The sequence below is a fragment of the Chenopodium quinoa genome, unplaced genomic scaffold, assembly GCF_001683475.1.
Source record: "Chenopodium quinoa cultivar QQ74 unplaced genomic scaffold, ASM168347v1, whole genome shotgun sequence".
Taxonomy (NCBI): Eukaryota; Viridiplantae; Streptophyta; class Magnoliopsida; order Caryophyllales; family Amaranthaceae; genus Chenopodium; species Chenopodium quinoa.
In genome coordinates this window covers 5,670,004-5,811,289 of record NW_018745413.1, presented here as the reverse complement: position 1 = coordinate 5,811,289, position 141,286 = coordinate 5,670,004, and the positions used below count along the sequence as shown (strand labels likewise).

Sequence of the window (141,286 nt, the reverse complement as noted above, 5' to 3'; positions counted from 1 at the left end):
GAAACAAGTAGGGAGTCGCCAATGAGTTTTAGGAAAAAATCAAAAACCTCGTTCATGCCTTTCTTCCATGTGGAGTTCATGGAATAATTAGCACGAATCATAAGTTTACCCATGCCCAAATTGGTCTATAAACCAGAAATGAGTTCGGGAGCGAGGGTACTAAAATAACGTTACTTTTAGAGGGGAATCGTTATCCTAGCCCTAGTGCGGCCTCTACTAGCTCTTCCTTTTTTACAATTTCATCACCAAACAATATATGCAATGCAATTCCTAAAGCTATGTTAGTTGATTTTATTTACAAACATTAATTCACGTAGGAATTACATCGTAATGTCGTTATTCTTATTTATTCAAATTCGTGAAAAGGACAAGAAAATAAACAATATTCGCCTTGGCTTAAGTGATCAACTAACAATTATTTAGTTCAATTCTAATCTTTATTTTACGCAAGATACTATGTGGAATTGATTGATTAATTATTTTAAAGGTGATCAAACAACAATAATTAATTAATTAAGGTTCTTTTAAACAAGAAAATAAATGTGATTTAACTAAGTGCTCGGGAATTTACCACTTCTCTTTGCTAGATCTCTGTTTAGAACACTTATGGACTCCTTCTTGTTGGGGAACCTCCACCGTAGTAACAAAATATCAAAAGGGTGAGTGTTCCTTTAGGACAAGAGGGGCTAGGTTGCACAAGTTCACAAGTATTTCGCCAGAGTTTTAGGTTATTTTATGTCTGTTTAAGCCTCGGTTTAAGCTCTTATTTATAGGGAATGATTAGGTTTAGGGTTTCGAGCATTCTGCCGCAGAAGGTGTCGCGCGCAACAGGATGAGTTGTGCACGACATCCCAGCGCAAGTGATTAGGTTGTGCTGCTACGGGCAACACAATTAATTGTCTTGCGCGCGACTTTATGGTAAGATTCGATTTTATATTTTCCGTATAATTCTGAATCTTCCGCAGCGCAACTTTAGAGGTTGCGCTAGGTGTCGCCCGCAACTGAATTAGTTGCGCGCGGCAGCCCAGCGCGAGTGTTTGAGATGCGCGTGGCTTTTTCTGCGGCAGCACTAAGATTTAACCTAGGCGCTCCTAAATCCGTCATTATTAGGTTTTAAGCACGGGCTTAAGCCTAATTATTATCGGGTTTAGTTAATGGGACCTTTTTTTTGTCTTTTATTTTTAATTTGGGCTAGCCTTTTGTGTTTTGTGGATTAACTAGTTATCCATAAGTATTCTTCACTTTGATCCATCACAAAGATGGTTTTATTTATCGTCATTGCACTTCGTGTCGGGACAGGAGGCCAAAAGTATAGATGTCTATAGTAATCATACAAAGCATATCGTGCTTAGCTCCTTGACCTAAGCAACGTTCATTATGCAATAATCACTTCATCTATATACGTGCTTAGCTTCCAAACGTAGTTACATTCAAGATCACTTCTTTACACCATATATGATGCTTAGCTCTATGACCTAAGTTCATTTATCTATCGTGTCACATGATGTAATTGTCCTTAGCCTCCTGGCCTAAGGACATTCGTCATGCATACATTATTTTCAAGACAAGCAATTCAATCCATACGATTCATTTCGTCTTGCTCAACAAGGATGTTCAAAACTTCTTCCCTTTTTCATGACTTTTCTTTTGAGGAAGTTTAAAAACTGTTTCAAAAAAAAAATTCCTCGAGGGAAAGTCAAAAACAAAACTTCGTTTTTCACGTCTTTCTTTTTCGGAAGAAAGTCGATACCCTCCACTCGTCTCATTACAAAAATGACGGAAAATTTTTGCTTTTGCATTTTCGGTTGCTTGTGTCTGCACATACACTCAAATCATACATATACACACACAACCACAAGTTATATACATGTCATGTCATGTCATGTCATGTCAAGTAAAACTTGGTCAATTCAGTTGGTCAAGTCAATCATAGACTGTACGAGTCCCTTGGCAAATTTTATTTTACAGGTCTCAATTACAACCCACGTCCGGGGACAGGAGGACCATCTACAACCCACGTTCAGGGACAAACGAACCATTTACAGCCCACGTTTGGGGACAAGCGAATCATTTATAGCCCACGATTGGGGACAAGCGAACCAACTACAGCCCACGTTCGGGGACAATCGAACAACCATCATTTCATGGCGCAAGATTCTCGATACACAGAGACTTGCAATCTCATCATCAAAAAAATCTTTCCTCAAGCATGGAAAATGTCATCCGGTGGATTTCTTCAAGAATAGAAACCTTCCAAAATCATCTGTCGACTTTCCTTAAGCCTGGAATGTATTATCCGATTGATTTCTTCAAGCATAGAAAGCTGCCAAATTCATATGTCGACTTTCCTCAAGCATGGAAAGTATTATTCGGCGGATTTCTTCAAGCATAGAAAGCTGTCAAATTCATATGTTGACTTTCCTCAAGCATGGAAAGTATTATCCGGTTGATTTCTTCAAGCATAGAAAGCCGCCAAATTCATACGTCAACTTTCCTCAAGCATGGAAATTATCATCCGGTAGATTTCTTCAAGCATAGAAAGCTACTAAACTCATCAGTCGACTTTCCTCAAGCATGGAAAGTATTTCAACAAAACATCATCCGGTGGATTCCTTCAAGCATAGGAAGCTACCAAACTTGTTTGTCACCGATACACTGGTGTCAGATACGCATTCTATACCTTTACTCTTTTACATGTGGAACTAACATTTTTCTACAAGTATCAACGTATATAGAGTGATTTAGGATCGCAGAACGTCTTAAATCATTCTTCGTCCCTATTGACTACTCTGACTATTGTTTTCAAAATTGACGTTTCTACAAACTAAATCAAAGTGGGGGCTTCTGTAAACACCTAAAAATGTCTCCCTAAAACCAAACCAAATGATGAACAACCTTTCACCGCCATTATTAGTCGGGTTGAGTATTAAACTTGGAGTGCTTAAATCCATATTTCTCTTTCATAAAAAAAACCCTATTCCTAGCCCATTTCCCCAAACCATAACTTATTTTCCTCTTTTCGTGCCTTTAAACCCAAAATAATTCATTTCGTATCCATTAAAATCATTCAATTCGTGTCCTTTTTATAAAGAAGTTTAGTCTAGTTTTTTCTGGTCCGTAATCTAGGTCAAATGATTTATTAATTTGATGGGTCTTTAAAAGAGCTTTCAAACGATATATTATAAGCCCAAATCCGAGTTATAACAAATAAGTTATGGCCAAAATACTAAACTGAGTCCAAACCGAACCTAAGCCCAACTGACCTACGACCCAATGATCATGTGGAAGGTCCAAAAGCTTTAATCCCATTCCTAAACCAATTAGGATTAATTGGAAGTTTCTATAAGTTTCTAAAAGATCTTAATTATCCTTTTTGAAAAGATAAGATTAAAAAGTTTGAAATTGAATAAAACTTTTCTTTTTGAAAGTCTTAATTCTATTCGAATTTAAAGACGTTCAAAGATAGACAGATATTATTTTCGTGACTCATATTTTTTATCAAAATATTATATGGTTGGATAGGCCTTGAAATTATATTTCCAATTATATATTATAATATTAATTCCGAGCTATAACGGAAAAGATATGAATGAAATATCAAACTCTATCCAAAACTGACATCGGCCCACTATTTCGGCCATATCTTTTATTCTACAAAGAATTTTAATCTGATTCTTATTGGATTAGAAAGTAAACTTAAATAGCTTTCCAATTATATATTATTTATCTTATTCCAATTTATGGATAAAAAGATATGATAGAAACAAAAATTGCAAAAACTGCTGTCTATCAGGTTTTATTCTGATTAAATTAAGATCTTATCTTAATCCTTCGACCCTTCTTTTTTCATTATAAATAGAGGTCATATCAACCCGGCCTTTTTAAAGGATCAACAATCTTGATCACAAAATAATTCTCTTCTCCGTCATTAGCCCAAACACTAGCCTCCCTATTCTTCCATAATACTTCCCCTAAGAACTCCAAGGAGTCCATACAATACCCGAAGTTCTATACTTAAACCAAGGCATGAAAGGTAGAATTAATTGAGGATTTGGACCAAATAAACTCTACTTTTTATTTAATTTAATTGTTCCAATTTGATTTATATTTTTATTAAAGTTACTAACAGTTTATTCATGATGTAGCAATTCAAGGAAACACGGAAAGTGAGAAATTAATCACTTAATTACTCTTATTTTTATTCTTGTTGCTAGAATCATGATTAGGTTTATTTATATCTGATTTGACTAACGCTATTATTATTAAATTGCTTCCAATATTAATGTTTGTTTTATTATATTTATTGATCCCTATATTGCATTTAAAGGGAATATGTAATTTAAAATCAAGACTAATAAGATAATTTGGCCAACCAGTTTAGGTTCCTTTTTAATCTTATTGTTTAATTAAGTGATCACAATATTTTAGAATTATATGTGTGCAAATTGAATCTTTTTTTGCATACCTTTGAGATAACAAGAATCACTTTTCGCTACAAGAATCGAGTAGAGGCCAATACGGGCGAATGTGACTCCATGACTCACTTCGTACCATGATCCCCGATCCTCCTTTCGCGATTCCGAACTATATGGAGCTAGTAATATCATGGATTAATAATGGGGTTTAACCTTCACGGGTCAATCGTTGTTTCCTTTCGTTGTCCCTCAAACGTGGTTGCCTTTTATGATCCATGAACGGTTTGCAAGTTCCTTAAAAACTTGTTGGCGGCTCCCTAATTTTCTTTGTCCCTAATCGTAATGTCAATTCCTACTTCCTATGAGTGTCAAGCATATTCACAACATTCTTAATATAGGTGCAATCCGAACGACACCTACAATAATTAACATAAACACAAGACTAAGTAAGTAATTATTACCTTTATAGCGTGCTTCACTCTCTAAAACGAGCTCTTAATTGAAACCTTCAAGTCCCGCCCACACGGCGACCTCCTTCAAGGTCCATCCGCAACACGAAATCGAACCGGTCTAATGCCTTGGAGTTAGCAAGGCCCGACCTAAAAACCCGAGTAATTAGTGTTTAAAGTTTTCACACTATGATGCCTTTTTCAACACTTACTCAAGTTAAGAATTCCCAACTTTTAGGTTGGTATTTATAGGCAAAGGCTCCAAAAATTCCCATCATCTTTCCATGTGGGAGATTTTGATTTTATTCATTTTATTTTAAATCTAAAATAAAATAAATAAGCAAGCTACTAATAAATTAATAAGTGTAAAGCTCACATGAGGGGTTAGGTGAGGACCATTTGGAGGAGGGGAGACCAAACTTGCTCCCCAAGCACTCCCCAAACTGCCACCTACACCACCTTATTCCCCTCTTGGCTTGCGCCACATGGAAGCCCCACTTGGGCACCAAGGTACCCCAAGTAGGCTGCCATGGCTGCTGCCACCCACAGCCAGCAGACCCATGCCCCTAGCACTCGATTTACCGATACTAGGGATATTTTGGTCATTACGTTGATTTATTAGTTTTTCTCGTCTCGTCTTTTATTATTTTCGACTCGACTTTCGACTCTCGGTTTTGACGCTCTAAGCTCGAATTTCCGACGTCTTAATATTAATTACTTAGGCGACTTATTAATTCATTCCAAATTAATTCATCGCTTCGGTTTGCTAGTTGCTTGGGTATGACCCGAAGGGTTCAGTCAAGATTAAGCTATAATATTAATTATTCATTAATATTATTGATCGGAAGCGGCCTCCACCTAGGCATTCCGATCACTTGACCTCACTGAATAATTAGCTTTCTAATAATTTCGAACCCTCTATCGGAATAATATGTTGGGGTTTGGTGAGTCCGACTCACCGCAGAAACAACCCCGACCCAAGGAACCACTCGTAATTAATAAAACCATAAAGCATAAATAAATAAGCACAAGAAAAGGAGGAACGAATCATACCCTTGAAGCGAGCTTCGCCCTCTCAAAACGGGCTCTTACTTGAAAGCCTTGAGCACCGCAAATGTTATGCCTCCAACGGTATCCACCCACAAAGGACGAACACGACTTTTTAGGTCCGCTACCTTGGAGTTAGCAAGGTCCGACCAAAACCCAAGTGTTAATGGAGTTTAAGAGTTTTTCCAAAATATGGAATGCTCTTTCTAACTCCCACTCAATCCCTTTACTCCAAATCCCAAGGTTGGTATTTATAGAGGAAAGTATGAGTGGGAATTTCTATCCCATCAATGTGGGATCATGAAATTCCATAAATTAATTTAAAGCTAAATTAAATTAAAATTGCAAACTAATAATAAATCTACAAGTGGCATTACCATGTGAAATGGGTTGGTGAGGACCACATGGAGAGTAGGGGACCATAATTGCTCCCCACTCAATACTCTCCTTGTGCCACATGTCCTTACCCACTTGCTCCCATATTCCTCAAGCTTCCCCATAGTGACCAACCCTATGGCCCAGCCACGAGCCCATCCACGAGCCCAGCCCGAGCCCAGCCTCGCACCAAGATGCGGGTTGCTGCTGAGCGTGGTTGCTAGTGCGTGCGCTGCTAGCACGCCTAGCTTGCGGCAGCTAGCTGCTGCACGCACCACGTGCTCGCGGCTGCTAGGTGCTGTTGTGCGTGGCTGCTAGCACAGTGCGCTAGCACGCACCTAGCCAGCCATGCTAGGCTCGGCTTGGTGTGCTTGCTAGCCACCTATGCTTGGACATTTTTGCCCCTAGCATTCAAATGCTCGGGGCACTCCGATGCTAGGGGTATTTTGGGAATATGGTCGATTTATTATTATTTTGCGCGTCTTGTCTTTTTATTATTTTTAACTCGACTTCCGACGATCGGTTTCGACGCTCCAAGCTCGAATTACCGACGTCTAAATATTTAACACTCGGGCAACAAATTAATTTCTTCCAAATTAATTCATCGAGTCGGTTCGTATATTTTGCTTGGGTGTGACCCGAAGGGTTCAGTCAAGATTAAGCTGTAATATTAATTATATTAATATTACTGAACGGAAGCGGCCTCCACCCAGGCATTCCGATCACTTGACCTTACTGAATATATTAGCTTTCTAATAATTCTGAACCCGCTATCAGAATAATACACTTGTTCGAAGGACACCATGCCTTTCATAATACACTTGTTCGCAGGACACCATTCCTTTCAATCTCCCACTTGTTCTTCCGGACAAGTGCACATTTAGTGTATAGCCTTTTTCCTATGTCGCTTAATGTCTCTTCATGAACTATAAGGTAAGATATATTCGTCATCCTTATTATGTCTTGAAGTGTTTCTCGATCCCGAGTCCGACTATTAATAAAAAGATGATTTCTAAATCCATTCGAACACGGCCATGCATTTTACAGTCTCGCTCTTTGAGAGACCTTGTAAACAACAAAGACATCTTCCTTAATTTTAATAGGGGGACATTCCCAGTCTTGTAATGTGGCTTCTCTTACGGAGAGGACCTAGCCGCCCGAGTGTTGCCGTTATAATCCCCTATTACGACAGACATTTGAAATCATCTAAGCAGACTAGTACTCAAACAAGAAAGCTCACAATACTCATGGTCGAGGAAATAGGTTCCGATAGCCATAATGAGAAGTATACTTATGACGATTTTTAATCTCTTAAAGTATTCTCATATGTCAATCCAGTATGGTTCTAAACCAATACCAGTGCAAATTATTAATGACAATCTTGTCCTTGTAGCACAAGAAATGGTGCTATAAATCAAACTACACACTAATCTCAAATGGTCATTAATCATCCATCGTTTAAATGATCTCGATTAGAAATAATTTTCGATTATAATATTCAATGTTCACTTAATAGGTGTTTCCTTACCAAGACTGCTCTTGATACCCTATTTTTAATATTCTAAGAATCAAATGGACTCATTATTTAATCCTAAACCATAATTAAATAGCAAACAGAGTGATAAAATTTCATGAAATTTTAAATTATTCCAAAACCTGAATGGTTCATCTTATGATAAATGCTTTTTCCGAATGTTTTAAAAGTATCACTCTTTATAAAACATCAATAGAAATCACACCCATATCTAATATGCTTGATTTCTTTCATGAAATTGTGAATGTTGTCGTTCACTTATTGCATAGGTTTAGTTATAATTACTTTGCTAATCCTAGCATCTTCATTACTAATCACTTTCATAATAAGATGATAAAATTTGAGAGTGCCATGGATTATATGTGATTTAGGATTTATTGTCCAAGTGATGGCTCCCACTCATTTTCATGATTGAGATCTTCAACTTAACAACCTACAATCATTAACGTTCAACAACGAATTTTCCATAGAACATCTTCTTTATTATCGCCTTTAAGGCAACAATATTCTCAACATTATTCAAGCCACGACTCATTGCTAGCTCGTGCTTATAAACGACTTCTTTGTTAAGGATCTAATCCTTGTTAAGGTTTGTGCTTGAAAAATTAATTCTCAAATTGTATTTGTTTCCAAAAGTCAAGAACTAATCCTGTTACTTATCCAAGTACTTTGGATGTTCTTGGCCATAATCTAACGATCTATTACATAGATTCAGGTTGATTGGTACTACATACATACTTCACATGATCTAAGAAAGTAAGTCGTGTGACAAATCCATATTGTAGCGTACATGATGAATTTAATTGTAGAATGATTCTCAATCTTTTTCACCTACGTTACATTTTAGCTCATCCAGTTTAATTGAGTCTTGCTAAACTGTTTGCTATGTGATATGGTTGAAAGTCTCTACTATAGTCTTTCTTGTTTGACTTAGTATTTAGCCTAGCTCACACTTAGTTCAAACATTTACTTAGTTTTATACATACAGGTCGAAAGTTTTTCAAAGTCCTTCAATTCATGCTTAACACGGTAAATTCCTTTACACGTTCAAACCCATTTTGTTAAGTCTATACAATAGATCTTAATACCCAATATGTACTAAGTATCGTCTTTTGGTTGGTCCATTGTCGAAAATACTTTCAAACACTACTAAAAATTAAGATTTTGCGACCGCCTCTTACGGTCGCAGAAAATAGCAAAAACGGTCGCAATTTATAATTGCGACCGTCAACAGTCGTAAAGGGGTGGTCGTTATTTACTTGGTCGCAAAAAAAAATTATTACGACTGTTTGATGGTCGCAGATTTATTGCGACCGTTTTTATTAATTTCAACGACCGCAAGGAAAACTGTCGTAAATATAAACAATTGCGACCGGTAAAAGCAGCGGTCGCAATTTTGGAAATTAGCGACCGCTTTTAGCCGTCGCTAAAATTTAAATAAAAAACAAAAAAAAGAAAATTCACCCCCATCCCTGCTCTTCACAACCACGCCCCCCACCACCCAAGCCAACTCCACCTACTGCCTCTTCCCAGACAACCACCTTTACCCACCAACCAAACACCTCGAAAACACCACCCAATCACCTCAACAATCCTAACCAGCCACCACGAATATGAAACCCAAAAAAAAAAAAACCAGCAAATATCAAATATGGTCGAATTCAACCAGCAAAAATCAACCCCAAACACAAATAAAATCAAACCCAAAAAAAAAACCAAATTGAAATTAAACAAAATCAAACATAAACCCAAAAAGAGCGAAATATTCAAACATAAAAATCAAACAAAATTAACCAAATTGAAATGAAAGAAAATGAAACCCAAAAATAACAAAAACCAAACAACCCAGAAAAAATTAACCCAAACACGAATAAAATCAAACCCAAAAAAAAAGCAAAAAATCCAAACAAAAATTCAATGGAAAATAAAAAAAACAGCAAAATTCGAATGAATAAAACATGGAAATTCAAATTAATAAAAGTAATAAACCACAAAATCGAAAATAAAACAATTATCAAACCAAAATCAACAAAAAAATCAAACCCGAAATGAAATTGACAATAATCAACCCAAAATTCGAAACGAAAATCAAACATACTTTGTAATATTAACAAAAATCAAACAAAAAAATCACCCAAAAATTCAACCTAATAATTATACCCAAAAAAATAAACCCACAATAATTAAACCAACAAATTCGAACAAAAAATCCAACAAAAATGAAATAAAACCCTCATAAATCAAAAACAAACATAAATTAAACCCACCTTTGTCAATATTTTTTCCTCTAATGGTTCATATGGTCGAATTCGACCACAAAAACTCCAGATCTGGAATTTATATGGTCGAATTTAACCATTAACACCATAATTTGTTTGTTGCTCGTTGAATAAGGATTCTTTATTACCTAGACGGAGGGAGGAGCAGAAGAAGAAGAGGAAAGAAATCGGGGAGAAGAGGAAAGAGAAGGGGAAATGTCAGGGAAATAAGAAGAGAAAAGAGAGAGAGGGGAAGAGGAGAGAGGCGTGAAAATTAGGGGCGGCTATTAGGGTTAGTAAATTAGGGTTGAGGTGAGATGGGTGAGTATTTATACCCGAATTTTTTTTATAAAAAAAAAAAGCTTTTTATGACCGTCTTTGACGGTCGCAGATTATGACATTTACGACCGTCTCTTTGACGGTCGCAGATTATGACATTTACGACTGTCTCTTGGACGGTCGCAGATTATGACATTTACGACTGTCTCTTGGACGATCGCAGATTATGACATTTACGACCGTCTCATGGACGGTCGCAAACGATTTATTTTAATTTAGACATATTTTTAATTGTTAAAACATTCTAGCGATCGTCTAAAAGGCTGAAAACGGTTGCAAATTTGCGAATTTGCGACCGTTGTCAAAGCAGTCGTAATATTGCGACCGCATAAAAAACGGTCGCAAATTTCATATTTTGCGACCGTTTTTCAGACGGTCGTAGAAAAACGGTCGCAATTTAGCCGAATTTTAGTAGTGAAATCAAAGCATTTAGCATTTGATAGTTAATTTACAATAGAATTCGTAAACTTCTTATTGGACCTTACAATGCAAGATTGACTCTTGCTCCCACTAAACTTCTTATTCATAAGAATTTCTATATTTTTTCATACATTAATCCTTTTATTAACTTTATTAGAAAAAACGTTCCAATTCCTTTATGCAATGCCTCCTTCAATCCCATAATGGATTTCTTGAGCTTGCATTCAAATCTAGCATTATTTAGATTTTCAAAACCCTTAGACTATTTTCATATTCACTTCCAAACCCCTTTTTTAGGAAGGCGATTTTGGTATCTATTTTGCCATATTTCATATGTGCAATTTTGCTAGAATAACCACGAAAAGACTTGAGCATTCCGATTGGTGAGTAGGTTTTTATTAAAATCAACTCCGTGAATTTAATTATATCATTTTCAACCAATCTAGCTATGTACGCATATACATTTCCATATTTGTTAGTTTTCTCCTTGAAAACTTATTTGCAATCGATGGGTCTTTTACCCTTCATGCAAATTAATCAAGTTTTAAACATGATTTTCAAACATGGAGTCTATTTCGGATTTTATGGCCTCTAACCATTATTTGGAATTTGGATTTGTTGTAGCTATCTTTCAAGGCATTATTCCCTTACAATCTAATAATAAATATTATGCTTGTAAGTCTTAGGTTTATTTCTAACTTAACAGAAAATTTATAGGATTATATCCAAGCCTCTGGTGAATTCTATACCTATATGAGATTATTGCATCAAACACTAAGTTTCAAGGCGCTTCCAAACCCTTTGATTATCTTGATATTACTCCAACTTTTCAAAAGTTTTTTGAGTAATGAATTCTCTTTTAAGGCACTTGTAAAGTCTTTTTTAGTATTCTTGATAAAGTATTCTTACGAATCCCTTTTAAGGTCTTTCGAGATTCTCAGTTCTAGTTTGTTGCTAATCTCGATGGTCATCGAGTTCATTTTCCTCCCACTTGTCGTTTTGGAAATGTATTCCTTTCTAGAAAGATACCACTTAGAGCAACAAACATTATGTTCTCATTTAGGTTGTGGAGGTAGTGCCTGAAGTCTCACTTGAAAGCTTACAAAGAGACATGTATATTGTCTTTGGGTAAAAGTTTGTTGTGAAAAAAAAAGTTATCTCCCACTTGAGCTACCTTAGCCTTTAATGAGCCATTAAGCTCTCACTCAACCACCTAGCTCTTGCTAAGCCAGTGAGCTCCCACTGAGTCACTTAGCTCCCACTGAGCCAATGAACTCCCACTATGGTTAAGAGTTTTAGACATATACTTGAAAGGACTTTTAAAAGTTAATTCTATCCATAACTGAATATGGTGTCCTTTCTTAGCTCCGACATTTTTTTAGTGTAACATTAGTCCTTTGGGCAAATCTTTAAGAACTTTATAGGAAGGGATGTGATCCATCATTGTTCGAGTCATTTTTAAATGGCATCGAGGTCTCCGTGAAGGTACACTATGTTCTTTGTGGAGTTATTTATGAAAATTTCAATTTCATAACTTTGTGATGGTCACACTTGGCTCAAGAAAACATCGCTCGATCTAATATAGACGATTTGATGTCTTGCCAAGTCGATTATGTACTTCATTAAACTCTTGAACTATTCAAGGTCAAGTTTGTTCACATTTGATGAATATATCCATATCCTTTCAAATTCCTCGTGAAACATTGAAGTAATTGAATCCTCTTTAGCTTTCGGAGTCAATTGTCTATACCAAGAACAATAGCTCTTTACTTTGTCGGTTTTTAACAAGTAAGACTTGCTTGTCTTAGAACGATTCTGAATCGATCAACTGACAAGAGCCTATATAGCCTTGAGTACGTTCTTGTCAATGTTACATTGCTAAAGATGTTCGGAACACAAATCATGCTTATGATTTGAACTTTTGTGAGTTTTCATATTGGGGAAATGTTTGATTGTAATAAAGAATTCTTGACTCATGGTTTAGACAACCACGCCATTCAAATAAATTTGTAACTATTGCTCTTTACTTATTATGTGAGTCTTTCCTTGTATTAACGAATTGTTTTCTGATTATGGAACATAATAACCATTTATTTGTTCCGACCTTAGCTCAAAAGGTCTTTAAACAAAGCATATGACCTTATAATTGCTGTAGCACCACTTGTTTCATTCTAAGATTGTAAGTCGATAACTTAGCTTATCTTCAATAGTTTGAGGTCACTTTCAAAGTGGAACACTGAAGCAGTATCTGATACTTGTGAAGATATTAACTTTCTAAGTTAATTAAAATGACATGAACTCTTTAGCCGAAATGGAATCTTATTCCTTTTCTTTGTTCCTCGTTTCCTATAATTCTTATCATACTTTATCTCATAGTCTTTCAGAATCATTTCTTTAAGAGTCTTTAACTTTTATACTTTATTAGGCATAATTAAGCATCTAATGCGCCGTATAACAAAGTTTCAACTTTTTCTTTAATTCGTACTTGAATTAAAACATCAATGAGTTGTACTCACCAGCGTATAAAGCGAAAAGATATGTTAGTTGTCATGCATTGACAATTTTGAGTTTCCAACTCAATACTTCATGTTTATCAAAACTACCTAGTATTTTGAATACATGATGTCCTACTGTTCTTTCGGACTTATAAAAGTGATTTATGAGAATTGTATTTTTAGAATTGTCTTTCCTTTCTTTGAGAACCATTCTCAAAGATTTTCTTTACCAATCATGGAAAACAATATAGTTTGATTTGGAATTCTACAAATATAAGTGCAAAGTATAACCATTTATCAAGTAAATAACATAATAAGTTTGAAAATTAAAAGGATATTCATGCCAATTTTCAATCTTATAAAACGTCTTATCCACGAATTAAATTTGTCCCCATTTGGCGAGAATAAATCTATTCCAAGATCCAAAGAAACTAAGAGTGGTTAAGCATGCTTAGGCTTGTCTTAACACTCAATCTCCTAAGGTAAGAAATGCTTTTCTAATGGCTCCAAGCCACTCTTGGTTGAATAAATCGTCACATCTAATGCTCTCTCAACAATTTATTCACTTTTCCACGACATGTTAGGACTCCATCACTCATATCGTTGAGTACAACCAAAACCAACTTGTATGCGATGTCTTGCTTTGGAAAACCCATCCACATACCTTACATATCCTAGGGAATAATAGTGATGCCTCGCTTTGGCGTAGCCCATAACTACTCTTAATAGGTCGATAAGTGTTGTTTTGGAATGACAAGTTTTAGTCAATATTTTAGGGACCTAGGGTTTCTATGTTGGTTGATTTAATTGAACTTAATTAATCATCACAACATTCGAAATCCTAAACATGCATCTAACATATAATTCATATATAAATGATCATAAATATATATTGAAAACATAAATAAAGATGCATTTGGAAACTACCATGACCCCTTGAATCTTCAAGTCTTCAAGGGACGGCTTTTGCAACTTCATGGCTTCGTCTTCCAAGAACCTGTGTCTTCAAGACATGAGCATAATTATGAAAACACTAGTATCTACGATTAGGACAAATCTAAATATTAAGTTACAAAAATACTCAACGGTTCGCAGACCATATTTAGATTTACAAAAATACATTACGGATCGCAGTTCGTATTTTCTATCCTAATCGGGCCCTAATAGTTGCCATTTTATAAAACCTGTGAGAGAATATACATTTCATTCATCCGTTCACTATTTGTGAATGGCCCATGCATTTTACAACGATAAAACAAGTAACAATGCTTAAAACAAGCGTAAACTAGTAGCTAATTAAGGTTATTAATCCAATTAACATGCCTAATTAAAACTAGTCAAAGTTTTTTAATTAATCATGTAATTTAACGTATTTAATTATTGAAGCTCCCACTAAATTCCACATCCATCTTAATTAATCCAATTAATTAAGCCGGTAAACCCAATTATTTTCCAAAATTGAATTTTTGCATATGTCGCTCAAAAACCGAGGCCTAGCCTCTAAAAATTTATTAAAATAATTAAAACCAAATTAAATTAATAAAATAATTAAAATGGAAAAATAAGCAAACACAAAGCCAACCGCACTCAAGTGGCTCACGCACTACATGCGTGTCATATGGAAGCAAAGGTTGTCTAGCAACCCCGAAATATGCGGCTTGGCGCATGTGCCTCCACCACCCCACGTAGCACTAGCTAGGTCGAGCCTAGTAGCGTTTGCTATGGGTTACCTGGTGCTAGGCACATGCCCACGGCTGCTTGCCCCTTCGCACCAAGCATCAAGCATGCACTAGCCCACGACCCACGCATAGCCGCACCAAGCCTCGACCAGCTCACTTGGCAGCCACATATGGGCTGCTATGCCCAACTAGCCAAGTGAGGCACTTGCCTCGGCTTGCGTGCCTTAGCTTCGGGTTTCCAACCCGATTTTTGCGTGACTTTGCAATGAATTCTAAATTAATTTTAAAACTAATTTAATGAGCGAAAATGAAAAATTAAACAAGTCTAACTTTAATCAAAATTTCACAAAAAGTGCACACAACCAAAAATATTTCCAAGAACCATTCTTTAATAAAATTGGTTTAGCTTTGTGTAATAAATTAATAAGGGCAATCACTCACTATTTATTTAATTAATTTAAATTAATCATGAGATTTAATTTTGACAAAATAAAAGGGAGTTGGAAAAATGAACACAAGTTCAATAAAAATTCCAACTTTAATAATTGTGAATCCTTGAAAAATTATATCTTCCAATATGAAGATAAAACAAATTTCTATCATAAGTTTCAAACTTTATGATTCCAATCAACTTAATACATGATTAAATCAAAAGTTGAACCAAAAATTCATGGAATTTAGTAACTTAAAGTTTCAATCACTTAAAACAATTAAAGATTGAATCTTTAGTACTTAGAAGCAACAAAGAACAAACTATTCGCACTTAATGCAATTAATTTGCAATTATGTGAAAAATAAAACCAAACTTTCAAACACAAATTACTTCATGCATAAAGAAGTTTAAAATTGCATATAAAATAAGGATTGAACCAATTACATAACCACCATAAATATGCAATGAATTTTCAAAGTTAGAATGATTTAAAAATTTCCGTCAAAACGAAAAATCCCTCGAAAAGTGCATTTTTGGTCTTTTTTTTTTTTTTTTTGCTAAAAACACAGCCCTAAAATGGGTAAAACCATTTCAAGAACGCCTTTTCCACCCAAAATTCACTTTTTTGGGCAAAAAATCTGGGTTCGGGAGCTAAAGTCAGCTTTAATACGGGATTAAAATTAGTAAACCGAGCTACTAATCTAATTAGCAACTTAAAACCAGAAAAATTAAGCCATAAAAAACACCTTGAATAATATGATTATAAAAATAAATGAGCAAGGCTCCAATACCGCTGTTGGGTTTTGGTGAGTCCGACTAGACCTGGCAATCCTGACCCGACCTGATTGACCCGACCCAAATGACCCGACCCGTAACCCGAAAGTTGACCTGAAAATGACCCGAACCCGAACTAACCCAACCCGACCCGAAATAGAGTTGACCCGATGACCCGAAGTGACCCGACCCGAATTACCTGACCCGAAACCTGAACTTGACCCGACCCGAAATGACCCAAAACCCGAAGTGACCCAACTCGATTTTAACCCAAATTGATTGACCCGAATCGACCCGACTCGAATTGACCCGAATCCTATGTGAATAGGGTGAAATAGTGAATTACTTAGTTTAGGGCTTCTTTATTTCCTACATAATAGGTACTCATGATTTTTTATTATTTTTTTAACGATTTTACATTATTTTTCCAACTATTTTTTTCAAAGTGAATTTATTTTGGTGACCCGACACAAACTTGACCCAAATAGACTCGACCCGAATTGACTCGATCCGAATTTGACCCAACCCAAAATTAACCCGAAAATTGATCTTAAAAATTGACCCGACCCGAACAGACCCCGCCCGAATTTACACGACCCGGACTTGACCTGACCCGAACTTGACCCGAAGTGCTGCCCGATTTTGACCCGAAACCCGAATCAACCCGACTCGAGCCGAACATTTGCTGACCTGAACTTGACCCGACCTGAATTGACCTGACCTGAACCTAATAGTTTGTCGTATACCTGTCAAAAATAAATTCCTAACAAAACCAACTAACAATGTAGTAGGGTAAGTAGGGTCGAATCCACAGAGAGATGGCTATTCAATCTAGCTTTCAAGGATTTGGAGAAACTAAACTATGTCACGAGTTAGGATAGAATATAGTCTAAAATAAAGTAGGGATGAAACAATTAATAAAAAGACCTAGGGTTATGGTTGTAAACCATAAAAATTCAAACCTACAATAAATGATTAAAGAAATAGAAAATATACGGGAACAATGATTTTTTTGATAATTTGTGGGTTACAACTCTCGTAGATCTATTGATTCCTCTTTAAAAGGAGTAGGATTTTTATATGTGTTTATAGTACGGGGCCTTGTCGGTTTATTCCATACTATGAACCTACAATGTTTGGTAGTAGGGAGGAGATGGGGTCTTGTGACTTATTCCATCTGAGCCTAATTAAACCCTAGATTCGACCCTCTTCATATAGAGAGTCGTAGAGTAGTTTACAAGATAATAATCATATACTCTACGAGATCCTGAAGATAAACATCTTATATTTTTTGATATTTATCTCCTTATTTACATATATCTGACACCTGATAATTAACATAATTTCGGTGTCAACAAATTCCCCCTCGAGACCTATTGTGGAGATTTGACATCGGATGCAACTTGGTCTCGAAACTTTCCTGTAGAATTTGAAAGCAAATTTGGCATGCCCCCATTAAATCTAGGAGTTTTGAGACTTGAAGATTGGAGATGAGAACCCCTTATAATTCTAAATCTATCAAACATCAATAACAATTCAATTAATCAATTATTTAGAGCAATTGCTAAGCCTACGGTCGGGTCTTAACGCTCTCAATTCAACATATGTAGTTCGGTCGCTGACATAATCAAAATTGCTAATTGTAGGTAAGCCTCTAAAAGTAAGATCTTTCGATTCAAACCTTTATTAACAAGAATTAATTAAACAATTGATCAGGTTGCAAGATTAACAATAAAACACTATCAATTACAGAAATGAATAATCAAAATATTAAAAATACCAATCAAAAATCATCATATAATCATGGATTCCCAAACCCTAGAAATAAACTACTCAAACATGGAAGAAATAATTAAAACTAGATCTAAGGAAAAACATAATTAAAAACAAAAAATAGAAATAAAATACCTCAATGAATTGAAATAATAAACCTAAGAATCATCCATGGAAGAATACATGGAAATGCCATGAGAAACTAGGGTTCAAGAGAAAATTAAAAATAACGTAAAATAATAAAAGATATAAAAGGCATAATGGAAAATAATAATCCCTTGAAGTATTTATACTAATCTAAAGATAAATAAATAAATAAAAAGATAAGAAATTAAAAATAACAAATGTTGTAAAGTAGACGTCGTCGATCAAGGATTGTTGCGATGATGGAAAACAAGGCTCGGAGATGACCTGCTGCTGCTAGGCGCGGAAACCAGCGGCCGTTGGGTATCCATCGGGCTAAACAGAAGCTGCTCGTGGCCTAGGAGTGCCGAGCTTTGGGCGCTGGTGGTCTGCTGGTTCACAAGGTCATCTTTCAAGGGCTATATCTCACGTTTTAGGAATTGTATAGGTACGTGTGACATATCGTTGGAAATCTATTCAAGTCTAGTTTCCAACGCAATTTGAATCGCTTCAATCCGATTTGTAGAACTCAAGTTATGATCAAAACGTGACCAAAGGTCTGTTTTGCCACTTTGTAAAACATCGTTTAACTTCGTTTCTAACTCAAATTCAATTCCGAAAAGTGCATAACAACCCTCATGGATTCTATATTCATTCCTCATGCATATAAATCTCAAAATAATCTTCCAAAAACGCATATCCTTCATTGAGCGACCTCGATTCATCGACGTTTCATCATTTCATTGTCCGGTTTTCCAAAACTACTCTGAAAGCATCCAAATAACTATAAAAACTACCTGAAACATTAAGAAAACACAAACAAAGCATAATAGAGTACAAAACAAACAACTTATTCATTTAAGACCTAAAAAGAGACAAAAAGACCTAAAATCAATTATAAAACTAGCATAAACGTGCCTACAAATCCTATATAAATGTGATTGACCAGAACCCGACCTAAATGACCTATTTGCAAGGTCAAAGTCTGAACCATCGCGGAAGGACACCCAACCCCAAAACCAAACTCACAATAATTATAACCATAAACATATTTACATAAACACAAGACTAAATAAGTAATTATTACCTTTGTAGCATGCTTCGCTCTCTAAAATGAGCTCTTTCTTGAAAGCCTTCAAGTCCCGCTCATACCACTACCTCCTTCAAGGTCCACCCGCAACGCGAGCACCTAACCGGTCTAAGGCCTTGGAGTTAACAAGGCCCGACCTAAAAACTCAAGTAATTAGTGTTCAAAGGTTTTCACACTGTGATGCCTTTTTCAACACTTACTCAAGTGAAGAATTCCCAACTCCTTAAGTTGGTCTTTATAGGCAAAGGCTCCCAAAATTCCCATCATCTTTCCATGTGGGAGATTTTGATTTTATTCATTTTATTTTAAATCTAAAATAAAATAAATAAGCAAGCTACTAATAAATCAACAAGTGTCAAGCTCACATGAGGGGTTAGGTGAGGACCATTTGGAGGAGGGGGGACCAAACTTGCTCCCCAAGCACTCCTCAAAAACCGCCACCTATACCACCTTATTCCCCTCTTGGCTTGCGCCACATGGCAGCCCCACTTGGGCACCAAGGCACCCCAAGTGGGCTGCCATGGCTGCTGCCAGGTTACACCCCATTCATAATCCATGATATTACTAACTCCATATGGTTCAGAACCACGAAAGGAGGATCGGGAATGATGGTACGAAGTGAGTCATGGATTCACATTTGCCCGTATTGGCCTCTACTCGATTCTTATAGTGAAAAGTGATTCATGCGATCTCAAAGTCATACAAACAAAAATTCAATTTGCTCCAAACTATTATTATGCTAAATTGGTTGACTGTTAATGCAACACATAATTCTAAAATATCGTGATCACTTGATTAAACAACAAGATTAAAAAGGACCTAAACCGGTTGTCCAAATTATCTTATTAGGCATGATTTTCAATTACATATTCCCTTTAAACATGCAATATGGTGATCAATAAATATATAATAGAATAAATATTAATATTGGAAGCAATTTAACAATAATAACGTTAGTCAAATCAAATATAAATTAACCTAATCATGATACTAGCAATATTAAAATAAAATAAGTAATTAAATTAATTAATTACTCACATTCGTGTGTTCCTTTAATTTGCTACATCTTGCATAAATTGTTAGTAAATTCAATAAAAAAATATAAATCAAATGAAAATTAAATTAAATAAATGTAGATTTGATTTGGTCCAAACCCTCAATTATTTGTACCTTTCACGCTTTGATTTAAGGACAGAACCTCGGGGTTAAGTATGGACTCCTTGGAGTGCTTAACGGAAGAATGGTGTAATTAAGAATCTAGGTTTAAGGCTTAGAATAAGAGAGAGAGAGAGAGAGAGAGAGAGAGAGAGAGAGAGAGAGAGAGAGAGAGAGAGAGAGAGAGAGAGAGAAAGAGAGAGAGAAGAGAATGATTTTTGGTGTAATAGAGAGGAAAGAGAGAATGATTTGGTGAACAAGATTGTTGATGATTGAAAAAGGGGTGATATGACCTCTATTTATAATGAAAAAAGAAGGGTCGAAGAATTAAGAAAGATAAGGATTTAATCAGAATAAAACTCGATAGACAACAGTTTTTGTGGTTTTTGTTTTTATCATATCTTTTGATCCAGAAATCGGAATAAGATAAATAATATGTTGTTGGAAATCTGTTGAAATATATTTTCTAAACCAATTAGAATAAAATTAAAATCCTTTGTATAATAAAAGATATGGCCGAAATAGTGAGACGGTGTCAGTTTTGAATAGAGTTTCATATTTCATTCATATCTTTTCTGTTATAGCTCGGAATTAATATTATAATATATCATTGGAAAGATAATTTCAAGGGCTAACCAAAAACATAAGATTTGGATAACAAATATGAGGCACAAAAATCATATCTGACTATCTTTGAACGTCTTTCAATTCGGATAGAATTAGGACTTTCAAAAAGAAAAGTTTTATTCAATTTTAAACTCTTTAATCTTATTTTTTCAAAAAGGATAATTTAGATTTTTTAGAAACTTATAGAAGCTTTCAATTAATCCTAATTGGTTTAGGGATGGGATTAAACCTTTTCGACCCTCCACATGATCATTGGGTCGTAGGTGACGTGGGCTTAGGTTCAGTTTAATATTTTGACCATAACTTATTCGTTATAACTCGGATTTGGGCTTATAAAAAATCGTTGGAAAGCTCTTTTCAATCACCATACAACTATTCAATCATTGGACCCATATTATGGACTAAAATAAAATGGACTAAACTTTTTTATAAAAAGGACGCGAAATGAATGATTATTTTAGGTTTAAAGGCACGAAAAGAGGAAAATAAGTTATGGTTTGGGGAAATGGGCTAGGAATTGGGTTGTTTATGAAATGTATTGGGATTGAATATGTATTTAAGCATTCCAAAGATTAAATACTCAACCCGACCAATAATGGCGGTGAAATGTTGTTCATCATCGGGTTTGGGTTTAGGGAGACATTTTTAGGTGTCTACAGCCACATAAGTGGGGTTCGAGAGTTAGAGTTAAGGTTTGGGTGGGTATTCGTTGGACTAGTTGGGACACTATGGTGTAAAGTTAAAATGTATCAAATTTAAGGAATCGAGGTAGTATTTAGAGCAACTCTAATAGTAAGCTAATTAGCAAATTAGCTTTTTTAGGCTACATAAGATTATAAAGCTAATTTCCTTTGTATCTAATTTTTGCCCTGGCTACTAGCTTGTGGTGTTTGCTAGAGAGAAAAATAATTTGTCATGCATGCGTCAAGATTGCAGTTTATCCCAAACAATTTGGAGTAAGTGCAGTTATTCTGTGGTTTTATCTCACCCTCTTTGTAATATGAGTGACTGGTGGGAGCACTGTTTTGGTAATTTTGGGTAGGAAATGGTGAGTTTAGTTACCATGTGTTGGGCTATGTGGGGCGCAAGGAACAAATGAATGATTGAGGGTGAAAATCCGAATGTTGAACAAATTGATGCCTATGCTTTGAAGATTAATACGAAGGGGCGTGAGGTGGGAAAGTTGAATAACAAGGGGAATTGATGGGTGGAAAGAGTGTCTTTGTGGGCGGGTCTTCTTCGGCATCTGATGTGGTTAAAATTATTGTTGATGATGGTGTTTTGGGGGAGATGGGGCTGGGTGCAGTTTGCAGGTATAGTGAGGGGGTGATGCTCTGGGGAGCTACGGTGTAGTGGAGGGAAAAATGAGAGACTAAGTTTGCAGAGGTGAAAGCGGTATTTTAGGGCATGAAGATTGTGAGACACAAGGGTATGAGTTGCATTGAGATCGAGAGTGATAATCTGGTGGTGATTGAGGCAATGAGAAAGCGTTTGTATGACCCTAGTTCCTATCATCTGATTATATATATTCTAGAATTTATTTTCTTCTTCTAATTTTACTAGTGTTTCATGGTCTGTTGTAAAAGCGAGGGGGGGGGGGTAATAATGTAGTACACAAATTTACTAAGTTTCAACCATGAGAGTTTGACCAATGGGTGTGGAGTGATGTAATCTCTCCTCGCATTTTGGAAATTTAGTTAATCTAGATTTTTTTTTCTTAAGTATTAAAGTTGTCACTTCCAAAGTTATTCACTAACAATTTCCGTTTTACACAGAACACTAATCAACTCATACAATAACTAAGTGAATTCTACACTTGCTAGTCTGCAAATGCATTTATAATAAAATGTAGGTGACAGTCAACTGATGTTAAAACCGCAAAGGTAACACTACCTATACAATTGCATAGTTCACACTTCACACGACACTATTAGTTTTCCATAATGGCCATGACAAAACAGTCATCCTAACCACATTTCTAATTAGAGGAAAACTCATCCTAAACACATGATAAATTGTGATTGACTTATGTTACCATACTTTCCTTTCGTTTGTTGTAAACTTAGTTTAATTAATGTAATTTTAGCGTTTTCAATATTTTTTTTTTTAAAAAAACTTACAAACACTAGTAGAAAAATACAAAAAGGCAACCCCCAAAAGGCATCGGTTCAGGCCAAACCGGTGCCAAAAACCTGCCTAAAAATGGGCGGAATCTCAGACCAAGAGCAATGGCACCGGTTCAGCTCAAACCAGTGCCAAAAATACAAAGGGCACCGGTTTTAACCGGTGCTACTAAACCGGTTCATCTATATAATTAAAAAAAAAACCCGCCCCATATAAACCCAAATAAAACCCTAACTCTCCCTCACTTCCTCAGCCGCTCCTCCTCTCTTTCTCTCTCCTCCTTCTCTTTTTCTCTCCTCCTTCTCTTTTTCTCTCCTCCTTCTATCTCTCTTCTCTGTTCGCCTTCTTTCTCCTTCTTGGCCATCAGTTTCCTTCGATCTCATCTCCTTCTCTCTCTCTTTCTCTTTCTCTTTCGTTCTTCCCAGATTATCCTCCCCTTCTCACTCGTTTCCACCATCTAAGGCTACCACTGCACCGAAGAGGCGAAGACCACCACCAAGACCAACACCCAAGACCACCAAGAACACAGATTCTAGGTACATGCATGTGTTTTTTTGGGTTTTTTTCTTTATTTTGAGATTTCTGGGTTTAATTAATCGAGTTTTGGGTTTAATTGGATTTTCTGGGTTTAATTAATCGATTTAAATCGATTTTTGGATTTTAATTCTATTGATCTGAGTTTCATTAATCGATTTAAATCTATTTTCGGATTTTATTTCGATTTTTCTTGGGTTAATTTTCGATTAAAATAATTGTTTTTTGGGCTAATTAGTTGAGTTCTGGGTTAATTTTTGATTTTTGTTGGTTAATTAATCGAGTTCTAGGTTATGGCTAGCATTTCAATTTTTCTTGGTTAATTTTCGATTAAAATAATCGTTTTTTTGGGTTCATGCATGCGTTTTTGGGGTTGTTTTTTGGGTTTTGTTTTTAGATTTTGAATTTTTTTTCGATTTCAAGTTTTTTTTTTTTCTGTGTTTTTTCGATTTCAATTTTTTCTGGGTTTGAATTTTTTTTTCAATTTTTGGGATTAAATTCTGGGTTTTTTGTTCAAAGCTTAATTATATTAATGGATTTTTTTTAATTGGTGCAGGTATGTTATTTAGATCTGAAATCGAAGAAGCAAGATACAAGAATGAATGGGGTTTTTGTTTTTGTTTTTTTATTTATATTGTAATTTTTTTTAAATTTATATTGTAATTTTTTTTTTGTATTTATATGTTGTAATCGAAGTATTTATATGTTGTAATTTTTTTTGATTATGTAATGCAAATTTTCGATGATATTGATGTTGCAAATTTTCGATGATATTGATGTTGTTTTAATCGATATTCGCTTTATGTTATGTTTGGATGTTTTTATGTATTTTAGTCTATTCAATTTTTAAGTGGAAAAAAAAATTATATATTTTTTGGCCCTTTTGGCACCGGTTAACCGGTGCCAAAAAATGAATCATAAATTTTTTTGGTACTTTTTGGCACCGGTTAACCGGTGCCAATTTCAAGTTTTGGGAAATTCTCATTGGTACACCCGTGGTTTTGACTTTTCCCATTGATACACTCCAAAATTTTTGCCTTCCCATCGGTACACCCATGGTTTGGTCTTTTTCCCAACCGTGACTAACACCGTTAAAAAGTATTTCATTAAGTTAAAATAATTAAGGAAAAGACTATATACCCCTTTTAAACATCTAATGTCTCGATTTGCATGTCGAAAATTGTTCGGTTAAAGTTTTGGGAGTCCTAGTCGTTAAGGATCCAAATCAACCTCGAAATTAGCAAAAAAATAACACAGATGTCTCATATGCGTGTCAAAAGATGTCTCGATTTGCATGTCATTACTTTTTTGTGATAATAATTGTTCGGTTAAGGTTTTAGGAGTCATTTTGACCTTTATGAGTCTAAATCGAACTCGAAATTGTCAAAAAATTAACAAAAATATCTCATTCTTTTTTGTTTTGTCATGACACGCAAACCGATATATTTTCGTTAATTTTTTTTATAATTTCGAGTTCGATTTAGATTCTTAAAGGGTCAAAATGACCCTTAAAACATTAACCAAACAATTACTATCACAAAAAAGTAATGGCACGCAAACCAATACATTTTTAACATGCTTATGAGACATTTGCGCTATTTTTTTTGCTAATTTCGAGGTTTAGATCCTTAAAGACTAACATGACTTCCAAAACTTTAACCGAACAATTTTCGACACGCAAATCGAGACATTAGATGTTTAAAAGGGGTATAATAGTCTTTTCCTTAATTATTTTAACTTAATGAAATACTTTTTAACAATGTTAGTCACGGTTGAGAAAAAGACTAAACCTTGGGTGTCCGATGGGAAGGCAAAAATTTTAGAGTGTATCAATGAGAAAAGTCAAAACCACGGGTGTACCAATGGGAATTTCCTTTTTTTGTTTTAAAGACAAATTATACAAGCTTTGGTATGTGATGATAATCCCTACCTTATAAAAAGTACAAGATTATTCTTATGAATAGTATTATGCCTGTTATACCCTTCAAAATGTGTATTTACATACATACCCTCATTAATATGTACAATTTTTTATTTATTTATTTATTTATTTTTTTTAATGAAAAGTGTTTGGACAATTATACCATTTAAAATGTTTATTTATTTATTTACCCTCATTATAATTATTACCTCTTCATTTTTAACTCTTAAGATTAATGTGTGGACATTGATACCCCTAAATATATTTATTTATATATTTTATTTCATTATGTTGCCAACATTAAATTTGTGATGTAAGGTTAAACCGAAAGAGATTCCGGATATGATTAGCTATGGCACGCGCATCGCGCGCGTTAATTACCGTAGTATTTGGGAAAAGGAATTGTAAATGTAAACTAATACTCCATATTCCGTACTTTTTAAAATAGATTTACTCTAAACCCTTAAAAACATCTGCGCTATCCCATAATTGGACGATCATATAAAGACTCAACCAATTTATTTATTATTATTAGACGGATCTATCCCTTTAATACCTGTGACGGCCCTAACGGGTCATAAGGGATCCATAGAATTGGTGTCACTCAGATTAGTGAGATATCCATTGAAGCGCACTCAACGTTCTCCATTGAAGCGCAGTTGGCGTGAATCTAGTTCTTGTATCCCCCATTGAAGCAACTTCTGAGGTAAGTTGTTTGTATTTGTTATCACCATATCAAATATCTCTGAAATTATGAGGTCGATAATTGAATCAAATATCCCTATAATTATGAATCAAATTTGGTTGCTAATGTATTGAACAACACTTTAATGTTAGGATTTAACTATGAAATCAGAGCTCTTTTCCCTCCTGCCCTGCCTCAGGGACAGGCCTGCGTCTGCCTTTAGGCAAATTGAATAATGGAATAGCAGTCAAGTGAGAAAGTGAAGGGCGATCCATTTTAATAGTTAGATTAAAGTGTTGTATCACGAGGGAATTGGTGCATGTATGATTGTATGAATGCACGCTCCTTCCTCCTTTATTCCCTGGTATGATGAGATTATGTTGTAGGGCTAGCGAAACTAATTATGCCTTTAGAAATCTTTAAAATTTGACATACGAAATATAATTGTATGTGTTATGTATTTTGATTTTAGATGGATTTTCTTAGAAGCAAATATACTAACTATGGTGCAATTTGGATTAGAATAGTTTGGTTGTCAACTCAAAACTGCCAAATCAATTTTGGTTATGCTACAATTAACTTATATTGTGAATGCACTCTATATTGGTTGAATGTGCCCTATAGCCTAATTCGTCCGTACACCTAATCACTTCCTCAAATAGTGTGATTATGTTTCACATTTTTACAAATCTCATTTTGCTGTATATGTGCTCATCTTTTTCTTGTAAAGTCAAACTAATCAACTTGTAATCATGTATTCATGTTTCAGTTGATGATATTTGGTCACATAGAATCTTTAAGAGTTTCTCATCTGATACGTTGGGCTTTGCACTTACCTCCTTTCATATCTATTTGTAAGTTTAATTCCATAAAATACAATACAATGAAGAATATTAGGACTGGCCGTCCTTCTATTTTCTCGACTGCTGCATCGGATGGTGAAGCTCAAAATCAACCATCTGAAGTGACAAGTGAGGAGGGTTTGTCATTCAACTGTGTTCAATACACCCCTGAAATCGAGAAGACTTATGTTCATCAGGTTTATGATGCAATTGCTCCCCACTTCAGTTCAACCAGATTTGCTAAATGGCCAAAGGTTGCATCATTTTTAGATTCCTTGACACAAGGATCCCTTGTCCTGGATGCTGGATGTGGAAATGGAAAGTACTTGGGTTTCAATCCTAAATGCTTTTTTGTAGGATGTGATATAAGTTTTCCTTTAGTCAGCATATGTGCCGGGAGAGGGCATGAAGCTTTGGTCGCTGATGCTGTAAATTTGCCATATAGAAGCGGTTTTGGTGACGCAGCAATATCCATTGCTGTGTTACATCACCTGAGTACTGAAAGTAGGAGGCGAAAAGCTATTGAAGAACTAGTTCGAGTTGTTAGAAAGGGAGGTTTAGTGTTAATAACAGTCTGGGCTGTTGAGCAAGAGGACCCAGGTTTGTTGAGTAAATGGACACCGTTATCTCGTAGGTACCTAGATGAGTGGATTGGACCAGGTAGTCCTCGTGTCAATAGCCCCCGGTCATTTAATTTGAAAAGCATCCCTGAAAGTGAGGAGAACAATTCTCAAGTGTCATTGAAAGTCTCCAGTGAGTTCCTTGGTGCAAAGCTGGACAAAACATTGAATATAAACAGCCAAGGAAACGATACATCAACGACTGTTATTGATAATAGATGTAAAGAAAACCAAGAATATTTTGTTCCATGGCACTTACCTTATCATCGTGCTGAAGTTAGTGGTTCTTCTGCTTGCGCTGTTGCAAATGGCCTGGCACGAAAAGATGACAAGAAGGGTGCTATGGTATATAACCGATATTATCATGTGTTTAGTGAGGGTGAACTTGAAAGGTAAACACAAATTTCTTGATATGCTCTTGCGTTTGGTTATGTCATTTTTTATTTCTTGACCATAATGTGCTGTGAACTTCTCATTCATCTTCAATGTTTTGCTTGTATGTGAATGGTTGAAGTCTAATATAGATAGCTGTATTGTTACACATTGTCTAGGCTACGACATGTATCTTGCTTTCTGTACTCTAATTAGTACCACAACAGGGTGGAGAAACTTTTCAAAAAGGGAAACAATCTTCAAACTGAATTCAATTCTGCTTGAGGATTCTTGAAAATAATGTAGCATAAGTGGGGTATTATATAACTTGTATAGGTACTTGCTGTCCTGCAGAGTATGTATATAACTCAATGTTAAAATTGCTAGTTTTCTGTATTTCAAAAACAAACAAAAACAACCATAATATAATTATATAAAAGCTGTTGACTTTGAGCGTTGAACAAATGTCAAAGATACCTTGGACTTCGTGTTACTTAGCTCCATCATTTCCCCTTCTGAAGTCTTAAACATCTTGACCACCAATCCTGAAGTAAAAAAGAATCAGCCTTAGCCATTTGAGTAACCTGAAAGCAACCTAAGGCCGAATCAACATATGCAGTTGAAACACTTGAAACATCATGATTTAGAGTCTTGGATTTTGAAGAACATAAGGTTTGATTAACAATTATGTTGTTGAGGCATTTGACCTGTATATTGGGGACTCCAAAATACTTAGTTAGCAGATATAACCATGTGCTCACCATTGTATGGTGTCATTAAAAATTCCTTTCTTCACACTTGAGACCTCGAAATTCTCGGCTCAGTTCAATATAATTTAGCTACCTACCTACATCAACCTCCAACCTTGTTTCTTGTATCATGGGTTTAAGGTTTTTACTCTTTGGAAGCAGCCCTTTTTTCAACTAGAACCATACTGCTACTGTGCGAGCTTGGGGTTGAGTCATGGTTTTATACTCTTATATCTCGGGTGTGGTCGCGATCGTGGTAAGCTCAAATTTCTTTACTATGCGGTTGCGATGCGTTGATCAACCGAGATTTAAAACCATACACTTGACAAATTTGTTGGTCTCAATTGAACCTTGTTTGTTTGTCTTCTTTCCTTTTTTTTTTTTAGCTTCAAAATCTTATCCATTGGGTATCCATTTTGAATGGGTGAATAAGATTGACTGCATTTCCAATTTTGGAGAACATTTTTGTTGCTTGGTTATGTGCACATCCTCTAACTGAAAATCTGAGCCAATTATAATCTGAATCAGAGCTTGATAAAATGTTTCAATCAATCCAAAAAAGCAATAATGGGATAGTTAATATGACCTTACATAGTAAATAGTATACAAATTAGTGATTCCATATGTAGTTATTATTTATTAACAATCCTTACAAAAATAAAAAATGGAATTGTAGTTTCTAATAGAATCTAACTTAGATTTTGGTAAACACAGATATTTGCCAATTTTAAAATGAGTGTGGTTTTGCAATTACAAGTCGTTATGAACTGTAGATGATTTGGAGTGGTTGTTAGTAATTGACCCATATTTTAGGAATGAACTGTAGCTGACTTGGAGTGGTTGTTACTAGATTCTATCAGAATAAAGTTAAAAGGAGCCTGTTTGAATTTTGGCAAGGCAACTCGAAAGCTGTCAGTTTTAGTAATTGGAGAGGTAGTGCAAGAGCAAAGAACAGCTTGAGAACTGATCTGAGAGTTTCCAAGTATATTGCGGAGCTACCATGAGTTGTGGGAACAAGCCTTACTATTAGTAGATCATGTCTATACGAGGTTGTTTGAAAATGGAATCTTTGATTGGTCCTTGTTTCTTTTTAGAGGTATAAGCTAAGAGACTGAACTACAGCCCCATAAATATGTATATATGAGGCTATTATGTGGTTCTTTAGGTTTAGTCATATGGATCTCCATCCACTATGAGCATGTAGAAAAATAAGACCACTTATATTGCAAACCCAACATGAATATGATCATTTTGCACTTTTAGTTTCATTCGTTTGAACACCCAAATGGATTATTTCTCAGCTATATAAAATTTAGTTTCCTTCTAGAGATGAAGCCCCAGGTCTTTATTTTTAAAAAGACCTAACTTAAAAGGTCCTCTAACAAGATTTTGTAAAACCGGATTTTCCTTCTAGAGAAGAAGCCTTGTGTCTTTTTTTAGAGCTAGTTTTCTTCCTCATTTAACCAGGGGTGGGGAGGTGGGGGAGCCCGACTCTATATTTTAGTTTGCTAAGTTTTCTTTAAAGATCCTCTAACTAAATATTTTTCCTGAAAAACAAGTTAACAACATGAATTTGCAGACTTTATAGAGTATAAAATATCGACTCTAAATTTTGGTGTGCTAAGCTTTCTTTACATGTCCTCTAACTACATATTTTTCCTAAAAGCAAGTAAACAACATGAATTTGCAGACTTTGAAGAGTACTTTTTTAGGCGAGTTTGTGGTTTGCAAGTATTTTTTTTTTTTTAATTTCCTTTATAATAATGGCCTAAGGGGACTCCAGCTCCAGTTCATGTATTTACATTTCTACTCAATACCACTTCTGAAGTGGTTAAAGTGGTGCTGGATGAGATGAAGGGAAAGAAATTTGTGGTGAAGACAATCTTTACTGTGGACACTGCCACACTCTGACGTGAGACTGTTCTTGCAAAATGGTATAGATATTTATTACCATTTACATCATGTATTATCATCTACCAAGTGGGCTGTTAGATTTTGTATTTCATAATAATTTTCAACAAAACAAAGTCTAACATACATACTTTATACCTTAATAAGGTCAGCTAGGTTCAAAGTTATTGGCAGAGTAAGTAATTAACTGACATAGTTGATCATTTTAATTTAACTCTTTAGTTAAAATTTGCTTCTACCTATCTTTGTTAAATTACGTCTTAAGCTATAGCTATGCTCACCAAATTGCAGGATTATCCTACAAAATATACCTATAATTTGAGCTTAGAAAACTGAGCAAAGCTAATCGTTATCAACTGCTCAGGATGTTTTAGTTTTTACGCACATTAATTTTGGGTTCTGAGTTCTGACTCATGGTTGAATATGGGCCACTTGGCGCTTCAAATGTTGGGTTCCGAATCATAATTGAAATCATTGGATGTGCTTAAAACCTTACTGACCTGGATTTAGATATTACGGAATACAAAACTTTTTTAGAAGTTTTTGAGGAAGGAGTAATTTCTATTGAAGTTGTAAGACTTTATTCTGTCACTTGCCTTTTGATTCCATATGGTTTCATTTGTGGTTCTATATTGCGTCTCGACAAATTTCTTGGCTGTAATCCTGTATCCTTTTAGTATTCTTTTCTCAGTATGTAAAAGTGCTTCACTGGCTTTACCAGTTCTTGTTGTGGCTCCATTTGAGTTTGTTTGCCATGGACTCCTTGTTTCCACCCATATACATCAGTATTTAATTTATGGCTACATGTTTCATTGCATGCTTTTGCACTTTTGAATTTTTGACAGACAGAAAAAGTCTGCCTTTTAGTATGTCAATCTTTCAGAGACTATTTCTCTGTTGCTTTGAATCCTTATAACGATGTTGGTTATGAATTTGAAATTCCAGCTTGCCTAAGCATTATGGAGCCGTTTTCTTTTAGCACAGGTGTTTGGATCATTGTATGCTGTTGGTGTTAATATTCTTTGATAAGTATCTTTCAGAACGAATTTTAGCCTATTATGAAAATTGTAATTATACATGTCAATTATATATAAATTGCTCCATTCTCATTTTTTTACCGGATTCCCTGCTTCCCTAATTGATACATTTTCCAAACTGTTTCGTTCCCAGGTGTAATTTTCTCACTATTTCTCAGTAACTGACCAATTTCTTCAATTTGATGAATTTGCAGCTTAGTTTCTGGAATAAGCAATGCTGTGATTGTGGATCGCTTCTTTGATAAATCGAATTGGTGTATTATTCTTGAAAAAAGACAATGACAGATCAAAGGCCACCAAATGCGCCACACCAACATTAAGATGAGATTAGTAATTATATCTCGAAGTGCAAAATGCCAATGGATTATACTGCACTGAAAATGTCCTCAGAAATGCAGGCTGCGTCGTTTATCAGTCCGCTTGCATGTTTGTATGTATTATCATATTCTGACGCTGTGAAATTTTCACTTTTAGAGCCTAGTGTAGTGTTGTTCTTACAGACTTTGACTAGTAAAGACAGTAGAACTGACCTTTCAAATGTCGCCTTTTTTACAGTAATGCATCCGATGATTTCTGCTTGATTTTATTAATAAAACATTAGATTGATTCGTCATTCCCCAATAATGTTCTCGAACAATCATAGGATTTAATCTCTCCACATAAACCAATTCTTTGGTAGTTCCATGTTCACCTTAAACAATTAGAATACAATTTACTCCTCTATTCTACCTAAAATTTATTATTTTAAAATTTTATTGTAATGAGTTATTAGCCCGAGCAATAGTCTAGTTGAGTGGATTGTTACATATAACTAGCCTTCTGGCCCGTTCCATGCACGGGTTATTACCTAGAATATTTTTCTTGTAATGTGTTGCTTATTTGTGTTATATGAGCAGCATTGTTTCATTGTATTTTATATATTACCTCCGTTACATATTAGTTGAAACTTTGGAATATTTTATCTCTCACAAATAATACCCAAAGATGCAACTAATATGTAACAAAGGTATTATATATTTATATAATGTGAACTAATTAGCTCAACTTTTTTTTTTTTTTTTACTATTACTTTATTTTAATTTTAGGAGATGAAAAGACTACGACTTTATTTTGGTGTAGTTGAAACACTTAATTTCCTTACTTAAATTTGCAAGTTACAGAATGCATAAAGAAATGAACTTTATTTTTTGATAAAGAAGGTGGCATGTGGCATATGAGTGATTTGTGATGACATGTGGTACATGTGTAATGTGTGGTTTGTGTTTTTAAATACTAAGGCCCTGTTTGATTCACCTTAATTTTGCTGAACTGAAATTATTTTTACTGAACTGAACTTATTTTTATTGAACTGAACTTAATTTAATGAACTGAAATTATTTTTACTGAACTTAAATTATTTTTACTCAACTGAAATTATTTTTACTGATTTTCTATTATAATTGTTCTTTAAGAAAACTGAATTTTACTGAACTAAACTTATTTTTACTGAACTGAAACTATTTTTACTGAACTTAAATTATTTTTACTCAACTGAAATTATTTTTACTGATTTTCTATTATAATTGTTCTTTAAGAAAACTGAATTTTACTGAACTAAACTTATTTTTACTGAACTGAAACTATTTTTACTGAACTGAAATTAATTTTACTGAACTGAACTTATTTTTACTGAACTGAAATTATTTTTACTTAATATTATTTTTTTAAGGTAAAGAAAACAAGACCTAAGTATAGATTTTGGTTAAGTAGAAATGAGTTTTTATCAGTAAAATCTGTATTTTTTAAAAAAACAAATATAATAGTGAATCCGAATGATAAGTTTTAGTTAGTAAAAATAATGAAGTATTAGTAAAAATTATTTGAGTTCAACAAAAATTATTTGATTTCAGTTAAAACAAGTTCAATCTACTAAAAAGGAATTTTACAAATCTATATGTATTAAATGTTTAGGATGTTGAAAGAGTTTACGGAGTATTATTTACTACTTCGTACTTCATATTTATTTGGAACTATTTCCCTAAATAATGCAATATAATCCGATTTCACCTATATTATCTTTTTTTTTTTTAACAAGCTTCCAATTTACTGTCCACTAGCGCAAAGGAAGAATGCGACAGCAGGTAATACCTTACCAAAAACAAGCTAGCCATACCTTTCAAGCTAGCATAGCTAGCGAGACCAAATGCTTTCGAATTTGCCTCAAATAGCCAAAGTCGGTATAGAGCTTGCCAACAAGCAAGCGAACAAAAAAGGCCGGAAGGAATCAACCAACACTAATTCTAATAGGGCAAACGATAAAGGAAAAGGCAAAGAAACGAAAGATTGGAAAAGAGTTTTAAACTAGATATCCATAATAGTGATACCAAGCATTTCATCGATCAAATACCCATGCTTGGAAAGTTGGAAGTGTATTCTTTCTTGCTGTTACCTAGAATTCTAGAAATGGAAAAAGACTTCAAACAAGTAGCTCATATTATTAGAGTTTGGTTTGTTAATTATGTTAATATTGTATATTTGGAAAGTTTATCTTGTTTAGGAGTTTTAGGCAAGTTAGGTATTCTATTGTATGAGGTATATATTTGTGATTAATAGAATACGAAAGACTAAGCCGTTTTTTCCAATTGTTCTTGAGTTTAACACATATTCACGAAATTTTTTAATTTTAATAATTTTGGTGGAAAACCACATTTTCTAGTTTTTTTTTTTAAATGGAAAATGTTATACATACATAGAAGCATTAAATTTACACTTGAAAATCGTAAAAAGTTAAAAAATCATCAAAATATAAACACTAATAACACTGATTTACGCGTGTTTTTGTTATGAATTCCTAATTTTATACAATTTTCAAGAGTATATTTAATGCTTATTTATAACCCTTAGGGCTACATATAACATTACCCTTTAAAAAGATGCATTGCCCTCTTTTTTAGGCCCTATTATTTATGCTAAAATAAAATTATTGAATTGAAATTATTTTTGCTGAACATATATTGTTTTAATAAACTGAAATTATTTTAACTGATTCCTATTATATTTATTTTCACATTTACTAATTTTTACTGAGCTAAAATTATTTTTACTAAAACAAAATTATTTATATTAGAGCAACTCCAATGGTTGTAGCTAGGGACTTGCTTGCAATATTATATAATCCCTAGCTACTAGCTTGACCATTGGAGCTAAAAAATGCAATTAGCTTGAGGGAAAACTTGTTAAAATAAAACAAATTAGAATAAATAAAATGAAAGTAAAAAACATAAATTAATTAAAGGGGTGTGGTTAATTTAAATAGTAAGCTAATAGCTAGCCATTGAAGCTCAAATAAGTTAAAATGACTATTAGTTTAAAAGTTTAAGTTACATGGCAAGCTAATTGGTGCCATTGGAGTTGCTTTTAAACATTATTTGTTGTAAGGTAAAATGAATAGAGTCTAAAAGCAAAACCAATAAACTATTACAACATGCATCACCACTTGAAGTAGTGTTTCTTAGAACAAAAAACAACCACTTGAAGCAAAGCTAAGATTTCCTTTTTTAAAATCTAAATCAATTTTAAGCTAAATCAGTTTCAAAAATAATACAGTACTCCTTAATAATTAAAATAAAAAATTTAAAAATTAAAAAAAATGTTGTTCACCCGTTTGCTGCCATGGACGGTAAAGTGGAAACATACATAAAAATGAAAATAATTATAAAACCAATTGTAATCTAAAAATTGGATGTTTTAGTAGCATTCATTAGAAAAAAGTGCTCTTTTGTATTTGTTAATTTATTTATTTCTCTTGGGAAACATTTGACTTTTTTTTTTTTTTTTTTATTATTTTTTTGGTTGAAGATAAAATTTACTCCGTATTTCTTTACTAGCATTTAATTTATTTTTTTAAGGGTGTTTTCTCTATAAAATTTAAGCAGTACAAGTACACTTATTAAAAAACAAAAAGAAATAAAAAAACACGGCTTGGGCCCAAACTATATAAAAAATAATAAGAAAAATAATTTTTTTTTTTTAAAAATAAAATCGAGAGCTAATAAAAGGGCAACAAACGGCAAACCCTTATTTCTGTAAACCCTAAACGAAAAACTCAATTCAACCAAAACCCTACCCTTTCAAAAACAATCAAGAGAAATCCTGCCAATAAAAAAAATTAAAACAAGAAAAATCATTTACAAAATCGAAAAAATATGGAATTATAGAAAAATAAATCAATGGATTTTGAGTTTAACGATAGTTTTCTATGCTTTCATCCATCATTTCTTGACAAAAAATGCACATTATGCAACCTACCCATCATTGCTTGCGGCAATGGTCTCATCACTACACCATTAAGCTACATTCACCCCAATTTAGCTCTCACCCTCGAAGAAGTCGACCGTGTTCGAGATGATAATTTACGACACTTGTTACAATCCAAGAAGCTTCACTTAGTACTTGACTTGGATCACACGTTAATTGACTCAAGATTAACCAAGAACGTTACTTTGGAGGAGAAACAACGTTTAACGTGTACAAAAGATGTGTACAATATGTTAAGTTGTCGATACGTGAAGTTAAGGCCGGGTGTACGTGAATTTATCAAACAAGTTAGTTCGATGTTTGATTTGTCTATCTATACTATGGCTGATAAGGTTTATGCACAAGAAGTGCGTGGGTTACTTGAGTCTAAAGCCGGGTTTCCGAGGCTTTCGTGGGTCATTGCTAAGCAAGATTGTACAAAGTATAGGCAAAAGAGGATGGACGTGGTGTTGTCACACGAACGGGTTGTTTTAATTGTGGATGATACCAAAAATATTTGGGGAGATTTTTGTACTGAAAATCTTGTTAAAATTAATCGTTACGAGTTTTTTCCAATTAAGGAACAACAAGAGGAGGAAATCGACACGGAACTTGCTAGGGTTTTTGGTGTACTAAAGATGGTACATGATAAATTTTATGATGTTGATTTTGAGGTTGAAGACGAGGTGGTGTTTGGTACGAGGGATGTGAGGTAAATACTCGACACGATTTTCTTGAATTCGGTTTTTGGTGAAGGTAATGAACGATGTTGTGCAATACGAAGTAGAAAGAGGTCAAGAGATGAATTCACAGATTTCCTGCTACAAAATAGCTGTGTACAACAACCAGCAAAAATATGCTAGTCAATTGATTATTTGGTCTCTAATTTTTTGTAGTTCAACTTACAAATTATGATTTTGTAGATTTTATTGTTTTTGTGAGTTCATACTTTATAGATTGTCTATTGTGGTACAGTGGAAATCATTGAACAAGAGCTTATTATGGTACGGCGTTAATTAGGGCAATGCCGAAAATTTATATTACTCCCTCCGTCCCCGAAAGAATGATCCTTTGGGTTGATTTTGCGGGTATTAACAAAGTTAAATAAAAAGAAGTAAAAGTATATTAAAAAGTTAAATTTACAATTTACATGGGGTTTACAAAAAAGTAGAGAGATAGTAATAAAAGTACATGGAAACAAAATTATATACGGAGAAGTTAAATTTGCACAAATATTATTGCAAATTGGTGGGTATTTTAGTGCTAATGCGTCATTCTTTTTTGGACTAAAATTAGGCCAAATAGGTCGTTCTTTCGGGGACGGAATGAGTAGAAATGTATGGGTCATTTCATTATTAAAGAATTAATTACAGTAATATTCTGAATATATGCTTCATTTGAATAAATTAAAGCTGATTTGCATATATCATATATGCTGAGAGTATTGAAGAATGTCTTGATTGTGCTTTTTTGTTATAATAATCGATTATGTGATATGATGAAATGTAAGAAACTTAATTAAAAAACTCCTTTAATGATTAGAAGAGTTGGGAGTAAAAGAACCAAGCCCGAGTACTACCATGTTCATGTAAATTAAAGGCAAGCTGTCAAGTCTTTTAACTGAGGTCATGTTCATATTTTGTTAATGGCTCATAGATAACTTGTTTATCACAAATGTCTCTTCTCATAAACTTGATTTGAGCTTTACTGCTTTTGACATTTGAAGTTCTCAAAATCAAGTGAAAGTTCTAATCACTCAATCTATTTGATAAACCAAATACTTTAAATTAAAATCAATAAGAAAATGTAATGTTGAAACTGAATAATTAAGAATAGAGCATCAACTGACCTTTTATTCTTGTAAATGAATATAACGAGCTTTTATTTTAATGAATTTGGTTGATCAACAAAATTTAGACAGTAATCTAGGAACTTTAATAGATTAGCATACTTGTAATTGTGTCCAAGGTCAATTATCCAGATTTCATACATCAGTAAGCTCAACTCATCTAGCTTTAGCCGAGATCAAGGCCGATCTTTTCAGTGAGAATTTCTACTCATTATCCCATTTAAACATACCACTGTAAAATCTGACAATTGAAATTCACTAATATTACCTCCATGTAATATTATTTGCAACAATTATTCACAACGATTAGCCATTTTCTATACAGTTTATGTCATTTTTAGTATCATTTATTTCTTCCTCCATTCCCTTTTGCTTTTAAAGTTTGGAATTATATGCAGGTTATTAGGGAATTATATAAAGTAGAGATGCATTGAAATTAGTTTAATGCTTGAAAGTACAATTATATTAAAATATTGCAAATGGTACAATTGCTCATGGAATAGTGAGGAATGAGTATTTAATTTGCAAAAAAGGATAATTATGTCCAAAATTTATGACTAAAAATAAAAAATTATAGAATGTAAATAACACAGAAACACACCCTATACAGAAGTAAAAAAAAAAAAAAAATGCTTGTATAAAGGCTTGAACCTAAGACTTTTAGTACAAACTCAATGCATTACCACTATGACAAAGCTAATTTAATATTATTTATTGCATTAAAATTGTATTTAACCCATAAATTTACACACATTTAAATAAAAAAATAAAAAATTTGGGAAGGCCGGTGCCACCCAGGCCCCTTCATAGATCCACCTATGATAGTATGTTGTCAATAGATGTTAAGTAAAAGCAAGGGCGTCTGTTCGTCACATTGGATGAATCTAAGGTAGTAAACCTAGATTTCAAAAATCGGCATGATAAAAAATCCAAGTACAAAAGGACCATTAAATCCTCTAATAATTGAAGACATTACTAATATCTTTAGAGAACAATAACATTGTGTATCTGTTCTATTTTTCAGCTGGTACAATACAAAGCTATTAAATAAAAGACGTGACAAAATCAAAAAGGTTGGGGTTACATATTTCAAGATATACAAATGAGCTTTCTTTACCCTCTTGTATAGTATTAAAATGGTATCTCAAAGCAAAAATATAGTGTGCAGAGAAACTAGTTAAGTTAAAACTCATAATGGAAGCAAAGCCGAAAAAGAAAATAAATAAATTAAATTACATGCTCCATTCTGCTTGATAAAGCTCTCTGAATAATGAATGTAACAAGTCATTCTAGCTTCTTTAATTTTGGATGTGAGAACAGTCACTGCAGTTCCAGTATACGTCCCGAGTATCTAGCATCCAGATATGCAAAATCAACCTACTGCGTCTAGATCAACATCAGCATCTGTCTCTCCATCAATTAACCCTGGCTCAGGATCAGCTTCAGCGTCAAGTTCTCCAGCTTCTTGTGCATCTGGGGATTCAGAACTTTGCTTAAGAAAATCATCTGGTGTCGGGGTCCCAGCTTGAGAATTATTTCCAGTAATAGGTGTTGAATCAAGGTCCATTGCAGCTGCTGGGGCATCAAGATCATTTTGGCCACCTTCGCCATCCATCTCACTTACAGAGTTTAAAGTCTAAATGATTTTGGAAACATTTAAAAAAAGATTTAATAATATACAAGGAGTACCAGAAAGTTACAACTCAGAAAACATCTGGATATAAATATTACAGGAAATCAGGAAATGTCATATGTTCATAGCAATTGTTGTACAAATTAAATAGGTGATTGCACAGACGGGTGCGTTATTAGTCTAATTCCAAGTATTATACATATAAAACAAACCATAATAACTTTACTTCAATATGTGACATCGGGACATAAATTGTTCCATAAATAATTTCCACAAAATATGTATTCCCTATTTCAACCAACATATGAAGTACTACAAGTACATACTGAACCCCAAGCATATTAAAAATAGGAAAAATAGAAATTAATAATCCCACATTTGCTCTATCTTCTCTTAACAATCCCACCTTTTGATTATTCCAAAATAATCCCACCTTTTACCCTAATCTTCTTCTAACAATCCCTGACCTGTTGGATAGTTTTGGTAACCTGTTTTCCTAAGTTAGTTGCCACATGTTGCTATTTAACAGGTCTATTACATTTTTTGTAAAAAAAATAAAATAAAAGAAAAAAAACAACCCCAACCTGGTCCCACGTATGGCCTGAATGACCAATCAACCACCGCACCCCCACCCCCTTGTGCTGCCCTGGGATGAATGGCCACCCCCTTTCCCTCCCCATCCCGCATGAACAACCCAGCCCTGCTTTCCCCTTCCTCGCCGGCAGGAAGCCCCACCCCAATCCTCACCTCTAACTTCTTTTCATTTCACTTTAACATGTGAGTTCGTTCATTTTGATAGGAAAAATCATCTAATAACGAAATTGACTAGCAATAAGTACACTATCACAATCACTAGTCCACTACCATTAAGAATCCATCAAAATTCAATTGCAGGATTAATATCAAATTCATCACCAGCACCTACATCTTTGGTATATCATAATTGACATTAATTTATTAGCTTAAAGTATACGATTTCCAAAATAATACAACTTCAACTTTGTATTTGTTCTGAAAATAATCACAAACAACCCAAATACTCTAAATGAAACCAAAAACATAAATTAGTCAGCGACTAAACAAGTAAATACAACAATTAGGAATTAAAAAAGAGAAATTGGTATTACACTTCGGTGTGGGGTTGCGGATTGCGGTTGGAGGGTGAATTGAAATCGCGTGGGCTGCTGTGAGGTGATTGTAGGCAGTGGCACTGCTGGGGAGGCTGGATCTCGGTGGTTATGGTGGCGAGTGTTTATTTGTGTGGTTGGGGTGAGTTGCGTGAGGTGTGTGGTGATTTGTGTGAGGTGGGGGTAGGGAATTGGGGAGGAGTTGGGAGTGGGGATTCGGGCAGCAAGCAGCAGGGCTGGGATTTTTGAGGTTGGGTGATTCAGGCGGCACAGGATGGAGGTGGTGGCAAGATGTGTAGGTGGTGGACTGGTGGCCATGGTGAGAGGAGAGAGACTCTTGAGAAAAAAAAAAAACCAGTTTAACCGGTTAAAGGTCAAAAGGACTGTTAAAAGAAGATTAGGGTAAAAGGTGGGATTGTTTTAGAATAATCAAAAGGTGAGATTGTTTAGGGAAGATGGAGCAAAGGTGGGTTTATTAGTTTCCATTTTTCCTTAAAAATAATGCAAGTCAAAATACCTGATTTTCTTCAGATGGAGGTACAGAACCCTTAGTTTCATCTTTCTTCACACGTTTAGACTTGTCATTTGGCTTTGCCTGATACTTGGACCTTACTTCAGGAGGCATGAGTTCCAGGGGAACAACCCCTTCAATGCCAAATTCAGTGAACTACAAATGAAACATATTGGGTTCATTTTTATTTACAAAGATGGTTTTAATCTCTGAATACATAAATAAAAGGCTATTAACCATACCCTAGAAAAATCTTCCAAGTCCTGCCGCGCAGAAAAACGGAGACCTTTCCAACAATAAACCTGCACAAACAAATGAATAATCAGTATGCCAAATTAATGAACACTACGACACTTTGTTACAATACTTAAGGAATCCATGCTCTAACCAATCCTTTACTAATGAACCACAAGTGACAAAATTACTCCATGGCTAAACTATAAGGTACATAATACGTCCAATTTATTCACCACATGACATTTTAGGGTTATATTTTGTTTGCTTCATGCCTTCATGGAGGTAAATGAAAGATAGCACAAAGCAAGGATTAATGAAGTCAAGAGACCATTATTTCCCCTGAGGATAAAATATAAGTAAAAAGAAAAAAAAAAAGGATTTTACCCAAAGCCCAAGGTCCACAAGAGGAATAACAGTCAACTTATATAAAGTCATCAAAAGATAATTACAACAAAAGCAATTCCCTATATCAAGAAGCTACATGAACTAGAACCCTAATACTTTTTTAATAACTGTCTGGCTATGATTAGATTACGAGCTATCAAGAAAGCCATGGCATTATCTTGATTATACATGTTTCCTATCATGGCCAAGGTTGTAAACCATTCACAAGTGTGAATTATAAATTTTTGGAAATGATTCACATCATGATCATGATTTGTGAGCCAAAGTTTAAAGGATTTATTTTTTTGTTTTTGGGAGTTTGAGGTCACAAAATTGTTAAAACACAACGATAATCCCAAGTTTAGTCCACAAAAGAAAAATAATCCAAAGTTAGACAAACCCTCAAAATTATCCCAAGTGTTTTATGCTGTCACATAAGTGCTCTAACAATAGATGGAGTTCATGTTCGGTTTGTCTTCAATTAGTTAAAATCTCTACCTACCCCCCCCCCCCCCCCTTCTCTTCTTTTACATGCCTATTAGCCTTACCCTCCACCATCTACCTACAACATATGAAGAAAGCTTTTTTTAATTTTCTAGGGTTTGTGGTAAAGGTGAGTCAACAGAATATTCATTTTACCCATCATAAGTTCACCCATGTGACAATATTGGAAACCTATTGTTCAGGGAAGTTTCCTAAGACGGGATTATTCTTATCGGATTTTCCAAAATTGTTATAATGTAAGAAATTGTAACCATATTGCAATACAAATTGATGTGTAGCTTTTTATACTACCTCCGTTGGTTTTTTAGTTGACACATATACCTTTTTGTGAATTTTTTTTTTTTTTTTTTTTTTTTTTTAAGTTTATACGTTTCTATTTTGAGTAGAAGTTATATTGATAAATGTAAAATTTACCCTCAATTTCCATCTCTCTCCTCCCCATAATAGACCCACACTCTCTCTCCATTACTCCCTTTAACTCCTCCATATCGCCTCTCCTCTTTTACAGGCACACTCCCAACCACCCATCTACCGTCATCTTTGATTTCCCGAATCCAAAATCAAGATGAATAATATCAATCATTTTTTATATCTTCAAAATTCTCCAACATCATCAACAATATATGAACTTTACATGACTTCATCTCCCACACTTGACTACAAATTCATTGGAAAAAAAAATTCTCAATTTCTTCCACATGTCCATCTCAGTCTCCACCTTCAACACTCATCAAATGAAGCGACCAACCTTTGAAATTTAGTGAAGCCAAAAAATCAGTGACTAAAAAAAGTTAAAATTTCCATATTAACAATTAAAATATGGAAAATTTTGAGAAAAGAAAATCGAAGGAGTTACTTGAATAAGTGCCCGGAGCCTTGAGCCTTTTTCTCTCCTTTGTAAATGGGTTTCTCTTTCTATATTCTCTTTTTCTCTCTCCTTTGTAAATGGGTTCACAATTCATTACCACCAAATTGATATTAAGATATTCTCATCGAATATAAAAATGATGCTCATGCATCAGTGCATCACTAAGCAAATGGACCTCGCTTCACGTTCCATCTTGTATTTTCTGGGAATAGGATGGGCACATTGCGCATACTTCCTTCATATCTTTTTAGTTGACACATTTCATTTTCACATTTTCCAACGCATATAAACAAAAGTTTGGGAAATAGACATTTTTAGACGAATCTAATAACACCCCACATGACTGTTTTTTCTTAAGAATAAATCACAAATAGAAGTCTAATTAACTTGTGTGTATAATGCCCAAATTTAAATGTGTCAACTAAAAAGAAATGGAGAAAGTATATCCTAAGTTGGTCATCATGTCAAAAAGGGCAATTTGCAAATCACATATGAGGGTGACCATTTGAGTATATTCAGGGATTTGCTGGCAAAGGCTTGACTAAAATATACTGATTAATAGCTGGCATTTTCATAAGTCAGTAGTATGAAGTCAACTATAATTTTATTTGTACTGTAAATAACAGGCAGGTTTGTCGGAGCTCTGAAAAAAAGATTGTCAATTAGATATATAGATTACATATATAATTTAAAGAGACAAGTCAAAAGACAATACTGAAACTAAAGGCACTCTCATTAGTCTAATAATATCGATTTCAGAGTTAATAAACCCGTAACTCTATAAATTATGACTTATGTGCTTAATCTATCAGTCAACAGAAACTAAAAACATGTAGTATTTTAATCTCAACTAGCTCATCACACGAGAATTGTAAGCTACCTTATTGTTTTTGTGATGGTACTCAGCTTCTATACCAGCGGACGGATCCATCTGTTATCACAGATCAATATTCATCACTTATGCAACAGAAGTAATATTCATATTACCTTTAAATACATAGAAATATATATATATAGAGAGAGAGCTTACATCATCAGCCATTGGTTTCCAATAATCTGTGACAGCGGGAGTCTTAACTCGCTCTGGATCAGTGAGAGCATTCTGTAAAGAAGATGCAGATTCAATTATAGCAAAAATCAGACAAAAAGAATAAACCAGCAATATAACACTCTGCAACATTATGCTAGATTTATGGGTAACAAACAGACCGGATTCTGATCAGCCCATTTCCACAGCTGAGATAATTCTTTGTTCCCTAATCTCCACCTTGGTCGACTGCAGGGACAGAATATTTCAAACATTTTAAAGTATAGCCAAAATTAACCACTTAGATTAAAAAATAAGCATAAACCCATCAGAAAAGCCCAAAGTAACTTGATCTAATTTCTGAAAGATACAGTAACTTTCTCAACAAATAAAAATTACTGTTTTTATTTAAGTGCATCGGTTTGACCAACAAAAAGTTTTAGGAGGATGAGTTGAATGTAGTAAAACATTGTGTGCATTAGGTTTGTTGTGGAAAAAAAATTATAGTTATTAGTTTAGTTAAAAGCAAGATATGTGAGAGGGGAGAGAAAAATAAAATAAAAAATAAAAAAAAATAGTGGGGACCATGAGATGAGGGAGATATAATATAAAAATAAATAAATAAAGAAGTAAATCTCCATTCCATGGCAGCCACCTTCACCAGCTCCACCATACCTACAAAAAACCACCTCAACATCAACCGCCACCTTTATCTCTCCTCTACTCCGCTACTAACATCCAGCCTCCTCCTTTCACGCAGTCCTCTACCCTATAGTGTACAAAAGTTACCAAAAAAAGAAGTCACGGTGGTCGAAGGTTCCAGATCTTAAACCATTATAACCAAACTCGACCTCCAAGCTTTTGATTTTGTAGAAAATTGCTCGTGTGTGACGGTCTATGTTACATGGACTCGGGTATGTGTGTCTGACACGGACACGTGTCCAAGTGTCCGATTCGTCAATTTCCAAAATTTTAGGACACGGGGACTCTGTCCTATATTTGGACACGGGTGCGGAGACACGGCACTTTTATTTTTTGCAAAAAAAATTATACATTACAAAATATTTTAATACTCATAAATTTTAAAAATTAAATTTTTATATCATATTCTTGTAATAATAATTATATGATTACTATTTCTTGTTATAATTATTCTAGTACTTTCTCTAAAATGAATTTTTTACTGCTGTAAATATTGGGTAATGTAACACATAAAATGATAAAAGTAATTTTGGTTAAAGTTAGTAGTCAAAAAGTCAAAAGAAAAACAAGTGGTATTGAAAATGACATCTGTCCTATACCCATTACCCTACCCCCTACCTTTCTGACAGCCCACTCATTTCCTCTTCCTGCCTTTCTCTCTCTCCTCCTCCTCTTTCCTTTTCACTCTCTGGTTTCAATGGAGTCGAAGAAAATTTCGCATACAGCCCTAAAGTGTCCGAGTGCAAATAGCCGAATCTGACACGAATTCTGTGTCCGCGTCGTGTTGTGTCGACACGGACACTTTGGGATTTCAGCCGAGTCCGGTGAACATAGGTGACGGTGATTGTAGGAGGGTGGGTCTTGTTTCTCTCCTCTTGTTTCTCTTCTTTGGCGGTGACCGGACAGTGAAGAAATGCACTATTTTTCAATGGCCTAGATGGTGGAGTAGGTGGCTCTAATGGCGGACCTGGCGATGTAGGTGGTTTTGGCAGTAATGTTGGTATTGGGGAAGGGGTTAAGGGGTTAGTTGGAAGAGCTAGTGGACTGGGGTAAAATTGTGTTTAGCATTCTTTTCCACCCTTCCTTGATATGTGTGCCTAAATCTAGTGGGTCATGTAAAAAACACAGAGGATGTACTATTGTAAACAATGTATCTATAGTCATAAACTGCAACAAAAAAACCTAAATCAGAGCAGTTTTATTAACAAGTGCTTCCCCTTGTCACAAGAAAACAAATGCACATAATATCTTCACAGATACTGAAAATCTATCAAGATGACCACAATTTGGTTGATCGTAACAAAAATTTAGCCAGTGATCCATGCTCTAGGATGGAACATAAAAATTTATCACACTCAAGATAATTTCTTACCGTTTTTTTGTACCATCTACCTTCTTCTCCAGCTGTTGTTTTTCAAATGGCGGGCAACCATCACGCTTCCACCAAACCTGGAAGAAAAATAGATATGAACAAACTCTTTTTTTAAGAGATTATCACATAGGTGACATACATTTCGACCTCTGAACATTTGCCCCCTCCAAATGTTGCTGAACGTGGGAACGGCAGTTTGGCTGTGAGGCTAGGGATAACAATTCAATCCGAGTTTGATTTGAACCTAACCCGGCCCGAAGAAAAAAAAACGATTTGAATCCGTCTAAAAATATTCCAAAATCCAAATACAACAAAATAGATCCAAATCCGAATAGGAGGCGGATCGGACTTGGACCCTGCGCGAAGTCCGACTGAGTACAAATACGTATTGAAAGACACTTTAAAAGATACTTAGTTGATGTATGAGGATAAGCTAGTAGCAATTTATATCTTGGGATGATTTCTTGTTTGTTATTAGCAAAGTTAATTTATAATTAACATACGTATGTTTAGATTTTAAATCCTAGGTTTTTCTAGAATCTTTTACGCACTATTATGATGTAAAAAAATTATTAGAGGCAATACAAGAATTATAAGTATATCACACATTATTCTAAAAAAATGCACTCGGATCAATCCGGATTTTCGAATAAACCGACCGGATTCGTACCCTTAAAATGTGAGTCGGATTTGGACTTGAATCAATCATATTCAGATCCGAATTTGGACCCAAATCTACAATCCGATTATAAAATGATTGGATTCGGATTTAACCCCATCTGACCCAAATCTAATCCATTGCCATTCCTATGTGAGGCTGCAAACTCAAAGTAAAATATAAAAAAAAAAACCTCCTCATTTAAATGACTTTATCATCATTAACAATGTCTTAGTCCTTAAATGATTAGGGTCAGGACTAACATAAATTGTCACGAGGAACTATCCGTAAAATGTGCAACAAAGAAAAACAAGTAATAAAATGAAAGTAGAAGAAAACAAGAGAAAACGTAGTGAGCAAGGGAACTAGAAGTATAAAATGAAACCAAAATAATGGATATAAAATTTGCAATAGTAATTAAAAAGACTTTGGGGAATAAAAGAGAGTAAATCATGAAAGTAAAAATTAAAAATAAAATGAAAATTGAAAAAACCTTGAGATAAGAAATAAATGGAGATGCATAAAATAACGAGTTTAGGTCATTATAAAATAGAAAAAGAAAAAGGAAAAGAGAGGAAAAAAAAAACCTAGAATTAAATAAATTTATTAAGCATATATCCTAGGCGTTAGACTTTCCCCCTCCACTTTGCCATATCCAACACCATATATTTCCTCAAATCTCTAAAGACTGATATAAATGTAATCACCCTCCTCTAAGTTTTCTTAATTCTTCCCTTACCTATCACAATCCCATCACCTAGCAAATATTTAAGCCTCCTTATAGGTGCCTCACTCGATTCATTAAAATAAAAATTAAAAAATACAAGATTTTCCAGAGGGTTATGGTATGCTTACCCAATTTTTTTCACGTTCTAGAATATGCTCAATACTACAGAGAAACTCTTTCCCTCTAGGAGGCGTCACTTCAAGAAGATTCTTTACACGCTCCTCGTAAGTCTTTATTTCTTCTTTCTACAATCAGCAAAAAATTTATAAAATCATTAACATCAATTAAGAAGCAACATCAGTGCTAATTTTACATAAAATGGCAGCATAAATATTGCAAAGATAGCATCGAACTGGGAAGTCGAAACCCTTTATGACATACATATAACAACTTTTTAAAAAATTTACTAGTTGACAATTCACAATATAAAGGGTCAAAAATTGTGCATTGAAAACTTGCACAGCCAAAATGGAACTACTACATATAAAATAAATTAATTAAATAAATTAATCAAAAAATAAATAAAAAGAGCAAGTAAATTTTTTACGGTGAGACTGACAAGAAAATTAATAAATGAATAAAATCTTAATAAATTTAGCAAAAGATGAGTAAAGTTCAGCAGCACGGTACCACTTCAATTAAGGTTATGTATAAACATCCTTGGTATGGTACTTAAGCATCCAGAAGATTTTCTGCTATCATAGAACCAGACATCCTAAGATCATTTTTATTGCTTTACTTGATTTAATTTCATTTTATTAAGCTAACCCCAAACAGCTTCTCTATTTCTCCTCATTTTTGGAGGGATAAAAGTTCTTACAATGAAATGGAAAGTAGTAAAATCTGGAGAGAAAGTCTGTTCCTCATTCGACAGACCCTATTTCCACTCCCCATTCTATTTCATGTACTGAAGCAACCCAAACAGCCATAGTAATTTTTGAAATAATTCCTCTGTTTCATTTAATTTACCACAGTTTGACTTTCATGATTACCAATACATATGTTGCAAATAATACATTTTCTTCAAAAAAGTAAAATTTATAAAATTTATACATATTTTTTATAAGACCTCACATGATTATGTTTTTCTTATAAGTCATCTATGGTATAGTATGTGAATAGTGTAGCAGTCAAAGTGTTGCATTAAAAAACAACGTAGGAAGTATGATTCCATTTCCCATCTACAATCCTCGTATGACAACAACATTTGCAGATATCAATGATTAGAACTATAGAAGAGAAGGAAAGACTACAAAAACTATCAAGCATCAACAGATACTTAACCATTGCTTCTGATGGTAAATCTTTATCACTCTTTCCAGGGGGCTGCAAAAAAGTAAGAGAAAACAAAATGTAAGTAGTCAGGATAGTACTAAACCAAAGCACTGAAATCCACATATGAATCACAATCTTCATCTATTGCCCATGCTTTTTTACCCATAAGAAAGATTATCAAGATGACCAAACATTGCACAAAAATCAAAATGGTACCAAAAATGTAGATGCAATATGGACTTTGAGCCAAAGCTTCCCTCAACACTCTCTGTGTCTGCAAACCATCTATATTTTGAAAGATACAATTGTTCTCACCTAAAATAGAAGGTATAAAAAGTAATATATTCTTTAAATATGAAACATGCCTACCAGGGCCCAACTATCAAGGGTGATCCAACCCAGTTAGACCTTAGACACTTTGAGAATGGGGAATACATACAAAATCCAACCTCAAAGTGCATCTAGTTGCCTAGAGATTGTTTCCTACAATCTAAAGCCCATATATCATAATATTCTATCCACATGAAGATCCAAATAGTGCCCCTTAACATTCAAAGCTTATTCTAACACATAAAGAGTTAACTGAAAAGATTTAAAGATGATTAAAAAGGGATACAAATAGTCAATTAATTAAATGATGACCCACATAAAGATATGTATTATGTACAAAAGGGTATTTAAATTAGTGATGCAAATAAAAATGAAATGCTTATTTCACAAAAGAATTGGAAAAAAAGAGAGGAAGGTTTGACAAAATTAAAGCAATACAGTGACTGGTGAAGTGCAGAAAGATGAATGCTTATACATTTAACAAGGCAGATGGGAAATAGATATATGCTGAAACTAGCAATAAACCAATCTTTCAGCAATATGAACATTTCATATTTCAGAGCCCATAGCCAGTAGATCATCAGCAACCAGTAAATGAGCATTGACTTATCTCGAGTCCTTTAGAATTGTACAAACAATGCAAAGTTGCAAACTTTCTCCTCCCCCTCCTAACACCCCACCTCCTCTCCAAATAACAGAAAATGGGGGGGGGGGGGGAGAGAAGGCTCCAAACATTATGTAAACTACATGAGATATCTACACAGCTAATACTTCATTCATTCAAGAAAATCATACTGATCTTCCTCCATACTTCATTAAAAATGCCAATGGATAAAAGCTTTGTATCTCACAAACGCGTTTTTGAATGGCCGTCAAAGCAGGCCAAAAGTAAGTACCTACCTACCTTGACATAGTCAAACAATATCAAGCATTGTACAAGAACATGACGCCAGAAACTAGGATCTTTCAGCTGCAGCAAAGAAACATTCAAATCATTTAATCACAGCAAAAGATGTTAACCTCTAGTCCATATAATTTGAAACTTGGTGAAGAAATTAACCTCCAAGCCCATCAGTTTACTACTGGTCAGATATTTAATATTGACAGCTGCCCCCTCTTCTTCAAGATTATTAGCATTTCCCTCCTCATCACTTAAGGGTTGAGCCTCAAAGGTATTTAGAACAACCTAAAAGAAAAGTCAAAAGAGATGCACAAATGATACCCCAACATTAATTGAATTTTTGCAATAAAAATAATATAAACTTCAAAACAAAATAATTTGAATATGCATGGACTACCGATAAGCTTGATGTAAATCTGTGCCACTTCGTAGGATTAACAGTCAAGGATGGAGGATTACAGAAGTACTCCTGAAAAGCATGGTAAAAAAAATCAACAAAGAAGAAAGATGTACACAAAAAAATTATCAAATCAGTTATCCGGAGTAAGGTAAATTGTACAGTCCTTAAACTTAAAATTTAATTGTGAACATTCTTAAACTTGAACTGGCTTTAACTTTTAATCCATCATATTGCATCATTTTAAGCAGCAGCATGCAGGTGAACAGTGCCTGAGGGTGGCACTAACTATATATGGGTTCCCGCATGGCAAACGAATGCAGGTAAAGAAGCTAGTCCATGAAAATAGTATGGGAAGTAGGATGTGTTTTGGGACATTCCATGGCAGCTCTTTGACAACGAAAAGCGGCATGTGTTTACATAGAAAACAAGTTGGTTGGACAAAAGGTTTAGTTAGGCACTTAGGTATAAGGTGATTGAATTTGTTAACTTAATGAATTAAAATTAGATTCTGTTGTTTGAAATCTGAAACCCAAATAACAGATGGCTTGGCTGATATTCCAACAAAATTTGGACGAATGTACACTTCAATGAACATTCACAGTAATAAAATCTCGTCCTTATTGAATCAAAAGTCCTGTCTCAAGACTACTCCAAATTTATTCTAGTATATATCATTGTTAACAATTTTCTTTCAAAAAGATATTCGCTTAATCCATCCTGATATACGCATTCATAGCAAAGTTCCCAGAATCATTATCCACTCGGCAATCTGCCTCAATAGTAGTTTGTATAACTTGGAAACAACTGTTTTAACAGGATGGAGTGTCTTGCAAGTCTTTGACTTAGATTCCTTAAATAATACTCAATATTAGAGAGAAAAAGAAAGCACAAAACTGAAGACAAGATGTCTTTGTACAAAAGGATGGAGGGTAAAATGCTAATAAGGTATCAAGTCCTAGTATAAAGGCCATGGAAAAGATAGTCCATGTCATAGTTCATGTCTGACTTCAGATTTTCTAATCTTATACTCCAGTTTTTCACAGTCATTGCCAACCAATGCATTGACGATAGGTTTTTGTTATATATCAATGAAAAACCTCAGGAACAATAAATAAACCTCCCCAATCTAAACATCATAAAATTGAAATCACATTAATACTTTTGTGGCTCAAATAAGGAAAAAATCCTAAGAAAAAGACGCCTATAAGAAAATCAGATACTCGAAGCCACCTCCTGAATTGAAAATTATCGCCTACAAAAACATCTCCAATCATGTCAATCTTATAATTCAACTTCAAGTCAATGTTTTCCAATTAAATTATCTCATTGGCATACTAAAGTTTCATGATGATGCCAGTCTTCACTTTCAGTTCTGGTACGTTTTTTCAGCAATTTAGGGGGTTCAGACTTTGGGTTTTTTTTTTTTTCAGTTCTAATACGTTTTTTTTTTTCAGCAATTCAGGCAACTTAAACTTTGTTGTGGTTAGCAGGCGATTTTATTTAATGCACCAGGGTAGTGCTAACAATTTGTCCTAATCTCCCTGAGTTAGACTTGCCTCACAACTTTTAGCTGCATCTTTGACATAATTTTTCAGATAATAGTTCAGCTACATGGCTCAAAAAAGACTTATACCAAAAGAAATTATATTCACAAGGTGAGCAAAGAATGTCTCAGCCAACAAAGAAATTGTATTATTGCTCAAGAAAGCTATAAATCATATACTATTCAGTATTCACCTGCAAACTCCAGAACGTCTTGTAGAAGTTGAAATCAATAGAAATGCCTAAAAATAAATGAAGGGAGGAAAAATCCATCAGCTTCTGCGTACTTAGAACATAAAGGTTTAGTGCTTCTGAGTATGGGAATACCATTTGGAGCTTCTTTCTCATACTTTGTTTCATTAGATGTATTGAAGACTCCCTTAATATTCACAGCTGTATACATCAATAAGAACATTAGATAAATCCATGGTGCCGAGTCCAATATAACAGACAAGAACAAACCTGAGCGCTCAGACAGCGGGAAAAAATGTGCCAGAAACATAAGAATCCGTCCACAAAATACAACATCATTTGCCTGCTCCAATAGTTTAAACATCACAATAAATTGTAAGAAGTCACTTCTCATCCGTGATAAAATTAGCTACTTCAAAGTTCAAATTTAGTTCATTTAGTACCACTGCACAGCAAAAAAGGGAAAAATCACCAGCCAATATTCAAAAACATCAACAAGAGAAGTTATGGCAAATTTCTCAGCAGTGTCCAACTTTACAGAATCTAATTAAAGTATTTTTATGTGGTGCTGAAGCCTCCAGGAACTCTTTAATTTGTATCTTACAGAGGATAATTATGAAGCTAAAGATCCTCAAACACGTTTTTTTATAGTCAGATTCAACAACAATTGAAAATAAAACAGAGTTTAAGGTAAGTAAGAAAAGTCAAAGTAGGGAAAAAAAAGTATTTATTGTTCAGATTATATAAAAGTAAAAGAAGGGGGGGGGGGGACAAAAAACAGCAGTTAAGGAAGTCACGTGCAGAATAAGGGCTAGGATCAGATAAACTCATGCCCCAGCTATCATGAAGAATTTGATATACAAAATCAAGAAAAGTCGAGCATCATTCAGAACACTATTTACGAGCTATACAAGAACCATTTATTCTTTTTTGAAGGATGTACAAAAGCTTTAATATTAAAATAAGAAAGAAGAGAGAGCAAGCGAGCTTAAAATCGAGATATAAGGAACCTATACCCCTCAATAGTTTAGTGGGTTTCTTGCTTTCAAGTCATCACTAGATTGCCAACAAAACCATCTTCCACTCTTCGTCAAACCGATCTTTTTGCATCCTCTTTTCCAATCCACACGAACATCTTTCACAGAAGAAGGCTGGACCAAACTCATCCCAAACAAGGATAATGATAAACGCCAATTAAAAGCAACCCAGGCATAAAGGAGTAAACAGTAGTTAACATTCTTGTCATTAAGTGAAACTAAAATAGCTTTAAATGAGAAAAATCCTCTATTTAATAATGCCTAAGAAAAAAAATTTAAGCTTTAGGAGTATCTTCAATCTTCCAAATATCATTGGCAGGGAACACCAGCATCCAAATCCTATAAAGGTAATTACAAACATAGAAAAAGAGCCTCTTGCCATGCTGCATTGCTGCCAAACCAATTTGTTATTCTCCTCCAACTTGATCTCCTCAGCAGAAAGATTTTAATAAGAAAACAAGCACATTTTCATTCCAATCATTTAAAAGTCTCCAAAAAGAAACATTTTCATGCTACTGACTACCATGTTGCACAAAACCTTTTGAAATAGCATCCTCAAACACAGGCACAAAGCAAATAAGAATACTGCTGGATATTGAATTTTTCAGGTTAATCCCGCAAAATGACATGCCAAAAAAGACCCCTTGCACCACTCTTTCTCTTGCAATTGACCAAGGAACCAAAAACATGCAACCCTCCAAAAATGCTTATCCATATGTGACCTCCATGAGAAGAAGACATCTTCTTGCTCCTCCAATGTTTTCAAACTTGATGATGTTCTTCCACAATGCATTATCTTCATTCTCAGATCTCCAAAGCCACTTCACCTTACGCACTTAAAGGCTTAATTCGTCATACACTAGATCACATATTCTCATTTTATCCAATGAATACTCCTATTAGAATAAGCCCATAGGAAAACCAAATCATTGTTTTACTAAGAAGCCACAAGGCCCACAATGTCCATGGTAGTGAACATGAAAATTAAGTATATAAGCATGTTAGAAAGGGTACTCCTCAAGTTCTCATCAGTTAATCTAACTCTTCCAAACAAAAGCTTTAGTTTCCATACGATAAGTCTTTTTTGAAATTCTCAGTAATAAGGTCCCAAGAAGAAATGCAATTCAAAGTTCAAAGAGCAATAAGAGGAAAACCAAAACAGGATGAAAATAACAGAATTCTCCGCCCCACAACCAAAGACATCAGCTTAAAAACTTCAATTTGGAACCTTGACAACCAGGAAGACTGGGATCAGCAAACCCTTTATGTATCATCACCAAAGATGAGATGTGCAAGATGAGATGTTGAGAAGCATTGTTTCCGAAGAATAAACCATAAAGTCCATCCTCAACGTCTTTTGCCACCAATCTACTCTAAGATGTCGTCACAAGTCACAACGTGAAACGAAATGGAGAAAGTGGATCTCCTTGGCACAATCCACAAGAGCTTGAAAAGAAACTTGCTGGCTGCCATACTCTAACACTAAAACCAAGTTGTAAAAATACTCAAATGAGCCCACTCCCTTGCAAAATATTTTATATATATATATATAAATATATATATATATATATATATATATATATATATATATATAAACAAAAGTACCAATTATAGAATTAACATCTAAAAAGTCCCAAGAAGCATGATCATAAGCCTATTCTAAATCTAGCTTACAAAACAAACCATCACTTAGTTATTTAAATGCACAAGGAATCTGTTGTGCAGCTGGTTTGGCTAGGAGAGCATAGCACACACATAAGGCACACTTTGTGCAATAAACCGTATACTACCTCCGCTTCAGATTACTCACAACAAACATGCTGCGCGCAGACTCCTAGGCAAAAGATCTTAAGTGTAGTTATTGAAAAATAAGGGCATATACTTGAGTATTAATCCAACCCAAAAACAAAAGAAAAAACAAATTTAACAAAAATTAAAATAATTAACCCACAACCACCATGAAACCACCCCCCACCACCACCACCAGCTCCGAAACCACTCACAACCACCACGATCAGCACCGAAACCACCCACCACCACCACCACCAATGAAACCACCCACAACCCAGCCGCACAAAACACTGAACTAACCACCACTAGCCGCACAAAACACCAACCAAACCCACAAACCTACCAACCCACAAAAACCCACAGATCTGAAAAACCCACAAAACCACAAAAACCCTTGAACCCACCAACCCACAAAACCAGCGAACCCACTAACCCACTGATCTAGCGAACCCACGAAACCCTCACATCTGAAAACCCTTGAGAATGGGTCGGAGGAGGAGAGAGAAAACTAATGGGGATGAGGAAGAAGATGAACAAATTTGATGATGAAGAGAGAAAAATAATGGGGATGATGAAGAAGATGAAGGATGATGAAGGTGGCTGGGATGATGATGAATTTAGATAGAAAGGGATTGATTTTGGTGGAAATAGTTAAGTTAACCAATGTTAGGGTTTAAGTTAATAAGATAAAATCAGTTTTTTAATTAGGGTGTTTAAAAAAAGTAAGGGTAATTTTGTAAGATCACACAAAAAAAACTTACTAAAAAAGAAAAGCAATCACTTTGTTGCAAGTAATGTGAAGCGGCCATTTTTTGCAAATGTTGCGAGTAATATGAAGCGGAGATAGTAGATCATTTTGGTCTCAATTTTTTTTATTGCAAGAATCGCTTCATTATATTTCATTTTTTACATGGGAGTGGTTTTAAAGAAGAATAGAATAAATAGAAGATGAAACAGAAGGATTAGACATATAACTAGATAAGAGAATAAGGGGGTGGACATCATAGTTGTGTCTCATGCTCTTCAAGTACAACTCACACTGTTCTCACTGCATCATTGGGTAAAGTGATAGGAGTGGTGCCTCATTGCTCACCCTGAGAAGTGCTTTATGAAACTAAGATAGTCTCCTTCACATCAAGCAAATTATTATACTTTGCTTGACTGCAACAAGACTACAAGAGCACTACATTATTTTATGGCTAACAAACTCACTAAGTCACCATGTCCTTACCTTTTTACCGTCAAATCTACACAATAATGCTGCCAGTTAGTCTGTTAGAGCAAGGCTGGATAGTGTGTATAGAAAGAAAGTAGGAAGATTTCTTATATTTTATTGATATGTACAAGAGTGCTTTATATAGGGGTGAGGGATGCCTTCTACAGTATTGTGATGCAATGAAGAGTCACAACTTTTGGCATTTCAACTACTCCTAATAACTCTAGTACATTCAAGTTTATTCACTGATTTCTTCACTAATTGCTGAACACTAAAAGTCTCATTTACTAACATTTCTCCTTGAGACTTTTTGCCATCATACCAAGCTTGAGTCCGAGAAACTCAAATCTGCATTTTGGTAAAGCCTTGGACCCTTGGTCTAAATGTCAGCGAGCTGGAACTCAGTAGGACAATGAATCAGCTTCACTTCTTTCTCTTGTTCAGCTTCTCCAAGTGCATAATACTTGATCTTCATTTGCTTTTTTACTTGGATCTGGAGTGTTTTCATGGATTTCGAAGAAGCAAGAAGTAGTAGCTCAATCCACAGCCGAAGCCAAGTACATTGCAGCATTGGCAACTATTAATCATATCAGAGCAAGGCTGGACAGTGTGTATAGAAAGAAAGTAGGAAGATTTCTTATATTTTATTGATAGTTACAAGAGTACTTTATATAGGGGTGAGGGATGCCTTTTATATTATTGTGATGCAATAAAGAGTCACAACTTTTGGCATTTCAACTACTCCTAATAACTCTAGTACATTCAAGTTTATTCACTGATTTCTTCACTAATTGCTGAACACTAAAAGTCTCATTTACTAACATAGTCACATGAACTTAAGTATTGTCATTTGAATCCTTACAACACAAAATAAGGAAAATAAAATCAAGCCACTAGAAACCAGACAACCCTTTGGGACAAATTATGCTATCCAAATCCCTGTATCATATGCTTGGCAAGTGGCAACCTGCTAAATTTGGGGCAAGGTTTATTCTAAATGAACATCCAACTCACAGTTTTGTTCAGAAAGCTGTTCTTGTATGGTTCAGCAATAATTGCAGGGGCAAGTATGCTATAGTGGAATAAGAACAAATCAATACTAGAACTAAGTGGCAGAGGCATGGAGAATAACAAATCAACGCTGGCAAAGAACAACAGAAGCATCAAGAAGAACGTACATTCAGTCAGTTTGCATCTTTGCAGTAGTTAAGGTCACAGATAAATCAACAATCACACATAATAGAAAATAACTAGAGCCCTTTTTCCCCTAAACGATCTCATACTACAAAATCAATGACCATATACAAAGCATATGAGTTGTGACAAATGTAAGAACGATGTAATACAGCATAAGTCAGATATTAGAACCTTTGACAAACGACGAAGCAGTTGATTACATGTCCTCAGCATCACAAGTTTGCCACGAGCAAACAGTTCTTGCTGCTCATTAAACCACGACATTCATCAAAACAAAATTAAGCAGTGATGCAAAATGATAACATAAAAGCCCATAACATAATTACAAATGTGCACCATAAGAAATACCTTTCCAAGTAAGTCTTGCTTGCTCTCTATGTAAGCAAAAATGTCTTTACAATTCTTCATGGTTGACATTTCAGTCAAATCTTCCAACAGCTGAAATATCATGCCACCCTCCACATGTTCCTTCTCACAAAGATACAACACAATATCTGTTGTGAAAGAACACACAAATATCGACTTATGAGAAACCGGGCATGGTCAATGAGAAAACAAATCATTAAGTAAAAAATTCAATGTTCCTTCCTATCTCATAAGCTAAAGCCCTATTTCTTTCTGCAGTTATCTCAAATTACATGATCCCTTAATGTAAAAGCAGAAAATAGTGCTTAAACTGATTTGTATTCCTCCTATAAGGATAAAAAGTGTTGATAGTCCACTCCATTTTCATTAAATTCAAAGGCAACACTTTCCTAAAGCCTTAAAACTATATGGCTTGAAGAGATTATTTAATAATTGTTTATTCACATGCAAAGAAGACTTACAATTTACAAAGGCGAAAAATATTCGACAAATTTTAAAAGTTCCAGGGTACACTGACATTTAAATACAACGACAAAACCATAGCCTTTTTCCTAAGATATGAGGTCAATTACATGAACTGAGAGTCTACTTCATGTGATCATCCACAAAGAAGATTCTCCTCCATTCACTTCTATCTAATGCAACCTAGTAAGCTCACTATCACCATGTCCTTTTTTACTCTCTCAACCCAAGTCATCTTTGATCCTCCATAGAGTAGAGTTGTCTCCTATAGCACCCACTAGGGCTTTAATTAATGACTCAATCAAAGTGTTACCTCCATCTATCCTTAGTCCCGCCAGCTTGAACAATAATTCCTATGTTTTTGTCCTTCACACAATTCACCATACAAAGGTCCTTGCCAGCATTTGCCTTCTCTTAACTCTATAAGAGATCCCTTTCACCACAAACCTGAACTTTCATAAACATCTTTATACACCTAAGCTAAAGCCTCTCGAACTACTTCTCTTGCCTTAACTTTAGCTTCCTCACATTTTCCAAAAGTTTCTTCATCTCAGCATTTTCCTAAGGCCAAGTAGCTGCAAGGGGTCAGCCTAGGCCTTTGATCACATATGCTCGAAGGAAGCCCAAGAGTTGGAATTCTGTTATGAGTTTGTTATGGGGTTTTGGGTAATGTGGTAATTTTGGGAAATAAGTTTGTTATTCTCCTTAGCTGTAGAAGATGCTAGTAGCTTATTACATTTATATATAGCAGTTTTGTAATAAGGAGGATTATGAAAAATATTGAATAGAGTGGAGTTTGTTGGAGAGAATCCTTCCTCTCGAAAGAAGGAAAGTTGTATTGGATAATTACTTAGATTATCAATACATCATATCAATTTGAGCTTCCTAATCGTCTGTGTGTTTGTGTGTGCTCTGTTTTCTGATGTGAATCCTAGCAGTAGCATTCTCTCTCCTTCTTAACCACTAGTCAACAACATCATTCCACCAAATTGTGTCCTTGTGCATTGGTGATTTCTCACTTGATTGCCAAAGAACCTCCTTTGAAACTCTACAAATGCAAGCCTTCATTTCTATCCAAGTTGAGTTCCGATTTTCCTACGCTAATTAACATCTTATAAATTTTACCTATCATAGCCTTAACATTGGCCCCTTTAAAAGCTCGCCTTCAAATCCTCTGATCACCTATTTTAATGCGAATATCAAGAACTATAAGTTTAAGTTGTGTCACTACACTTTCCCTTGGTATCACCTTACAATCAAGACGACCCTTAACCATTCTCCTAGCCAACAAAAAGTCAATTTGGGTTGCATTTGCTCCACCACAAAATGTCACCAAATGGGTACCACATTTTTTGAACTATGTGTTGACTAAAATGCAGCACAATACATAAATGTTGCAAACATGTCGGAGATAACAAAGTCAAAAGGCAGAGATCCATCAACAATTAACAAACTTACAAACTTTAGTGTAGAATATACAAACAAATTCCAGCCATGAACAGTACTCCAACAAAAGAATGCAAGTATCTGAAATCATAATCTCTAGAAAAAAGTGTGGCTGTACCAAGAAGGCGAGGAATTTGACCCTGTGCAAGAACTCCTTCAGCAATGGAACGACCATAATGCATGGTTGGCTCTCCGGACTGTACTGCACAAGACTGCATCAGGACACCAGATACAAGTCAAACTTCTGTAATATTTTTTTTGAAAGGATAATTTTTTAAAAGAAATGAAGAAAAAAAAAAAGAGACATGCAATGTAAGTAATATTCACAAAATAAATAAAATGACATACAGTGTTAATAAATTTCATCAAAGATAGTTCTGTATTCCTTTTGGAACAAAAACACACTGTCCACCATGGAATATGGAATACCAGAATACCAACAGTGCACAGAAAGTATCTGGGAAAGAATAAAGGGTCATTCCATAACCTATGTTGACACTTAACTAATAGTTTCAGAGACATAATTCATCAAAACAAACAATTACTTTATCTATCATTTATGACCTAGTTGTTTGCTAGTTAGCTTTGCAAATATTTGGTAAAACACTAATGTAAAATTGAATAAAAAAAATTGAGGATAAAGTGTAGAATTTGCAGTCATAAGAGCCACAAAAAGGAGCTAACATGGTTCAAATGAAAATTAGAATGCATCCATACCACCAACTCTTGGAGTAATGTCCGTAGAATGTTTTCTAGCAGCTGATTTTCATCCAGAACTAACTTTGTTTGCCTCTGAAAAAACACAAATTCAACTGAAATCAGCCAACAGACATAACGTAAAGAAGCCAATGGCACATGAAATTTACTATGCAATGCTATTTAACAAACACTGATAGATCAGAAAGACAGCACCATAACACTGAACTGAGTCGAGCAGTCCAGCCTAAGCATTGGCAAACAAGAACCAGAGCAAATTGGTTGATGCAATAATTATTGAACAAAGACAAATTAAACCCCTTATTCAAATAATGTCAACTAGTTCCCCATTCTAAATGTTTTAGCAACAAGTTGGTATACACTTCCTCAGTTTTTAATTTCTTTTTAGTTACAGCCTTTCCATTTTCACGCTTTGCAATGCTTAACCTCAACCATCATATCTTAAAACATCGTTAAGTAATAAATTGATATAATGAATGACAATATTTCATCTTACTTTTAAATCACAATATATAGTTAAAGTAGTTGTATGAACAGTGTAAAAACAAAAAAGGAGCAACTACAAAAAATGGAGGAAGTATTACAAATATACTACAAAAGAGGTAACTAATATATTGCTCTTGTATCCTTATAAGATGATCTCCTTAACAATTTGCAAATAATCTTTTTACCCAAATACATTGTTCCAATACCTCAAAATAAGTGTATGAATAGACTTTACAAAGACATTCTTTATACTAAATAGCTGGGTGATTTCCTAATTCCCATCCTCTCATCATCACTTCATATGTGTGGTGGCATAATGGGAAATCTACTTATAAACCACATATTAGGATATGTATCAACTTACCCAAACATCCTAAAGTAGTATAAGTGACTATTAATTCGATCGGCGTAACTTAAAGGAGTATAAATTATAAAAATACAACATACCGAAAGCTATTCAAGAACAAACAACATGAAATGAAATGCTTCCTCTGCTTCTTAATACTTGCAACACTTCTCTTTTCATGCTTGTCAATGCACTATTTCAATCGTTAATATCTTTAAAATCACCAATGTGTAAAAATTATAAAAATTTGATATTATGAAAGTATAAATCGAGACGAGTAAAATAATATCCCACATGACTATATTTTTCCTAATGTATAAATCACCAAAGCTAGTTAAAGTGATATATGTGAATAGTGTAAAAGTCAAACTTTTGCAAGTAAAAAAAACGGAGGAAGTATTAATTTGGGTGAATGGATAAAAATAATCATTGCAAGCACATAGGGCACAAAGCAATAACAATTTGAACTTCTTTTCATCAAATAATATAGAAAGAAACTAATAATCAATACACAATGGAGAAAATATGTATTCCTTCAACAAAGCACACAACTAATATTTACTAATACACAGAAAAACACACGCTCAAAAAGTATTTCTATCAAAACCAATGACTTAAAGAGCAAATATAACAGATATGATACCACCAATAACAAGAATTGCAATTAAATATTATGGAGAAGAATCACCTGGGGTTTAATGGCTTCCTGAACAGTTTGAAGGGCAAATTTTTCGGGCGGCTCGGGATTTAACAAGGCTTTCCTAAAAATCTCCTGAGCAGGCCCATCCCCCCTGGTCCCAAGGAGAAAGGGTTCATTCTCATAGTTTCGTCCAGACATTAAAAAGCCTGCAACACATTAGCATCCAAATTTAACTAAATCATCAAATTAAGCTCGAAAAATCACATGAAATTGTTCTTGCTTAAGAATAGACACATAAATTGCAAATTGCAAAATTCAATCAGCAAAATTGCTCGTTGAAATATTTCGTTAGTTTAGTAATTATAACCAATAGTTGAATAATCCACTGTAGAAGAACCCTAACTTCAATGTACTGACAATTAAATTAATGATAGTGTAAAACGAAATCATATATCATGAAATTAAAATAAAAATAAGAACATCTTGCCTCAGAAGTTACTTCAATGGAGGAGAGAAATCTTCGAAAATTCAAGGCTTTTGAAATGGAAAAGAAGAAACCCGCTACAATGGAAAACTCGGAGTATGCTCAGTGGCGGAGCAAGTCTCAGCCCAGCAAGGTGCTGTGGCCGCTTTGTCCAAGTACAGGGGCAATATCGGTATTTCATAACTTTTAAAAATTTAAGTGATAGTATGTAGGTACTTTGTACGTATGTATATACAGATATAAAAGGCTGAGATACCTGTTCGAATTCTCGCTCCCCGTTTCAACTGTGGTCATCTTCTCTTCTTCCCGCTCTGTGCTTAGCATAGTTAAACTTCACCGCAGTTCAGGTTTCTCGTCGGTTGTTGCCCGATTTTTGAGTGGTGGTGTAGCGAGAAAGACTTACCCTTTCCAATGAAGAACAGAGGTGAGTGAATTATCAAAATCGTGAATTAGGGTTTATGTGTCAGGAGTTTTGCGACATGAATGTGGTTGATTAAGCTTGTATTGTGAAATGACCTGTTACAATTTTGTTATTAATCAGAATATCATTTGTAAGTGTATGTAATTTTAGCATTTTACTTGAATTTAGGGTTTTAGTTTGGACTAAATTATTCAATAAATAGATTATTGGGTTAATGATTTGGTTGAAATATGCCTTGAATATTGATTTGTTTGATTTTTCCATGAATTTCGATATGAATTAGTGGGAAATGGGATGTTTTGAATGTAATATTTCAATGCATGTTTATTCATTGGTTGTGGTTTGCAATGCATGTTTAGTCATTGGGAGTGGTCTGCCAATGCATGTTTATTCCCGAGCTTGTCAATCAAATATTGCTGTAATCTTTTTCATCTTAAAGCATCATACTGCAAAATGCTTCAGAGAAAGTAGGGAAAATCATTTTTAAGTGGTCTTGAGGAATTATGGTTTAACAGTTCATGCCTAGTACTAGGAACTTTTAGTGAGTTTCATAATTTGATTTTGCGAAAGGTGATACTCTAACCTGTCTTGGATTTTTATTTTAGATAAATTTTTGAATATGGATAACCTTCCTGTCAGTGAGATTACTTATTTTAGAATAGGAAAACCAATATAGATATGAATAATGGAGCTTTCCTAAGGGCATGTGAATATGTATTTGTTGGATATTGATGATTGGCTGTGAATTTTATTATCTAGTTGCCTATGGTATTGTGTATTGTTGAGCATAGCAGAGATTATTATAGAGAGAGCTTCAGTCATGAATCTCATGAGTATTTGACATTTTTCATTGATGATCTATTTGATGTTTGAGATTTAGATCTCCCTTTCTTCCTCGATCTGGTTCCATCTATTCAGGTTCATTTTTATGATAACTGTGTGATATATGTAAATATCTTTGATTCAAATATTTGTAACTAGAAACCAACTTTTTGGTTTTTTTCTTTCCTATGTCAGTGTTGTTGTGCAGTCTGCTGATTAAAACTCATTGAAACTTATTGATGATGTACAAGGTATATTGTTTTTGAACTTCAGAAAATCAGAGTAAAATCATTTCTAAGTTTTCATGAGGAATTTCAGAGTTCATGCCTAGTACTAGGAACTTTCACTGAGTTTCATAATTTGATTTTGCCAAAGGTGATAACCTTCCTTGGATTTTTATTTTAGAATAATTAGTAACTTTTCCCTAGCTTAAATTTCAAAGCTTATTAGGTTCAGGCACTTCTTTTGTGAATTTGTGGAATTTGTGGCTTGTCAATGCATGTTTATTCCTAAAATTTGAGTTTATTCCTTGAGGTAGTTGTATTCTTGAACTTGCACTATAGTGTTTACTGATTGCGGTTACTTTTGGTATTAGTTAGAATGGGATGTTTTGATTGCAATATTACTATGGCTTATGCATGTGGGGCTGATGGTTGTGTAATTTGTTGCTAATGTAGGTAATAGTGTGAAAAAGGGAGTTGTTGGTAAGGTTAATGTTAAAGGAGGGAATGTTAAAGGAAGCAAAAGCAAAAGGAAAAGCAAAAGCAAAACACCCATTAAGAGATTTTATGATGAGTCTGGCGGTTTGTATTCTGATTCTGAGTCTTTATCGTCTGGATCACTGTTGGCATCGGATAATTCTTATGCTCCTGATTCTCAAAGTGTATATGAATCATATAGTGTTGTGTCTAGTGGAGATGTTAGTTAATGCTACAGTAGTGATGAAGAGGTAATGCAATATACTGTGATTTTTGTTTCATTAAAGGTTATTTTGTGATAATGTGTGATTGTGATTGTGGTAATTTGTGGTTATTTTGGTTATTGTAGGTGAAAAAGGCTGAACGCAAAGCAAAGGCTAGGAAACGTAAAATAGATCCGCAGGTATATGTGGTGAGTGGTTTTTTGCTCTTTGTTTATATAATAGCTGTTTATACGTTATGTAATTTTATGAGTTGGTGATTGCTTTATTTTTTTATTATTTGTTGGGAGTTGGGTTGCACTTGATTTGCAAGTTTTTGGTTAATTTATAATTGATTGTTGATGTCTTATGAAGTTGTTTTGGACATTTAGGATTAGAAGTTGTATAGCTATGGGCAGACCTGTTGCTCGATTTTGATTAGGTTAATTTTGCTGCGATGCCCTGTGCTGAAGTTGATATTAAGTTCCACTTATATGTGCTTTCACTTGCTTTGCTAGTTTTTGGTTAATTTATAATTAATTTCATGTTGATGTTTTATGAAGTTTTTTTGGACAGTTAGGATTAGAAGTTGTATAGGTATGGGCAGACCTGTTGGTTGATTTTGATTAGGTTAGTTTTGCAGCGATGCCCTGTGCTGAAGTTGATATTAAGTTCCACTTATGAAGTCTTATGAAGTTTTTTCGGACACTTAGGATTAGAAGTTTTTTTGGACACTTAGGATTAGAAGTTTTTTTGGACACTTAGGATTAGAAGTTTTTTTTGGTTAATTATCCTCATTGTTTTTTCAAACCTCGGTTGTTTCCAGCATTGATTTGGGAACCCCCAGCTGTTTCCGGGTTTTTAACTTTTATTATTTTGCAGGATAATTCGAAAATCGCAGGAGGGAGGGTGAAGGATTCAGGAACTGTTATTGCTTCATTCAAGAGTCATAAGAAGGTATAATGTTATGGATACTTCATCCCTATGATTTGATATTAGTATAGCAATTTTGTGTGGCATAGTTAATAGGCTTATTAATGGTTGTGGTACTTGTACTTTGTAGGCAATGAATGTGAACTGTCCCGTGGAGACAATGGGAAGGGTGCTAGGGAACTTTGACGAAAAGAAGATTCGTTTAGTTAAGGAAATGGGATTTGGCGGCTTGTTTTATTGTGTTGGTAAGGGACTTCCACGGACTTTGGCTTTCTGGTTGTGTACTAGAGTTGATGTGAGCCGAAGGTGTTTGTTGACTGTGGATGGTAAAATTTTGCCTTTGGACCCTGTGCAAGTGTGTTGGGTATTGGGAATTCCATATGGTCCACGGGCTGTTCCGGACAAGGTAGTGGACAAAGAAGTCGAGGATAGATTGTACAATACATATAGCACATTATATCCATGCGGTACAAGAGGTATTACCAGGAAGAATTTGATTGAATATTTGGAGGGTCCTTTGGTTGAGGAAAGTGAGTTTAAGAAGGTGTTCCTAATGTATGCTCTGAATGTGTTGTGCTCATCGACATGCCATCGTTTGAAGAAGTCATTCCTACATGGAGCTAGTGTTGCGGACAATGCATCTGAGTATAACTGGTGTGAGTTTGTCCTAGATCAGCTTATGAAAGCACTAGGCCAGTTTAGTAAAAGATTCTATGGTAATGCTTCAGCAACAAGCAGTGGGGGATGTACTCTTTTCTTGGCTATAAGATTCTTAATCATTGCAGTGAATTGTTTGGCTAAATGGAAATAGTTAGTATTGCTTATGATTAATGTTTATAATTATTTAATATTATTTTATTCTGAAAATGTAGATTTTTTATCTTGATCGCCTTAATCGGACTCCGTTGAATTGGGGTGTATTCCCAAGGATGAAAGTTTGGTCGAGACAGGAAATGAACAAGGCAATATCAGATGATGAGTTTGACTCGGGTGATTTTGGACGTCGTGGGGTAAGTGCTTTAAAGACTGAGTTTATTCACTCCAATCAATTGACTTATTAAAATTTTGAAAGCTGATGATTACAATATTGTGCTTAGTGTCTGTTAGTGAGCTACGGGCGCCCACATCCCTTGAAAGCAGATGATATCCTTCCATGTGTTGGGAACAATTCAAAGGACTGTGTAGATGTAAGGGTTTTTGTATTTATTTCAGTACTTATACTTTTGGAAAGTTCATTTATTATGTTTTTTTTTTTTTTAAATTTTTTGTTACGATTTGATTTAGGTGCTTAATGTTCTGAGGAGTGTTTTGAATACTAAGGATCCTGAAGTCTAACAAGGACCTATGGATGTAGATGATATTGATTTGGAGATGTTGACAAAAAATGTGAAGAAGAGAAGAAAGGCAATATCGGACCGTCCGTTTGTTCGGAAGAAAAATGTAGGGCAACAGGAACTGGATCAAGTACGGGAAGGTAGTGATATACTTGTCCACATTGAATATTAGGTTTTAATATTAGGTTTGTCTTCATATTTATGTATTGTTCTTTTATAGGTCCTCAAGTGCAAGATCTGCATGTGAGTGAAGATAAGGATGAAGCAGATGGTGATCAATCTCCTGCTAATGAAGCAAATATGGATGTACCAGATCAACACCAACCTGTTGATGATCAGGGAAGTGTGGTTAGGGACTTTGCCTCAAAGTCCCATGAAAAGGAATTTGGTGTTGATGAGGAAGATGGTCCTCATAATGTTTTGATGGATAATGCGAGTCAGAACAACACTCATAGTGAGGAGGTTAACTCAAGTAGGGGTATTCATGAACAAGTTAATGATTTGGTGTGGACTGTGACTTCATGTGTACCAATTATGGAACTTGAGCAACCATTGAACGTTGACACTTCAGGCTGTGGGTTCAGGGGTAGCAAGTACACCTTGACCAATGATGATGCAAGCTTTAATGAGTTTGCAGATGCAAATGATAATTTTGTTGATGTAAATGTTAGTGAGGGTAGATCAGGGTTGGATAATAATCATGGGAATGCAGGTATTTCTGACAATGCAGTTTTGAAAAAGACAGACAATGCAGTTTTGAAAATCCTATGTGAGGTTAAAGGGGTGGGAAATGAGAATAGTGGTGAAATGGTAGAGGGAAATGACAATGATGGGATGGTTGAGGGAAAGACTAATCATGTTGGTAATGAGATTGGTGCAAGAAGCGTTGAGGGGAATATTGATGATACTGGTGGGGTTGGTGAGGGGAAAAAAGCTGCTTCTGGTGCACAACAGAATGGTGCACAGAATGGTGCAGGCATTGGTGATTTAAGTGCACCGAATGCTGTACGGCTGACTGAGGGACATGGAACTATTGGTACTGATAATGTAAGGATAGAGTCAAATGAAGTGTCTAATGAATCGGAGATTAATGAGGTCCCTTATGAATCTGAAGAAGAACCGACTACCCCGATAAATCAGAGGACTGTTATCCAGATGGAGATGTTAAGGAGGAAAGTCGAGCGCAGCAGGAGGCAGAGGAAGGTTGTTGGCCCTCCAACATTGCCGGTCGATTATGTTATTCACTGGCGACCGAAGTATATTCGTCGGTTTCGAGAACCATTGGTCCAGTATGTGATGGATCATTCATCTAGTCATGGACGAGTTAGGAATTTGGAGTGAGTCCTCATCTTATACTTGTCGTCTAACAATATTGATTATTTAATTGTTTCATAACATTGAGTTTTTGATATGATTTTTATTCTATTTTTAGGACTGATATTGCCTAATTGAAATATGATGGGGAGTGTGCGCCCGTCAGTATATGTGGTTTGGTTGCTAGTTGTATGGGGCAGATTTCTAGCTAGGTAGGTATATGTGTATTCTAGTCTCAGTCCATGATATGTTATGTTGTGTGCTAAGGAAATTCATAATTTACACGTTATTATTCAATGCGGTATGTAAGGGTTGCAGCTAAAATATATGAGAAGGTTTGGGAGATGCAATTTGTTGGTAAGAGTAGGCGTTTCATGCTTGATCCTGCCTTCGGAGTAAGTAAAAGAATTTGTAAGAAAACAAATTTTAAGTTTTGAATTGTTATTCATCTTATTCCTTACTTTGTTTTGGTTTGTTGTAGATGATGGTATTGCATTGTAATGGACATTTGCTTGCAATACAGAAGTTAGTGAAATCATACTGCAAACAACTTAGGGAGACGGTCCCTAACAAAGTCAATGTGGTAAGTTATGGATCCGCCCCTTCACTTTGCTGTCGGTAAATTCCCCTTTCAGCCTGCATCTTTGTTCAAAGGGTCTTTCATTTATGTAGTTAGTGGACAAATTTGTTTTTTTGAAGTCACTAGGTAACTACATCCATTCTTATTATCACACCCCATTCCCAAGCTGCTTGTGTTTACTTCTCTTGTGTATTCAATAAAAGGGTTTTACTAACCTCCAATTAAAACTCTTTTAATTTGTCTGTATGAAATCTCTAACCATACCATTTTCAAGTAACATACAATTTGGTTACAAATATCATACATTTGGCTAGTTAGTCCATGTGAGGGAAAGTTTTATTAGCATAGTTACCATTTATCCTTAGTTGCTGGGGCTTCCTAATGGTATGAAAGAAAAACATCTGCTCCCGATACTCATTTTCATAGGTTTCAAAATATTACTTCAATGATGATAAGTTTGAGTCTCTTGTGATTCCCTTTACCCTATCTTCCTTGTCAGAGAAAGAAATTCAATAGTTTGGGGGGTTCTGGTTTATTTATTTAGTAAAGCAAGAAATCACAGTTTTGGTTTATTTATTTAATTTTGGTAAAGTATATTCTGATTCAAATAGGAAATGAGGAAAGGTGAGGATTTTGTGTTTGACATCCAAACAACAACTAATTATTATAACAGTAAATTGTGTATTTTGAGCTAGGTTTTCCATTGTAAATAGATATCAATTCTAAGAAATAAAAAAAAAAAAATCAGTATTAGGAATGTTTAGCTGTGGACTTGAAGCTGGAAAGGTTAGGTGGATAATTATACAAAAAGGGTAAGTAAGTGGATTGTTTAATCTGAATGACAGGTTTTTGTCCCGGTCGTACTCGATGGACATTGGTGGTGCGTGGCATTTTCAATGAACAGGGAGGAGATTGTTGTTATTGATTCAATTGAAACCAAGAAGGCAGCTGAAAGTAGGAGTGTAGAAGTCTCTCAGCTGGTATGTGGTTCAGGAGTACAACATCCATTCAATATTGGGCACCACTCTATTATCTTATCCTCAACCAAATGGTCAACCATATGTCCCTCTAATTGCGAATTAATTTGATTGGCTTGCAGGCCATTGCCATGGATGTTGCATTTCAAAGCATGGATCCTTCTTGGCCAATAGGAACCATTACTAATTGGCCTCGGACCTCCCTAGAGATGGCTCAGCAAGGCGATATGTGAGTTGCTCTCCATGTCCATTATGTACTGATTTTTATTTGATGAACTTCTGCCCTTTCAGACACTTGTTTTTCTTTTGGTGAACTTCTTCAGATTCAGACACTTGTTTTTCTTCTGTTGAACTTTTTTTACAGTCATAGCTGCGGAGTACACATGATTATTGCAATCAAGCGCAACGCCTCTAAAATATTGAAACAAATGCCTCCAGTAAGTGCGTTAACTATATCCTCAAGCATTAATTTTGACTAAGGTATAAAATAATACAGCTGAGCTTCTGATTTGCTAGGTTGAGGATTTGATGGTAGAGAGGTCCTGGCTGCTTGCTGAAGACCTCCTGTCAGAATTCAATGAAGCCAGACAGGATGTCCTGGAACTAATTACACCCCGGGTTCTGTATTTCTTCCTCCTGCCTGCTTATTAACTTCTATTTTGGTAATTTTTTTGGTTAAGTTAATGGATTGCAATTGTATAGGGCCATTTTATGTGGGCCAGCATTTGTTCTAGTCTCATCAAGTTGGGCTATGTTCTGAACTTTGGTTCTTGGGCTGTTATTTGTTGGGTCAAGTAAAAAGTGGGATATTTCGATCGATCTTAGTCACTTTTTACTTAACCCAACGAAATTTTGATTTTGTTAAGAACTTACTTAAGTACATCACATCTTCAAAGTGCATATATATCCAAAACATGTTCATGGTTCTTAATATATTATGCTTAAGGGAACAGTAACTGGTTCTTAGTTTACACATTAGTACCTTCATAATACATTACTAGTTAATTGGTTCTTAGTCAATGTTATTTTAAACCATCTACATTAGTAGTACACAATACTAATTTCAGCTATAATTTAAGTACAACTGTGGCTTAATCAAATCTTAGGCTTATCTGTAGTAAGCCTCATTAAACCTAATGTGGTCGTTCCTTTTAAAACCACGAGGCTCAATGTGAGCCCAAACCACAGCCCCATCTCGAACATTCTCCTCTTCCAATGTCTTCTCATCGTTTAAGTCCTCCCTATTGACCCATAAACGGACACGTTGAGCGTCGACGTTGTGACTTAAGCCCCATTTCATGTATAGGTCATGCACACGGGCTGTTTTGCGAATAGAAAATCGATGAGACTCACGGCCTGATGCTACAGTGCATACCGTAATAACTATTTTGTTGCTTGATTGGTTCCTGTGCTGGTGGATCAATAGGAACTCCTTTGCCCTCCTGCACATAGACAATGTAGTTTCAATACATGAGTAATTATTTGCCATATTACTAATAATGATGTTCATTAACTTCAACACTTACATGAAGCTGTGAAATGTAGCATTGAAATGGGCTGTCTACTAAAACATGCTGCTGCTACTACTCCTTAAATTTTGACGTTTACTTTGATTCTTACTAAAGCATGTATAATTATTTTAAAGGAAGAAAAAAAGGCCATCCATCATATTATATAACTGATTACGATTTTAAAGAAATTTTGTAGTACCTTGTCATACGCAAGAATAACCTCGGACATGTACAATCCAAGTTTAAATGGAGTGTCTTCTGGTGTAACAAGATTACCCCTCCACCACAATCGTAGGTCCTTAGGACGAAGGCCTACCATAGCTGCGTACTCGTAGAAAACCGTATGTAAACGGTTGTCAACACTCATCTCGATTGGTTGCCCATTGTCATCAACATCCCCTCCTTTCACTAACAAACTGACTTTGGTGGTAAGTGGCTTACCAGTTATGACAACACAATCGTCTCTCTCGTCTGTGAGATCAAGTGATTCCTCCTCTGATGAGCCGTCAGATGAATACATGAACTTGTCTGGATTAGGAGAAGGAGCTAATGAGTCAAATATTTTTAGAAGGGTAGGCGTTTTTAAAGATGGAGGAATTTGTAAAGTAATTGATGAAGTACATTGCATAGTGACTCCCTTATATAGGGAGTGATAAGTGGAGTTATAGTTGTATTGGCAAAAGGGAGTATTAGAGAGATACTTTAATGTAGTTTTTTTTTTTTAAAAAAAATATAAATGCATGGATAACTTAGTTTGTAGTATTTATTGCAAAAGAAAGTACATTATTTAGTTACAACAACTACATTGTTTTTAATCTTTATGGTTATGAGTCTTATCAATCCAATACCGTCAACTACGCTTAGTACACGAATTACTAACACATCTCTAACTATTCAAGGGTCACATGTAATATGGACACGTCTTCCCTTAACACACGATATTTTTGAAGTCAACTAATTTTTGTTTTTGGGTCATCATATAATTTAAATTACGAAACATATATTAGGTTCATAATCGTAACCGTAACAAATTAACAATACATATTTAATACTAACCATAACATTACATATTTAAATAACAATAATTATATTAAAAGGTTACATTTAAGTCTAAACAAAATCAATAATTACTTTGATTTTAATGTAGAAGTTGTTCCCCCTTCTGTAACATCTACCATTCGTCATCTTCATCAGAATTGTTGTACTCGTCTGATTCACGACCGGAGTCGGAACTACCCCTAACACGACATTCAAGCTTTAAGCCATAGTTTTCGTAGGCATCTTTGATGTTCTCAATGTATGCTGGGGGGTCATGGCTATTATCATAAGGAAGGTTGCTCACTATTCTGCTTGCCAATGAGGTTTCGATTCCATTCAAGTCGCACATGATAGTAACAAAATCTTTATATTTCACTTCATTAACATTGAACACATCACAAAAATCTTCATCTCCGAATTCAAGCCAATTAAGTATTCCCTTAGGCTTTCTTTTCTCCTCTTCATTCGCATTCTCATGAACCTCTTCTCTTTCTTTCAAATCATCAAGGTGAAGAGTACAGAACTCCCTTCTTAGTGACATCAAGGCCCAAGCATCATCACCATGTTCCTCCTGCAGCGAGTTTAAAACTACCTCCCAATCCTCTAAATTCATAAATATATTCATGAACGTCGATATATGCCCATAAGTGTGCTCATAATAAGTGAATTTATAAACATAGTTTTGAAGCGTAGATAATTGAAAAAAGAAGCAAACATTATAAAGATCAAACATATAATGTAACATGCAATATGCCTCCTTCCTAAATTTGAGGGGATTTCTTATCTTGAAGGGTCTAAGAAATGGGTACTCTGGATGGAATCGGATTTCTGCGGCGTTGTTACCAATCCTTCCGATCGTTGCAAGTTGAGAGCTGAACATATTCATTCTGCTCCTGGCCCTTAGCGTGCGAATTCCCAATTCAGCTTGAAGATGCACCAGTGCTAGATCTTTTATGCTCCCACAAATTACAAACACTTCATTTTCGGGTTTCGGCCTTTTGGATGGCGATGAGTAAAAATGGTAGGTGCATTCATGGGGTGGGTTGCCCATAGTTGTGGGAACTAGGAAGTAATATTTAGTTGTTATTCTTCATTTAAGGAGGGGGGAGTTAGTTTTATAGTCGTAAAACTAGTGGGAAATTTCTAATATTTAATCTTTAAAATTTCCCGAAATATTTTGGTCAAGGCGGGAATATTTTGGTTCAATTATTTGAAATGTATGTGTAGGGAATAAATTTCAAGCGTTAATCCCCTTGCTTGAACCCCACTGTGATCATACACTTAAGTACGGTGGCGTCCAAAAGGGAAGAAGATAGAGCAAAAGAGTCGCCAACAAGTTTTAGGAACTTGTAAACCGTTCACATGGTGAAGGTTTCACCTCTTAACAATCCAAGAGATCATCAACTCCATAAGGTCTTGAACCACATAAGGGTTCGGGGATGAAGGTAAAAAATCCAACCTAAAAGAGATTGAACCTGCCCTAATAATAGGCCTCTACTTTGTTCAGATCGTATTCATGTGCGCTTTTTTACTAACATGCAATCATTAGGATTAACCCTAAACCTGTTTATCTATGTTGGTTGAATATTAATGCACAAATAAAACTATTATTGGCGATCACTTATTATAATCATAATTAACCCTAAACAAGATTATTAATATATTATCAAGCGTGATTACAAGTACAAATTCCCTTTAAACATGCATAAAAGATGTGATCAAGCAATAAATATCAAGCAACATAATAAATTATCATAATAATAATTATAATTAAAAATAATCACCATAATAACAATTATAATTAATAATAATAATAATCATGATTAAAATAATCATATCAACGCTAAAGCACAATAATAGCAAGATCCTAGGTATGATACTAACAATCATAAATATTAGGAAGAACATAGAAGGCATCATACTTTTAATTATACTTGATATTAAAATTACCCTAGACATGATACTAGGAATCAAAATAACAACATAAACATGATTTCTACATCATAACATCAATAAAAACCATTAAAGTACTTAATTTGATGCCTCGTACCTCTTTCTAATAACAAAATACACGCGTTAGTAATTTCAAGGAAAATAATAAACAAAACAATTAAATTAAATGATTGAAAGAGAGATTTGGGACCAAACCCTCAGAAATTAAACCTTTCACGCCTAAGGCGAAGGTAACTTCGAACTTGGCTAGGTGTTTCTAGATCTTGTGAATGCGGGATTTTGTATGTAAAAAGCAAGTTTAGAAAAAGAGAGAAAGATGGTGAATGATTAAAGAGAATGAGAAAATCGATGAATGAAAACTGGTTGTAGGTGAATGAAAACGGAGTTTTTACGACGTTATTTATAGGGAAAATCAGCCAAAAAGATAAAATATCAAAACAGAGCATTGGCGCACAAAAAACAGAACCAGCGCCAACGCTGGCTGTTGGCGCCAGACGCCAACACTAGGGCCAGGCGCCAAGCATAGCGCCAGGCGCTACAGCTGGCGTTTGGCGCTGATCTGGAAAATTACGCGTTTTCCTAAAATCAGATAAAAATTGTCGTACATGAGGATAAAATCGTATTTTTCTCAAAAATGCTCTTTGATTTTAATTAAAACTCTGAAAAGTCAACAAAAGTCAATTAATCAATGCTAATTGAATTAGGAATGAAAAGAACCTTCTAGAAGAATCTAGAAGACTAAAACCATTCCTAATTGCATTAGGAATGATAAATCATATTAGGCCCTCCTCTAGATCATTGGGCCGCATATAAAGCTCAAACCGAGCCCAGTTTAGTAAATTGGCCATAACTTCCTCAATATTCATCGGAATTGGGCTTATAATATATCGTTGGAAAGCTCTTGTCAAGCCCCATCCAACTACACTACTAGTGGACCCATATCATGGATCAACCAAACTGGATTGGCTGTTTTCTTAAAATAAGTTTTCAAAAACAAAGAGAAGAGAAAAGAAATTAAAACTATCCGCAACACTAAACTTTCCACACTTTCACTTCATTCGATTATGATTCGACGCGAAAGGTACTCATCACCGGGTTTAGTTTTGGGGAGACACAAATGGGTGTCTACAGAAGCCCCCACTTTGACTGAGTTTGGAGAAACGCAAGTTTCGAAAACAAAAGTCAAAGTAGCGATAGGGACGGAGAATGATTCAGAACGTTCGGCGATCCTAAATCATTCTTGTAACGCCGATACCTGAAAACTAGCGTTAGTTAAACAGATAAAAGAGTTAAGAAACGCGTATCTTGCACAGTCGAGCACACGTCTGTGAAAGTGACCGATTTGCTGCTGTATCCTTGTTTTGATGACCTCCTGCAAGCTAGAGAATGCTATCCCGCTTGAAAACCGCTACGCCTGTAACTGCTTCCAATATAGAAGATTGCTTCGCCTGAAACGATCCTCCTCCGCTTTGATAATATTCCACGTCCAAGGGAATACCATCGAAGATTGCTTCTCTTGAAACAATCCTCATTATATTCCACGTCCAAGGGAATACTATCGAAGATTATTTCGCTTGAAACAATCTTCATCCGCATTGATAATATTCCACGTCCAAGGGAATACTATCGAAGATTATTTCTCTTGAAACAATCTTCATCCGCATTGATAATATTCCACGTCCAAGGGAATACTATCGAAGATTATTTCTCTTGAAACAATCTTCATCCGCATTGATAATATTCCACGTCTAAGGGAACACGGTCGAAGACAACTTCGCTTGAAATTACCTTCAGTTTTTTGTGACTACTCTCCACAAGCTAGGGAATGCCGTCGAAGATATCCTCGCTTGAAGCCATCCTCATTTGATGCGATAATTTTCCAGAGGAAATTACCGAAGATCTCCGCTTGTCGATCTTTAAAAGCTCGCTTGAACTTTTCTCCTGCTATGCCTGTACGTCGGTGCTTCCGTTGCTTTGAACCTGTACGTCGGTGCCCTTTTCGAATGAACCAGTATGCCGGTGCCTTTTGCGAATGAACCACTATGACGGTGCCTTTTGTCAATGAGCCAATGCTTAAGCGCTTTAAGCTAAGTGAGACGATCTTTCATCAGGTCGATCACTTGGTGCAATCAAGCCGATTACTAAAAATCGTGTCAAATTGCTTAGAGGGGCTAACTGGCGTACCAAAGAACCCAAAATATGTTGCAAAAAGGTAGAACAACCTCACCGAGTGGCTGAGTGTCCTGGCGCCGCGAGGTTGTTGAGCATGTTAGAGGGAGCTGGTCTCCCTTGGTGATCTTGCACGATCCCTGGGCAATGCTATGCAGAGGAGCTACTGCCGTTGTTAGCTCCAGTTCCTGTACCGGCTGAGGATGTGGCGGTACGATTTTGCTTTATCTTTCGTTAAGTAGCCCCCAAGTAATGCTTCATAGACTTGGTTTTGCTTTATCAGGACGATAAGTATATACATACTATTATGAGTTTATTTATGTTTGCTATTATTATTTTTACGTGCGTGTTTGTGTGTGAAAAAATTCCGTCATTTTTATTATTGATGGAGGGTATCCGACTCTCTCCCCCAAAAGAAAAATGAAAAAAGGAAAAGGAAAATAAAATGTTGGGTTTATAAAAACTTGGAAATTAACCTAAATAAAATCAAAAAAAGAATAATATAATTAATATAATAGTTATATTAATTAAAAAAAGAATAAAAAGATGTTTAAGAAAAAAGATAAAGAAGCCGTAAAGTCATTAGCAGACTCGAATTAAGGTAAAAACGCGGTTTTGGAAAGCGCGGATGACGTGGCAGATTGGCGCCAGCTGGCGCCACGCAATTGGGTGTAGCGTCAGGCGCTACACTTGGCGTGTGGCGCCAATCGCGGCGTCTAGCGCCAAATAGCGCTGACTCCGTATTTTACCCCGATTAAAACTGCTCCTAAATCGTCCATAAATAGCCCCCTTCCCAGCCGATTCTTTTCATAATTTTAGTAAGTAGAATAATTTTTGGCCTTAGAAAAATAATATCATGTCTCTAGTCACCAAAACTTTCACGCAATACACTCATGAATGGTGTCGATCTCTTAATGCTAGAGAAAGAAAATAATTAGATTTGTTTCACTTGGGGGGAATTTATGGCATCAAAGGGGTGGATCTTGACTTAGATTTCATTCATACCGCTCTAGAATATTGGAATGTTGATACTCATTGCTTTAGAATAGGGTATGATGAGATTAGCCCTTTGCCAGAAGAATTTGGTGCTATTTTAGGTTTCCCTTCAATAGACGTCATAGTAATCCCTAGAGTAGATGCATATTATTACAAGAATTTTGAGCGCTTCTTCAATTTAAAAGAAAGGGATTTATCAAAAATAGTAGATGGCAACATAGTTAATTTGAAAGAATTTGCACACCATTATTTTGATAAACCTCTTTCTGAATCTTTTCATATTTATAGAAGAAGGGCTTTCTTATTTTGCATGCTTAATCAATTTTTTCTTAGTAGTGGTAAAAATAATGAAGGTCAATCAATTATAACCACCGTACTAGAACAAATTGAATCAGGGAGAAATCCAATGCCATTGATAGTTGGAGAGACTATGATTAGTCTTGATGAATTGAAAAGGAACCCAAAGGCACCTTTTCGCGGCTCTCCAATTTTATTACAGGTAGAAAAATAACATTTTTAATTACAGAAATCAAAAAATATATTTTTGTATTCTAATAATAATTTATTTGCATTGCAATTTTTTTATAGATGTGGCTAATGGAAAGGCTAGAATTAATTAGCCCTCCGGACAGCATTGAGAAGTACACCCCCAATTGCTTCGTGAGGAGGAAGAAACGCTTCTCTAAAATTAGGCGCCATGAGTGGAGAAGGGTCTTCGAATCCCGCAATTTTGCTATCAAGTGGGTTGTCCCATGGTGGAAAATAGAAAGGATGGTTGGTGTCAACAAGCAACCTTTCTGCCGTCTTCCAAGTGTGTCCCGTATGACTTATTATTATCCCTGCAGGGTAAAAAGACAATACGGCTTGCTTCAGAATATTCCTTTCGGAGATCTTCGTCCTCCCTACGAGTACCCGTCTCTCAGGAAGTAGACAGATTTGATGCTTATTGGAGTGCTAAACCTTTATGGGAAGTGATTACCCAAAAGGTTCCTCCTTCTTTGCCCAATGATGTGAAGAAGTGGTTGCTGAAGAAACCTTCAAAGGACTTGAAGAAAAATCAGGGTAAAACTGACGTGAAGAGTCGTCTAGGTGACAGGGTGATCCCTGCCAAGGAACGCTTAGGTGAAAGAGTTGAATTCAAAACACCTGCAATGCCTAGGAAGAAAAGTACTACAAAAGATTAGGGAAAAAGGAAAGCTGAAACCACAGATAAAAAAGTTTGGGTAGAAAAGAAGCATGGAGTCCTAGCCGAAGGGGAAACTATCTACTCTAAGATTGAATGTAGGTCCTCTAAGGGATGCCTACTAGCTAAGGTTATAGATGAGGAGGAGGAAGCAGACAAAAATTGGAAAAGGGCTAGGAAAGAAAAGAAAGATTAGGAGCATTGCTTAATTTCAAATTATTAGACTTAGTTTATATTTTTATTTAAAGTTAATTTATTTCAGCTTTATTAAAATTCCATCAATAATGTAATTTTATTTTATTAATGAAATTTCAGCTTTTAATTAAATATTTACTTTAAATTTATTTTATTAAAGCAATGAAAACCGAAAAAATTAATTTTCCAGAAATTCTTCGAGTACGGAAGTCAAAAATTTTCCAAAAAAAACACTGAATATGCCCAGAATTTGGCTGTGAATTGGCGCCGCTTATTTACGACTGGCGCCTGCCACATCAGTCTGGTGCCAGGCGCCAGTGCCGTCGGCTGGCGCTGATGGTCGCTGTCTGGCGCTAGAGTTTTCTCCACGACGCTGATATTTCGCCGATCTTCTGTCGAATTTTTAATTAATTCTGGGATGCAAGATTTTCGAAAAATAAAGTGGTCGCACCCGTAAAGGGTTGCCTACGTATCCTTTCTTAAGGAATCAGGCCAAACGTAGCTCTCTTGAGTATCCTACTAAAGTAATTATGGGTAGTACTTCTTAAGTTGGTCAAGATTTGTCATGTTCGAGAGCTCATTGCCATCCATATCAGTTAGTTTTGCTGCACCTCATGACAGGATTGTTTTGACAATGTAGGGTCCAGACCAATTAGGTCTAAATTTTCCCCTTGGATCTAAAACATTTTTCCTTAATGCTTTTCACACCAAGTCTCCTACTTTGATGAATCTTGTCTTGACCTTCTTATTAAAATGCCTAGCCATGCGAGTTTGATAACACTGAGTGTGATGCAGAGCTTCTAGTCGTTTCTCATCGAGTAGAATTAATTCTTTATATCTTGCCCTAGTCCATTCAACTTCATCGAGTTTGCTCTCTAACGAGATGCGTAGAGATGGTATTTCTAGTTCGACAGGTTGTACGGCATCCATTCCATATACCAAGGAAAATGGCGTATTTCCTGTTGATGTGCGAATTGACGTGCGGTAACCCCACAATGCGAAGTGAAGTTTGTCAGGCCAATCCTTATAATTTTCCGTCATTTTCTCGATGATAGTCTTTAGGTTTTTATTAGATGCCTCGACTGCTCCATTTGCTTAAGGTTTGTAAGGGGAAGAATGATGATGTTGAATGCCGTATTTTTGTAGCAATTCTTCACATTTGGCTTGAAAGTGAGTTCCATTGTCACTTATCATTTCATGTGGGACTCCGTATCGACAAATAATATTTCTCTCGATAAAGAGTGCTACATGTTTTGCAGTGAGTTTAGCGTATGATTGCGCTTCGACCCACTTTGTGAAGTAATCAATCGCTACTAAGATATATTCGTGGCCTCCTGTTCCTGGGGGAGTGATTTTGCCGATGATGTCGATTCCCCATGTAGAGAATGGCCATGGCGATGTGTAGGTGTAGAGCGAGGATGGAGGGACATGTTGTAAATTTGCATAAATTTGGCACTTAGGGCATCTTTTTACATATTGATGACAATCCCTATTCATTGTAGTCCAATAATATCCTTCTCGCATTATTTTTTGGACTAACATTTTACCGTTTATATGAGTGCCACATATTCCTTCGTGGACTATCCTCATTGCTCTTTGTGCATCCTTCTTTCCTACACATAAGAGAGCTCGACCCTTAGGTACCCTTTTATGTAGCTCGTTGTCTATGAGTACATATTGGGAAGCCAAAAGCCTTAATGCTCGTTTTGCTCTTTTGTCTGCATGGGGAGGGTATTCTCCTTTGGTGACATAATTGAGTATGTCCGTGTACCACGGTTCTTCTTCTTCTTCTTCTTCTTCTTCTTCTTCTTCTTCTTCGTCTTGGACTACTTCGTCGTCTTCTATAGCCTGGATGTATGCTGGTTTGTGCCTTTTTTCTATAGTTAGAGGCATTTGCTCGATTTCCGTGGGAATCCTAACCATTGAGGCTAGTCTTGCCAAGGCGTCAGCAAATTGATTTTCTTCCCTAGGTAGATATGTGTATTCTACCTTCTCTAACTGATCGGTAAGTGTTTCCAGATAGGTTTGGTAAGGGGCTAGGCTTTCGCTCCTTACTTTCCACCTTTTAGATATTTGATTGATAATCAAAGAAGAGTCTCCGAATATCCTTAACTTTTTTACTCCCAATGCTAAAGCTGTTTCAAAGCCTACCACACATGCTTCATATTCAGCAGCATTGTTGGTAACGTCGAAATCAAGCTTTATGGAGATTGGAACATGCTCTTCTTTAAGTGATACTAGTAATACTCCAACGCCACATCCCTTTTGGTTTGAGGCTCCGTCGAAGTATAAGGTCCAAGTATCATCTTCAGTAACCATTAGGTCTTCGTCTGGAAATTCGTTGTCTTGTATTGGCGTCGAGTCTTCTATTGGAAAATCTGCTAGAAAGTCTGACACCACGGATCCTTTGATAGTTTTTTGTGGCATAAACCTTACATCAAACTGGGCTAGATTGACTCTCCATCTCGATATGCGTCCATTGAGTGTAGATTTCTCAAATAGATACTTGAGTGGATCTAATCGGGAGACTACGAAGACGGTATGCACTAGCATATAATGTCTTAACTTGGTTGTGGCCCACACCAAGGCAAGGCACAACTTCTTGAGTGGTGTATAGCGTGTTTCGTATTCGAGCATCTTCTTTCTTAGATAGTAGATTGCATTCTCTTTGCCTTCTACTTCTTGTGCTAGCATAGCTCCCATTGTCTCTTTGGTAACCGTCAAATATAACCTAAGAGGTATTCCGGGAAGTGCTGGTGCTAATACGGGAGGATTTGCGAGATAGGCTTTGACCTTTTCAAAGGCTTTTTGACACTTGTCATCCCATATTACTGGTACATTCTTCTTGAGCTTTTTAAAGATTGGTTCACATATAGTCGTCAATTTTGATATGAACCTACTTATGTATTGCAACCGGCCATAAATCCTCGAATCTGTTTCTCGGTTTTGGGCGGTGGCATTGACATGATTGCTTTGATCTTGGTTGGGTCTATCTCTATTCCTCTAGAACTTATGACATAACCCAAAAGCTTGCCTGAGGTGACTCCAAAGGCTCACTTAGATGGATTCAACCTCATATTATATTTTCTTAGCCTTTCGAAAAATTTTCTTAAGGCTACTTGATGGCCTGGACGGTCCTTTGATTTTACAATCATGTCGTCGACATATACTTCGACTTCTTTATGCATCATGTCATGGAGTAAGGCAGTTGCTGCATGTTGGTAAGTAGCACCCGCGTTTTTCAACCCGAATGGCATTACCGTGTAGCAGTAAGTGCCCCATGGTGTTATAAAAGTTGTTTTCTCCATGTCTTCTTCTGCCATGAGAATCTGGTTGTAACCTGCGTACCCATCCATGAATGAGAGAAACGCGTGATTTGCCGTGTTATCTACCAGAATATCGATGTGTGGTAAAGGGAAGTCGTCCTTTGGACTTGCCTTATTTAGATCTCGATAGTCGACACACATTCTTACCCTTCCGTCTTTCTTCGGAACTAGGACGACGTTGGCGACCCGTTCGGGGTATTTGGATACCTTGATGAAACCTGCCGTTATTTGATTTTGAACTTCTTCTTTTATTTTAAGAGCTACATCGGGTTTCATTCGACGTAACTTTTGTTTTACGGGTTTCATTCCTGGAATTAGTGGTATAGTGTGTTGAGCTATTTCTCTATTAATGCCTGGCATATCCTCGTGTGACCAAGAAAATACATCGATAAATTCTTTAAGTAAGTTAATTAAATCAGTTCTTTCTTGTTTATTCAGTGTTCATCCGATTTTAACTTCTCTTTTATGTTTTGAATCACTTGAGATATCAACCGTTTCAGTTTCTTCAATTACTGGTGTTTTCTTTTCGAGTGTTTCCATTGCTTTAATAATTTCTTTGTCTTTTCATTGTTAGATAAGGAATGCTCGTGATCTTGGGTTAGAAAAGAACACAAGAAATAAGGAGAAGGAGAAATATTATTATACTCTGAGATCATTACATCAAAGAACGATATGTCCTCAGGGACTTGATCACTAACTATTCTAGGAGAAGAAATAGGAGGGGAAGGTGCTACTACTAAAGACTTAGAAGACTCTAGGGGGAGAGACTCTGTCTCAGACGACTCTTCAAACATTGGTCCTTGCCCTGTTGTGATGGATATCTTCCTTCCACTTGGAGTAGTCACCTTGATAGTCTTGCGCCACCCTTGTAGTGATCCTTCAGCTGGAGTGATTAGCTTCGAGGGATCGAAGCTTTCGCTTTGTAGGACTGTTTGAATGAGCGAGGAGTTATCCTCTTTATAAGTTGGCTCATTCTTTTCTCGCCCAAACAGTAATCCCATGACGTTAAAGTCAAAGCATGGGGGTGCTTTCTCCTTGTGAACAGGAGTTGGGATTTCATCAGTGAAGTAGCAATCCAAGAAAATCTCAAATCCCGATTGTCTTATGCCGTTTACAACAAATGGCTCGGGAAATTCATGGCATGGATAGTCCTTTCCTTCTTTTATAAATTGATCGTTAAGTGTAAGAGGGTACTGATCCATTGGGATTGCTTTCTTTTGAGTGCGAGCGTCTCTACGTGCCTTTGATTTTTCCTGGGCTCGCTTGAGATCTTTCCGAGTCGGTTCGAAACCAAGTCCGAAAGTGTCTAAATTAGTGAGGTCAGGTGACTCCAGCGATTTTTCCATCCCTTTCTTCTTTCCTAGGGTCATCCTAGGAAAATGTCCTTGTTTCTTCAGCATAGCATTTACAATCATGTTGGAATGGGGTTCATGGCAAAGAGGGGTCCTTTCATCCTCTTGGATTAAGGAGACTTCTTCGTTAAAGCCCCATAAGTCTTCATCATCCTCGTCGTGCTCCACATTAATGATTGGATTTTCTATAGACTTGATCCTCATAGGCGAAGCATCGATAGTGATAGGAATTTCCCCAACTATAGCTTTTACTTGTTGGTGGAGAGATGAGGGGACGTCCTTTAGGTCATGAAGCCAAGGGCGTCCCAACAGCAAATTGAACGAAGCTTTAATGTCTACTACTTGGAAAGTAGTAGCATGTTCTATTGCTCCCGCCGTTACATTCAGGGTAATTTTACCAAGAGCTTGATGACGAGTGTTGTCATAGGCTTTTATTCCTTGTGTAGACGGAGTTAAATCTTCATCCCTTATGCCTAGCATCCTCGCAGTTCTAAGTGGATAGACGTTGATGGCCGATCCGTTGTCTACAAGAGTCATAGGGACATTCATTCTCTTGCAAACTACTGTGAGGTTTAATGCCTTGTAGTGTTTGTCACCTTCTGGAAGTAAATCCTTGTCAGAAAAGGTGATCAAATTAATTGGACTAGGAAGTTTGCTAATCCCTCAGGAGTAGTGTCAGAATCTATCCCTATTTTGGCCAAGGCATTCATTACAGCCAACCTATGTTCTTGAGATGTTGCCAAAAGTTTCCATACGTTCATCTCAACTTTTGTCTTCTTAAACTGTTTAACAATATCATTGTCTTCCATGATAGGTATAGGAACTTGTTGTGTGGTTGGAATAGGTTGTGTTGAAACGGGAGGTTGCATTCTCCCAGATCTTGTGAGGACGTCTATCGATGGGTCTTCTTCAGCCCAAAAGTCATCCGTGGTGTATGACACAGAAGGTGGAGATCCTATTATGTCTTTTAAGTAGACATCTTCTTCATCACTGTCCCAAACTCCATTAATGGTTGCATCATCTTCTTGTAGAACTTGGACTAATTTCTTTTCATCAATCATTTTCTGAACCAAATCCTTAAATTTAAAACAATTTTCGATAGTGTGACCCCCTGATTGATGATACTGACAGTAATATCTATCCGTCCTTTTCAATGATTCGAATGGTCTCGGTTCGAGCGGTTTGATCTCGCCACTCTCGAAGAGCATTTCGAACATTTGTGCATATGGGATCCCAATTAGAGTGTAGATTCTATTACTCTTCTTGGGTTTTTCAGTGACTTGTAAAGGAAAACGCTTTGCCTTATAAGTCGTTCTCACGGGTGTGAATTCTCTCTTAGGTTCATCTTTCGGAAGTGGAACCTCGTCATATTTATTTTGGGTTTCCCTTATAGCTTTGAGAGCTTCACGTAGTAAATGCGATACCTCCATCATAGACAGTGTGAGCAATTGTATATCTTCCTTACTTGCCGGTTCTGGAAGGTTATCCCTGACATAAAAAAAGGTTTCCTCCTCTTTTTTTGTGGCATAGATTTCTTTGACAGGTCTAATGAGAGACGAGGGGTCAACCTCGTTTTCCTCATCAGAGATAGCCAGGGCATGAGCGAGAGGTGCATTATCAATGCTTGGCTTCTTACTGGCAGGGGGCAATGGCAGCTTGTTGTTGTCGATTAAGTCTTGGATAGCTTCCAACAGTTTTCAATGAGGTGGCCCCTACCTTGGTGATACTTGCAGTGTGCATTGGGGTTCCAATTAGCCGACCTCTTCTCGACTGGTGGGTCCCTAAATGGTCCAATAGGAGTTATAAGACCTTTTGTATTTAATCGATCAAATGCGGTGTCATAACTCATGCCAATAGGAGTAAAGTTTCTCCTAAATGGTTTCTTTTGTCCTTGATTGTTCATAGCAAGGACTTCACCTAAATTAAAAGTGCTAAAGTTGTTTGAGTGGGTGGTTTTGGAAGAAGAAGGATTGTCGTTCTTCTTTCCTTTCCAGCCACTGTTGGAGGAAGCTTTTAACTTAGCCAAGTCATCTTCAATATTGATCCCAATGTCGTAGACGGCCTTGAAGGTATGGAGATTATTTTGATACTTGAGGTGCTTGGAATATTTTTCTTGAAGGTTTTTGATGAACAACCTTACATACTATTTTTCACTTGGCACCTCAATCATCTTAGCTGAGGTTTCCCTCCATTTGTTAAAGAAAGAGGTGAAGCCTTCATTCTCTTTCTGCTTGAGGACCTCAAGTTCCCTATGGTCGGTCTCAACTTGAATGTTGCACTTGTACCTATCAACGAAAGCGTTTGCTATGGACTCCCTGGTAGAAGTCTTTTCTTTCTCGAGAGAAAAGAACCATTATTGGCAAACGGTCTCGAGAGATAGTGAGAACAGAGAGGGGAAATTCTTCTTGTCGATACCCTTAATACTCATTATTGTTTCGACGGCTCTTAAATAGAAATAAGGGTTATCAGTTGCTTTGAATGTCGGGATGTCGTTGGCATTGAACTTCTGCGGAAGAAGATCTTTTGTCCACCAAGACCCCTTGTGATGTAAGCCCTTGAAACTTGTAGTCGCTAGATAGCTTGCTTAGACTCTCTTGCATGAGGTCCATCTGCTGTTGCTTCACGGGATCATCGATCTTGAGTGTGAGGAGCTTCAGTGTCTCAGTCACGGTAACCAATTTGTTCCTAAGCTCATTGACTTCTTCTTGTGTTGCCATTATGGTCTTAGCTTTCATCTTACGAGCTATGAGTTTGTCGAAAAGTTGGACTTGTACGAAAAGATTGTCCTTGATTAACCGTCCTTCCTTTCTTGACCACGCGCTGTAATTTAAACCATTTTGCGTTTTAATTACTTGACTCAAATCAACTTGACTTTACGGTTTTTTAAAGAGAAAAAATAAAAAAATGGGTGCATATTTGTGGCAAAAATAATGTACATATTTTTACATATTTTTAGAGAACTAAGTATAGTTTTTACATTTGAGGATTAATATCCGACTTACCCCCCTAAAAAATGACGGAAAAAACGCGCATGCAAGACTCACTTAGACATGGTCAAAGTGTGTGTATTGATGTGTGCGTTCAGAGACATGTTTGGACCCTTGTGTAAGACCATGGGACTTAGTGCCTTAAAATCGATTAACGACTCAAACAAGTACTATTGACAGCGAAAATTAACCGAATTAATTAGCAAACTGGTTAATTAGACACTAGGTGATGACTCGGCCAATAATCCGAACTGTCGGCAAAACGACAGGACTGGCGTCGCACTGTGTAGCTTAGCGCCAAACAACAGAGCTGTCGTCAGGCGCCACACTCCACAGGGTGGCGCTACAGCTCAGATTTTTGCGCCAATGGTGGAGCTTCAATCTGAGACTGTTTTCGGTGTTATTAATCAACTAGGGTATGCCTAAAGTCGTACTAGGTCAATTCTGATTAAAATATTAGACTTTATTGACTCAAATTAATTAACTAAATAATTAATTAGGCAAAGTTCTTTAAGTCATTAATTTATTTAATCTCAACACAAGTCAAACAAACGGTTAAGAAATCATAGATCATATGCACAACAAATAATGCACAATTAGTCAAGTAGGCACAATATGATGCAATGACTTTGCAACCTAACCATGACTCTAGTTCTCTAAAGTTTGGGATATGGTTTAGTAAAAAAGGATCCATGGTTAATTGTCTGGATGCACCGTGCAGAAGTCTAACCGTGAAGGGTTGGCGCGAGTGGATGGGACACCGCGAGCTTTAGAAAAAACTCGCTTCCATGGTTTGGTGAATTCAACATTCTCGGATGTACCCTTTGTTGCACAGAGCGTTCAATCGGGTAGATGGAGCATGAATTCACAGAGGGTTATGTCCATATGTAGAACACATATGGGTTTTAGAAAAGTGAGAAAAAAAATTCAATCAGGAAGTAGGATCGAGCAAACAATACGAAAAACCGGTCGAAATTAGAACGCATATTTCTGGCTCGGTATGGAGGAAGTTGGCGCCAGTAAACAGAGATTGGCGCCAGATTTTAGCTGTAGCGCCTGGCGCCAATTATGGCGTCTGGCGCTACAGCTAAAATCATGGCGCCAATGCTCTGGCCCCTGGCGCTACTTCCCACATGCCTCAGCAGATTTCTGTGCTCGATAAAATTTTTCAGTTTTGCGCAGTGTTATTTCGGTCCTAGTTGTGAAAGATATTTCTCAAATTTCCTACATGTAAAATCCTATGTTTTTAACTCATTACGGATGGTCTTTCCAATGAGATCTTTTTTATGCATATGACAATAATGTTAATCAAAATTACGCACATGAAACACTTAGAACGTTTTGAGTCTCATCCACTAATTCTAAATCATTGCCGAAACAAATTCATGAATTAAAATAGAAATCCTCCCCAGTGGAGTCGCCAAAAAACTATAGGGAATAAATTTCAAGCGTTAATCCCCTTGCTTGAACCCCACTGTGATCATACACTTAAGTACGGTGGCGTCCAAAAGGGAAGAAGATAGAGCAAAAGAGTCGCCAACAAGTTTTAGGAACTTGTAAACCTTTCACAGGGTGAAGGTTTCACCTCTTAACGATCCAAGAGATTGTCAACTCCATAAGGTCTTGAACCACATAAGGGTTCGGGGATGAAGGTACAAAATCCAACCTAAAAGAGATTGAACCTGCCCTAATAATAGGCCTCTACTTTGTTCAGATCGTATTCATGTGCGCTTTCTGACTAACATGCAATCATTAGGATTAACCCTAAACCTGTTTATCTATGTTGGTTGAATATTAATGCACAAATAAAACTATTATTGGCGATCACTTGAATTATAATCATAATTAACCCTAAACAAGATTATTAATATCTTATTAAGCGTGATTACAAGTACAAATTCCCTTTAAACATGCATAAAAGGTGTGATCAAGCAATAAATATCAAGCAACATAATAAATTATCATAATAATAATAATAAAAAAAAAATAATCATCATAATAACAATTATAATTAATAATAATAATAATCATGATTAAAATAATCATATCAACGCTAAAGCATAATAATAGCAAGATCCTAGGCATGATACTAACAATCATAAATATTAGGAAGAACATAGAAGACATCATACTTTTAATCATACTTGATATTAAAATTACCCTAGACATGATACTAGGAATCAAAATAACAACATAAACATGATTTCTACATCATAACATCAAAAAAACCATTAAAGTACTTAATTTGATGCCTCGTACCTCTTTCTAATAACAAAATACACGCGTTAGTAACTTCAAGGAAAATAATAAACAAAACAATTAAATTAAATAATTGAAAGAGAGATTTGGGACCAAACCCTCGGAAATTAAACCTTTCACGTCTAGGGCGAAGGCAACTTCGAACTTGGCTAGGTGTTTCTAGATCTTGTGAATGCGGAATTTTGTATGTAAAAAGCAAGTTTAGAAAAAGAGAGAAAGATGGTGAATGATTAAAGAGAATGAGAAAATCGATGAATGAAAGCTGGTTGTAGGTGAATGAAAACGGAGTTTTTAGGACGTTATTTATAGGGAAAATCAGCCAAAAAGATAAAATATCAAAACAGAGCATTGGCGCACAAAAAACAGAACCAACGCCAACGCTAGCTGTTGGCGCCAGACGCCAACACTAGCGCCAGGCGCCAAGGCTGGCGCCAAGCGTAGCGTCAGGCGCTACAGCTGGCGTTTGGCGCTGATCTGGAAAATTACGCGTTTTCCTAAAATCAGATAAAAGTTGCCGTACAGGAGGATAAAATCGTATTTTTCTCAAAAATGCTCTTTGATTTTAATTAAAACTCTGAAAAGTCAACAAAAGTCAATTTATCAATGCTAATTGAATTAGGAATGAAAAGAATCTTCTAGAAGAATCTAGAAGACTAAAACCATTCCTAATTGCATTAGGAATGATAAATCATATTAGGCCCTCCTCTAGATCATTGGGCCGCATATAAAGCTCTAACCGGGCCCAGTTTAGTAAATTGGCCATTAATTCCTCAATATTCATCGGAATTGGGCTTATAATATATCGTTGGAAATCTCTTGTCAAGCCCCATCCAACTACACTACTATTGGACCCATATCATGGACCAACCAAACTGGATTGACTGTTTTTTTAAAATAAGTTTTCAAAAACAAAGAGAAGAGAAAAGAAATTAAAAACTATCCGCAACACTAAACTTTCCACACTTTCGCTTCATTCGATTATGATTCGACGCGAAAGGTACTCATCACCGGGTTTGGTTTTGGGGAGACACAAATGGGTGTCTACAGTATGGAACTCAGATTTGGCTAGTAGTTGAAATTTCTAATGACATACTAAGTTTAAAGGGTGACAGTTATTTTGTAGTAATTGACGCACAACCTAAAATTCACTAAACGGAAAGAAGGATTATTTTATATTAGGCGCGGAAATTATTGTATTGAATTTTATCAAATAAAAATAAATTAACAATAGTTTTTGATATTTGATAATCAATCAATCCTAAGTAGATTCTAAAAATTGATTACGCAAATGATTATTACTTGTATAATACTTAAATGGTGAACAAGTACTGAAATTATGCAACATCTACTTAAATAATTGTTAACCCCCTATTAGAACAATATTTAAGACATTAAAATCATCAAAGTTACTAGTAATACCACAGGATTAATGCCAGAGAGTACAAAACCACAAAGGAGTACAATAATGACATAAAATACATTCCAAAATGACACCAACAAATAACTAATAGACCCAAACATTACAATCTAAAATTAGGATGCTGCAATACATAAACGATAACGAAATTAAGACTTCAATAACTGACATAATCAATATAATAAATGACATAATAATTTGACGTTATGATAGCAACATCAACCATCCTTAACAAATCGAACTTCGAACAAGTCAGGGGTGTTAAGATCATAAGCAAAAAAAATTCCATGACATGGTTTCAACTTCATTTGCCTCATCATAGGGCGAATCCTTTTAAGAGTGGCTAGCACGATCTTCAATTCTCCTCTTGTATCTCCTTTCACAATATGTAGGTCGGCGTCCCAACGCTTAATTTTATAAGTCAAAGTAACGCGGTTGGTTTCGGCAAGGCCTACAAAATTTTCTCGAGCAAATTTTACCGGCACATTCTACAAAAACAATGAAGGTAACATGTGACTAATGATAAAATTTTAAAATATTAGTTAAATGTAACAAGTTAATAGTTGAAAGTATTTACCATATTTCCATGCTCAATGTAGGTCGATGTTAATGTAACACCAAAGGCAACCTTCCTAGATTGAAAGATCATCCTACCAAGTCTTTGCTTGGTTCGTTGTTTGCGAGTCTCCAATTCAATTAAATTATTATCATCAACAACAATGGTATCTCCGTGGTCATTCTCATTGTTCATGTTCTCCTCAACGACTGTGATATCAACCCCACCCCTTATAACACGACAATTAAACTTACCAGAAAAACCATAGTAAATTACTAATTCATCATCAAATTGGATATCGTTGTCCGTTACAAATACCTTCCATCCATTTTCAATGTAGGTTACCATATTGACATTTTCTTCCACCTCAGTTACAAACACACCCCAATGTTGTGAAGTGTCTAGGCCCCTATACACATGAGCACTGCCACTCATGTCAGACATTACGCCTCTAAATATAGACGGAATCATCTGCATGATAAGTAATAATACAAAAAATTACAAATTAATACATGATAATACATATTACTAAAATTAAGTAGATTGAATATTGTACGATGCCTGTTATATTTTACGTAAACAATTTTTAACAAAAATGAGTAAACATATTTGTCAATAAGATAGTAATTACCACTCGGTCATTGTCTTCATCACATAAAACGCTGAAATTTGGCAAGCTTTCATACACCTTAATCATCAAAAAGTGAAAAAAAGCACAATGATGTTACATGATTCATTTCATAATCATTAGCAAATAAATGTAGCACCAAAAAATTAAATATAAACAATTAGAAAATTTACTTACATCATCCATTTTGGAAGTCTTTAGGCAAACTAGATAATGAACTAGATAATGACTTCTAATTGATTGCACTTTATTGATTTACATTCCCCATTTTATAGACAAAATTTAACCACACAACAACAAATAAATTTCTAGTGACAACTCAAATCAAACAGCTACGATAGGTGTTTTTAGTTTCAAAAGATTCCCTGAAAATGTCATTGAGGATTCTTTTACTGTCATTTTTAACACTGATGTGGATAAGCTATGTACTCACCTCCAAAGCTTATAATTTGATCATATGGTAGAATGATGTACCTAAGCAAATGAATATGGGAAAACGATGATCATAACATGCTAATAGATGATCATTTTTTATGTTAAACCCGTAAACCGATCCCACCCGATGTTTTTGGAACCTCAAACACTAATGATTCCAATGTTTGGTCAACCTATTACATATTTACTATTCGGATCGTCCTAATTCATTATTTTTGTCAATGTAAAGTCTTTGTACTGTAATCATAACCGATTGTTTCACGAAAGATTTTGAACTACACTTACACTTGTTTACTGGTTCAATTCGATCCTATTCTACCCGAACCAATTAAAAGGAAATGTTAACTAATCTGATTTTCACTAATCAGAACTTATCTTAACTTATCTGAACTTATCCGAACTTACCTGAACTTATTTGAACTTATTAAAACTTATTTTAAATGCAATTTGTACTTGGTTAACCCTTATTAGAACTTATTAAACCTTATCTGAACTTATCTGAACTTATTTGAACTTATTACACATGAAATAAGTGAAAATAAGGTGAACATAACAGACCCGTATTTGAAGGTTAAATCTGATTGCAATAATTCCACTCCATGCTAGTGTAAATATCTTAGTGAAGTCAGTGATAAATCCTTTCAAACATATGATATCATAAGGTGTTTCTAATTCAAAAGATTCTTTGATATAAGTCCTTTTATATTCTTTTATTGTCATTTTAATATTGCTGTACAAACATGACCTTTATTTTTCATCAGCTGGACTCTGATATTTGTCATATTAGATTGTGTACCGTCATTGACTAAAATGTTGAATTTTAACTAACTACAGAGCTAGAAATAGGCTCAATGTTTGATTTTTACTATTCACTTTCAGCCAAAATTTGAATTTTTTTGGTGAAATTTTTTAAAATTTTCGGAACAAAATTATACAAATCAACAGAAGCTATTTTTGAGAAATTTTTAACTAAATGTGAATGGACTTACGTCAACTCTGCATTTTGTTGGGTTTTTGGATCCAAACTCCAGTTGTTATGAATTCACAACTATTAAATTGGGTCCAAAAAATTGATTAATATAAACCCTCAGTTTTGTTAAATACGTTACAATTTGAAATTAAGAAATGCAGCGTATAATTTATTTTGGGCTTACTAGGTAAGAAAATTAATTACATATTACGAAGAAATTAATTAAGAAATTATTTTTATAGATGGAATCACAAGCTTATCCAAATTAATTTATGTTGGGCTCAATAGCTAAAGGATTAGTTGAATTTGGGCGGACTAGTTTAGACCAATTACATATCCATAAATTAAGCTGTACTATATTATTTTAAAAACATTTGAAATGACAACATTTTTTAATTAGATGACTTTAAAAATATATGCATTAATAAATTGATAACAGATATCAGTGACTTGTCACTTCCTAACTGAAAAGCATCAATTTTGAATCTTTTTCTGTCATTCAACAACATGGTACAACAATTGAAATTAGATTCAACAAGTTATCATTAAAATTGGTCATAATTCTCGGTTATGGTAATGTAATCTTGTAGACACCCATTCGTGTCTCCCCAAAACCAAACTCGGTGATGAGTACCTTTTGCGTCGAATCATAATCGAATAAAGTGAAAGTGTGGAAAGTTTAGTGTTGCGGATAGTTTTAATTTCTTTTCTCTTCTCTCTGTTTTTGAAAACCTATTTTAAGAAAACAGCCAATCCAGTTTGGTTGGTCCATGATATGGATCTAATAATAGTGTAGTTGGATAGGGCTTGAAAAGAGTTTTCCTACGATATATTATAAGCCCAATTCCGATGAATATTGAGGAAGTTATGGCCTAATTACTGAACTGGGTCTGGTTTGAGCCTTATATGCGGTCCAATGATCTAGAGGAGGGCCTAATATGAATTTATAATTCCTAATGCAATTAGGAATGGTTTTAGTCTTCTAGATTCTTCTAGAAGTTTCTTTTCATTCCTAATTTAATTAGCATTGATAAATTGACTTCTTTTTTTTTTTACTTTTCAGAGTTTTAATCAGAATCAACGAACGTTTTTTGAGAAAAATACGATTTTATGCTCCTGTACGGCAATTTCTATCTGATTTTAAGAAAACGCGTGAATTTCTGAGTCAGCGCCAAACGCCAGATGTAGCGCCTGACGCTACGCTTGGCGCCTGGCGCTAAGGTCAGCGTTTGGCGCTAATCTGGCTTTTTGCGTCAGAACTCTGTTTTTGATGTTTTATCTTTTTGGCTGATTTTCTCTATAAATAGCCTTCTAAAAACTCCGTTTTCAATCATCAATTCTCATCAATCCTTCTCATCCAATTCTTGTCACCAACTCTCATCAAGATTTTCTTGATTTTTTTCTCTCTCTCTCTCTTTTCTAAACTAGCCTTCTCTCAAATATAAAAATTCCGCATTCATTAGATTTAGATACACCTAGGCATATTCGAAGTTGCCTTCGCCCTAGACGTGAAAGGTTTAATTTCCGAGGGTTTGGTCTCAAATCTCTCTTTCAATTATTTAATTTAATTGTTGTTTTATTATTTTCCTTGAAGTTACTAACGTGTGTATTTTATTATTAGAAAGAGGTACGAGACATTAAAGTAAGTACTTTAATGGTTTTTATTGATATTATGATATAGAGTTCATGCTTAGGTTGTTTTTATGATATTCCTAGTATCATGTCTAGGGTAAATTTAATACTAAGTATGATTGTTATGATGCTTCCTATATTCTTTCCTAATAGTATCATGTTAGGATTAAAGCTTTGATTTTTATTGTTTAGTGACATGCTAGGGTTTGTTATTAATCTTGTTAGTATCATGCCTAGGATCTTGCAATTATTATGCTTTAACACGATTATGAATATTATTATTATTATTATTATTTTGATGATGATTATTTTATTTATGATTATATTTTCATAATTATGATTATTATAATTTTTGATGATTTATTATGTTGCTTGATAATATTATTGTTATTGCTTGATCACGCCTTTTATTGCATGTTTAAAGGGAATTGGTACTTGTAATCACGCTTAATAAGATAATTAATAATCTTGTTTAGGGTTAATTTGATTATAATTCAAGTGATCGCCAATAATAGATTTATTTGTGCATTAAATTCAACCAACATAGATAAACAGGTTTAGGGTTAATCCTATTGATTGCATGTTAGTCAGAAAGCGCACATGAATGCGATCAGAATAAAGTAGAGGCCTATTATTAGGGCAGGTTCAATCTCTTTTAGGTTGGATTTGTACCTTCATCCCCGAACTACCAGTCATGGTTCCAGACCTATTGGAGTTGACGATCTCCTGGATCGTTAAGGGGTGTAAACTTCACCTCGTGAATGGTTTACAAGTTCCTAAAAAACTTGTTGCCGACTCTTTTGCTCTATCTTCTTTCCCTTTGGACGCCACCGTACTTTAGTGTATGATCACAGTGGGGTTCAATCTGGGGATTAATGCTTGAAATATTCCCTACAGTTTTTGGCGACTCCACTATGGAGAATTTATATTTTAATTCCTGAAATTTATTTTGGCAATGATTTAGAATGAGTAGATGAGACTCAAAACGTTCTAAGTATTTCATGTGCGTAATTTTTATTAACATTATTGTCATATGCATAAAAAAGATCTCATTGGAAAGACCATCCGTAATGAGTTAAAATATAGGATTTTACACGTAGGAAATTTGAGGAAAATCTTTCACAACTAGGACCGAAATAACACTGCGCGAAAACTGGAAAATTTTATCGAGCACAGAAAGCTGCTGAGGCATGTAGGAATTAGCGTCAGCGAACAAAATATTAGCGCCTGAAATTTGACTGTAGCGCCAGACGACAGTTCTGTCGCCAGGCGCTACAACCAAAATCCGGCGCCAATCTCTGTTTGCTGGCGCCAAATTCTTCCAATACCGAGCTAGAAATATGCGTTCTAATTTTGACTAGTTTTTAGCATTGTTCGCTCGATCCTACTTCCTGATTGAGTTTTTCTCACTTTTCTGAAACCCATATGTGTTCTACATATGGACATAACCCTCTGGGAATTCATGCTCCATCTACCTGATTGAACGCTCTGAGCAACAAAGGGTACATCCGAGAATGTTGAATTCATTAAACCATGGAAGCGAGTTTTTCTAAACTCGCGGTGTCCCATCCACTCGAGCCAACCTTTCACGGTTAGGCTTCCGCGCGGTGCATCCGAACAATTAACCATGGACCCTCTTTGAGTAACCTATATCCCGAACTTTAGAGAACTAGAGACATGGTTAGGTTGCAAAGTCATTGCATCATGTTGTGACTACTTGACTACTTGTGCATCTCTTACTTGTACATACTTATTATGTGACTAAACTAACCGTTTGGTTTGACTTGTGTTTGTAAATAAGTCTTAATAAACTAATTAATGACTAAAGGACTTTGTTTAATTAATTAATTAATTAATTTGAGCTAATAAATATGCCTATCGAGCCATAGTTCTTTTAAGTCAACCAGGATTTTTATTCCCGTATACTGCACAAGCGTCAACTTGTTTTGGTCATAGCCGGAGTTATAGGAAGAACTACGAGTCGTACAACCTATGGATCTGTAGCCCCGAGTTTTATCTTTAGTTTGGCGTTGGTTATATTTCAATCAGAGTCACAGACCAAAAGTTATGACTAAAATACCATAGTCTGTCCAGTTTAATGCATATACATGAAGTCTTAACTTAGTCTTTGCTTGAGTCTAGTCACATAGTCTAGCCACATGGTCATGACAAGAGTCTTAACATGTCACCTACACTCATTAGTCTTAGCACACACATTGTATATGTCACCATGACCATGGCTTAGGTTCATGCATGAGTCGGTTTTTTTTCCGTCATTTGAGTTGGAAGTATATTCTATTCCTAATTTTTTTTCATCTTTCTCCGTCTACATCATCTTTACAGTCTTTACATATCACAACCTTCATTCTTCCTATATTTTTCCGTCCATGCATGTTGAATCGAGTTTGAGTCATGTAATTGAAAAAAAAATGAGGTAATGATGAAACAAATGCACAAGGCAAGCTTCTCACCAAGATTTCATGCTTTATTCCTCTTTTTTTTAAACCCTTTCCCCAATAAGTCTAGCATAGGCACCTTTTATCCTCCTTGAATTTATTTCTTAGAGTTTGATTTTTACCTTCACTTTTTAAATAAAATGGGCATTTATTTCCTTACATATGAATATTGCATTGCAAAAAAAAATAAAAAAAAAATAAAAAAAATAAAAAAATAAATGTTGAACTAAGCACAAGGTATACCAATGATTTGAGGCACCCCTTGTAGCCACATCATATCACCTTTCACCCTTCAATTATACATCCTTTTTTGGTAAACCACTTTGAGCCTCGTCTAACGATAGACCCTTCATTTTTTCAACCCATATCTACCTAACTTTGGGATGGGATTGTTTGCAACTTATGCAATTTTCAAAAAAAAAAAAATCTTGAGTGACTTCAAAAGATTAAAATAGCAAAAATAGAAAAATAAATAAATAAAGTGTACAAAAGGATAAGTGTTCCAATGTCTTTGAATTATAACAATGTGGTTCGCAATAAATTATCGCAGTTCAGCTGTGTTACTTAGCAATTCGCTACACTTCATTTATATTTTAAATACCTTGGTTCTTTTCAACAATTATAATTTAAATTACTTCGTACACTTCACCAATATGTGTCATAACATGTTAGAAGTTTTACAAATAAATAAATATGACATTAATTAAAAAAATACATTATTTAAATTCTCACATAGGAAATGTTATTTGTCAAAATATAGATTAGTACATTCAAACGGATTTTCACAAAATTGACACTTTTAACATATTATCATTGACCATTGCATATCTATAATTGACAACATAAATTATTAAATTAATAGACAACTTCATCGGATGGTATGTACAAAGATAAGTTCATCGGATGGTATGTACAAAGATAATATATATGTAGCACAATGTTCAAATATATACTATTAATAGATAGAATTATATTGTCAACTGTTATACTTATATTGGCAATAATAAGTATATAATATTAACTTTGATTGATAACGTTTAGTTGATATTTGTTACATAGAAATGACAATATAAATCAAACGATTGACATATAATTGGATATGATAATAAAAATGTATTATGTTTAGTTGCTTATAGGTTATATATTAGGTAAATTAATCATAAATTATGTTTAGTTGCTTACAGGTTATATATTAGGTATACATGTAAAATTATTTGTAACTTAATTTGTAACTTAACCACTAATTCAATACATGTAAGTTAAATTGTCGCACTACAATCGCCTTAATGAGTTATTCTAAAATAACATACCAACGGACCAAATCTTTGTATGAAGAATATTTTAAACGATAGTATATCAATCCATTTAAGCCGTAATTGTGCATAGATCGAGTCACAAATTTGTTTTATTGATTAATAATTCATTTAAATACCGTTAAGTGTAGTTTAGTCAACCCAATTTTGACAATCACAAGTAATGTTGCTTCTATTTTATATACAAATTAGTAATAGTAAGTTTTAAAACACATTGTTTGGGAATATGCTTCATAAAGCATTATAGACGAGCTTAGGGCCTGTTCACAATTACTTAATTTCAGTTCAGTTTAGTTTCAGTTCAACTCCAATCAGTTCATTTCAGTTTAGTTCAATTCAACTAAGTTCAGTAAATGTGAACAGGCCCTTAGTTAATTTGTACTTTTGCACATGAAATTTTTAAAGATATTATGTTTGACACAATTAATTATAGTAAATTACAATATAAATGAATTTGATGATATGATAATGTATAAGTATTACGTTAAGATATCGTAATACAAACGTGGTTGTATTTAATGATGTAATAAAGATGGTCATATGCATCGTATATACTGTTTATTTTTGTATTTATGTTGTCATTTGATAAATATTTGTCACATACATAAAATTTTTTATAAATATACTCTCTTTGGTTAATTATAATATCAATACATTATTTTTTTTACTGTCATCTATGGTTTTGAAGTGCACTAGGGAAATCTTAGTAACTGACTTGGGCTGTCTTTTACCCACGGTAACGTTGTTGAACCATATAAATTTATTTAGTAAAATTTTGTTTACGTAAGTGGGTTTATTTATTTAATATTCCTAATAATTTATTTACCTCTACTATAAATAATGTCATCCCTTTTTGGTAAATGAATTACAGAAAACCAAACACAAGCAAATTCACACAAACACTAACATCCCAATGGCTTCTCGCTACTCTCTCTCCAAACCCAAATACCCTATGGGATGCACTCCCCCTGATGCTCAATCTGAGATATACTTTCTAGAACCAAACACCACGAGAAGAGTGAGACGGATTTCAACAATGTTCTCTACGGAATTGTGAAGAAGGAGTCGTACGATATCCATTATCTCAATGATGACGATGTAAGGGCTTTGATAAGGGATCCTTTGAAACCGTGGCCTGACTGTTACCATGGCCTCCAGATGATCAAGGAGGATGGAACCATGCGTCCGGCTCACCTTCCCAACTATTATGACATGTACGGTATTATCTCAAATCCCTCCACTTTTAATTCAAAGCTTAAGTCTTTTGATTATTATAAAATGGAGACTGTGTCTAAGGTTGTTCCACCCAATCTGAAAAAGATCGCTGACCCTTTACCTGTTGTGAATTTGAAATGTCCAATTTATCGCTTGAGAAAACCAAATCCCACTGAGTTAAAAATAGGTTTTGGAAGTGATGCACTTGTTTACCATGTCCATGGAATGTTTACCACTTTTGACTTTGCCATTCTCACTAGCCACCTTGTTGATGAGGCCCCTGCATCTAGATTTTATGTTACGAGGTTAACACCAACAATTGAAAAAGATTGTCCCTCCCTGCCCATAGGAACTCCAATTGTCGTATGGAATGTTTGGGATGTGTCTAGACCATCTTTCATGCAAAATTTCCAAGCATTGGTTGAGAAACACCAACCCGGAGTTATAATACTCCTTGAGACACAAGCAACCATGAAGAATTGGACACGTCTCTTCAAAAAATTCATGAATTGCAATTTTGAAGTGGCGTGTCTCCCAAGAGGAGGGCTAGCATCAGGTGTTATTGTTTTGTGGGATGCAAATCTGGTCGACTGTGAAACAATGTTCAACTGTGGGGGAACTTGCGAGTTGCTTGTTGTGGGTTCAGTCAAAGTAAGTGTGAGCAATTACATTGTTATTAAATGTAGTTAATTAATTGTATATATTAGTTATTATTGCATTCATAAAATGTAATAAAAACCCTTATGTACTGCAGGTGAAGGTGGAAGGTGGGGCTGCCTCGTCGGGAACTGCTGGTGAAGGCACGGCTGGAACGCATGAGGAGGAGTAGAGTTCGAGTTGCAAGGGGCTAAGCTATGAAAGGCTGATTATGTCGTCATGTTTAATTTACTATTTCGTATGAACAATATTTTTAATTTAATGATAAGAACAATTATTAATTTGGGTTGTAATCTTTTAATCAGCTCGTAGGTGTTGTTGAACAATTTGTATGTCTTTAGTATTAGTATGTTGTGGATTTAATTATGTTTAATTTAAATTATTTTTTAAGTTTTGTGAATTATATTTAATATTGTTAAATTATGTTTAAAACAAATTATGAGTACATATATATATATATATATAAATATATTTATGTAGTGTTAAAAATACAAATAGAATATAGCTTAATCCAATATTTGGTCGTTTGGTAGTTGTTACTTAATTGTGAGTCTTGGTCAATCAATAAATTTGTTGTCCATTGCATCAAAAAATAAATAAGTTTGTTTTAATATTTATTCCAATATTTATTTCAAAGTTTGATGAGTATCTAATAATAAGGTTATATTTGTTCAATAATATTAGCTTGGTCCAACGAATGATCAAACCAAATAATAATTAAGAGATACAAATTTATTTAGCTTAAGTCCAATTAGACTTACAATGTGATTTAACAAGCAAACAAATATATTTATCTTAGTCTTAGTTAAATGTATATTTTTACGATACGAAAATCAAATTAGACTTACAATGTGATTTAAATTAAGAATGTAAATTACTCTACACCCACCCTAAACCCAAACACAAAATTACTCTACACCCACCCTAAAACCAAACACAAAATTACTCTACACCCACCCTAAACCCAAACACAAAGGCTCAAATGCGAGTAGTATTGTAAAGTCATGTAGTAAAAGCGGAAATTAAGGGTGGTACTTATGATGTGTGACAAATCGCAAGCTACTCATACTCTACTAGTAGCTGGAATTCGTTAGATTATATTGTTGTTTTACAATTTTATATAAGTAATAAAAACAATTACTAGAAGTAGCTAGTACTAATTAACCTAAATCATCTTTAAAAAAAAAAAGAGAATTAACCTAAAATCAAAGGGGCCAAAATCCAAAAGCCCAAATACATAATTCTTAAACTCAAAATATATATTTAACCACATTAGATTATAGACCCTAAACTAAGACATAATTAAAAATTCAAAATAGACAATAGGTTAAGAAAACGAGTTAATATGTGAATACTACTACTACAGCCCAATCCAAAAGCCCAAATACTAATTAGACAAACTATTCAACTAAAAGAGGAATCTAAATATGTGAATAATACAGTAGTACTACTGCAAATCAAAAGCCCAAAGTATTTAAGTATTTAAGTACTACTATAGCAATCGAATTGCCCAATTCATCATACTAGGACATTCAACCCCAATGAACCCCATTACGCTGGATGAGCTCATCATCAGCATACATAGCATCCAGATCTTGTTGGCACTCACCGTTAGCCGAGACGAAAGTCCAACTTCTACTATAGCTTGTTGGTTCAATTGATTCCCAACAGTGTCTTCACTGAACTAAAAATACAAAAGGGTATGAAATCAAAGCTCATAATTATTGATAACAGAAGTTGTTAACTACACATGAAGTGATTCAATATACCAGCACTTATACCTGTTGGTGTCCCAAGCTGTGATTGAAGTCTATCTGCCTTGCAACATCTTCTTCAGTCAACTATACACTGTCATCCTTTTTCTTAGCTCTATCTTTTCGACGTTGCTTTTCTTCATAGTATTTCCTCCTTGCCTCCTTTTGTCTACACACTTCTTCAAAAATGGTCATAAACCTTGAAGCTCTAACACCACCAGAACCCCTATTTGAAGGTGGATCCTTAATGCCAACTCCAAGATCAGTTTGCTGTGATTCATCCGCAATCGTAAGATCAAGGCCATCAGTTCCCGCACCACCATAACCCCCTATGACGCTCCTACCAACAGAAGAAGGAGTGGCAAAGACAGTAGGGCATGCAATTGCCATGTTTCTGCTGCTCTGGGGTGTGTTATCTGTCATGGCTTCCCCAACACTGCTCAAGGGAAGTGTAGGTTTCACAATCTCCTTAATCTTCAGCTCTAAGTCTCGTAAGCCTGCAATGACCATGGAAAAAGCTTCGTCCTTCTCACTTGCAAGATATGAAATGGCCTCAAATACAAAGTTCATCTTGTCAAACCGAAGTACATCCGCAGTCTTAAATATGTCATGGTACGCAACTTTGACTCTAGTATGCTTGCGGTATACATCTTTATGCCACCTATCCAAGATGTACTTCTGTGGGACGTTAGGCACTTGCTGTGTTTCTAGAGCATTGATGCAATGCCTGCAAAGAATCCCATTGCATTCGAACATCTTGCATTCACATTCAACTTCCTCACTTATTGCATTGTACAAAACTGGGTAAACTCGCCACTTTGCCACATGCTTTTCTTTTTTTTTTTTTCAAATTCATTCCAAACATATATTCTGTCTTTAATTAGGTGCTCATAGCAGCCATCCCCAAGATGTTGCAAGCTAGTGGAATTACAATACATCATTCTCTTACACTCTCGTTGCACCTCCATGAATTTTGCATCTGTGTACACAAACCTGTACGTCTCTTCAATCTTGAAATCTGTTATTAGTCCCCGAAGATACAAAGCCGAATTACCATCTGCCAACCTCTCTGCTTCCCTCCGATGCTCCATGGCCCCCACATATTTCTCAGCAAAGTCACGCAGTCCGGTATTTCTGTCGAAAAATTCATCAAAAAAATTATGAATACTTTCTGACTTTTTGGTGGTCTTCATTCCAGCCCAAAACATGTGCTTCATGGCCGCTGGTATCCATATTTCGCGCTCTGAATACAAAACAGCAAGCCACAAGTTACTCTCCAAGTTATAGGTGGCTATAAACTTCTTCTACCTTAACTCAAATTCTTCCATACTCAAACTATCATAAATGATATTTTTGAGCACCTCTTTGAAATATGAATACCCCTTACACTTCCCTGACTTAGAACCAAATTTGTCGTGATATGCCAAACACACCATCTATGCCTAGTTTGCGGCTTAACAGCCTTCAACGCTTTTTGCATGGATAGGTCTTGATCTGTCAGAATATCCATGGGAGGAGTTCCCCCAACTGCATCTAACCAAGTTGAAAACACCCACCTAACATATCAAATTAAACATTACACATAAGTAACATATATAAACACCATAACGGCAGCAGTATTTATAAAGAGTACAACAGCAGGACATATATTTGCAAAGGTAAATGAATCACAAAGTTATAACTCACTTAAAGGTTTCAGTGGTTTCCCGCGATATTAGTGCACAACCAAGCAATGTAGTCTGCCCATGATGGTTAACGCCAACAAAATTGGCAAACGGTAAATTATATTAATTTGTGAGGAAGGTCGTATCGAAACACACAACGTCACCAAAATCATCAAAAGCAGCCCGGCTCCTAGGGTCTACCCATAAAACATCCTTCAGTACCCCATTCTAATCCAACTGCTGCATGTGATAAAAATTCTTGTTGTTGTTTTGCATCATTTTAAAATAACTCATCATTGCATTGGCATCACCATCTTTGAATTTCAATTTCTTCTCCCTAGCCCTCAAATTGTGCAAGTCCCTCTTAGTAAATGGCATATTTTCTAAGCCATTCCTCTCGGCAGCAATCATATTATGCATTGTTGAAGTGTTAATACCAACATCATCACCAAATTGAAGCCTACGCTTGACATATGGCACTTTCTCCAACTCATCCAACCTGTACTTTGCCACAAACATTGCCTTAGATGGGGTGGGATTATGGTTAGTATGCTGCAAAACAACATTCTTCAGCTTCCATCTTCCATTCTCCAACAACCCTGCATACACCTTTGCACCACAACCACATTTTTTCGACTTTTTGGTTGCCACAGGTTCACCTTCTAACTCCCTTGATACTCTCTTTCCGCCAACCCTCCTTCTAGAATCTGGTTTACTAGCATAGTCACATTTCCAGGTTGTGGCACGTTTTACCTTCACTCCGTCTACCCACTTATAAGCACTTTGAGCAAGAACTACCCCAAATCCTTCTTGCTTCCCATATGCATTGTAAAAAACATCAGCTTCTTGCCATGAATTAAAAATCATTCCCACCTCAGGGGGATCCACCCTAACACAGTCCATGTTCACCATGTTCTGAACATCAGTATTATGCTCCTTCTCATCTGGAGTATAAGAACCTCCACTGTCACCATTCCCATCTACAATAATCTCATCCATTTGTCGATCATACTCCACTATCTCATCCATTAATTCATCATACTCCACCATCTCCTCCATTTTTTGAACATAATCACCACACTCACCACTACCAACTGTCATTTACACCTATTTACAAATATATTCAAACAACTATAAGCCACAAATTTTGACAATAAGATCACAACAATGTTAAAAATCCATAAATCAGAATATACTGCAGCTGAAAGGGAGAATCGGATACATGGCAGTATTCACTTATGTGGATTTGCAAATAGTCTCTGCAGAATGTAATGCAGCTGAAGCTAACACCAAGGCACAGTTGTGGAGTGGCAGTGGGAGGTATACCAGCATCATTTAAGTGTTATATGCCTATAATTTCAAAATGTTTTATGGAAGCAGCACATAATGACATTTTATTCAACTCTTTTTGCATAAACCATGTGTACTCCATTTGCTTCAGTGAAAAGTGCTAATGGGGGAAAAATCACATATTGCCAAAATTTAAATAATGTCATGTGTTTTCTTTGCATAAACCATGTACATTCCAACCTCCATTCTTAATTAGCCTTTTTAAATCACCAGAAACATGCTCAATAGCCAATGCTTAAAGAAAGACAAGTAGATATCCAAGATTCCAAGGTTATATACTTTATTTAAGTTGAAACACAAAACTCAATTGTTTAATACTTAAATATGCTCATTGTTTAGAATCTTCCCCTTAATTGTAAGAAGTTAGGCCTAGATGGCCTTACCATACAAAGTATAATTGTGTATATAATATACAAAGTATAATTGTGTATATAATAGCCTTTGAAAGGCAAAAATGGCTTTCAACCATCATCAACTTACAAATAACAGACATACACAAATCATATGATTCAACACAGCCACCAGATGGTACAAATCATGCATTCATCACATATAGTACACAACATACCATGGACGAGTATTTAGATTAGCAATATTTGGATAATCAGTTGAAGGATAAAACTATTTTAAGAAATATACTCGTACAGTTACACAAAATTTAGAAATATACTCAGTTCACACACATTGCCAGCCATTTACTATACAAATTCGATGCCATTGCTTCAACCAATTAATTCGACAACAAAAATAGAAATGCAATTTAACCACACTTACAATGTAAAGGAAGAAGGCTTTGATTCAACAACACCAACATACACCCGAAATTCGCAAACAAGTTCCGAAATTCACAAACAAAATTACACTAACCCTAAATTCGACCAAATCCTTAATTCGCGCAATTACATAAAGGAAATCCACATTCTCAATCTACATTTGCGACCCAATTATGAATTTCTAGATGAATAGGAATTTGAAGGCATAGCCGGGTAGGTATTTCAAGTCATACTCTTAACTGTAAGAGGAAGAAAGAGGAGAGAGGATGAGAGGAGAAGGAGCTGAGTTGAAATTCGAACTGAGTTGAAATTTGCGAAGCAACGGCCAACAACGGAACACTATTTGTCAACAAGAACAAAATAATATAGCGTATTTGAGTACATGTATAGAAATATACTCCGTATAAAGAACACTCCAATATGACACACAGGACCCACAACACATTATTTAATGAATTTAATGTGTGCTTGGCCCAGCATGGTGCTGGGCTAAGAGTTAGGCCTCAGTGGCGCGGATTCAATATCCGAATCCTTCGTTTCTTTTTACTGTAGTTAACACTTTCTTTTAGGGTAACTTTTTTTTACCTTAAAAGCTATCCCACTTTTTTTTCATTCTCTCTCTCACTCTCACTCTCACTCCTCTCCTTAATATATGTGCTTAAATTAAACATGTCAACAAAATGGAATCGGAGGAAATACTAGATCGCATCGGTGCTAATGTATGGGCCTTGTTTGGAAAATGGTTGTTGGCGATACTAGATTGCATCGGTGCTAACGTATGGGCCTTGTTTGGCAAATGGTTGTTGGCGGATGGCTGTTGGCTGGTTCATTTAGCTTGTTTGACCAGCTGGAATGTTTGGTTGTTTATAATGGCTTTTGAAATTGGCTGTTTAAGCTGGCTATTTATAAAAGTGTTTGGTAAATTAATTGTTGGTTATTGGCTGTTTATTAGATAATTTGTGGGCCAACAAGCCAAAAGCCAACAAAAAAGCTACTCAAAGCAGCTTTTTCATTTTGGCTTAAAAGCCAGCTTTTTCATTTTGGCTTAAAAGCCAGCTTTTTCGCTGACTAAAAAGCCAATTACCAAACACGGTTTTTGGCTGATTGACCACCTAAAAAAAGCCAAAAGCCAAAAGCTAACCAAAAAGCCATTAAAAAGCCAATTACCAAACATGGCCATGATAAATATAGTACAAAGTATATTTAGAAAAAAGAGATATACTACCTCAATTTCACATTATCTGCAATAATTTCCATTTACGGAAGCTTCACATTATATGAAACAACAAACAAACTTTCCTAATATAACAATTTTTTGTATGATTTTACATTTATACCCTTACTAAAACAATATAAGCAACAATTAATTTTGTTAATCAGATGTGATTAAATTAATATGGTAATCAATTAATGTAATCTTTTTTTTTTTGTCCAGTAACTACACCAAAGTTAAGAGACTTTGGGGAACCCCAAGGCAAGTACAGCACCAACGTGAGCGTCGCAATTAATCTTCACCTTTCCCATTTCAGGCCGTGACCAAGAACTAGCAGCAGGCATACTCTAAACCCCGTGACACATAAATACATTCTTGGCATATTCAACATACTCCATAACCGATTTAGACTAATTTGCAGCTAGGCTAACAGGGCAAATGTTAGCATTTTCGAATATAATCAAGTTACGACACCACCAAGAAGCCCACATAAATGTTGTAATTGCTTTCAACTCCTCACAATTAACCTTGGATGCAAGCCAAAGTAACCTGTCACGAAAGCTCAGAGAAGGTGCTTGAGCAAGAAGTGAGGAAAACAAGCTGGAAGCCCATATAGCACCTGCATCAATACATTCAAAAGTAGCGTGATCACGGTCTCAACACCATTTCCACAAAATCGTGCACACCCCATTATCAACCAAATGGCGGTAATGTAATCTCTCACGTACAACAAGAAATCCCTTGCACGCCCTCCACAAGAAATGAGCAAGTTTTGGAGGGTCCTTCAAACCCCAAACAAAGGCGCCATACCTCATCACCCTGCTGCCTTTGCCTCGACACCACACATTCCTTACCCAACCAATACCCCGAGCGCATGGAATACTCCCCACTCTTAGACGACCACCAAAACATTTTATCTTTGGTATTCTGATAAGAAAGGGGGATTAATAAAATTGAAGCTTGATCACTAGCATTGAAATTATCTTGGATTATATCCGTACGCCAAGACATAGTATCATGATCGATTAAGTCGCTCACACGTAATCCCATGTTGCTTCCGCTTAACAGTGTTGGCACACAAACAGACGAAGCACCTGTCAACCAAGCCGACTCCCAAACCAAAATATCACACCCATTCCCCACTCTCCATTTTAACCCATCAAGTAACAATGATTTTCCGCCCCACATACTCCTCCACATATAAATAGGGTCATAACCCCGATACGCCTCCAAAACATCACAATGTTTAAAATATTTAGCTTTTATAATAGAATGTAGCAGAGTACCTTGATTATGGTGGAGGCGCCAACATTGTTTTGCTAATAGAGCTTGGTTAAAACACCGGAGATCGCGGAAACCCATACCACCTTGAGCCTTCGGCCTGCATAAATCTTCTCACTTTTGCTAATGGAGCTTTTTTCTAGACAACGTGCACCCCCACCAAAAGTGAGCCAAAAGGGAGTGTATCTCATCAGTAATACCATCGGAGATTATTAGTATACTCATCATATACGTGGGGATTTCCTGGGCTACAGCTTTAATCATAACCTCTTTCCCGGGTGTCGATAGTAACTTCTCTTTCCAACCCTACAACTTTTTCCAGAGCCGTTCCTTCAATCTTGCAAAAATAGCTCTCTTTGATCTACAAATTGTCGTTGGTAAACATAGATATGTCTCATGTTTATCTACCTCCTGAACCTCCAGAGTATCCACAATTTCTTTCCAACGAATTTTGCAAACCTTTTTGTTGAATGCAACTTCAGTTTATTCAAATTAATTTTCTGGCCGACGCTTTGCTAATAATATTAGCTATCACATAGCACTCTTGAGTATTAGGTCTAGTAAAAAGAATATTGTCATCGGCAAAGAACAAATGAGATACGCGAGGAGCACCCTTACATACCCTTGCACCATGGATTAAACCCTCATAGGCAACCTTATTTAGCAACGACGAGAACGCACCTGCGCATAATATAAACAAATATGGGGAAATCGGGTCACCTTGGCGAAGGCCTCCAGTAGGAGTGGCAAAACCAAAAATCTGCCCATTTATTTTAAAAACAAATTGTACACTCTGCAGACAGCTCATTATTCTACCAATCCATGCTTCAAAGAAGCCCATTTTATCCATAACCTTCTCTAGAAAAACCCATTTAACCCCGTCGTATGCCTTACTCATATCCAATTTCAACTCAATGCTACCATCTTTTCCCTCACCACCTCGCTGCATAGCACGAAAAATTTTGAAAGCAAAAAGGGCATTATCCGAAATGAGGCATCCCGGAATAAACGCACTTTGATTAAGGGAAATCACCTTGTCCAAAATTCCCTTAAGTTTATTAGCTACTGTCTTCGATACGATTTTATAAATAACATTAAAACAGCCAATAGGTCTAAATTCCGATAATTGCGACGGGGAGTCACATTTCGGAATAAGGACAATGCAAGTATTGTTAACCTGCAATAAATTTACATCCCCTCTCCACCATCCCTTTACAAATACAATAATATCATGACCAACAACATGCCAAATGTTTTGAAAGAAAAGAGCATGCATACCATCAGGGCCGGGAGCTTTGTTAGGGTGCATTTGAAAAAGAGCATTTTTTATTTCCTCTACAAACGGTTCCTCATCCAGCATCATATTCATCTCCTTAGTAACAACCCTATCGATCCCTTCCAAAGCATCTTGAAATCCAGTGGGAGACCTAGTAGCAAACAGATTTGAGAAGTAAGCAGAAATCAACCTCTTTAAATCCACCCGCTTGTTGAACCACACACCGTTCTCATCTTGAAGGCTATTAATTCTATCATGCACTTTTCTTTGGCTCGCCTTATGATGAAAATATTTCGTGTTTTTGTCCCCATCTCTAAGCTCATTACCTCTCATTCTAGTATTCCAATAAGAGTCTTCCAGACAATACAACTCTTCCAGCTCCGCTGCAGGGGTATTACATGCTTCCAATTTCGCCCCATCCATCACCCTAACTTTTAATTCACGCATTTTCTCCTCCCCATCCTTAATGCATTTCTTGACGGATCCGAAGGTAGTGGCTGCCCATGATGCTATTTTTACACCACACCCGACCACTCTACGACCCATATCAAGCCTCACACTAGCACCCCATCTGCCACCACCGTCCCACAGTCCTCATGAGACAGCCACAAAGACTCAAACTTGAGCCCCGAACTACTGCTCCACATATTCCCTCCTATTTCCGTAGACAAAATAATCTGAGCATGATCGAATTGGACTTGAAAATGGGCATATTACGGACTTCAAAATTCGGAAATAGATTACATCAAGCCTCATCAGCCATAAATCTGTCCAACTTTTCCGTCATTAAAGTGTCAATGGAGTTTCCTCTCTCCGAAGTAAAAGTACTACCCTTGTATCCCAAATCTTGAAGAGAACAATTATCCATAACATCTCTAAAGGCATCTAAGAGACGATCACTCCTTGGCACCCCTCCTTGTTTTTCATTCAAGCACATCATCTCATTAAAATCACCAAACATAATACATGGGAGATCACACTCCGACTTAAGAGAAGCCATGAGAGACCAAGTCAAGTGTTTGTTAGCTTGTTCAAGCCAACCATAGATACCAATAGCTCTCCATATCACACAGTTATTATTGTCTAAAATATCAATAGCAAAGTGATGAACAGAATATCAGACAACATTAACCTTCACATCTTTCCACCACATTCCCATCCCCCCATATTTACCAATACTACTAATACAAACACCATCAACATAGCCACATTTATTTTTTACTTTATTTAAACGCTTATCATCTATCATTGTTTCCATAACAAAAACAATATTTGGCCTATCTCTCCAACAACGGTCACGGAGAGCCCTAACTGTCCACGGGTTGATAAGTCTATTTTATATATATTTTATTCCCCGTCCCATGGTCATATTTGTGCTTATTTGAGCTTTGCGGAGCTATTTTTATTACTAATATACGTTTTCTAGTGTTTTTGTAGAGTTGATATTATTTTGTAGGAATTTGCAGAATTGTGACAATTTCATAGCTTATTAGACCACTACGAAGACATTGGAGTTTGATCGTATTTTATGACCGTATATATGAAGCTCAAGGCCAAACTAAATTTATTTAGTTTGGTGATTAAGGGCTCGATTATTAAAGAGGTCCAAGTTCTTAGAAGCTAATCAATCAAGTTAAGAGTTGGGCTCAAGGAAAACACAAACCTAATCACAAGATATCAGTTGTTGGGCTGCTAGGCGTAATAAGCAGGCCCGATCGAGTGGATCAAAGTCCGATCGGGTGAGCTTGTATCTGGGCCGTTAGGATGCACTTCAATTTCGTTGGGTAGCTGCTTTGTTTATTCCATTTAATTGGATTTGGGTTTGTTGTTTTTAAAACCAAGTAGGCTTATTAGTTGTCTTTAGTTAGGATTATGACTCCTAGGTGAGGCGGTTACTTTGCCTATTTATGTTAACTTTTAGTGAGTTTCTAGGGGGGAGCTCTTCACATAGGATTTTCAATAGTTTAGTTTAGTTTAGTTTTATTAATTAGTTTTAGTTTTAGTTTTCTTTTCTCTTTCTCTCTCTAAATTTTCTCTCTCTCTCCTTTTAATTAAAATTTTAGTCTTACTTTCTCTCTTTACAACTCTTGATTTAATTTCAGTAATTTATTCTCTTTCTTTGATCATGTCTCCTTTAATTGTTTTGTTTAGTTTGGATTTAATTATGTGCGAGTAGTTTTCTTTCTAGGGTTATGGGGATCCATAAATAATATGAAGGGGTAATTTATTGTTGTTGATTGTCAATGCTATATTAATTTCCTATTGATTGATTTAATGCTCTGTGACTAGATTAGGCCTGATCTTTTATGCATGAGTTTGACAACATTGATTCGAGATTCGAGAGATGAGAATTGATGTTTAGGTCTAGTTTCAATAGGCATGTTAATTTATAAATGGTTAAGTCAAGATTCGAGAGATGAGATTTAATACCGGTAGATTAATTCTGTGATTGTAATACATAGCGAAAGCCCTTTATGATCTGGTTAATTAATGCATTGATGTTTGATTATTATGTTTTACCCTACCCTGGAGTATTATTTATTGGTGAACCTATGCCCTAGGTCTTTTATTCATTGATTTTTCTTTACCCTTAATCTTCGTAGTTTAGTTTTCCTTCGATAATAATAACTTGGTTACTTAATAATTTAGATTATAATAATTAATTAGGAATAGAAAGACTTGTTTCCCTGTGGATTCGACCCTACTTCCCTATCTATATTTAGTTAGTGGTTTTAGGTAATACTTTGATTGGGTGATACGACTTTAGCCTGTCAGTTGTCAATCCAGTGGCAGTTCCAGCTTAAGATTTTCATTGCTTTTTAAGGGTTTGGGCATTCCCAAGACCCTCTACTTTAGAAAAAGAAAATTCAGAAAAATTCACTACTCACACTTAGTTTCATTTTCTTCTCTGGCAGATTTGTACGAGCATGTTGGTTCTCTTTCACAGACTCCACATTTCTCTTCCTCTAAAAGATTTGTGTACCCACCCCTTTAGACGTGTCCATGGCAGCCATACCATCATTGTGAGCCAATTTCCTATCACGTTTTGACCCTTGGCCATTCTTCACCATAGATACCACCTGCAGCTCTACAGCATCAGTAGCAGCAGACCCCGACACTACGATATCCTCCAGCTGGGTGGGGGTACTAGCATCTAAACTTTGCTCACCATCACAATCCCACCTTCAGCAGCAGCTACAGGGCGAAGCACAACCTTATTCCCACCCGCAACAGTCACAGCTCACAAGGAAACCTCACGAGGTTTTAGAGTAGTGGCAACGTCCATCTTTGGGGAAGAAAATAGCAATTTTCTAGCAGCCCCAGGGGGCCCAAGACGAATCGCCGAGGGATCATTATAGTCAGACCTATGAACCCCCCTTTCGAAGACAAACTAGACATCAATTTCAACTCTTTCTCCCTTTCAATGGCAGAAAATTTTGGACGATGAGGAGAAGCAGCTAGGAACGGGCCATATTAAAACACTAAAGGTGATTCAACATCATCACAATTTTCTTTCTCTTCACAATCCTTATCGATGTGTCCAATCCTACCACAATAGTAGTAGAAGTCCCCTAGTCTCTTGTATTTAAAACCGACCCATTTCGCATTACCAGAGCCAACAACAACCTTCATGCCCCTCTAAAGGGGTTTGTTGATGTTCACCATAACTTTCACACGCATGTATTCATTTCAGCCAAGGGGTTCTGACTCGTCAACCACAATACATTCACCAATGCAGTCCCCAACATCACGAGCAAATTAGGGAGAGCACCTACCAAAAGAGACATCCATGAGCCTAATCCAAAAGGGACAGTGATCAAACGAAACATCCGAAGGTTGCTCATCAATACAGATTTCCTTCATTAACAGAATTTGGTTACCAAAAGCCCAAGGTCTACCTTTAAGCACCTTCTTCTTATCCTATAAATTAAAGAATTGAAATACAAAAAGGTTTGTCTCCACAGAACGAATCGCAACATTGTCATCAATCCGCCAAAGGTTTTTCAGAATACGCTTCATAGCTTTAATATTGAATGATTTTTTCATGAGGAGTTTCCCCACCAAAGAGAGAGAGCAATTTTCTGATTCGGTAATTCATCATCAACCATCACATTCGACCCTTCAAGAACAAAATTATGTTCTTCCGTCAATTTCAATTTTTCCCAATCTTTCACCAATTGATCGTCCATCTTATCAGGAGCCTATATAATAGAATTTCTAATGGAAAATTGAGAAACATGGAGGAGATTTGCAGGACAGAACAGAGGAAAGCTTGGTTTGAAAACCCTAGAGGAGAGAGAAACTCAAACCCTACTCAAGGGACTTTAGCACTTATAGTTTACTTGATACTAATATATCAATTAATGTAATCTCTCCCACCAAAATTAAATCAACTCCCACCTACTTTCCTTTATTTCTTGCATCCCCAATTAAATCATCAACCATATTCATCATTCATTAAACATTTCCAGAAACCCTAACCCTTGTTCTTCCCTCTTTCACTCCCCTCTTTCTCTCTCTTCACTCCATTTCCCTCATCCAGTCCTTCATCTTCTCCATTTCTGAAAATTGCACCTCTTGTTTCTTTTAAATCTGCTTCAATTTCCTTATTTTCAACAAATCTGCACGATCTAACCATAGAATCCCGTAAAATCGCTGAATTGACCCCATTAAAAAAGGTTTATTACACCACCACCGGCGAGAACAAGCTTCATGTTGTTGCTGATCTTATCATTTCCCTTGAGAAGGGGTCTTCTTCGCCTCGCCTTTTTACGAAAGTGATGAAGCTTGAAAGTTGTTGTTTGATGCAGGTTTGGAAGCTCTAGGACCAGTCCTCAACTCCATAGAGGAAGCGAAGAGGGGAGGGGAAAAGTGGTGGATTTGCCGGCTACTATGAAACTGAAACCAAAGCTCCCTACATTCAAACCAAGGAAAATCGGAAAATGTGAGATTATGAGGAAGGTCGATGGGAAGGGGGTAAAAATATTTGACAAAATTGAGGAAGAGGAGAAAGCGAAAGGGGGTGATGGAGTTTCAGATCTAAGTGGAAAAGGGAAGGAAAAATTAAAGAATGGGGCTAAGATGGTGGCTGCAGCACCAAAGGAAGAAGAGGAATGGTGGGGTTATTCCATGTCTAGTCCTCCACCCAAAATGTATTTCTCTTTTGAATATGCAAGAGTTGGGAACAAAAGGGTCAGATCTAGCATTGAGGTTGAGGAGGAGAAATACCTAATGTGGTAGTTGCTTGAGTTCCTGAAGTATGTGGATCGAAAATGTCACCCATCTGGGTGATTGTCCAGTGTAACATTCTCTACCCCTAATTTCAATTTCATTTCTGATAATTCATGAGTCCCTAATGTGGCATAATTATTGATAATTTTTTATGATCAAATTGGTGATTGTTGTTATGTTGTATGTTGTTGTTATGAGTCCCTGATGTAGGTTAATTTATGATAATTTATGGTTGTTGTTATGAGTCCCTGATGTGGCTTAATTTTGGCTATTTTTTTATTGTTGTTATGAGTCCCTGATGTGGCATAATTTAGCTTAAACTGTGATGATAATTTCTGATCTCATAATTGATGCATGAACTGATTATGATGGTAATTGATACATGAACTAGTTATGAGTTGTTATGACTTAGTGGGGTTGCTGATTGATGGATGATGATTGTAAGAATTTTGTTGTGTTTGATAACCTAGTTTGAGTTCCAAATTGATCTCAATGACCAGTGTTGAGAGATCATTATTGTCCTTGGTTGATCCCCTAAATAGAGTCCTTTTTTTGATCTTACTGATCTACTTTAGACAGATCATTTTTTGATGGTTGGTGACCTAATTTAACTCCCTTTTCGATCTCAATAAACATTTGTGAGAGATCAATAACTACACTAAATTCTATATAATGAAGGGACCCTTTTCATAATGAAAGACCTATTTGATTTGCTCCACTTTTTGGTTATTTTTCCATAGCCATATAGTGTTGAGGTAACAAACATTGTTTTTTAGTGTTGATGAAAAATAACCTTCTGATAGAATTATGCTTTTTTTTTTTTACAACCTAGAGGAAGAAGTTGTGGGTGCTTTTGTTGTTTTAATATAGTTCAACAAAATAAACATCACTATTCCATTACATTCACAAAAGGTTTCATACCATCCATACAACATTTGGAGTCCCACAAAAGATGCACATAACCATACATATACATACCCACATATCTCATCATGGTTATGTATGGCAGTCAAGATCTGTATCTAGGTGCTAATGACTTCTCACAATCAAACTGACACCTTAAAGGAAATTTTAAAAAAAAAACATATTATGATACCTAATTTAAGCATAATCTGTTTGTTTACTGTGAGTCCCTTTGTGGTGGCTTCTTTTCAATCAGCATCTACTTCCATTTAACCATCCTCTTGTCCTTGAACTTCATTCACTGGCTTAAACCTGTCATTAAGGTAGTTAACTGCTTGAGCTACCAAGTCAGGGCTTACTGTGAGCCTCTCAGGTAGAATACCTAGCTCCTCCAACCTTCTCTTCTTCATGTGGGGTGGAGTAAAGTTGTTGCCTCCCATCCTTGTCAAAATTTCAGTCATACATGACTGTAATGTGATCCATGTGAATTTGTTTGAAAGTGGTTCAAATGTATTGTATGCATCCTCAACCACTTTTACTAACTCCTCCACATTTTTGGGAAAGACTTATATTGAATTGATTGCATTATTGTAAAAAGCCCTAAATCAAGGACATTTAGGTCTGGAGATTATGGTGGCTGGTACACCATCTTAATGTTGAACCCATTTTGTGTACAAGTTGCCACAAATTCTAGATCACTTGGAATTTTGTGGGGTCTTGCATTATTCCATTGAATGAGAGTGTCCTTAGACAAATGAGCTGGCCAATTCTCTATTATGCATGGAATGACCTTATTAATCAACATGTCTCTAATGACATCCTTTGTGACTAATTGCATTAATTTCATCTCCATTGTACCTGTTGTTCTATTCATAATTGATTTCTTTGTCCTTTGCTCATAAACAAAGCCAAATATACCATACTTGCTATCATGGATCATCTCACCATTTGTGTTGTGTTATGGCTTTGCTATCATGACCATGAACATTTCCTTGACCTTAAACCTCCTAGACTGCTCACACCTATAAGGGTTTTCTTCATTGGGCAGAAGATAAAACCTTCTTGTCTCTGGGTTCAAATAAAACCATTTCTCATCAATGTGAACGGTGTTGCTCATGTCTGTATACATTGGGTCTTCTATCTCTGTGGCAGGGGTGAGGTGTGACAACACCCATCTTAGTCTTTCTATCTTATGATTATCAGTTAACTTTGGATGGTTGGTGCTTGTATGAGTCCTTAGCAGCCCCTTTTTCTTCACTTTGTGTATTGTAACATGTGAGATTTTTAAAGCATCTTCATAACTCCTTTCAGTGGTTTCTCAATCTAAGTGGGACTGAAAGGAGGAATTCCTCAGAATACTCTTTTCATTTGGGATCAACTTTGCCAATTTTTTTTATTCCTGACATCAATTAGCCCCCGATTCTATTTTTGAGTCATTACATCATTGAATATTTTGCTAATTGTTGATCTATGCACCCCAAATTTAGCTACAATTTTTGTTTGCATCCCTCTTTCTAGTGTATCATCCTCTCTAAGTTGTGTTAAAATTTCATCAACAATACCACTTTTTTTCACCTAAAGTAAGTTGTTTTCTGTCGCTTTCTTGCTGACCATTCTGATTTGCTTCAATATTTGGTTGGAGGAGTTGTTCTTCCATTGAAATTTGTTCCATATTGAAATAATCATCATCAAACACTTCTTCCATTTTTTTTGTTTCGGTTTCAGATTTTGCTTTGAGACAGTAGGCTGCCCACCACTAACCCCTGCCAAAAATGGTATTTTTTGGAAGCTGATGATGTAGATGATTATGCTTCAAGGCTTGACTTTTTGGAAGCTTGAACTGTTGACTATATTAATTTAGGAATTTAATGGTGGCATGTAATTTTTTGAACATGATGGGGTGTAGCAAATGCTGTATTAAATGGTGGTGTGTAATTTTTTTAATGTGGATAGTGGTGTAGTAAATGGTGTATTTATAACTTAGGCTAGGTGTAGTGAACATTTAAAGCATCCCACACTTGAGCCCCAGTGTGATCATACACTTGAGCCCCACTGTGATCATACACTTAAGCATGGTGGCGTCCAAAGGGAAGGAAACTAGAGTAAAAGAGTCGCCAACAAGTTTTAGGAACTTGTAAACCGTTCACAAGGTGAAGGTTACACCCCTTTACGATCCATGAGATCGCTAACTCCATAGTGGTCTGGAACCATGACTGGATATTCGGGGATGAAAGTACAAATCCAACCTAAAAGAAATTGAACCTGCCCTAAAATTAGGCCCCTACTTTATTCTTCTCGTATTCATGTACACTTTCTGACTAACATACGATCAATAGATTAATCCTAAACCTGTTTAATCTATGTTGGTTGAATATTAATGCACAAACAAAACTATTATTGACGATCACTTGAATTATAATCATATTAACCTAAACAAGATTATTAATTATCTTATTAAGCATTGGGTAGCACTACCCATTAACCCACAATTTTGAATTTGGGTAGCACTACCCATTAACATTTTCCGTCCAATTAAGACGTTATTGGAGCCTACTTTTTTCACTTTTGCCACCCAATTAACTCTCCCAATTTGTATAAAGGTTTTAATTAACCTTAATTAACCTAATTAGGGTTTTAGTTAGAATTCATTCTAGGGTTCATGAGTTTAGTATTATTTGGGGATTTTGATTTCTAAGGTTTGGGGGTTTAATTGAATTGGGGTTTTTGCATATATTAGCATTAATTGGCCATTGTAATTGAAAAAAGTGAAAAATTGGCCTAAAATAACGTTTTAATTGGACAAAAAACGTTAGTGGGTAGTGCTACCCAAACTTTTCCAAACTTGTGGGTAGTTCTAAACAAATAAAAAAAAAATGGATAGTTGTTCACAAATGCCCCTATCTTTAGGGTAATTCTACACAAAATTTCCAAATAATAAATCAAACAATTAAATCAAATAATTGAAATAGAGATTTGGGACCAAACCCTCAGAAATTATCAACCTTTGACGTCTAGGGCGAAGGCAACTTCGAACTTGGCTAGGCGTGTCTAGAACTAATGAATGTGGAACTTTGTAAGAGGGAAGGTTTAGAAAAACAATAGAGAGAGAATAAGCTTCTAGCTTTAGAGAGAAGAGAGAATAGGATTAGATAGTTGTGAATGAATAAAAATGGGGATATACGACCCCTATTTATAGAAAAATAGTCCGGAAACCGATAGAAAAGAAATCGAGTCCCATTCGGAATAAAAAAACCTCTTGTCGTGAACGACAGTAGTTAGTGCCAGATGACAGGTATTAGCAGTAGGCGGGCAGCACCAGCGCTAGGCGACAGACTCTGTCGTTTGGCGCTAATTAAATTAAAAGATAAAACACGCTTTGTACAAAATCCTTTTCCTAATATAATTAAGTAATTAGAATCCGTGTTAAACAGTTTTAAGATTAGATTTATCATAAGACACTTATTTATCATAAAACTCTTTACAAATATAATTATTAATCCTAATTCCATTAGAATTTAAAAGAACCTTCTAGATTATTTTAGAAGATTAAATTCAATCCTAATAAATTTAGGAATAATTATTAATAGGTCCTCCTCTAGATCATTGGGCCACATATAAAATTCATTTCAAGTCCAATTTAGTTTTTAGGCCATAATTTCCTCATTATTTGTCGAAATTAGGCTCATAATATATCGTTGAAAAGCTCTTTTCGAGCCCAATCCAATTACACTATTATTGGACCCTTATTATGGACCAAACTAAATTGGACTGGCTATTTTCATAAATAGAGTATAAAAAGAAATATTTTCAAAAACAGAAAGAGAGATATCTTAATAAAAACAACCGCATCACTAGAATTTTCACACTTTCACTTTGTTCAATAATTAAATGACGTGAAAGGTATTCATCACTGGGTTTGGTTTTGGGGAGACATATTTGGGTGTCTACACTATGGCAGAAATCAGGGACCCAAATTTGAATTTTGGAGGAAGTTGAAAATTTTAAATTTGGTGCCCAAATAGAAAATTTTCTCGAAAAGTTTCCCTCCTTTTTGTGTAAACAAACTGGCAGCAGCAAGTGGGGGTAAAATTTTGGTCCCCACTTTCTCTCTCATTAATCTTTAGTCACTTCATCTTATTTTTGTTAATGTAATTTTATCGAGCGATTTTCATAGATAATGCTAAAAAAAAAAATAATTCCGAATATATGTCAGTTTTAAAACTATTTCCTGTGATACCGAACACATAGGCTTAGTGAAGGTTTGTAAAAAAAGAACCGCTAATGTTATTAGCAGTTTATCTTAAAATGCTCACTAACTTGTGGGAAATTTAAAAATATTAAGCCTTCATCTTCCACCAAAGCCAAATACAAAAAGGCATGACACCACTCCACTCCTTCATATCTTTAGTTATAAAATTGCAACTCCATACTCTAAAGCTACCTACTACTCCAAATTGCCGTCGAAACCACCTACCACCTGTTATTTCCGCCGCCGCCGTCGACCGAGCATCTATGTGCAGGAACTCAATTCACCCATCTTTCTCCTGATTGAAAGGTTAGCCCTAATTTTGATTTATTTATTTTTACAATAATTTCGAGTCTACAATTCTAATTATTTACTTATTCTATTAAATCCTAATCAAAATTTGATCAAAAGTAGTTGCAAACTTGCAATTTCTAATTTATAACCCTTAATTAATTTCGTAATTCATAAAAACCCCTAATTGATAGTTAGAGATGTTCTAATTTGTTACATGCAATGTTTCGTGTTGGCTACATTATCGGATTATCACATCATATATATAATTTCTTTGTAAATTATATAATTGTTTTGTTAATAGAATTTATCTAGGATGGTATTACATCTATTTCATTGCAAGATCATTGTTAGATTGAAACCTATGAAATCATACTGTATGCTGTTAAATGGGTAGCTTGTAAGGCTTTTTTTTTTTTTTTTTTTTTTTTTTTTTTTTTTTTTTTTTTAATGGGCAATTTGATATCACTAGAGCTAACAATCTAGTATGTATTGCTCTGTTAGGAGTGTGGATTTTTGGATTGTCTCCATACCATTGAATTACCAATCTATTGTTGATTTCAGTGCTTTAATATATAGTCTACTATGATCACGAACAATGCACTTAGTTTGTAGATATATAATAATTTCATACTTCTTACAATTGCACTAAAGTTTATAACTTATAGGTAGTGTTTTGGTAATTTTTATTGTATCGTGTTCAATGTATTTTATATGTCATTTATCAACTAATCTATTATTCATATGACTGACTTACTAACCACTCATTGAAGTTGGCTTTTTAGATTATTGAGTTCTCAAATTTCCCTCTTCTATGATATATGGGTGGGGACCTTGTTGAAAAAGGAGGTGATGTTTCATACATAGGCAGAGAGACTAAGTTTGCATTTATAAGTTCTACTTTGAAATTTGTGTATGTTTTAGATAAAATATATGAAGTTGTGGATTGTGATCCAATGCCGCATGTGGAGCTGAAAATTAGAATAAGGTATCTGATTTACAGTTCTCATGTAGCTATTCAGCTGAATGATGATAATTCATTAGTAGCTATGTGGGATACCGTGAGACAGAATACAATGTCCAATATGAAATTGTATCTGGAACAGGCCAGGTTCCTAGAATACCAAGTGTGGTGACTAACTTGGGTTCTTTTCCTATCACGGATTCATGGTCAGATATGAAAACGACCATGAACTTGACAAATTCAAGTGTATTAATGGGATCATTCATAAGAATGCTCACAGATGGTCAATACATTAGTGAGCACTTGTCAGATTTTGGATCTTCACATCCCTCACAACACATTGAAACTACCTTCTTAGGTGATTATGACTCGACTCAACCCGAGATTGATGTGCAAGTCATTGATGATGTTGGGGTAGATACTGATGATGGTGAAGATGACGAGGTAAGAGAGGCTAACAAAGTTGCTATCAAAGCAAGTGCACCTTCACATGAATTCAACAATGTTCCTGAGTTTGACTAAAAGTTAATTGATTCTTGGAGAACATGGTCAGGGAACAACACATATGCTGGTAATGGTGAGTTTGTCACTGGTGGAAAAATTTTCATTTGTAACACCCTATTTGTAACGAACATGATAAAATTCGTTACAAATGCAGTAATTGTAACGGGCAAAACACATGACCGTTACGGAAATAACTCATTGTAACGGACAAGTAAATGCCCGTTACGACTAGTTAATAATTGTAATGGGCAAATAAATGTCCGTTACAAATAGTTAATATTTGTATCGGGCAAATCAAAAGGTCGTTACACCTAAATCAAGTGCTAGGGTTTTATTCTCTCGCAACCGCTATTCTCCTCAAGTGCTCTCTCTCTCTTCCTCTTATCTTCTTCCTCAAGATGTCTCTCTCTCCTCCTTTCTCTTACTCTTATCTCCTCTCTATTTTTCCTCTTTCATGTTATTGACGCGTCGGTCGGTGCTAGCAATGACGACAATGGCGCAAGGACTTGATACAAACCCACCTCTCATTTTCCCCTTTTCGAAATGATTTTTCCTGAAGGTTCGTGCTTCATCTTTTCTCTTTAAATTATTTAATTTCATTATTTCATGTTTTTTAAGTTTTTGTTTTGCTCAAATTTACAATTTCATGTTTTCGGAACTAAGGGTTTTCTAAATTTTGATTTTAATTCAATTTTCTCCATTGAAATTGTGCCTTTCTCAACTACATACAACACCACAAATTACTGAATTTTTATAACATTTAATTGTCAGTATTTCTTGAAATTATATACATCTGTGTTTCTGAGCTCTCAAATTACTGATGTTCATTTGAAAAAGGGTTTTTTTTTAATAAAAAATATATATATTTTTCTGTTTTCGTTGATGTTTGTCTTCGATTTTTCACTTGTAATTATATTTAGATTTATTTAAATTTGATGCTTTAAATTTAGGTTATTAATTGATTTTATAGATAAATGAGATGATTTTGTGAGTAATTTGGGTAAAAAATAATTAATTATTCATGGTTAGGGTTACAAATTTGTCCCTGATGACACTAACCATTTAATTTTGGATTTTTGCAGAACTTACTCCTCCTTCAATGGTGGACAATCGAGGAGGTCCTCGCCTCTCTCCAGCTACTTCAATGGCGTCGTCATCGAATTTTTCTTTACAAACTCAAGCTCTATTGCCTCATCATTTTACTCGGTCATTCTTCGTTTACTTTATTACCTTCTCTTTTCTAAGTTATCCTTTTCTGGTGATGTTTTTCTGTCGTCTGTGTTTGTTTATCGATGTTTTTACCTTGAATTTTTGATTAATTGTGCCAGAAAACTAGTTGAATTGGATGATATTGAGCATTTTGAGTCGATTTTGTAATTATTTCGTACTGATTTTGTAAATGATCTTTCTGCATTGAGTTTTGTTAGTTGATTGATTAAATTGGAAATTGAATTGCACGAGCTTGTAATTTTAGTGGAATAATTTTAACTATTGAGCTATTTTCACAATTGAAGGCCTGTAGTGAAATGTGAAGGCATTAAGGCTTGAATTGAAATTGTGAGAGATGGAGTTAATGGAAATCATCTTGAATTCTTGAGAACAAACATTAACTCAAGCATTACGAATTGTCGTAAAGCAATGGTGAGATGGAGGATAGTGTGGTCACTTGTCAGCTCTCAGAGTTGGAGAAATGTGGATTTTGTATAATTTGGATTATGTGGATTTAAAATGCAAACATAGCTTAAAAAGTTCAATTGAAAACTTTACGAATGGAGACATACGGAGTACATGTAAATTACATAAAGATGATACTGGTATTGTCGCGTTAATGCGTTTATCTAATGAGAGTGAGCAGAAAATGTTTTTATTATGAAAAGTACTGAATGAGTTGTAAGCATACAAGTATAATTTGGTTTTGGTTGACTTGTCATGTAGTTAGTAGTGGGTGGCTTGTTTGCAATATGAATATGTAGGACTAGTTGTAGTTTCTCATTAACATAGTATAACAAGTATGTCAAATTACTCTAGCTAAAATGGGTGGCTTGTTCCCAATAGGAGTAATTATTATTCGGAAGTATGCAAGGAATACGCCGTAATAGTTTTTGAACCTTTAATTGCATTCCCTGTTATATGGATCTTTATTAACGTTTTCAAACATTGTTGTTTGCTTTTGTTCATTTGCTTTTAGTTATCATCAATTTGACTTTGAGCTTTATTATGGTTGAAGTTTGGGGAGAAAAATGTCTTTGTTAGAGCTGTTGCCTCACCCATTTTGAAGTTATTATGTGATTGCAAAAGTTTGATGAATCCTTTAACTGAATTAAATTGGAAATCAACTTGTATATTGTACTAGCTCTGATTTATTTAATGTATTTGTGCATAAGAATGTATCGTGTTACATAGAGGGTTGTTACTAAGTGCTTTTGGTTACTTTACACTTTTTAAATAATAATTTCCCCAAATTACCGAGCTTAGGTAGAGCCAGAGAGAGGGAGAGTTTGGGACTTAGTAGGGGATAATGGTAGTTTGAAAAAATATATGGTGGCAGCATTGTGCAATCTTGTGGTTGCACTTACCAGAATCGGGGTAGTAGCTTTAACGTGAACATACATTGGTGTGGGAGCATAAATGCAAAAAAAAAAAAAAAATTATAGTGTTTTATCTTTATGTATCTAGTTTTATTAGGATTAAATTAACTGTACAAAGACAAATAAGTAATACCTAATACCTTTATAATGCTCTCTTACTCAATTATTAGTTGATTTTTATACATCTAACATTTTTTTGCACTCCATTTTAGGTAGAGTGATCAAATTGGATGACATGGCAAAAGAGATTGTCAAAATGGTGGAAGACAGCCTCGGAATTGAGATCAAAGTTGCAGCAACTCGGAAAAGAGTTGGAAGATGTAAATTATTTAACACTAATTTAGAGAAAAATCATTTAATTCTTATTAGTCTTAAGTAAACTTGTTTATTTTTGTTATAATTGAGATTTATTTTAGCTCTTCTAATAAGTTTTAGGTATTAGTTAATTGTATATTAATTGTATTCTATATTTGTATAAAAAATAAATCTCTCAATAATTGACAAAATGGTGTGCAAGGCTGAAAGCAAGCTGTCCAGCATTTGATGGATTTTTTTTTTTATAATTGGATCAAACACTATTTGTAGCAGGCATATTTTATGTCCGTTACAAATAACCCCGTTATTCGTAACGAATAACAGGGTTATTTGTAACGGGCATTTGGGTGTCCGTTACAAATAACGGGGTTATTTGTAACGGGCGTTTGAAATGCCCGTTATTTGTAACGGGGACTTCTTTTGCCCGTTACGAATAATTACCTATTTGTAACGGGCAACCGCCCGTTACAAATAACATTTTCTATCCGTAACGGTGGTGGGTTAAAAATAACATTTTTTAACCGATTTTAGGTCCGTATAAATTACTATGTGAGAATAAAAACCCTCGGTCATGGGTTAAACTAAAAAGAAAACACATGAAAGTTAGCACCAAGCAACCACATAGCATTTAGGCACGATGATGTAAAAAAAGTTCGCAACCTAGAGTCAAGATCTATGTTCAAACTATTGGTCAAGCTTTGGGTTTCAAAAGGGTATCATGGTTAAGAGTTTGGACGCGTTAACAAGGCAGCCTCCCTTGAGGGTGTATGCCAACGGGCGGCTCCGCGAGTTCGTGATGAAATCGAACTCGACTCCATGGTTTGAGTGGATTTAATAACTCAGATGAACCCTTATTGCCATGAGCGTTTTTGGGTCGATAGAGCTTAAATCCCCCGGGGCTAAGACGCATGTAGAACACATACGTTTATTCAGAAAAATCGAAGGAAGTCGACTGTGAGGAAAGAAAATAAGCCACCGGACAGATTTTAGGACTGTCGTGACACGGCAAAAATTCATGTGTCACGGTACTGTGCACCGTCAGACGGTGCACTGTACCGTGACACGGCAGACTCTGCCGTGGCACGGGACTCAGAAGATCTGACTGGTGCCTTGTTTTCCTTCGCGCGCAACCAAGTTATCCAATTTTTCCTACGGGACAGACCTGAATGCGACGTTAAAACGTCTATGCAGATGCAAAAATGCCAAATTAATCACAGGAATATTTTTTCAAGAATCTTTCAAGTCTCATCCACTCATATTAATTAAATACCGATCACTCAAATCGATAAATAATTAAGAATCCTCCCCAGCGGAGTCGCCAAATTGTAGGCGGTTCGAAGTGCGCCTACGTAAAAAGCATGTGTGAATATGCTTGGCACTCATAGGAAGTGGAAATTGACATTACGATTAGGGACAACGATTAGGAACAAATAAAGTAGGGAGCCGCCAACAAGTTTTTAAAGAACTTGTAAACCGTTCACGGATCATAAAAAGCAATCACGATAAAGGGACAACGAAGGCAACAACGATTGACCCGTGAAGGTTACACCCCATTCATAATCCATGAGATTACTAACTCCATATGGTTCGGAACCACGAAAGGAGGATCGGGGATGATGGTACGAAGTGAGTCACGGAGTCACATTCGCCCGTATTGGCCTCTGCTCGATTCTTATATTGAAAAGTGATTCTTGCGATCTCAAAGGCATACAAACAAAAATTCAATTTTCTCCAAACTATTATTATGCTAAATTGGTTGAATATTAATGCAACACATAATTCTAAAATATTGTGATCACTTGATTTAATAACAAGATTAAAAAGGAAGCTAAGCCGGTTGTCCAAATTATCTTATTAGGCGTGATTTTCAATTACATATTCCCTTTAAACATGCAATATGGTGATCATAACAATAATAGAATAAACATTAATATTGGAAGCAATTTAATCACAATTCCAACAACATAAAATCGTTAGAAAAATAATAAAAACAAAAGGAGCATGGTCCTTACTTTGACTCTGTTTGTTTGCAACTACAAAATAATAAACGAGTTAGTAACTTCAAGGAAATAATAAAACAATAACTAAATTAAATAAAATAAAGTTGATTTTGGGGCCAAACCCTCAAACAATTCTACCTTTCACGCCTTGGTTTAAGGACAGAACCTCGAGTAAAATATGGACTCCTTTGAGTACTTGAAGAAGGAATTTTGAAGTGAAAAGGGTAGGCTAGTGTTTAGGCTAAAGCATAGAAGAGAGAAAATAAAATAATCGAATTACTCCCTGCCCCTGTTCATCAGAAATGAGGGGGTATTTATAGGGAAAATGTGCTGAGGGAGCACACAGAACCCTAAAATGATAAAAACCCTAAAAATGTATCCCGTGACACGGTCAAAATGTACCGTGACACGGGAAGCCCACCGTCATGACGGTACACTTCTCGTGACACGATACAGTTTTGGCGTGACGCGGGAAATTTTCAGAAAACGGGATAGAAAACGCATCAAGGGTTTACGCGGAATAGACACAGAATGTCCCGTGTCACAGGAAATCCCACCGTCAGACGGGAAGGATTCCTGTGACACAGTGGCAGTCTGTCGTGGCGCGGGAATTTCCAGTCCATTTTCCGTCTAAATACATTTTTAACTCTAATTTCCTTCGGCTTTTTAAAGTGCCGATTGATAATTTCGGGCCTTTTCTAACTTTTATTATTCGGGCTAAAATAAGAAAATAATTAAATAAAAATAAATAAAAGGTTATGGCCAAAAATAAATAATAAAATAAAAAAGGTTTGGGCTGAAAATTAATTAATAAGTTTGGGCTGAAATTAAAACTATGCTTTTACCAAACATCAAGACTAATCCATGGATTGTTCAAAAATATGAATTTAATAAAATACGATTTTTAAGCATTCTCGGGATTAAATACTGAACCCGGCCAATAGTGGCGGTGAAAGGTTGTTCATCATCGGGTTTGGTTTTGGGGAGACATTTTTAGGTGTCTACAGTTACGAATAGTCTTTTTTCGACTAGTGTGTTGTTGGCCAAGAATTTGATTCTTTACAGCAATTTAAAGATGCATTGAAATTGTACTCTTTAACAAGAAATCAAACATATAAAGTGAAGGAGGTGGAGTCGGACAAATATGTTGTTGAGTGCAAATGAAAGAAGGAATGCAATTGTCTTTGGAGGCTACGTGCAATAAAAAAACTAGCCCTTCCTATCTTTACAATTGTCAAATATGGGGGACCTCATGCATCTAATTGTGTATCTGACATCAACAAAGTTGACCACCCTCTTATCACTTCTGATTTTATTGTAGTATCATATTAGATCTCATACGAGCCGATCCTTCTTTTAAAGTACATGCTATAGTACAAGTCATCAAGGACCGCTTTCACTATTCCATAACATATAAGAGGGCTTGGTTAGGGAAGCAAAAGACAATTGCTAGCACTTTTGGCTATTGGGAGCAATCATATGAAGAGTTGCCAAAGTATATGCAAGCACTTCAAGAAGCAAACAAAGGAACCGTTGTTCATTGGTGTACGATACAAACATTAGATCCTTCTATTCACGTGTTTAAGAGAGTATTTTGGTCTTATAAGCCGTCCATTGATGGCTTTCATAATTGCCGACCTCTTATCACCATTGATGGCACTCATCTTTATGAAAAGTATAAAGGAACACTTCTCATTGCTATGGCTACAGATGCAAATTTTCAATTGTTTCCTCTTGCCTTTTCTATTGTTGAAGGAGAGACCGGTGAGGCTTGGGAATGGTTTATGGCATGTATAAGACAAGTTGTTACACAGAGACAAGGTATTTGTGTAATTTCCTAAGTCAATTTTGAAAACAATGACCGAGGTAGGCAGTGGATGGGAGGAGCCTCATTCTCATCACAGGTTTTGCATCCGCCATCTTGCTTCCAATTTCAATTCTGAATTAAAAAATGCTCACTTGAAGAACTTTTTCGGTCGTGCAATTGATGCATACCAATAAAATAAGTTCAACTATTACTTTAAGAGGATTAGTGAGATAAAGTTGGAAGCTCGTGAATGGTTAGCAATAAACCATTACATCAATGGTCACTTCTACATGATGGGGGCTTCAGATATGGAATAAAGACCACAAATATGCCTGAGGCCTTTAACGACGTGATGAAAGGAGCTCGGTGTTTACTTATAAATGCTCTAGTTAAAACGACATTATATCGAGTAAATTCTTACTTTGTGACTAGGAGGGGATGGAGTAAGAGGAGACTTGAAGAAGGTCATGAGTATTGTGAAAAGGCTACCAAAGTAATTGAATGGAACTTACAAAAATCAGCAGCACACACTTTGATTGTGAACGAGCGAGGTTTGTATATGTGACTATAGGTCAAGGTAATCGCCCTTCTGGTAAAGGTGGTAAGGTGCACACTGTTAATCTTAGAAGGAAAACTTTCACTTGCCAGAAATTAATCATAGATAAGCTGCCATGTTCTCATGTCCTAGCGGTTTGTTGGTATCTAAGCTTGTCATATATATGCCTAATTTGTTGATCCTTTCTCCAGTACTGATAAGCATAGAAAATCTTATATTAAATCCTTCAAACCTTTATCAGATCCTTCGTATTGGAGAGATTATATAGGGCCAAAAATCATTGCTCCTCCATGGGATAAATGTGGTCAAGGACGCCCTATTTTAAAAGATTTCCAAACGAAATGGATGAGAGTAGACAAGAAAAGAAACGAAAATCATGAAGCTTATTCCATAGGAAAGGACACAATAAAAAAACGTGTTCATTTAGGAATAACGAGGGTACTTCAGGGTAGTTTTTGTACCTCATATTGTAATCCGTAATTGTGTGATTGCTTTTATTTTTATAGTTTTATAACTTACTCACTATATTAACTAACATTGCTTATATTTATTTTAGGTCTAATGCAGCCGGGCCCTCAAGATCCCTCGGTACTTAATCTTTAAGCAGACCATAGGATTGAAGGTGTGTGGAAGGGGGAGGCAGATAGAGTGTTGTCGTGTAGAGAGCATTTGTTTTCTCCAACTCATAGATGGGAGGTAGACGATCGAATCTTACATTATGTTAAGGAAGCATGATTCTATAGTGTACATAGATTGGCATGTGGTGTTGAGATTGATCGGCCTCTAATTGCTGCGCTGATTGAGAGGTGGAGGCATGAGACGCATACCTTCCACTTGACAGTCGATGAGGCTACAATCACTTTAGAGGATGTTGCTGTATTGTTAGGATTGAGAGTACACGGTGATGCTGTCATTGGCTCTATCTCATATAATTGGTATGCTCTAGTGGAAGAGTTGTTAGGGGTAAAGCCCGGGGTTAATGAACGAAGTGGAAAATCAGTACTTATAGGTTCATCAATCAAATTATCTTGGTTAAGGACGCACTTCTCACAGTTACCCCCTACCGCCAATGACCCCACTGTCCAGATGTATTCACGAGCTTATATTATCATGCTGATGGGATCTATTCTATTTGCTGACAAGAGCGGTGATGTTGTGCAACTTTTGTACTTACCCTTGCTTAGAGATCTTCAGAGGGCTGGTGGGTATAGTTGGGGGAGTGCTACTCTTGCCTACTTGTATCGGCAATTTTGTCGAGCATCTAAACGCAAGGCAAAGGTGATTGGTGGTGCCTTGATACTACTATAATTGTGGTCGTGGGAGCATATTCACATCGGTAGACCTACCATCTCTCGATTAAGACTGCTTATTCCAGAGGACCAACATGATGACAATGACCCCTCCGATACTTAGTTCTCAACATCAGTATGGAGTTGACTCTCTAGCATGCAGGTATTTATTTTACACATGGTTACCACTCACAGATTTATTTTGGTATATTTTTATACACTAAAAAGTACTTTAATTCACGAATCTGCCTTCTATACCACTTTCTTAGAAGCTACACAAGTGAGAAACTATGTTTCAGCTCTGCACTAAATTCATCTACTGCATATCTCTAAAAATGTGGCTTTTAACTTGGAGGAAAATCATTGTGTTCATTTTTTTTCCTGACTTTTGCTCATGTTTATCTAACCTACTATAATATGAAGTATAAACTAATATATTTGCATTTATAGTTGGCTACATGTTTACTTTACACGAGTGGACTCAGCTAGTTGCATTTCATATTATCGTGATGCACTAGATCGCCAAACAGATGATCAGGTATATTTATGCGAAAAACCAACACTACTTTTTTTAAAAACGATCTTAATTCAATTATGTTATGTTCATAATTATTGTACTTATGGTTGTTGATATATGACATGGCAGTTGTATACCGAATAGATTCTTGCTACACTTCCAGAGATATGTCGAGCTGATAAACATATTTGGCGCACATACTCATCGTTGATCTGCTTTGATATTGTGGAATAACAACATCCTGATCGAGTAATGCGCCAATTCAGATACGAGCAGACCATCCCACTTCCATGTAACAGAAGCGAGTCACTACATCGTATAGACCAACGAGGAGTACGTACTAAGAGCTATGAAGTGATGCATGCTAAATATTTGGAGGAGTGGCGAAAACGCGAGGAAAGAATTGTCATGGGAAACCTAATGAGGGGTCAAACTGAATGGTTACATGCATATGTGTCATGGTATCGAAATATTACAAGGCTTGTTATTATCACCCCGCCTACACTAGAGCGCCCTTGGACTCATTAAAAGCCTGCTTCGACCGAGTTTGTACTGGTAGTATTTAAAACTAAATTGTTGAGTTTATTATTTGTCTTAATCATATTGTGTTAGGTTATATTGTTATTATACAATCACTAACTTTAAGAATTATCTGATGTGGTAAGGAAATGCACTCGAGATTCAGAGACTGCATCTGAATTGCCGGATGACAAGGCATTATAGCTCACATTGCATACTCTACAAGGCCTAGCAACTTCTTGTGCTGATACATTACATGCAATTGTCAAGGGGCATCTTCTCCATGATCTAGGCCTTTCCCACCCTACATCCTCCTCCTTTAATACATCTCGTCACATAGCAATGCACTCCTCTTCTCCTTCTCGACCTACTTCTCGACGTGGGGTTCGTAGAGCTCCCACCTCAACTTCCTCATACGACCCATCTCCTAGCTTGCTGACTCTTCCTCCTCCTCCTCCACCACCACCACCACCTCCACCTCCACCTCCACCTCCACCTCCTTTGTCTCCTATGTCATTATAATCTTCACCCATGTCACCTTTCTCTTTCAATCTTACTCCATCATTATTATCTTCCCCGCTTTCTCGTACTTATTGTAGACGCAAGTCCACCTCGACATCTTCTGATTTTTCCTTGTTGGACACTATTACAGAGGTAGATGAATCTGATATGGGATCTTCAGCACATCATAAAAAGAAACATGGATCATAGCTGAATTTAAGATTATTTTGTATATGTAAATATTTATCATTTTGACTCATTAACATTTTAATATGTACTTAGGCTTTTTGACTATATGTAATGCAAATGGTGGTTTGGTATTGATTTTGATGAATTTTATTTACATTATAAATGTATCTGTTGAATTATGAAGTAAATTTTAAAACTGCAACAGGTGCAAGGAGTGCAGGTTACATATAAAATGCTTTATGTTTAGGTTTTACCTAGAACCTCTAATAGTATTAGAGGTTCTTCAAATAGAACCGCACCATTAGAGAATCTATTTAAAGAATATTTAACCATTGCAAGTTCTTCAAATAGAACCGCTAATGGTATTAGAGGTTCTTCAAATAGAACTGCTTTAAAGAATATCTAATACCATTAGCGGTTCTAATTTGTGTATAACCGCAATCTTTATTAGCGCTTTATTACTAGCAAAAAAGAACTAAAAACCCGAGCCTACGTGGACGATATGGTGGGAAATACCTTTTACAAAAACGTATACACGCTATGCTTTTACCAAATTTTGTCTTTGGGAATGTGAAAGGGAGTTTGTTGACATTATGTGAAACGGAGGTAGTAGAAGTTATTTGATCAGAGAATATAGCAAAATATAAATAAATCTAATATTACGTATCATATTATATCACTTCACTTTCACTAATAATAAATAATGTCAGTCTTATGGTCAGGCCACGATACAGCGACACCTTATGTTACAGTTTTTTGCCAGGTGTCAAGCCACGTAGAGACAAATAGATATTACTAGATTTAAACTCGTGTGATGCACGAGTTTTATTCTTAGTGAAACTTAACATTTAATATGTAATCGAAATAAAAAAATACTAAGGAAAATTTTGAAATAACTACCTTTAAAATGCAATTTTTTTTTTTAAAATTACTACCTAATTAAAAAAATAATTATTCAACTACTACTCAAACTCGTAAACCTTTTAATTTACTACCAAATTACGGAATTTGTGACTGTAAACGTTTTTGGGCCCCACCCAATGAACTTCCCTCACTTTTCAATTACTCTTTACTCGTCTCTCTCAATTCAAATTCGCACACCCAAATTATGCTACCTTCTCCAATTTAAAATTTACTCCATTTTTTTTTTTACAGATTCTTTATTTATTTCTCTCCCCCAGAGAGCATCTTTCTTTCTCTTCGTCTCGTTGGGTCAAATTTGTTCTGGAAGAGTAGAGGTGGAAGCTTTTGCGTGGAACAACTCAACAACATACGTCATCTCCATTGAAGAAAAGGTGGAAGAACGTGCTGAAAAAACGAGATAAGGTATTTAATTATTTTACTGTTTGTTGTGGTCCAACAATCGTGTTAAATTCGCAATATATGACTAAATTTTAAGGTTTTGGGAATTTTTTTTATAAACCCTAGTTTCCCGTGCTTTGATTAATTTAATCATAGACTTATGTTTGATTAATAATTGAATCGAAAAAACGCATGTGCTAGGTGTAGTTACTGTTGTTTACTTAATTATTATGTTGATAGTGATTAGTGTTGATTTAGGGATTTTACCCCCGGCCACGTGGCCCAATGAGAGTACAACACGTGGCATCTTCTCAGGAATCCAAATGGACCTCTTTGAGTATGACATGTGGCTGCAATGGACTAGATCAAAGATAATAATAATAATTAAATTATAATCATGATAATAATAATGAATTATAAAAATAAATATCAAGCAACATAATAAAAAATATCATAAATAATCATGATAATAATAATAATTAAAATATTCATAATCATCATAAATTATAATCATTATAATCATAATCATGTTTATGTTAATATTAAAGCATAATAATAATAGCAAGATCCTAGGCATGATACTAACAAGATTAATAACAAACCCTAGCATGTCACTAAGCAATAAAAATCAAAGTTTTAACCCTAACATGATACGAACAATCATAAATATTAGGAAGAAAATAGGAAGCATCGTAACAATCATAATAAGCATATTTGATATTATAACATTTTTTCCTAAACATGATACTAGGAATATCATAATAACAATTTAAGCATGATTTCTACATCATAACATCAATAAAAACAATTAAAGCACTTACTTTGATGCCTCGTACCTCTTTCTAATAACAAAACACACACGTTAGTAACTTCAAGGAAAATAATAATCAAAACAATTAAATTAAATAATTGAAAGAGAGATTTGAGACCAAACCCTCAGAAATTAAACCTTTCACGTCTAGGGCGAAGGCAACTTTGAATATGGCTAGGTGTTTCTAGATCTTGTGAATGCGGAATTTTGTATGTAAAAAGCTAATTTAGAAAAAGAGAAAGAAAAGAGAGAGAGATGAATGAAGGATTAAGGAAATCTAGATGAGAATTAGCGAATGATTAAAGAGAATGAAAGAGAATTGAAAACTGATTGTAGGTGAATTGGTGAATGATTAAGAGAGAATTAGAGAATTAATGATTGCGAATGAAAACTGATTGTAGGTGAATATTAATTAAAGTAATTGTTGATGATTGAAAACGGAGTTTTTAATACATTATTTATAGAGAAATTAGCTAAAAAGATAAAATATCAAAACAGAGCACTTGGCGCCGTAAAACAGAGCTGGCGCCAACCCTGGCTAACTGGCGCCAGGCACCAACACTAGCGCTAGGCGCCAATGCCTGGAGTCAGGCGCTAGGCCTGTTTTTGACGCGTTTTCGAAAATTAGATAAGTTTTGTCGTTCAGGAGGATAAAATCGTATATTTTCCTCGAAAATGCTCTTTGATCTTAATTAAAACTCTAAAAAGTCAACAAAAGTCAATTTATCAATGCTAATTGAATTAGGAATGAAAAGAACCTTCTAGAAGAATCTAGAAGATTAAAACCATTCCTAATTGCATTAGGAATGATAAATCATATTAGGCCCTCCCCTAGATCATTGGGCCGCATATAAAACTCAAACCGGGCCCAGTTTAGTAAATTGGCCATAATTTCCTCAATATTCATCGGAATTGGGCTTATAATATATCGTTGGAAAGCTCTTGTCAAGCCCCATCCAACTACACTACTATCGGACCTATATCATGGACCAACCAAACTGGATTGGCTGTTTTCTTAAAATAAGTTTTCAAAAACAGAGAGAAGAGAAAAGAAATTAAAACCATCCGCAACACTAAACTTTCCACACTTTCGCTTCATTCGATTATGACTCGACGTGAAAGGTACTCATCACTGGGTTTGGTTTTGGGGAGACACAAATGGTGTCTACAGAAGCCCCCACTTTGACTGAGTTTGGAGAAACGCAAGTTTCGAAAACAAAAGTCAAAGTATCTATAGAGACGGAGAATGATTCAGAACGTTCTGCGATCCTAAATCACTCTTACAACGCCAATACATGCAAACTAGCGTTAGTTAAACAGATAAAAGAGTTAAGAACCGCGTATCTTGCACCGTCGAGCACACGTCTCTGAAAGTAACCGATTATTGTTGTATCCTTCTTGTTTTGATGACCTCCGGCAAGCTAGAGAATGCCATCCTGCTTGAAAACTGCTACGCCCCTAACTGCTTCCAAATTAGAAGATTGCTTCGCCTGAAACAATCCTCCTCCGCTATGATAATATTCAACGTCCAAGGGAATACTATTGAAGATTATTTCTCTTGAAACAATCCTTAGTTGTTTGTGACAACTCTCCACAATCTAGGGAACGCCACCATGCTGTTTCGATGTTCACTCGTCTCTGAACAAAGAGCTTCTTTTGGATATGTTCACGCGCCTCTGAACAAAGAGCTTTTTTTTTTAATATGTCCACGCGTCTCTGAACAATAGAGCTTCTTTATTATATTCTTTTTTAATATGAACTTCTAGATGATGTGTCCACGCGTCTCTGAACAAAGAGCTTGATAATAGGATGCCCACGCGTCTCTGAGCGAAAGAGCTTGTAGGAAATTTCCACGCGTCTCTAAACAAAAGAGCTTGAAAAGGATTGTCCACGCGTCTCTGAACAAAAGAGCTTGATTGATATGCCCACGCGTCTCTGGAAAATAGAGCTTGAATGATATTCCCACACGTCTCTGGAGCAAAAGAGCTTGATGGAAATGTTCACGCGTCTCTGAACAAAAGAGCTTGAATAATATGCCCACGCGTCTCTGGACAATAGAGCTTCGGGACTTAAACATTTGTTGCGATAATATTCTGAAGAAAAAATTTCCGAAGACCAACGTTTGTCGATATCTAAAGCTCGCCTGAACTTTGCTTCCGCTAAAACCAGTATGTCGGTGTCTCCGTGATTAGGCGCTTTAAGCTAAGTGAGACGATCTTTCATCAGGCCGTTCACTTATTGTGATTGTAATCAAACTGACTACTTAATCATGTCAAATTGCTTATAGAGGCTAACTGGCATACCAAGGAACCCGAAATTGCTATATGAGGTCGAAATCACCTTTATGAGAGGCTTCGAGCTCTATCGCTGCTGAAATATCTCTGGCGCCAAGAATTGACTCTGTCGCCGAACGCTGTGATAGGGTCTTCCCTATTCTACTGCACCTGTATTTATTTTTTACTATAGAACTTTGCCAATCTTTTTAACCGTCTTAGGGTTGACCTAAAGTTTAACGTTGCTTGACTCATTGACTTGACACGACTCAAGACATAAACTTCACTCGTTGTGACTGACTCGAGGTTGACTCGACTCATGTGTTAGACTCAAATCAAAGTGAGATGACACGACATGACTCATGTGTGCATAGTGTTGACTCAATGTGACTCAAAAAATGCAAAAAAGCAAAAATTAAAAATTTTCCGTCATTTTTGTGGAGGGTACCGACTTTCTCCCGAAAAAGAAAGACGCGAAAAAAGAATCGAAGTTTTGAATATGCATGTTGAATGAGCTTAGTCAAATGTTATTTGATACTATCTCTCAAGGTGCAAGGATTAATCCATCCTAGGCTATCTCAACTGTTGACTGAATGATGAAAGAATTTTGGTAACTCAGACATGGAGGCTAAGCACTTCATTCTTCGTGATGCAATGATGAATATGATTGATGAGTGATGTTGATATGACAAGGCATACTTCAACGTTATGTTAATATTTCATGACAAAGGGTTCCTAAGGGAAGTATTTTTGGTCATGTATCTATGCAGTGTGTGAAAGTGACACTAAAGTTAGGCCGCAAGAGCTAAGTGTGTGGAAAGAATATTATTTGTTAAAAGAGTCAAATGGTGGTGACTCTTAGGCTAGGTAAGCTAATGATGTAGGGATCAAGCCCCCAAGTCTAGCTCTAAGTGAAAAGGGATGAGCGTAAGAGATCCCTTGATATGATCATGGTGTAAGTGTGTGAATGTGAATATGAATGCATGTTTATTATGGCTGCACCTCGATGTGAGGTTGCCTACGTATCCGTTAGGAATCAGGCCGAACGTAGCTCTAGCCGAATCTCGCACAAGTGTGTATACCTCAAAAAAGGTCTTTTTAAGGGTTGTAAGGTGGTTAGGATAAAGGTTGAAGAAGAAGGGGATAAAAGGCTTAAGACCCTAGATAATCCCCCAAGGTGTGCAACTTTGCTTTCGAATCTTTGTATTTTTATGCTTGAGTTTCTACTGTTTTTTAGCTCTCTTTTTTTGCTTTGACATCTATTTCATTTTTATAAGTGTGGGCAATCTCGATCATGCGGTCTATCACTCACTTGGCATTCATGTTTCTCAGGCACGGTACCGAGCACTCGATAAGAGACGCAATCTGAGACGTGTTCATATCAAAGACATGTTCATGTCAAAGACATTAGAACACTTACCCTTTTGCACACTTTTTTTATTTATTTTTGCTTATTTTTCTTTTGAAATCACTCAAGCCTTTTATAGAATTGCATAAGTTGCACACCATCCCATCCCAAGGTTAGGTAGATATGGGTTGAAAAAACAAGGGTCTATCGTTAGACGAGGCTCAAAGTGGTTTATGAAGAAAGGATTGTATAATTGAAGGGTGAAAGGTAATATAATGTGGCTACAAGGGGTTCCTCAAATCATTGGTATACCTTGTGCTTAATTCGACATGGATTTTTTGTGTTTTTTTTTTAATGCAATGCAATGTGATGTGATGATCATATATAAGGAAATAAATGCTCATTTTATTAAAGGGGGAAAAAAGGAAAAAAAATCCTACAAAATAAATCTAAGGAGAATAAAAAGGTTCCTATGCTAGACTTATTAGGGAAAGGGTAAATAAAAAAGAAATAGAAAAAAAGAGGTCACGAAATCTTGTCGTTGAAGCTCGCCTCTTGTCTTGTGTTGTTTCCTTTATCATCACTCGCTCTTCTTGTAAATTGGAGGTATGGGAAGCTTGTTATTATCAATCAAATGTTGGATAGCCTCCTTTAGCTTCCAACAGCTCTCAGTAGCATGGCCCCTACCTTGGTGGTACTTGCAGTGTTCGTCTGGATTCCAACTAGGCAATCTTTTCTTAAGTAGGGGATCTTGAATAGGTCCAATGGAAGTAATGATTCCCTTGGCATGGAGTCGACCAAAAGCATTATTGTAGCTAATTCCATTAGGGGTAAATTCCCTTTTTGGTTGCTTTCGATTACCCATGGCTAGGATCTCACTAAGGTTGAAAGTACCAACACTATTACTAGAGTAGGTGTTTTCAGAAGAAGAAGGATAGTCGTTCTTCTTCCCTTTATAGCCACTGTTACTATTGTCACTAATCGTGGCTTTCTTGTTGCGCGGAGGAACATGAAGGAGATTTGAATCAATGAAGTCTTGAACACGATCCTTGAGGGCGAGACACTTTTCAGTAGTGTGACCGCGACCTTTATGGTATCGACAATAGGAATTTGGATCCCAATTAGGAAAACGATTTTCAGGTGGAGGGTCTTGACTGGGACCAATGGAGCGAATATGACCTTGATCATGTAAACAGTCAAAAGCTTCATTGTAAGGCGTTCCTATTGGTATGTATCCTTCAATGGTCCGTTTTGCCTGTGGCTTAGGAGCATTGAGTTCTTCATTAAACTCTTGGCGAGAATTTTGTTCGATGGCCATCACCCGATTTGCTAATCCTTCTACCACATTCAAGAGCATGGCAACGACATCTTGCAATTTTCGAACGTCCTCTTTTAGACTTGACGAGTCTTCCCTGGTATTATCTAAGAAAATACTTTCATCCTCCTCAATTATGGCCACTTCATCGAGAGAGGTCATATAAGCTGTCTCGATCATGGGCTCTCCTACAGGTGTGATGAGAAGTGATGGATCGAAGGATGTTTGACTTTCTTCGATGGCTAGAATCACAGAAGTTTCATTATTATCGATCAGATCTTGAATAGCTTCTTTGAGTTTTCAACACTCCTCAGTGTCGTAACCCTTTCCTTGGTGATATTTGCAGTGCTTATTAGGTTCCCACTTAGGTGGCCTGGCTTCTGGAACTGGATCTTTGATGGGCCCTATGGGCATGACTAGTCCTTTGTGATGTAGCTTCTCGAAAAATGTTTCATATCTCATACCAAGTGGAGTGAACACTCTTTTTGATCTTTGGATTCGTGGTTTAGAGGCGTTCGTGGCATGTACTTCATTAATGGGAGAGGAAGAAGAAGGATGGTCGTTCTTCTTTCCTCTCGCACTATTATCTTTCAGAAGGTCATCTTCAATGTCAATGCCTATAATATAGACAGCCTTGAAAGTATTCAAGTTGTGTTGGTACTTTAAGTGCCTTGAATACTTTCCTTGGAGATTCTTGATGAACATCCTCACAGATTCTTTTTCGGTACGAGCCTTGACCATATTAGCGGAAGTTTCCCTCCATTTGTTGTAAAAAGAAATGAACCCTTCATTTTCTTTTTGTTTTAACATCTCAAGTTGTCTGTGGTCTGTTTCGTCTTGGATGTTGCACTTATATCTATCAATGAAAGCGCTTGTTATCGACTCCCAAGAAGAGATTTTTTCTTTCTCGAGAGAAAAGAACCATTTTTTACAAACGTTTTCGAGAGATAGTGGGAATAGAGAGGGGAAAACCTTCTTATCGATACCCTTAATGCTCATTATGGTTTCAAAGGCTCTTAGATGGAAGTAAGGGTTCTCTGTCGCCTTGAATTTAGGGATGTCAATGGCGTTGAACTTATGTGGAAGAAGTTCCTTGTCCAGCGAGACCCCTTGTGAACTCATGCCCTGATATTTATAGTCACTAGATAACTTGCTTAGACTCTCTTGCATGAGGTCCATCTGTTATTGCTTCACGGGATCATTGATCTTGAGTGTGAGGAGCTTCAGCGTCTCAGTCACGGTAACCAATTGGTTCCTAAGCTCATTAACTTCTTCTTGAGTTGCCATTATCTTTTTAGCCTTCCTCTTTTGATGAATCGGTTTATCAAAAAGTGAGACTTGAATAAAGAGGTTATCCTTGATTAATCGCCCTTCTCTCCTCGACCAAGTACTGTGGAAAAGGAATTTGGGGATATTCATTGTTAATTATTTGACTCAAGATTTATTCAACATGCAATGGATGGAGGAAGTGAAGAAAGATTGGAATAGAATGTGAAAGAAAATTTAGATGGAGGGATATGAAGAATTAGGAATAGAATGTACCCCCCAACTCAAATGACGGAAATAGACCGACTCATGCATGAACCTAAGACATGGTCATGGTGACATGTGTACCAAAGTGTGTGCTAAGACTAGTGAATGTAGGTGATATGTTAAGACTCGTGTCCTGACCATGTGGCTAGACTATGTGACTAGACACAATCAATGACTCGACAAGGCATGATTGACAGCGAAAATTAACCGAATTAATTAGTAAACTGGTTAATTAGACACTAGGTGATGACTCGACCAATAATCCGAACTGTCGGCCAAACGACATAACTGGCGCCGCACTGTGTAGCTTGGCGCCAGACGACAGAGATGTCGCCAGGCGCCACACTCCACAGGGTGGCGCTACAGCTCAGATTTTGGCACCAATGGTGGAGCTTCAATCTGAGACTGTTTTCGGTGTTATTAATCAACTGGGGTATGCCTAAAGTCGTACTAGGTCAATTCTGATTAAAACATTAGACTTTATTAACTCAAATTAATTAATTAATTAATTAGGCAAAGTTCTTTAAGTCATTAATTTATTTAATCTCAACACAAGTCAACAAATGGTTAAGGAAAACATATATCATATACACAACAAATAATGCACAATTAGTCAAGTAGGCACAATATGATGCAATGAGTTTGCAACCTAACCATGGCTCTAGTTCTCTAAAGTTCGGGATATGGTTTAGTCAATAGAGGGTCCATGGTTAATTGTCCGGATGCACCGCACGGAAGCCTAACCGTGAAGGGTTGGCGCGAGTGGATGGGACACCGCGAGTTTAGAAAAACTCGCTTCCATGGTTTGGTGAATTCAACATCTCGGATGTACCCTTTGTTGCACGGAGCGTTCAATTGGGTAGATGGAGCATGAATTCCCAGAGGGTTATGTCCATATGTAGAACACATATGGGTTTCAGAAAATTGAGAAAAAAATTCAATCAGGAAGTTGGATCGAGCAA

The 141,286-nt window shown here is 35.7% G+C and overlaps 6 protein-coding genes and 1 long non-coding RNA gene across 13 annotated transcripts; 4 read left to right on the top strand and 3 right to left on the bottom strand.

The window, feature by feature from the left end:
- Positions 1–26,121: 26,121 nt before the first annotated feature.
- Positions 26,122–32,405, top strand: LOC110713354 (alkylated DNA repair protein alkB homolog 8-like). Of its 2 annotated transcripts, none has more exons than XM_021891809.1 (3): positions 26,122–26,271; positions 27,110–28,104; positions 31,976–32,405. In XM_021891809.1, exons 2-3 carry the CDS (start codon positions 27,134–27,136, stop codon positions 32,061–32,063), a joined length of 1,059 nt encoding a protein of 352 aa, XP_021747501.1. In that variant the 5' UTR covers positions 26,122–26,271; positions 27,110–27,133; the 3' UTR covers positions 32,064–32,405. The 2 variants fall into 2 exon arrangements, with proteins under 2 accessions (XP_021747501.1, XP_021747499.1); XM_021891807.1 differs by having other exon boundaries at positions 26,123–26,271; positions 27,020–28,104.
- Positions 32,406–35,989: 3,584 nt separating this feature from the next.
- Positions 35,990–36,772, top strand: LOC110713490 (RNA polymerase II C-terminal domain phosphatase-like 4). Its single transcript, XM_021891934.1, has one exon. The coding sequence runs from the start codon at positions 35,990–35,992 to the stop codon at positions 36,770–36,772; it is 783 nt and encodes a 260-aa protein (XP_021747626.1).
- Positions 36,773–38,845: 2,073 nt separating this feature from the next.
- On the bottom strand, positions 38,846–62,613 carry LOC110713355 (THO complex subunit 1-like). 3 transcript variants are annotated; one of them, XM_021891810.1, is made up of 21 exons: positions 62,487–62,613; positions 62,048–62,205; positions 60,528–60,602; positions 59,929–60,022; positions 57,885–58,030; positions 57,708–57,779; positions 52,566–52,638; positions 52,431–52,496; positions 52,299–52,345; positions 50,559–50,630; positions 50,321–50,446; positions 50,165–50,230; positions 48,940–48,981; positions 47,784–47,900; positions 46,271–46,347; positions 44,379–44,445; positions 44,200–44,271; positions 44,050–44,100; positions 41,419–41,478; positions 41,183–41,332; positions 38,846–39,541 (listed from the first exon to the last, which is right to left on the bottom strand). In XM_021891810.1, the coding sequence occupies exons 2-21, from the start codon at positions 62,195–62,197 to the stop codon at positions 39,278–39,280; spliced, it is 1,887 nt and encodes a 628-aa protein (XP_021747502.1). In that variant the 5' UTR covers positions 62,198–62,205; positions 62,487–62,613; the 3' UTR covers positions 38,846–39,277. The 3 variants fall into 3 exon arrangements, with proteins under 3 accessions (XP_021747502.1, XP_021747504.1, XP_021747503.1); XM_021891812.1 differs by lacking the exon at positions 62,487–62,613 and having other exon boundaries at positions 60,528–60,622; positions 62,048–62,129; XM_021891811.1 differs by lacking the exons at positions 60,528–60,602; positions 62,048–62,205; positions 62,487–62,613 and adding an exon at positions 60,159–60,347.
- A 3,577-nt stretch (positions 62,614–66,190) lies between these two features.
- LOC110713356 lies at positions 66,191–68,600 on the top strand. Of its 4 annotated transcripts, XM_021891814.1 has the most exons (7): positions 66,191–66,273; positions 66,430–66,567; positions 66,655–66,744; positions 66,912–67,031; positions 67,112–68,228; positions 68,324–68,417; positions 68,516–68,600. In XM_021891814.1, the coding sequence occupies exons 3-6, from the start codon at positions 66,711–66,713 to the stop codon at positions 68,337–68,339; spliced, it is 1,287 nt and encodes a 428-aa protein (XP_021747506.1). In that variant the 5' UTR covers positions 66,191–66,273; positions 66,430–66,567; positions 66,655–66,710; the 3' UTR covers positions 68,340–68,417; positions 68,516–68,600. The 4 variants fall into 4 exon arrangements, with proteins under 4 accessions (XP_021747506.1, XP_021747507.1, XP_021747509.1 ...); XM_021891815.1 differs by having other exon boundaries at positions 66,248–66,567; positions 68,524–68,600; XM_021891817.1 differs by lacking the exon at positions 66,191–66,273 and having other exon boundaries at positions 66,552–66,567; positions 66,842–67,031.
- A 1,909-nt stretch (positions 68,601–70,509) lies between these two features.
- LOC110713357 lies at positions 70,510–72,027 on the bottom strand. Its single transcript, XM_021891818.1, has 2 exons — positions 71,473–72,027; positions 70,510–71,204 (listed from the first exon to the last, which is right to left on the bottom strand). The coding sequence occupies exons 1-2, from the start codon at positions 71,899–71,901 to the stop codon at positions 71,112–71,114; spliced, it is 522 nt and encodes a 173-aa protein (XP_021747510.1). The 5' UTR covers positions 71,902–72,027; the 3' UTR covers positions 70,510–71,111.
- An 18,201-nt stretch (positions 72,028–90,228) lies between these two features.
- LOC110713470 lies at positions 90,229–91,563 on the bottom strand. The gene is made up of 4 exons (XM_021891913.1): positions 91,510–91,563; positions 91,336–91,392; positions 90,726–91,175; positions 90,229–90,636 (listed from the first exon to the last, which is right to left on the bottom strand). The coding sequence occupies exons 1-4, from the start codon at positions 91,516–91,518 to the stop codon at positions 90,367–90,369; spliced, it is 786 nt and encodes a 261-aa protein (XP_021747605.1). The 5' UTR covers positions 91,519–91,563; the 3' UTR covers positions 90,229–90,366.
- Positions 91,564–119,464: 27,901 nt separating this feature from the next.
- Positions 119,465–124,581, top strand: LOC110713445. Its single transcript, XR_002509925.1, has 5 exons — positions 119,465–120,011; positions 121,316–121,534; positions 121,944–122,020; positions 122,544–122,667; positions 124,262–124,581. It is a non-coding gene; the product is annotated as an uncharacterized LOC110713445 (long non-coding RNA).
- Positions 124,582–141,286: the final 16,705 nt, after the last annotated feature.

Excerpts from the sequence above, each read along its gene's own strand:
- LOC110713357 (XM_021891818.1), bottom strand. The coding sequence starts at position 71,901 with ATGCAATGTACTTCATCAATTACTTTACAAATTCCTCCATCTTTAAAA. Across the intron at positions 71,205-71,472 it reads TTATTCTTGCGTATGACAAG|GAGGGCAAAGGAGTTCCTAT; the intron begins GTACTACAAAAT and ends GTCTATGTGCAG.
- LOC110713490 (XM_021891934.1), top strand. The coding sequence starts at position 35,990 with ATGGATTTTGAGTTTAACGATAGTTTTCTATGCTTTCATCCATCATTT.
- LOC110713470 (XM_021891913.1), bottom strand. Across the intron at positions 91,176-91,335 it reads ATGAAGACAATGACCGAGTG|ATGATTCCGTCTATATTTAG; the intron begins GTAATTACTATC and ends CTTATCATGCAG. Across the intron at positions 90,637-90,725 it reads ACATTGAGCATGGAAATATG|AATGTGCCGGTAAAATTTGC; the intron begins GTAAATACTTTC and ends TTGTTTTTGTAG.
- LOC110713356 (XM_021891814.1), top strand. The coding sequence starts at position 66,711 with ATGTGTTGGGAACAATTCAAAGGACTGTGTAGAT. Across the intron at positions 66,745-66,911 it reads ATTCAAAGGACTGTGTAGAT|ATGATATTGATTTGGAGATG; the intron begins GTAAGGGTTTTT and ends CTATGGATGTAG. Across the intron at positions 67,032-67,111 it reads ACTGGATCAAGTACGGGAAG|GTCCTCAAGTGCAAGATCTG; the intron begins GTAGTGATATAC and ends GTTCTTTTATAG.
- LOC110713354 (XM_021891807.1), top strand. The coding sequence starts at position 27,023 with ATGATATTTGGTCACATAGAATCTTTAAGAGTTTCTCATCTGATACGT. Across the intron at positions 28,105-31,975 it reads AGTGAGGGTGAACTTGAAAG|CTTAGTTTCTGGAATAAGCA; the intron begins GTAAACACAAAT and ends ATGAATTTGCAG.
- LOC110713355 (XM_021891810.1), bottom strand. The coding sequence starts at position 62,197 with ATGTCTGGACGAAACTATGAGAATGAACCCTTTCTCCTTGGGACCAGG. Across the intron at positions 58,031-59,928 it reads TCAAATTCCTCGCCTTCTTG|ATATTGTGTTGTATCTTTGT; the intron begins GTACAGCCACAC and ends CTTTCACAACAG. Across the intron at positions 44,446-46,270 it reads GTAGATGGTACAAAAAAACG|TCGACCAAGGTGGAGATTAG; the intron begins GTAAGAAATTAT and ends CTGTCCCTGCAG.